General features: G+C 40.5%; 1 long non-coding RNA gene and 1 other non-coding gene across 2 annotated transcripts; both read right to left on the reverse strand.

The window, feature by feature from the left end:
* Positions 1-19,252: 19,252 nt before the first annotated feature.
* LOC147827191 (uncharacterized) lies at positions 19,253-72,130 on the reverse strand. Its single transcript, XR_015452730.1, has 3 exons — positions 71,474-72,130; positions 59,228-59,272; positions 19,253-30,180 (listed from the first exon to the last, which is right to left on the reverse strand). It is a non-coding gene; the product is annotated as an uncharacterized LOC147827191 (long non-coding RNA).
* On the reverse strand, positions 38,130-38,234 carry LOC147827192 (U6 spliceosomal RNA). The gene has a single exon (XR_015452837.1). It is a non-coding gene; the product is annotated as a U6 spliceosomal RNA (small nuclear RNA).
* Positions 72,131-144,179: the final 72,049 nt, after the last annotated feature.

Here is a 144,179-nt window from a genome sequence, read left to right on the forward strand (position 1 = left end):
TTCTGGAAGGAGAGGCCTCACAAATATCCAGAATATTCCAATGGAAACCCCAGAAAGGGTTGCCTAATGATAGGGCTAAACTACTTGTAAATGTCTAATTTGTACTGATAGCAATGCCTCAACCTTGGAAGTATCAAGCTGATTTACAAGTAACCTATCTTCCTGCCAGAACAAAATTTGACATTCCTTAAAGTACCACAACAAAATTCAGAATGCAGTAATATAACATTGACAATATTCACCATGCAATAAAAGCATTACTAATCTGAGGTGCAGTATAATGTGACCTACAATCAGAGCATCAATCATTAAAAACAAAACTGGAAATGATTGAAAGCTGACAGAAACTGTGAAACAGTTGTTATGAATATGCTAAAGAATTTAAAGAAAAACATGAACATAATGAGGATATAAATATAAATATAAAAACCAAATGGAACTTCTAGAAATCAAAAATACAATATCTTAAAATAAAATATTCACTGAATGGGATTTACAGTAAGTTAGGGCCGGGGATTTAGCTCCGTGGCACCATGCCTGCCTCACAAGCACAAGGTCCTGAGTTCAATCCCTGGTACCAAACAAAAGAGACTTATTTAAAAAAAATATGATGCATGTCATTATATTGTATACCTAAAATGTACCAGTAAAATTAATTTAAAAACGGTAAGTTAAACATTGCAGGAGAAGACATCAGAGAATGAGAAGGCACAGCAATAGAAACTCTCTGAATCAAATCATTGAAAAAAAGACTGGAAACTATTAAAGAGACTCTATGATATGTGGGACAAAATGAAGTTTAATATTCATGTAACAAAGGTCTGAGAAAGGAGTGGGGGATAGGAAAACATTTGAAGAAATAACTGTCAAAAATTTTTCCAAATTCCGTAAGGCCAACAAACTGAGAAACTTCATAAGTCTTATTTGGATAAAGATAAAACCAAACCAGGACACATCACAATCAAATATTAGAGAAAATCTTAAAAGCAGACAGAGTATTAAAACATATTACATACTAATGAACCCATACGCAAAAATCCACAAACTTCTATTCAGAAACTGACCAGAAGACAATGCAGGGGCAAATTGAAAATGACCGACAAACCAGCCACCCTTATCAACTTAGGGTTCTGTGTCCAGTGAAAAGCCTTCAGGAATACAGGTAAAAGGGCTGGGGATTTAGCTCAGTGGTTCCACCACCTACCTCACAAGCACGAGGTCCCAGGTTCGATTCCCGGTATCAAAAAAAAGGTAAAATAAAGGCTTTCTTAGACAAACAAGCCAGAATAAATATTAAAGAAAGTTCTTTGGGCAGAAAGAAAATGAGATCAGATGGGAATGTGAATATACTGCAAGAATAAAGCATGACAGAAAGAGTAAATACATGAGTAAATATAAGACACCTTTTCTCTCACTTTTAAATTCCTTCAAAAGAAAATTGTCTGTTTAAGAGAAAATAGCACTGCGTATTATGGGAGTTATAACATGTAGAAGCATAATCTATGGCAATAACAGCACAAAGAATAGGAAGAAGGAAATGAAAATGTACTATCACAAAATTTCTATGTTGTACATGAAGTGATATAGTATTATTGGGAGGTAGACTTTGCATATTATAAACCTTAGAGAAACCATTAGAAAATAGTGATAACTAATAAACTGATAGTATCAGTGAAATATTAAAAAATATCATTCCAAAGAGAGTCAGGGGAAGAAGATAAGAGGAACAAACACTAAATGGAACAAATAGAAAAAAATAACAAGATAGCAGAATTAAATACAAAACATATCAATAATTACATAGTTATTTAGTTTACATATTTCAATTTAAAGGCAGTTATTGTTATACAGCTCCAAAAGCAAGACTCAATTATATAGTGTTATATGAAATACACTTTAAATATAAACAGGAGATACTAAAACTGAAGGAATCCAAAAAAGATACATCAAAAGAAAGGTTGAGTGGCTATGTTAATATCAGACAAAATACATTTCCAAAGAAGAAATGCTATTAAGGTTCCTCACAAAGAGAAAAGGATTAATTTATCCAGAAGATATAACAATCCTAAATGTACCCGATAACAAAGCTTCAAAATGTGAAGCAAAAAAACTGACAAAAAATAAGAGGAGAAATAGACAATCCTCAATTACAGTTAAAGATTTCAACATTCCTCTTGCAGTAATTGTTAGAACCAGCAGTAAGAAAACAAATGATCACATGGATGATCTAAATAGCACTATCAGCCAACTTCATCTTTTTGATATTTATAAAAAATACTACCTAAGAACAGGAGAAGTGCACATGGAACAAGATAGACCATATGTTGGGATATGAAAAAGTGTCCATACATTTGAAAAATCAAATCATACAGAGTACAATTTCTAAAGAAAAAACAATTCAGTTAGAAACCAATTCAAAGAAATCTAGAAACTCCCCAAATATTTTGAAATTAAACAATGTACATCTACATAATCTATGAGTCAAAGAAGAAATCATAAGGATAATTGGAAAATATTTTGAACTGAATGAAAATGAAAATATCATGTATCAAAACTTGTGCCATGCAACTAAAGCAGTGCTTAGAGAAATATTTGTAGCTTTTAATGACATTATTAGACGGAAAATAAGGCCTCATATCAATTATCTAATTTAAACCTAAGAGGCTGGAGGAAAAAAAGGAAATTAAGACAAAGAAGATAAACTGAAAGAGTGGAAATCAATAAAAATAGAAAATAAACAGTAGAGAAAAATCAATGAACCTAAAAGCTGTTCTTTGAAAAGATCAACAAAATTGATAAAAATCTCTGTATAGACTAATCAATGAAAAAAACCCAAGGATACAAATTACCAATATTCTGAAAGAAAAAGCAACCCTACAAATTCTACAGGCATTAAGGTATAAGAGGAGATTTCAATAAGGCTATGCTAATGAAAGGCTATGCTAATGAAATGAATGGACATATTTCTTGAAAAATACAAATTAAAACTAATAAAATATATAAAATCTGAATTGTACCATATTTTTATATGAGAAATAGAATTTATAATTTAAGATCTTGCACAAAGAAATTTCCAGTCCTGGATGGCTTCAGTGATAAATTCTACCAAACACAATCCCATATAAACTCAAAACCTGGAGGCAAGGGGAACTTATTTGATGAGATCAACATTATCTTCACAACAAAAGTAAATCATAGAAAAGTCATTATAAACCTAAAAGAAGGGCAGTGGCAGCATGTCAGTCCCCAATAGAAGTCTGATGAGAAATTTTGGTACTGGAAAATATGGAGCTTGTAAGTGGATGCCTATTGAGCAGGATGCATCCCAAGGTAGTGAACTCATTAATGAGCTAATGTGAAGCCTTGCTACTTGGCCTGTCCTGACTATAATAGTGACAGACTTTGAGAAACTGGATGGTTCATGCATGAGAGAGTGCATCAAGAACTAGCAAAACTGTGATGCTGTATCCACAGGCTAATACAAACTGAAAGACTTGGGTTATATTAACAGAATGCAACTTTTACAATGAAAACATAATTTCAAACTTTTTAGGCACAAAATAATGTTGCAGGAAAATACAGCAAAACTATTAGAAATATAAAAATTAATAATCAGAAATAAAACTGGCATCATATTTTGATATTTTTCTTTTATTTATTTTTCTTCATAACCTGGTGACTCTTCTGTTTATATATTCCACTTTGATTTAGCTCAGAAAGCCTTGATTTTTCCTCCTCCTCTTCCCCCTCCCCCTCCCCCTCCCCCTCCCCTCCTCCTCCTCCTTCTTTGGAGTCCTAGGAATTAAACCCAGGTGCTTGTACTAAACTATATCTCTAGCCTTTTAAAATTCTGAGACAGGTTCTTACTAACTTCCCCAAGCTACCCTCAAACTTGTGATCTTCCCTCCTCACCCTCTCAAATAGTTAGGATTATAGGTATGCACCAGCACACCCATCTACAGTTGTACTTTTTATTAGGGCTTTGTAATGGATATTTTATATTCATCTTTGGAAATCAACTGGATCCCCCTCCCTTTTTGTCTTCCATATATATCATTGTTTCCCAGTGTTGTATCCTTATTTTAAACTTTTATTTAGGAGTTCTAAAACTTTTACCCACAAGTCACCCGCAGAAGTGATTCTTTTAAAATATTATTATATTATCAATTTTATTCTACAAGTCTTTGTGATCTACCCTTCACTCAAGCCAGAAACATGGGCATAATCTTTTACTTACTCATATATAACCTTATCTAATTGTCTTTCCAGTTTCAGTGCATAGTCAAGCACTGTAGGTCCTGTTTTCAAAAGATGTTTTAGACCCCCTTGGCCTCTCTTCTCACAACTACTCCCTTTGTTTGGACCTTTATGATTTCCCTTCAGGATTATTACAGAAGCTTTCTAACTGATCTCCTGGACCCTGGCATGGTAGAGCAACAACGTGGTTCCTTAGTTAGTTTACACTGTTCCTTATACTTTCACTCAAATCCTCCTCTCCAGATGCATCTTTTTCTCTTCTTTCTCTTAGGAGTTGGAGTAATTGGCATTTCTGAACTGGCCAGCCTTCCTCTTATCTTTGTGATTTTGTGTATGCCATCTAGATGGTCCTTCTTCCACCTTTGATGAGCTCTTATTCATCCCTCAAGAGTCAGCTCAAATGTACACTGAAAATCCTTCTCTCTCACTCTTTGTCCCTCCTATAACTGTGTCAGAGGGGGTCCTGCACCACCCACATTGTCCTCTGGCCCAGCATTCATCACAATATTGCAATCCTCTCTTCATGCATCTGTCTCCCCCACCCCAGACTATGAGCTCCTGGGAACAGGAACTGTCTTATTCATCTGTATTTCTCTAGCACCTAGCACAAGGCCTAATATAAAGTGTTTTATTGAATGGACCCCTGGAGTGATGACTCTAATTCCAAGCCCTAGCAAAGAGCACTCACACCCATCTTTGTTGCATGCTGTTTGAATCTAGCTCCTGGGCTCACTGATGTAAACAACAGCAACATCAGCCTCTTAACAAGCTGTATCACCATCTCCTGGCACAGGGCATGGCACAAAGTGAGCCCTCAACAAATATGTCTGGAGCTGGACTGAGCTGTGATTTATTGTTCTCCCTTAAGTTGGACCCATGTGTCAACAAAGGGACTGGAACTCAGTGGTGAAAGGCTATTAATCTGCATCTAAACCGATCTCCACAGGGATTGTATAGATTGTGTTATATATGGAGAAGTGAGAGGACTACTGAATAGCATAACCCCAATGCTGCTGATCAGATGAGTTATAATGACAAAAGACCTGGTGGCTTAACCAAAAGGCATCTTCTTTGGGGGAATTTCTGAAGTTGGGCAAATTCAGTGTGACTTGTAGCAACATAGCAATCTTGTGACCATTTGTAGGCCATTCTGTAAATGGAAATTAGATTTCGAGTGAAATTGTGTTTGCAGGACAAATAACAGAGCATTAGGCTTCCTCCATCCCCCTTCCTTAAGACCCAGATGCAATAGGAAGCCCAGTAGGTAGATATTTGGTGTATTTTCCCAGGCAATGGATAATGCTGGACAGTTCCAGAGAAGGAGGCTCAGAAGCAGATGCAATAGGTTGGTGTTACTGCCTAAACAGTAGGTGGTGCCTCAGGCTGGACCATAGCACTGGCCCCTGCAGGGCTACCCCCAGGGCCATAAGAAGTAATTATAAGATCTCATGAAGGACTGTTTAGAAAGGAAGAAAAATTGTAACCAGTGAAACTGTTAGTTAACTCCTCTGATTTGTCCTGAATGCTTTTTGTCAAAATCTTGCATTGCAAAAAAAAAAAAAAAAAAAAAAAAGCACTTCCTTTTCCTTGTCTTTCAGTTCAACTTTAATTCAACACTTAAAAAAAAAAAAAACTGAGCTCCTTCCTGCTATAGGCAAACTGCATAAGTGCTGGGGAGGCAGAGAAGGGTGAGACCCAGTCTCTGCCTCTGTGGAGTTCTCAGTGTGTCTGGAGATTTGGAAGACAGAAGAGGAGTTGCTGGGTCAGCCAGAGTCTGAAATAAGCAGTACTGTCCTGAAAGAAAGGCCAGAGAATGAGCAGGTGCACAGCTCTCCTGCAGGGAGTGCAGGGGCTGGGCAAATACCAAGGAGAGGAACTCTCAGGGAAAGGTTATCTAAGCCACTGAGTGGTAGGGGACATGTGGCAGCTCTGAGAATAAGAAGTAGGTTTCCAGATAAAGATAAAGTAAGGCTGCCATATGAGGAGAGGTGAGAAGACAGCAAAGACTTAAAAATAGTCCCCAAATGGTCAGATCAGAAAGAGCTGCGGATATCCAAGAAAAAAGAGAGAAGCATACTCCTGCTGTCCCCAGTGACCCTTTGCAGGGTTTCCATATTACAAGAATTGAATGCCCCTCACATTTGTATTCATTCTCTCTTTTCCTTTCTCTCTCTCTCTCTCTGTTTCTCTCTGTTTCTCTCTCTCTCCCCCCCCTTCCCTCCCTCCCTCCCTCTCCCTCTCTCCCCGTTTCCTTCGCCTTTCTCCTTCCCTCCCTCCCCGGAGTAGGGACAGATTAGCCAGCCAGGGAGAAAACAAATGAGCCTGAAAGTCGTGGTGCTGTCCAAGGTAGCGGACCCGGGTCAAAACAGGCTTTGTGGGAGCGATGCCAGGGCTGAGGGATTGGTATCGTCCCTGGAGGAACTATCCTCCCCAGCACTGGGTGTTTGAATGACTGGCAGCTCTGCTTTCTCTCCTTTCCTGAAATTCCATCTCTGCCAACTGTTCCGGGCCTGGGACATTGAGATTCTGCTACGCAGTGGGCCTATTGGAATGCGCGGGGGGCAGCCCGCCTGCCATCTCTGCCTTTGCTCTCCTTGGGCTTCGTTCCCAGGGAAGGCACGAACCTCCTACTTCATGTCTCCTGGGGGAGCATCTGAATCCCCTTGGGAATCTCCACTGATTCAAACCCTACTGATTCAGAATTTGTGATCTTTTGAATAGGGAATTGGACTAACTGTATCCTTGAACTGTATGTGAAGGAAGGCTTTTTTCTAATCACATAGAGTAAGATTTCATAAGTAATGATGGATTTAAAAGCTATTTTTCAAAGGCTTTAGGAGAAATAAGAAGAAATTCAATCACACATAGGCTTGGTTTCCAGCCTCTGCTTGTGCTGATATATGCATCTCATGATGGGGAACTCACTCCCTCCTGAAACAGTGATTCCATCTTATGGCAGTCGATTCAATTAGTCTTTTAAAGCCAGAATGTCTCTGAGTGACCTACACTCATTGGTTATATTTCTGGCCTTGGGAGCTGCACAGAAAGAGTTTTGCCACAAGACTGCCTGGTAAAGACCAGAAGATGGACTCTCTAGGTCTTCTCTTCTCTGCTTATGCATGCAGGAATCCATCTTGAGTCTTCAAGCTCCAGGGAGTGATAAGTGGTTTTCTACAGGAGAAGTTGCAGCAGGCCACCCGCCTTTGTGGGGTTGAAGCAGATCCCAGCTGCAAAGCCCTAGCCTGGAAGCCTCAGGGCAAGGCAAGGTTGAGAGGATGAACCCTGAATGCAAGCCAATGGGGTGAGGGCCCAGGTGACAGAGAGGAGTCTATGGGAAAGTTTTTTTCTCTCCCACAGTCTTTCTTTCCCTGGATCCTTACCCTTTCCTTTCTTTGTGCCTTTTCCCCCTCTTTCTTTTTCTCTCTCTCCTCTCTCTGAGTGATGATCTCTTCATCCATTTTTGGGAGTGTTGAGAAAATGTAAATTCTGTAGTGGGCAAACAGGATACACAGATGAGAATCCAGACTCACAAATACAAAAGGAGTTGCTTCCAGAATTATTTTAATAGCCAGTGCATTGAAAATGTGTTTCAATTTACAAAGATTCATTTTATACACAATCTCCCTGTCACATCACTCTTATGGATGGTGAGCTCACAGCTGAGTGTTTAACTTAAAGAAAAAGGAAGTCTGAGTCCATATTCCTTTGAAGGTAGATTGACATAGTAGAAAAAACATGGATTTTTAAATCCTGAAACCTCAATCCTCTGGATTTAGCCCCTCTGGGCCTCTATTTTCTCATCTATAAATTGGGGACAATAGGACTGTCTGACAGGTCTAATTTAAGGAATAAATGAGCTGACATTTGCAATTCAGGATCTTTGAAGTTAGTAGGATTCATTGGGAGCTGAGAAGCAAGTGCCTCTAGGGTCTTTCTTGACATATTCTGATAACACTTTGCAAAATAACTAAGCTTTCAAGACTGGATTTAGGAAGCAATAAGTTTTTTGCAATGGTTTTTGCAATAAGTCCTACTAGAGGAACCATCAACAATTCTTGGAATTAGCTTAGAGGGAACCAACAGGTTGTGAGTAACACCCTGTTATTGTCAAAGTTTTGGTTAATAGGTATATTTGAAATGATCAGTTTAGAAAAACAAGTGTGTTCTATAAAGAAATGAACCCAGGTGTCCCCCACCACCACCGCCTCTGGCCTCTTGGCTGTGCATCTACCTGGTTCCACACTACAGAGGCACAGGGGTACATAAAGGCCATTGTCCTGAGCTGCAGAAGTGAACAACAGAGAGAGGGTATTTCTTAGGCTCCCTGATGCAAACTGAAGCCCACTGGAAAAGTGAAGAGAATCTCTGCAATAAAGGCACACCAGACCACCGTACTTAGTAAGTTGGAGGGATTATCACCTCCCATTGGAACCTGGACTATCTTCAGGGGAAAGGTAGCTGAAACCTGCAATAGAACCTTGCACAGTTCAACCCTGCAGGAGGACAGGGAGCTTAACTTGGGACTTGCAGCCAGAAATCTGCCTGAATTTCATGGGTATGTGACTGGCTTACTGAGACTTATTGACGTATAACTGTACACTGCTGCCCATGTTGTCTATTGTGACAGCAGAGATATACCCTGAAGAAGTCCCTTCACTTTTATCTTTTGTTATTTTCAAAATTACCACTTTTTTTGCTCTTACTTTTAATTTTTTTCTTCTTTTTCTGCTCTTTAAAAATATTTATTTTTCTATTTTTTTCTTTCTTTCTTCTTTACTTTCTCTCTTTCTCTCCCTTGCTGTCCCACATTGTTCTTCATCTCCCTTTGTGTTCCTGTTCTGGTCCTAATTCATATTTCTTCTTTATTTTTCTTTTCTTCTCTTTCCTTCTCTCACCTGTGTCCTCAGGCCTCATTGCTAACCTTCCCCTATCCTTCTCCCTACTTATCCCTCCCTCCCCAACTCCTTCTAACTCCCCGTTCTGAAGGGTAAAGTTGCTATATTGAAGAGTTTATTCACTATAAACATACATTGGGTTGGTCCTTTATTTTTATCTAATTCACACAGTTAAAGGTGATAGATTAATAACTACCACAAATTGTCATTTTCTAAAAGGTACTTGATGGTATTGTGTTGCTGATTGTATCACTTGGGCTAAGGTGTTGTGATTGATCTAATCAGTTGTCCTTCCTGGTATAATGAAAATGAGATAGCCTCAGAGCCATTAGAGACTCAAAATCTAAAGACTAGCTATATCTGGAAGATACCTCTGAGAGTCAATCATTCCATAAGGGTGCTAAATACATCAACAAAGATACTTATAATAAGAAACTTCAAAGTATCAACCCAGGAAGTAACCTGAGGACGGTACCAAAAACAAAAATGAGAAGACATTTAAGTAAGGCACAAACTCAGACTTCCACCCCACAAAAGGCAAATTCTGGGGGAAACGACGTGGAAAAGTCTGATAATCAACCACCTGGACACCCTGAACTGATAGCACAGGAAGTAACAAAACAGATGAATGAGGCACTAGAAATATTCAAAACAGGAATAATCTCCCAGATAACAATAGAGATGGTAAGCAGAGTAAAAGACATGATTAGAGGCTCTAGAACAGAAACAGTTAAAAAAAAATTGATGAGTTCAGAAATATGCTGGAAGCCATGAATGCCCAGCATAAGAAAGAAATGGAAACCATGATTGCCAAACATAAGAAAAAAATGGAATCCATGAAACAGATTCAAACAGATATTCAGGAGATTAAAAACTTCATTGAAAGCATGCAGAGCAGATTAAGGGAATCTGAAGATAGAATATCAGATATAGAAGACAGGATTGCAGTTAAGGACCATGAAAACAGAGATTTGTTAAAAATAGTAAGGGACCAGGAGAAATCAATCCAGCAGCTGCTAAGTGATGCAAAGAAGAATAACATAAGACTGTAGGAGTCCACGAAAAAACAGGAGAAAGTCCAGTTGACATAAAAAAACTGTTCACAGAAGTAATAGTAGAAAACTTCCCAGACAGAGGTGGCGAATTGGACATACAGATAAGTGAGGCATATAGAACTCCAAGTAGCCATGATCAAAAAAACCTATACCTAGACATATAATAGTCAAGATCCTAGAAGCCCAACAGAAGAACCACAATCCTACAGGCAGTTAGAGAAAAGAAACAAATCACCTACAAAGGAAAGGCCATCAGAATCATGACAGACTTCTCAACACAAACCCTCAAATCAAGGAGAGCCTGGAGTGAAGTATTTCAAGCCCTAAAAGAAAATAACTTCCAACCTAGACTGTTGTATCCTGCAAAATTATCTTTCAAAATCAATAAGGAAATTAGACACTTCCACGGCAAAGAACACCGGAGAAATTTCATGAACACCAAACCAGCATTCCAAACAATTCTAAGCAATATCCTAGAAAAAGACAATGAAGGTCAAAACTCCATGAGGCCCAAAAGGGAAGCCACCAGGCAAGGTAAGACACTAAAGGGAAAGGGGGAAAAATAAGAAATAAAAGAGCCAACAACAATAAAACATCATGACAAGGATGAGTCAATATCTATCAATTATAACTATCAATGTTAATGGCCTCAATTCACCAATCAAAAGAAATAGACTGACAGAATGTATTAAGAAGCAAAATCCAGCAATATGCTGTATACAAGAGACACCCCTAACTCAAAAGGAAATTCATAGACTGAAAGTAAGAGGATGGAAAACAGTTCTCCATGCCACAGGAACCCAGAAAAAAGCAGGCATAGCAATCTTATTTTCAGACAAAGTAGATTTCAAACCAAAACTAATTAAGAGAGACAAAGATGCTCACTACATCCTTGTGAAGGGAACAATCCAAGAGGAAGAGATGACAATCCTAAATATATATGCACCAAATACAAATGCCCCCAACTATAAAAAACAAATATTAATGGACAGGAAAAATCAAATAAGCACTAATACAAATGTAGTGGGGGACCTCAATATCCAACTATCACAAATAGACAGATCATCTAGACAAAAAATTAACAACGAAATTCTAGAACTGAACCAAGCTATTCAACAAATGGGCTTAATAGATGTTTACAGAGCGTTCCACCCCACAAAATCAGAATACACATTCTTTTCAGCTGCAAACAGGTCATTCTCCAAAATAGACCACATGCTAGCTCAAAGGACATGTCTAAGTAAATGTAAAAGAATTGAAGATCCCCACTGTATATTATCAGACTATAGTGCAATAAAATTGCTGATCAATAACATAGGAAGCCACAAAACTCCCACAGACACATGGAAATTTAATAACACCCTCCTAAACAACCAATGGGTCACAGAAGAAATTAAAGAAGAAACTAGACAGTTTCTACAAGTAAATGATAATGGCAGTACAACATACAGGAATCTATGGGACACAATGAAAGCAGTTCTACATGGGAAATTCATAGCAGTGAATGCCCATATTAGGAAAACAGAGAGAACTCAGGTAAATAACCTAATGTAGAAACTCAAGCTGCTAGAAAAAGAAGAGCACAACAAACCTAAAGCTTGTACAAGAGAGGAAATTATAAAGATCAGAGCAGAAATCAATGCAATGGAGACTAAGAGAACGATACAGAAAATTAATGAATCAAAGAGTTGGTTTTTCAAAAGAATAAATAAAATCAATAAACCTTTAGCCAACCTTATCAAAAAAAGGAAAGAAAAGTCTCAAATCCATGCAATTAAGAATGAAAAAGGTAGGGCCAAGGGTTTAGCTCAGTGGTTTCGCTGCCTGCTGCGCAAGCACAAGTACCCGAGTTCAATCCCCGGTACCAAAAAAAAAAAAAAAAAAAAAGAAAGAATGAAAAAGGTGAAGTCACAACAGACCCAGAAGAAATCCAGAGGATCATCAATACCTACCTCAAGAACATGTACTCTAATAAAATGGAAAACACAGAAGAAACGGACAGATTCCTAGATACATATGAATTGCCAAAGTTAAATGAAGAAGATATAGAACTTCTAAACACCCCAATTACAATGAGTGAAATCGAAAATGTAATAAAAAATTTACCAACAAAGAAAAGCCCAGGTCCTGATGGCTTCACTGCTGAATTCTACAAGACATTTAAAGAAGAACTATCACCATTTCTCTTTAAACTCATCAAGGAAATTGAAAGGGAAGCAAGGCTTCCAAATTCATTCCTGGAAGCAAGTGTTACTTTGATTCCAAAACCAGGGAAAGACCCAACCCAAAAAAGAGAACTACAGGCCAATCTCCCTAATGAATGTAGATGCAAAAACCCTCAACAAGATACTGGCAAACATAATACAGAGGGTCATCAAGAAGATCATACACCCTGACCAAGTTGGATTTATCCAAGGGATGCAAGGATGGTTCAACATTCGCAAATCAATAAATGTAATACACTCTATTAACAGAGTCAAGGACAAAAACCATATGATCATATCAATAGATGCAGAAAAGGCATTCAACAAAATCCAACACCCACTCATGATAAAAACCCTACAGAAAATTAGCATAGAAGGTCTTTATCTCAATCTAATTAAGGCTATCTATGAAAAACCAACGGCCAACATCATACTAAATGGTCAAAAACTGAAAACTTTCACACTAAAATCAGGAAAAAGACAAGCATGCCCACTATCACCACTCCTGTTCAATATAGTTCTGGAAACATAAGCCACAGCAATTATAAAACAGAAATAAATAAAAGGAATAAAGATAGAAAAGGAAGAAATTAAATTGTCATTATTTGCTGATGATATGATACTGTACATAGAAGACCCAAAAAACTTGGCCAAAAGACTTCTAGACTTAATTGACAGATTCAATAGAGTAGCTGGATACAAGGTCAACACTCAAAAAACAATAGCCTTCTTCTACACAAATAACAGACTCGCTGAAAGAGAAATTAGGGAAATAATTCCTTTCAAAATAGCATCCAAAAAAAATGAAATATCTAGGAATCAATCTAACAAAGGAAGCAAAAGACCTCTACACTGAAAACTACAGCACTTTGAAAAAAGAGATTGAAGGGGATATAAGAAAATGGAAAGACATCCCTCGTTCCTGGGTAGGAAGAATCAATATAGTGAAAATGGCCATACTTCCAAAACTACTATATAGATTTAATGCAATGCCAATTGAAATTCCAACAATATACTTCACAGAACTAGAGAAAACAATCCAAAAATTTACTTGGAACCAGGAGAGACCTAGAAAAGCAAAAGCAATTCTAGGCAACAGAGACATGGCGGGGGGTATCACAGTCCCCAACTTGCAATTATACTACAAAGCTACTGTGATAAAAACAGCATGGTACTGGCAAAGAAACAGACCTGAGGATCAGTGGAATAGATTAGAAGATGCAGAAACAACTCCAGACACACTCAGCCACCTCATCTTTGACAAAGGCACCAATCACCCTCATTGGAGGAAAGATAGCCTATTTAATAAATGGTGCTGGAAAAACTGGATTTAAACTTGTGAAAGATTGACTGAATCACCCCGCTGCAGACAGGCAGCCACCTAGTTCCACACTACAAATACACAGAGGACACCAGACCACCAGACCAAGGTACTGAGTCCGCTGTTCCTGGCCCAGAGGTAGGGGCTTCTGAGCCACCATCCCACTGCTCCTGGTCCAGAGGAAGGGGCTTCCAGGCCACCATCCCTCCCGCTGCTCCCAGCCCACAGGAAAGGGCTTTTGGGTCACCATCCCTACAGCTGCTCCTGGCCCCTGTCCCACCTCACCCAGCTCAGAGGAGGTAATCCGTGCAGGCGCTAACAGCCCCCCACCCCAGTCAAAATGAGAAAACATGTACATAAGTCTCAAAACCAGACTTCCAGATCACCTACAGCAACCCCAAAGGGAAATGAGAAGGAACACTCTGATACTCAACCACCTGGACCCACTGAACTGGCAACAAAAGGGGATCTGGAAAAAATGAAATCAGAAATAATTTCTCAGATAACAGGAGAAATTGTGCCCCTAGTGCAAGACATGATTAATAAATCTAGAGAGGAGCTGAGGAACATGATGGAATCCCAACACAGGAAACAAATGGAATCCATAAAACAGATGCAAATAGATTTCCAGGACATGAAAAACTCCATTGAAAGTCTACACAGTAGAATGAGTCAATGTGAGGACAGAATTTCAGATATAGAAGATAAGATTGCAATTAGTGACCAGGAAAAGAAAAATTGCTTCAAAATTATAAGAGAACATGAGAAATCAATCCAGCAGCTGCTAGATGATGCAAAGAAGAATAACATAAGACTGATTGGGCTCAATGAAGAAACAGGAGAGAGTGGAGATGACATAAAAAATCTCTTCACAGAAATAATGGCAGAAAACTTCCCAAGCAGGGGAAAAGAGCTTGACATACAGATAAGTGAGGCATATAGGACTCCAAATAGCCTTGATCAAAAAACAATCTACACATAGGCATATAATTGTTAAGATTCCAGAAACTCAACAGAAGAACAAAGTCCTCCAAGCAGTCAGAAAAAAGAAACAAATCACATACAAAGGAAAGCCCATCAGAATCACAGCAGACTTCTCAACACAAACCATCAAGGCAAGAAGAGCTTGGAGTGACATATTCCAAGCCCTAAAAGAAAACAGCCTCCAACCCAGATTGATGTACCCTGCAAAACTATCTTTCAAAATGGATGGAGAAATAAGATACTTTCATGACAAAGAGCACCTTAGGAACTTTGTGAATACCAAACCAGTACTCCAAAGAATTTTACACAATGTCCTAGGAACAGACATTGAGGATCACAACCCCAGGAAGCAAAGCAGAATGAACCCATCTGGCATGACAAGAAATTAGATGTAAAGGGGGAGAACCCAACAAAAAGAAAAAGTCATGGCAATGATAAGTCAATACATTTCAGTTATAACCATCAATGTTAATGGTCTCAATTCACCAATCAAAAGAAATAGACTGGCAGAATGGGTCAAGAAGCAAAATCCAACAATATGCTGCATACAAGAAACACACTTAATTCAAAAGGAAACTCATAGGCTGAAAGTTAAAGGGTGGAAAACAATACTCCATGTGACAGGAACCCGAGAAAAAGCAGGAGTAGCTATTCTCTTTGCAGATCAAGTAGATTTCAAACCAACACTGATTAAGAGAGACGAAGAAGGACACTACATCCTTGTAAAGGGAAGAATCCAAGAGGAAGAGATGACAATCATAAATATCTATGCACCAAACACTAGTGCACCCAACTATATAAAACAAATACTAACGGACATGAAAAGTCATATATGCACTAATACAATTGTAGTGGGGGACCTCAGCACCCCACTGTCACAAATAGATAGATCAACTAGACTAAAAATAAGTAATGAAATACTAGAACTCAATCGAACTCTTGAACAAATGAACTTAACAGATGTTTACAGAGTCTTCCACCCCACAAAATCAGAATACACATTCTTGTCAGCTGCACATGGGTCATTCTCCAAAATAGACCACATACTCACACATAGAACATGTTTAAGTAAGTGCAAAGGAATTGAAGTTATCCCCTGTATATTATCAGACCATAGTGTGATGAAATTGGAGATCCATAGCAAAAGAAACTCAAAAAATTTCATAAACACATGGAAACTGAACAACACACTTCTGAATAACCAATGGGTCACAGAGGAAATTAAAGAAGAAATCAGACAGTTCCTTCAATTAAATGACAATGACAATACAACATATTGGAATCTATGGGACACACTGAAAGCAGTCTTACGAGGGAAATTCATAGCAGTGAATACACATATTAGGAAAACAGAATGAGCCCAATTAAACAACCTGATGCTGAACCTCAAGCTTCTAGAAGAAGAAGAGCAGGACAACCCCAAAGTTCATACAAGGGAGGAAATTATAAAGATCAGAGGAGAAATCAATGCAATGGAGACTAAGAGAATGATACAAAAAAATCAATGAAGCCAAGAGTTGGTTCTTTGAAAGAATAAACAAAATTGACAAACCTTTAGCTAATCTTGTCAGAAAAAGGAAAGAAAAGGCCCAAATCCATGCAATTAGGAATGAAAAGGGTGAAATTATAACAGACCCAGCAGAAATCCAGAGGATCATCAATACCTACTTCCAGAACCTATATGCCAATAAGATGGACAACACAGAAGAAATGGACAGACTCCTAGATACATATGAATTACCAAAGTTGAACGAAGAAGACCTAAAAATTCTGAACAACCCAATATCAACCAATGAAATTGAAAATGTAATTAAAAACTTATCAACTAAGAAAAGCCCGGGCCCTGATGGCTTCACTGCTGAATTCTACAAGACATGTAGAGAGGAACTGCTGCACTACTGTTTAAACTCTTCAATGAAATTGAAAGGGAAGCAATACTCCCAAATTCATTCCTGGAAGCAAGCATCACCTTGATCCCCAAAGCAGAGAAAGACCCAACTGAAAGGGAGAACTATAGGCTGATCTCACTAATGAACATAGATGCAAAAATCCTTAATAAGATACTGGCAAATAGAATGCAGAAGATCTTCAAGAAGATCATACACCCTGATCAAGTGGGATTCATTCCAGGGATGCAGGGATGGTTCAATATACGAAAATCAATCAATGTAATACACTATATCAATAGAGCCAAGGACAAAAACCATATGATTATCTCCATAGATGCAGAAAAAGCATTTGACAAAATCCAACATGCATTTATGATAAAAGCCCTACAAACACTTGGAATAGATGGTCTCTACCTCAAACTGATAGAAGCCATCTATGAAAAACCAACAGCCAATATCATACTAAATGGTCAAAAACTGAAATCCTTCACACTAAAATCAGGAACAAGACAAGGATGTCCACTATCACCACTCTTGTTCAATACAGTTCTGGAAACATTAACCACGGCAATTAGACAAGAGAAAGAAATAAAAGGAAGAAAGATAGGTAATGAAGAAGTCCAATTGTCATTATTTGCAGATGACATGATACTCTATATAGAAGACCCCAAGAACTCCACCAAAAGTCTTCTAGACTTAATAACCAAATTCAGTCAAGTAGCTGGTTACAAGGTCAACACACAAAAATCAATAGCTTTCCTCTACACAAATGACAGACTCACTGAGAGAGAAATAGGGCAAAGAATTCCTTTCACAATAGCATCCAAAAAACTGAAATACCTAGGAATCAACCTAAAGAAAGAAATCAAAGACCTCTTCTCTGAAAACTATGGCACTCTGAAAAGAGAGATTGAACGTGATATCAGAAAATGGACAGACATCCCCTGCTCCTGGGTAGGAAGGATTAATATAGTGAAAATGGCCATACTTCCAAAACTGCTATATAGATTTAATGCAATTCCAATTGAGATCCCAGCAGCATACTTCATAGATCTTGAGAAAACAATCCAAAAATTCATTTGGAACAAGAAGAGACCCAGAATAGCAAAAGCAATTCTAGGTAACAGAGACATGGCAGGGGGTATCATAATCCCCAACCTGCAACTCTACTACAAAGCTACTGTGATAAAAACAGCATGGTACTGGCAAAGAAACAGACCTGAGGACCAGTGGAACAGATTAGAAGATGCAGAAACAACGCCAGACACTCTCAGCCATCTCATCTTTGATAAAGGAGCCAAACACTCTCACTGGAGGAAAGATAGCCTCTTTAATAAATGGTGCTGGAAAAATTGGGCTTCAACTTGCCAAAGATTCAAACTAGACCTATATCTCTCACCATGCACTAAACTAAAATCAAAATGGATTAAAGATCGAAATATTAAAATAGAAACTCTGAACCAGTTGGAACAGAGGTTAGGTAGAACCCTTGAAGACATCAGTGTAGGAAAAGCTTTTATGAACAAAACCTCAGTTGCCTGTGAACTAGCACAAACAATCAACAAGTGGGATCTCTTCTTATTAAAAGGCTTCTGCACAGCAAGAGAAACCACTAGCAGTGTGAAGAGACAACCCACAATGTGGGAAAAAAATCTTTACTTGCTCTTCCTCAGACAAAAGTCTACTATCTCGAATCTATAAAGAACTTAAAAAGATCAGACCTCCCAAATTTAAAGACCCAATCCAAAAATGGGCATCTGAAATGAACAGACGTTTCTCAGACAAAGAAGTAGAAATAGCAAATAAATACATGAAAAAATGTTCAACATCACTGGTCATTCGAGAGATGCAAATGAAAACAACACTGAGATTCCATTTCACTCCAGAAAGAATGGCTGCTATCAAGAAATCACCAATAACAAATGCCGGCGGGGCTGTGGGAGGAACCCTGCTCCACTGCTGGTGGGAGTGCAGACTGGTGCAACCACTGTCGAAATCAGTATGGAGATACCTCAGAGAACTAGGACTAGAGGTCTCATTTGACCCAGCTATTCCCCCGCTGGGGATCTTTCCAAAGAATTAAAAGAATCATACCCCAGCGATATATGTGCATCCATGTTTATAGCAGCACAGTTTGTAATAGCTAAAGCTTAATAACAGCCCAAGTGCCCATCAACTGGAAACTGGATAAAGAAGATGTGGTTTTTATATGAAATGGAGTACTACTCAGCCATAAAGAACGAGAAACTAGAGACATTTATAGCTGAATGGATGCATATTGAGGCCATACTCATAAGTGAAATAAATAGGACACACCTGTATAAATACTGAATAGTTTCTCTAGTATGAGAAACTGAAAGAATTAAAATGGTTAATAAGAATTAAAATTATTAAAATGAATAATTGATAATTTGAAATAGGAAGAAAAGGTTCGAAGAGGTAGGGGTGGTTGGAGGGGAAGGGGAAAAAAAGGAGGGAAAAGAAAATTTACGAGAAAAGAAAAAATATGGAAACAAAATCTACGTAAATAGGGAAGGGTGGAGGAGGTGAAGGGTCCACAGGTAATGGGGAAAAAATAAGAACCAAGATACGTCATGTACAGATACAAGCACCTAATGATAAATGTAAGTGTATTGTTTACCTAAAATGTACCAATAAAAGAATTTAAGGGGAAAAAAAAGAAAATGTAAAATTCTGTATCAAACAGTAGTATCCATTGATGAATCAGAAGAGGCAAATTTCAGCAATGAACTAGAAAAACAAAAATTTGAATTAATTTGTACAAATACAGAGAAAACTAGAGAAAGTGAAAAGGTGATCAGTGAAATGTGTAGGGTTGACAGAATCCCACTTTGAAGAACGGAGCTTTGGCTGAGATGCATTGGTGGCTAAAAGGTGCATTAGCAGTTTCTTCCCTTGTGGAAAAAGAAGGATGGTGAAGACTGGGGGAGAAGTCTCCTGCTCTCTGCATACCCCACTGAGAATGGAGAGACAAAGCAGGCTGAAAACTGGCTGACTGAGACAGTCTGAAGGCTGCAAAGGATGTCCTTATGAGGAGTGTTCAGACAGTGATGGAGAAAACTGTGTTTTGACATCAACACCCATGGAGTCCTTAGAATCAATGAAAAGCATTTTCTCAGTTCTGGACATAAATCCAGATAAGATTGGTTTGTATAATCATAGACACTAGTTAATAATCAGTAACAAAAGGACAAGATGGAAGCTAACTACTCATTTCATTCAATTCTACCCTAAATATACCAATATATTTTTTAAAAACATGTTTCAAATTGTCATCTCCATTCCTTCTATTTCCATGGTTTTCTCAGTCCTTGCTAATCAAACGTCTGTCCCCCCACCCCAAGGCTGCTTGCTAAGGTTAATAGTGCCCACTAGGTTGCCAAATCTTGTGACCACTTTTTGAGTCATCTTTATCAGACCTGTCAGCAATATGCAAGATAAGTTGACCACCGCCTCCCTTTTTTGAATATTTTAACTTTTTATTTTTAAATTTTGCAAGAAAACTACAATGATCACCACTATAGCCTTCATATAGATCCTGTTATTGTTTAACATTTTATCATATTTGTCTTAGCTAGATAAAATAGATAAAACTCTTGAGGACATAGGTGTAGGCAAGGACTTTATAAAAAGAATTTCAGTGGCACAAGATATAGTACCAAGAATCAGTAAATACCATCATAACAAATTTTAAAACTTCTGCACAGCAAAGGAAAGAGCCAACATACAGAAGAGACAACCTAAAGAGTGGGAAAAAAATTTTTGCCAGTTCCTCCTCAGACAAAGGACTAATATCAAGAATAAATGATATTAAAAAATCAGACCTTTCCAAATAAAGACCCAGTGGAAAAATGGGCAACTGTATCAGTCAGTGCTCACTAGATTGGATTTTCATGATGTTAAGAAAGAGTTACCTCTTAGTCTATCTAACCTAATGAAAAATAAATGTTAAAGTTTTATTTATTTATTTATTTATTTATTTATTTATTTTGGCACCAGGGATCGAACTCAGAACCTTGTGCTTGCAAGGCAGGTGGTGACAGCACTGAGCTAAATCCCTGGCCCCTTCAAGTTTTATTTTTAAAGATACATTCTACATTTCTTTAAGTAATCAAGAGGAAAACAAATGGATAATTTTAAAATCATCAGAATACAGTGAGTGCACATTAGTATTTCCTATTTAGTAAGTGTCTGTGGTGAGTACACACCAGATAGAGCCTTGGATATGACTGCCTGCTAACAATGTGAAGCTAAATGACAGGTGTTTTCATTTATCATATTGATACAACATAAATAAAGGAGTTGGCAGGAAAGTAGGTCCAGAGAATGATGTAAGTATCAGACCATAGCCTAATTTCTTTGGAATCCTTCAACAAAATTATTTCTGATAATCCACAGCGATACTCACTATTCAGCTCTATATGGATAACTCCTTGGTTTTACAATGTTACCATACACAAATGTATCTATCAGTCAGTGCTTACTGGAGAAAGATTTAATGCAAGATATACAAATATGTAAGAACTTACAAGGTTGGCTTACAATGGCAACCCGCAGAGTCAGGTGTGGAAAAGTGCAGAGGAGCTGTCTCTGCGCTGGAGATGTGAAGGATCCAGTCAAAAGGCTGGAGCTCACTGTAGGGTCCTGTGTGAGTCTGTATCAGGAAGCCCAAGGGTCTGCACCAGAAGGCCGAAGAGTCTGCACTGGAAGCCAGGAGATGACGTCCAAGGTGAAGGTGAAGACTGGAGCTCCTCTGAAGAAACAGAAGTGAGCCTTCCTTCTTCATTTCCCTTTTATTCCATTCAGGTAGCAAGCCATTGGTCACTGTCACGGTGGGTCTTCAGTCTTCAACAAATCCCTTCAGCCACGCCCAGAACTATGCTGATCCAATTTAGTTGGGCATTTCTTGCTCAAATTGCCACAATCAGTTAATTATCACAGAGATTGAAATGAATTGATAATTTTCAAAAGTACGAAAGGACAATAAATACATGAAAAGATGTTCAGCATCTTTGACCCTTAGAAAAATGCAAATTAAAAGAACACTGAGATTTCATCTTCCTCCAGAAAGAATGTCTATTATCAAGAAGTCAAATAATAAATGCAGGCAAGACTGCTGGGGAAAGGGAACTCTTTTACAAAATTGTTGGTGGGAATATAAACTAGTGCGATAACTGTGGAAATCAGTATGGAGATTCCTCAAAAAACTAACACTAGAAATTCCATTTGACCCAGTTATTCCCCTTCTAATTATCTTCCTGAAAGAGTTAAAAATATCCTATTATAGTGATACATGTATACCTGTGTTTATAGCAGCGCAATTCATATTAGCTAAATCTTGGAAGTGGCCTATTTGTCTATCAACAGATAAATGAATAAAGAAAATGTGGTATTTATAAATAATGGAGTACTACTCTGCCATAAAGGATAAACATGAGTCATTTGTAGGAAAATGAATACACTTTGAGGCCTTAATGCTAAGTGAAATAAATCAAACACACAAGCTTAAATATCACATGGTTTCTCTTATATGAGAAACTCAAAATATAAATAAAGAACAAAATAAAAGATAGTAGGAAATAGGGAGATAGATCTTTTTCAAATGAGAAAGATCAAGAGATAAAAGGAGAAAGAAGGAGGTGGAGAAAAAGGGGATGAAAAAAGAATTGAGATGTATTAAGTATATGTACCAACTCCTCACAAAGAATGTAATCCTTATGTAATGCAAGCATGTACTAATAAAAAAATGAAAAGAAAATAGACCTAGTATTATTTTTGCTGAGCCATTTAAGGATAAGCTATAGGCATCATGATCCTTCACCCCTGAATACTTACGCTTTTATTTCCAAAGAACAAGGAAGTGTATCATGGATACAATATTATTAGCTGAAAGATACACTATGTTCTACTTTCTCCCTGTATCTCTATAATTGACTGTTACAACATTTCCAATCCCATATCCAGTCCATGATTATGCATTGTATATAGTGGTCATGTTCATTTGTTTCCTTTAATCTGGAACTGTTCCTCAGCCTTTCTTTGTCTTTCATGACATTGATATTTTTGATGGGTACAGAGCAAGTTGTTTTGTAGAATGTCTCATGGACTCTAGTGATTAGATTCAGATTATCCATTTCTGGCAAGGACACAATGAAAGTCACGTTGAGTTTTTCTAAGTGCATTGCACCATGAGGTTTTGATGATGCTTTGGCCTATCAGTGGTAATATTCACTTTGATCCCTTGATTAAAGTGGAATCTACCAGCTTCCTGTTGTAAAGGGATTCCCCTTTCTATTTAGTGATCTGGGAGATACTCTAATTTGGAGCCCCAATGAAATCCTACTCTCAAATTTTTAAAACCATTAATATTTCTCTCAATCAATTTTTATAAAATGTTGAACTTCTTACTTTTTCATTCCTTTATTCTTTTTATTTGGCATTCTACTGGGAGGCCTTCACCTTTGCTTTGTTTGTATTAGAATAAATCCATGAATTATTTTGTTATTCATTGAGTTAGAACCTATTACTATTACTGTTCATTTTGATTATCCCCAATTTGGCCAGTGTGAGTTTTTTAAGGACAATGACCAATCTAGAACTCTAGCCCATAATCTGCAGCAAGCAGCCCAGGAAGCTATTCCACTATCTACAGTAGCCAGCCCAGAAAGCTAAGCTTATCTGCCATCTATAAGTCAGGCTACCAACCCATACAGGAAGCCAAACAATAACCCCTCTAATAATCAGCCCCACATGGCCAGGAGTTGATCAAATTCTCTAATTTTTGTCCTTACCTTGGCCCAGCCCTGGAATCAACCTTTCCCCTGAGGAACCTACTTGTTCCTTAGAAACCAAGATCTTGGAACTAGTTGTGTGCATTGTCACTAGGGTTACTGTTTCCTTTCAAGAGACTTTTAGGAACACTCATTTCTGTAGGGAATGATGACACTACACTCCCTGGTTTTTCCTCCTACTCATAATCTCCTCTGCTCTCACTTTTCTTTAATCTATCTCTAAATGTCTAAGCACCCCAAGTCTCAGTCTTAAGTCTCTTCCTCTTTTTTAAGACAAAATGATGAGTTCAATTATTTAAAAAATGTTTACTAAGTACTTATGATACAGAGGAAAGAACTCAGAGTAGGTGGTTGAAGTCCTGGGTTCAAGCCCAGGTATGTTACTTCCCAATTGTATGGCGTAGGGCAAGTCTCTAGAGCAAAGCCTTGCTTCTCCACATGTAAAAAGAGGCTTAATACATGATATAATGTAAGTAAAATCACTTGCTAAATATTTAACTACTGCATATCATAGTCATGAAACTCCAGTGTGCTAAAATATGCCCATCTGATGCATAAACATCTAGGCTAAAATGAGTTAATACATGCAAAGTAAGCAAGACAGTGCCTGGCATAGAGTTAATATCATATGTGTGTTTATTATTTCTACTAGTTTTATACCCACTGGTTACCTTGCCCGTATCCACCCTTTTCTCAGAGAAGTAAAGAGCCTGATCTTCCCAGTTCAAGGTTAACCCTGTACTTCCAGATTTAAATAGAGTAGATTTAAGGCTCTTTCCTTCTCCCATTGATCTTGATTGAGGAGACCATGGTATGCATATAGCCCTGACGTGCTGGTCCCCATTGTCAGAGGCTCACTCCTCATTGCCCCTGCTCTCTGATAACAGCTGTCAACCCCATGCACTTCACTCAACCTGCAATGAATGCTGGCTTCAGGCAGCTGGGTTACCCATTTAACTCTTCCCCTGACCTTGTTTCTTTGGATCTGCCAGACCTCTCATCTTAGCCACAGAAGCTGTTGTCTGCTCTCCTTTCACCATGTTGGGAAGCATGACTTGTCATACAGCGGTGGAGCCCAGCTGCCCAGGCACTTCAGTCACCCATTGCTTCTCTACCTTCCAGGCCATTTGGGGTCTGAGCTCCCATGAGAGCCTTGCAATTCCCTCCTCTGTATCTTGAGAAGCCAGGTTATCCTTCACTTCTCAGATTCCACCCCACCTTCTCCCCACAACGAATCTGACTTTGCTATCAGGTTCCTGTGATCCCAGTCCCACACTCACTCCTTCCAAGGACTCAACTCAAATAGATGAGAGAGCTCAGCCTCTTCTCAGGGACCAGCATCTAAGCTCCAGACGCATCCCCTCCTACTCTCCATCTTACCAACTGATCCATCTATTTCAGGGAGAGAAAATATACTTACATCATCATCTATTCTTCCCTACTATATGGTTTGGGGTTTAAAGTTCTGTTTTCTGGTGTTCAAAACCAAACTTTTAGAATAAAAACAAAATAAACCAGTGGAACTATAACCACCTTTCTTTCTTCAAAACTCAGCTTTTAGATTGAAAACCTTGGTTTTCAATACTTTCTTGTATTGTAGTTTTACAACCATCTACTTAGAAGCTCACAGTTAAGAAATAGACTCTGTTCCCAGCTATACCCCCTAAGGGCAGCTGCATTAATGGTGAAGAAAATAGTAATGAATACAGGAAAGCATGGAGAAATGGAACCACAATTTCAAAATATTTCTCTGTACTACAAACACAATAGCAATTTTTTTCTGGACAATAGTTTTGACTGCTCAGCCTGGTGAGTTGAGTCCGATCTGTATTACCCTTATCAACTACTATCAACTTAACCTGCCTACATATGTCAGTCCTGATTTCTTCTGAGTAACCTCTTTACCTTTAGTATTCACATTTAGTGGGTATGGGGAAGGTGCCCTATCCTCACCTGAGACAGACCCACCTTCAGCATTTGATGTGGAGGGGAAGCCCTATGTATTCCCTTGTGGAGAAGAGACCACTCAGCCTGACTGGCCTTGGACCAGGGTGAGCTGGATCCACTAGAAAAGCTTTCCTCCAGGTGAGTTCCAAGCCAGGTCTTGGAAAATGTAATGGATGTATGGATGTGGACAGGCAGACAGGAAAGATATGGTGGACAATATATGCATAGGGCAAGATGTTCTGGGCCAGCAAGACTTTCGGTTTATTGGAGTAGATCTGACAGACAGTTTAATACTGCACATTGCTGATAGGCTGAGGAATACCAATGAAGACCTTAAATGACAAGGAACAGCGATCAGGATTTGAGCAGCAGCATCAGGCCTAGGTAGTATATATAGTGATATAGGATATCTAAAGCCTTCTCTGGGCACTCTGATTCCCACATGTCAACATAGGATCTGGGCTTGTTTTAGTCATAGTTTTTATTTTGTTATATTTTATTTTATTGGTATATGTTCACAATATATGAATTCTTACATCCTAAGATGAAGTTTACATTCAGCTTAAGGAGTAGGTATGTGTACATAACACATTTTTTTTTTTTTGGTACTGGGGATCCAACTCGGGACCTTGTGCTTGTGAGCCAGGCACCAGAAACACTGAGCTAAATCCCCAGCCCTTACATCTTGATTCTTTTTTATTCCCCTTCACCCTCTCCACCCAGTTCCCTCCCTCTGTCTCTAGAGTTATAGATTTTAGTTCAAAGAATTGTCTTATTTTATAAGCTAGTGCACTTTGGGACCCACCCTGAAATCCAGTATCCCATAAACCATTCTATCTACTGGTCTCAGCTAAGGCAGTTGTGTTAGACAGCTTTCCATTACTATAATAAAATACCTGGGATGGTCAACTTTAAAAGAAGAAAGGTTTATTTTGGCTCACAGTTTTGAAGGTTTCAGTCCATGGTTGTTTCGTGGCCTTAGCTAAGCAGCACATCATGGCGTAGAGCATGTGGTAGAATGTAATCATTCAACTCGTAACAGTTAGGAAGCAAAGAGAAAAATAGAGGTTAGGATACCAATATCCTCTTTGAGTACATGTCCCCAGTGACCTAACTTCTTTCCACTGGGCCCTAATTCTTGAAGGTTCTATCACTTCCCAATGGTATCACAGGCTGGGGACTAAGCCTTCACTATGTGGGCCTGTGAGGGACATTTAAACTCTACATTGTAGAAGTGTGGGATAAAGCCTTTGATGGCCAAATGCTTTGAGCCTGGTTCAGTATCACCTTCATTTCTCACCTAGACTTCTTAGATGGTCAATTGGGCCTAAGCTCTATCATACTGTATGAACCTAGTCTCTGTATAAACACTTTCCATGACTTCCCATTTCCCTACAAGTAAAATCCAGATGCCTCTCTGGTCCATAAGCCCCTCCCTAACCTTACCTGGTACCACTCTCCTCTTTCACTCTGTTCCAGACTCTGGCCTTTTGTCCCTCTAATGAGTTAAACTTATTCCTGCTTTATGTCCTTTGTACTACCAATTCCTCTGCTAATAATTCTCTTCCTCTGGTTCTAAAATACCTAGCTCCTTCTCACCCTCTAGGCCTCCACTCAAAGTTCACCACCTTTTCCTTGCCACTCCTAAATTACCCCTTTCTTCCCCCATGCCACACTCCATTTATCATGTTTTATTTTTACTTTTCTCTCCATCTGAACGGACTCTATTTGTGCACCTGTTTGTTGTCCACCTGTGTTACTAGAAGGTAATCCCCGCCAGAGAACTTGCTGTCTGATGCATGGCTGCACCCTTGGCATTCAGGTGGTTCCTGGCATACAAGAGGATGGTCTTGGCATTCAATAATACTTACTGAATGTTGGATAAATTCTAGATCAATCCAATCTACTTACTCTTGGCCAAAGACAGTAAGACAAAGCTCCATTTTCCTCCCATCCCTGCAGCTTCAAAGATCATGGAGAAAAAAAGGATATTTAGCTATGCAAAGTCAAGTCCAGTGGTTTTTAAAACTTGTTATTTAAATGTTAGCTTGTTTTTATTGTTTGATTTCAAATAAAACTTACACAAAATGGTAATTTATAAAAACAGTATAAGGAGAGCTGAAAATGACAGCCAGATTTCTTACTACTAGAGAAAGAAATTGGAAGTAAGCAAGAGAGACATGCTAGAATGAACCCTGTGGTGTTGGATTAAACTCAGAAAGATCAGTATAAATTCACATGTTTGCTTATCTGTTCAGATAGCAATGAGTGTAGAAATGTGAGTGTACGTGATGAGTGTATAAACACACACATATTCCAGAGCTCTGTCCTCTAAGAGGGCCTAGCAGCTGTGATGTTTCAGTAGTGAAAAGCACACTAGTTTCCAGATCTTGGCTTCTAAATACCATTCTCCGATAAACAGAATTAGAAATCCTTGGAGAAATGTCTGATTCTAGGGTTGAGGGGGAAGCAATAAGGTGCTCAGGGGTCTTAGTTACTTTTCTTGTAACTAAGAGAACAAAATACACAACACCCAAAGTTAAAAGGGGAAAGGTTCATTTAGCTCACAGTGTGTAGAGACTTCAGTCCATAATTGTCTGGCTCCAAGGCAGGGTTGCACATGGAAGAGGGGCAACAGTTCATGGCAGACTGATGATAGCAAAGCAACAAGGGATTTAACAGCATCTTTCTGCCCCTTTTATCTTATCTAAACTACCACGATTAGGGCGATGCAGACTGATTTAGTACTCACACGCCCTTAATCCCAGCAATGCACACTCTAGATTCAGCCACCTCTAAGAAAGCCTATGACTGCATGAGGCTTTGGGGGGGCATCTAGACATAAACCATAACAGCAGGCGAGCCCGGGACATCTTGTAATAATAGAAAGTGAAGAAGTGCTGAGAAAGAGAGAGAGAGAGAGAGAGAGAGAGAGAGAGAGAGAGAGAGACCAAGAGAAAGAGTCAGAGAGACAGAGACAGAGAGGGAATAAGAAGAATAATAGGAACATGCCAAAAGTAGACAGAAGCCAAAATTACAAAAATTAGCTTATAACCCTTCAAAACGAAACAAATTGCAGTCAGTCCATACAGATATAAATATTAAATGGCTAGAGAAGAAACAAATGTCTAGAATGACACTGAAGAATTCCAAGTAATTTATGTAGACCTTCCCTCCTCAAGGAAAGCAAAGCAGAGCTCCCCACTCAGGTGTGGACTCTGCCTAGTGACTTCATTCCAAAGCATATGGGAAAGGTACCAGAAGGAAAGAGATTACCTTTAAGTGGGGAAATCTAATGAACACTGCCTCACCCAGGTGGTCAAGGTCAACAGCAACAATGACGAGTCATGTTGACTACATGGACCTTTGATAAAATGTGGAAATGTGCCAAAACTCATATATCCTCCCCCAAACTCATAACTACATGCTAAATATGAGAAAACTATCAGAAATTCCAATGAGAAATTGGAACAACATACATAGTCCTTAATTTATCAGTAATGGCTCATTAAATATATCATAATAACTTCAGATGTTACTAATAGGGGAAACTGGGTACTGGGTATATGGGAACTCTCTGTACTATCTTTGCAATTTTTCTGTAAAACTAAAACTGTTCTAAAATAAAAAGATTATTTTTTTAAAAAGCTCACTTAACGGTATTTTAAAACGTGTGAATTTTATTGGATAAAAATAATACCTCAATTTTTGAAAATGAAAAAAAAGTTGAGGAACTTGAGAGATTTTCCCAGCATAGTTTGTGATAAAGCTAGAATAAGAATTTTAAATTATTTTATTCTATATCTTATACTGGCTGCTATGGACTGAATTGCATCCCCGCAAATTCATAGGTTGAAGCCCTGATCTCTAAAGCGACTCTATCTGAACACAGGTAGTTAGGAAGTAATTAAGGTAAAATGAAATCATAGAGGTGGGTCCCTCATTCAATAAACTAGGTGGCCTTATAAGAAGAGAGAGATCTCGCTTTCTTTTTATGTATGCAAGCACTAAGCAAAGGCCATATAAGGACAAAGTGACCATCTACAAGCCAGGGAGAGAAAAATAAAGTTCTGTTGTTCATGTCATCCAGTATATAGTCCTGTATTTTGTTATAGAAACCCAAGCAGACTAATATGCAACCTTTAAAAATAATGATATAATTTACTAAGTACTATGTCCCAACTACTGTCAGAGATCTTTATAGACACTGAATCCTCACAGAAACCATGAAAGGTGATTGAATCATTTGTTACCCCCATTTGGCAGATGAGAAACCTGAGGCTTAAAAATGGTAACCTATCTGGGCCACACAGCCAACAAGAGTTCACATGGGTCTCGATTACTTGATGTTAGAGCTTAAGTTCTTTGAGTCCCAGAGCTATTGGTGGGATGTGGAGAATTACGTTCCAAATCCTTGAGGACAGAATGTCTGCACAAATTATTGGGAATTCTCTCCCTGGGATAGTTGTCTTTCTCTCTCTCTCTTTCTTTTTTTCATTCATTCATTCATTTGTTTTTTAATGTGGCCGTACCGGGGGTTGAGCCCAGAGCCTTAACACTGAGCCACATAGCTAGCCCTTATTTTATTTTGAGACAGTGTCTTAGCTACTTTTCTCTTGTTACTGAGACAAAATACCTGACACCCAAAATTAAAGGGGGAAAGGTTTATTTGGCTTACAGTTTGGAGAGGTTTCAGTCCATAATCAGCTGGCTCCAAGGCAGGGTGGCAGAGGTGCAATTGTTCGTGGCAGTAGAAGTAGCAAAAGCAACAAGGGAGGCGTGAGGGGCTTCGCAGAGGAGAAACAGTTCATGGTACCTACAGGGTAGCAAAGGCAACAAGGGACTTTAACAGTGTCTTTCTGCTCCTTTTACCTTATTCAGACTACTTGGGTTAGGGTGGTGCCAAACCAATCGCTCATGTGTAGTGGCTTAGTAATCGCAGGCCCTTAGTCCTAGCATCCCACACTCTAGATTTACCCAACTCAGAAAAGGCCCCTCCTACAACTACATGAGGCTTTGGGGGGACTTCAAGACACAAGCCATAACAGTGTCTCACTAAGTCACTAAGCTGCTCAAGCTGGACTCAAACTTTCAACTTCCTGCTTCTGTCTCCCAGAGCTCTGGAATTACAAACATGCACCTCCATACCCAGCTTTTTCCTCATTTATTAATTTATTCAATCCTTTATTTTTTCAGTATGGGCCATGGATATTTATTTTATACTTTGAGTTATAATACAAAACTATGAATGTATGTATGTATGTATTTTTATTTTGTTCAGGTAGTTCCAGCTTTGACTTTTTGCAGTGGGCTCCATGTCAACACACCGCCATTATTGTGCTTTCGAATACTTCTTTATTCTCTGCTTTACTCCAGGATCATTATATATATTTTCTGCCCCAGTCCTAAAATCAACTGGTTTTCCAAAGCGACCTGTTCCTTTTTGTTAAGAAATGGTCTTAGAAACAAGCATCTGGCACTATATATGGTCGTTGCTACTTTAGTGTCCTGATTTCTAGGTCTTCTCAGTTTACCGAGGAAATAAACATATGTATACTAATCCATGTGTACACACACATCTAAAACTATTTCTATACCTAACCATCTATATCTATATTAAGCTACACATGACTTTATGCTGATGTCTCCAGCGCTAATCCATTACCACATGGATCTTTCTGGCCTTCTCCCATTGCTTGTTTGAAACTTTCCCTTCCAACAGTGAGAAACTCGACTCCCACCATCCATCATCTGTTTTCTTAACTATTCAGTCCCAGTATCCATGCTTAGTACTATCAGAATTTTCAACCCATACCCCACAGGAAACAACTTTATCAACTGGAGTATATAATGCTTATTTACTGCTTTTTAACCTTTAGTTCTACAAATTCTGCTCATGTCCAAAATTAGTTAGAGCAGAGCTTTCTTCACAAATGTTGTTTTATACATAAGTAATATAAATAGATTGCTTTGTCACATTCCATCCTGGACCTTGACCACTCCGATTTTTTTTTTAATTTGGGTACATTAAGATTCATTCTTTGTGCTATAAAGTTGGATTTTGATAAGTGCATAGTGTCGTGTATCTACCATTACAACATCATACAGAATACTTTTGCTACCTCCCAAAACTCCCCCATGCTCCACCTATTCAACCTCCCCCACAACCTGACAACTTCCCTGGCAACCTGACAACTTACTTGTCTTTTTACACTTGCTATAGTTTTGCTTCTCTAGAATGTCATGTAATTGGAATCATACAGTAGCTATTCCTTTCAGACTGGCTCCTTTCACTTAGCAACACGCAGCTGAGATTACAAGTGTGTGCCATTGTATCTGGCTTGTACATATATTTTTTTTTTTTCTTTTCTTTTCTTTTCTTTTTTTTTTTTTTTTTAACAGGGGATCGAACTTGGGACCTTGCATTTACAAGGCAGACAGTGGAACTACTGAGCTAAATCCCTGATCCCTGTACTTATATTTTTGACAAGCTCCTTTCACTCAATAGAATGAATTTCAGATTTATCCATGTTGCTCCTTATGCTCATAGGTTTTTCTATTTATTTCTGAGTAGTATTTTTATTAATATTTACAATCTGCTTATCTATTCACTTATTGATGGATAATTAAGTTACTTCCAGTTTGGGACTATTATGAATACAGCTGCTATGAACATTCTCCCACAAATCTTTATATGAACATATGTTTAAATACTTAGTAGAATTGCTGGATCATAGAGAATGTATATATTTATCTTTATAAGAACATTCAAACACTTTTCCAAAGTAATTGTATCAAAAATAAATAAATAAATAACAAAGTAATTGTATCATTTACATTCTCACTGTTGCCATGTATATGAGTTGACATTACCATACATCCACCCCCAACTCTTGATGTTGTTAGTCATTGTTGGTCATCTTATGGTAGTTTTAGATTGCACTTCCCTAATGACTAAACAATGTTGAATGTCTTTGTGTGTGCATGTGTGTGTACTTTGTGGCCATTCATATATTTTCATTTGTGATGAGTCTGTGAAAATTTTTTGCTTGTTTATTATTGGACTGTCTGTCTTTTTGTTATTGAATTGTAAGAATTACTTCTATATTTTGGATAAAAGTTCTTTATCAGATTTAAGGCAGCCAAATACTTTTAGCAGGCTGTGGTTTTTTAAAATAAATTATTTATTTTCTAATGAAATTATATATATTTATGGTGTAAAACATGGTGTTTTGAAATAAGTACATATTGTGAGAGGGCTATATCAATCTAATTAACGTATGCATCACCTTACATATTTACCTTTTGTTCATTGTAAGAACACTTAAAAATGTATATTCCTAGAAATATTCCAATATATAATACACTTACTGATTTTTTTTGTACTGGGGATTGAACTCAGGACCTTGTGTTTTCAAGGTAGGCACAGTACCACTAAGCTAAATCCCCAGCTCAATACTTATTAATTATAATCACCATCTTTTTCTTGGGCTCATTTCCCCTGTTTCAGTGAAATTTCATATCTATTGACCAACATCTTCTCAACTTCACCCCTACTCCAGCCCCTAGTAACTGCCATTTTATTATCTGCTTCTATGAGTTCTTTTTTAGATTCCACATATAAATGAGATTATGTGACATTTATCTTATTGTAGCTGGCTTATTTCGCTTAACATACATCCTTCAGGTTAACCTATGTTGTCACAAACAACATTTCCTTCCTCAAGGCTGAATAGTACTGCGTTGTATATATGTACCACATTGTCTTTTTTCATCTGTTGATGGACTCCTGGGTTGATTCTATATCTTGGCTATTTAACAGTGTTACAGTGAATATGGGAATACAGATATTTCCAACATACTTCATTTTGGATATAAACTCAATAGTGGCATTGCTGGATCATACAGTAGTTCTATTTTTAACTTTTTGAGGAACTTTCAACTGTTTTCCATGGCTTTACTAATTTACATTCTCATCAACAATGTGCAAGGGTTCTCTTTCTCCCCATCTTTGCTAATAGTTGTTATTTTTTGTCTTTTTGATAATACCACTTCTAGCAGTGTGAGGTGGTATCTTATGGTAATTTTGGTTTGCATTTCCCTTATGATAAGTAATATCAATCATTTTTCCATTTATATTTGGGAAATTTATATGTTTTCTTTTGAGAAATGTCTATTTAGATCCTTTGTCCATTTGTTAGTTGACTTTTGTTTTTTTACTATAAAGTTCCTTATGTATTTTGGATAGTAACCTCTTATGAGATGTATGGTGTGCAAATATTTTCTTCCATTCCATAAGTGTATCTTCGCCCTGTTGATTGTTTCCTTTACTGAGCAGAAGATTTTTATTGTGATGCAATCCCATTTGTTTATTTTTACTCTTGTCGTCTGTACTTTTTGGGTGATACCCAATAAAATAATTAGCCAGTTGCAGTGTTTCCCTTATGTTTTCTTGTACTACTTTTATAGATTCATGACTTACATTTAAGCCTTTCTTGAAATTTTTTTTTGCTTAAATTCTTTTATTGGTACATTTTAGGTATACAGTATGTTTACATTTATCATTGGGTGCTTCTACTTGTACATAATGTATCTTGGTTCTTATTTTTTCCCCATTACCTGTGCACCCTTCGCCCCCTCCACCCTTCCCTATTTATAAAGACTTAATTTCCATTTTTTTCTTTTCTCATAATTTTTCCTTTCCCTCCTTTCCTTTCCCCTTCCCCTTCCACTTCCCCTACCTCTTTGGACCTTGGATGAAGAAGATGTGGTTTTTATAAAATGGAGTACTACTCAGCTATAAAGAACAAGAAACTAGAGAAATTTATAGCTAAATGGTTGCATACTGAGGCCATACTCTTAAGTGAAATAAATAGGACACATATGTGTAAATACTGAATAGTTTCTCTAGTGTGAGAAACTGAATGTGTTAATAAGGATTGAAATGAATAATTGATAATTTGAAATAGGAAGAAAAGGGCCTTTCTTGAATTTTGAGTTTGTTTTTGTGTATGGAGTGAGATAGAGGTCCAATTTCATTTTTCTGCATGTAGATATCCAGTTTTCCTAATACTACTTCTTAAGAGACTGTCTTTTCCACATTGTGTATTCTTTGCATCTTCATAAAAAGAAAATCCATTAACCAGAAATACATGAATTTATCCATGGACTCTTTTTTCTGTTCCAGTCCAGTACCATACTGTTTTGACCATTATAGCTTTGTGGTATACTTTGAAATCAAGTAATGCTATGTTTCCAGTTTTGTGAGGAGTCCTGTTTGTTTTCTGCTTTTTCACTCAAGATTGCTTTAACTATTTGGTGTCTTTTGGTTCCATGTAAATTTTAGGATTGCTGTTTTCATTTCTATAAAAATATGCCATTTGTCACCAGGCATGGTGGTGCATGCCAGTAATCTCAGTACTTGGGAGATTGAGACAAGAGGATTGCTGAGAGCATGAGGCCAGCATGAGCATGAGCTCAAGGCGAGCCTAAACTACATAGCAAGAACTTGTCTGAAAAAAAAATCAACCCTCCTTCAAGATGCCATTGAAATTTTGATACATATGTAATGAATCTGTAAATCATTTTGCTAGTATGGAAATTTTAGAAATATTAATTCATCTAATGCATGAACATGGAATTATTTTCCATTTTATTTGTGTCTTCACTTTCTTTAACCAATGTTTTACATTTTCAGTGTATAAATGTTTTATCTTTCTGGTTATACTTATTCCTAAATATTTTATTTTATTTACCTTTTAGCTACTATAAATAAGATTATTTTCTTGATTTCTTTTTTTCAGATAGTTTGTGGTTGGCATATACAAACTCTATTGATTTTTGTATGTTGATTTTTATGTCCTACAACTTTACTGCATTCATTTATTAGTTCTAACATGGCTTTGGGGAGTCTTTAGAATTTTCTTTAAGACCAGTTGTCAGCAAACAAGGACAACTTAACTTCTTCCTCTTCCATTTGGATGCTTTTTTTTTCCTGTTCCTCTTGTTTAATCGCTTTGTCTAGGACTTCCAGTGTTATGTTGAATAGGCATTCTTGTCTTCTTGATATTAGAGGAAAAGATTCAGACTTTTCACTGTTGAATATGGTGTTAGTTGTAGGCTTGTCATATATGGCCTTTATTGTATTGGAAGTACATTCCTTCTAAACCTAATTTGTTGGTGAATTTTGTCAAATACTTTTCTGATGATGACCACATGGCTTTTGCTCTTCAGTCTGTTAATGTGATGATTTGCATATGTTAAATCATCCTTGAACACTAGGGATAAATTCTACTTGATGGTGGTGAATGATTCTATTAATTGCTATTGAATTTAGTTTGCTAGCATCTGTTGAATGTTTTTACATTTAGTTTTTGTAATTTTCCTTTCTTACAGTACCCTTTTCTGGTTTTGTATCAGGTAATGCCAGCCTCATGTGTTTGGAAGTATTCTTGCTACTTCAAGTTTCTGGATGAATTTGGGAAAGACTCATACTAGTTTTTTAAATGTTTGGTAGAAAACAGCAGTGAAGCCCTGGGCTTTTCTTTAGTAGGAGGGTTTTATTACTAATTCCACCTTCTTACTCATTATTGGTCTGTTCAGATTTTTTTCGTGTTTCTGTCTTGGAAGGATATACGTTTTTAGGAATTTGCTCATTTATTTCTAGGTTATTTATTGGCATAAAATTATTTATAGGATTCTCATTCTGTTGTATTTCTATGATATCATTGTAATGTCTTTTTTGTTTATTTGAGTCATCTCTGTTTTCTTAGTCTAGCTAAATGTTTATTGATTTTATTTATTTTTTCAAAAGCCAACTCTTTCATTGATTTTTTCTACTGTTTTCTGATCTCTTATTTCTGCTCTTCTCTTTATCATTTCATTTCTTCTGCTAACTTTAGTCTTAGTTTTTCCTTCACTTTCTAGTTTTTTGACGTATAAACACAAGGTTATTTGAGATTTTTTTTTTCTGGATTTGCTTTTGCTATAAACTTCTCCATTAGTTTTAGTATGTTGTGTTTTCATTTTTATTTGTCTTGGTACAGATTTAATTTCTTCTCTAGCCCATTGATTGATCAGGATTTTGATGTTTATCTATATATTGGTGAATTTTCCAAAATGCCTCCTACTATTGATTTCTAGTTTCATACCATTGTAATCTGTATTTGCTGGTGCAGTTCAAATCCAATGTTTTCTTATTAATTTTCTGTCTGTATCATCTTTCCACATTGAAAGTAGATTAGGCCACTACTATTATTTGTTGCAGTTTATTTTCCATTCAGATCTATTAATATGGCTTTATATAATTAAAGCTTCAATATTGGGTGCATATATACTTATTGTTCTAACTTCTTGATGAATTGATCACCCATATCATTATATGTGACCATCTTTGTCTTGTTTTACAGTTTGTGGCTTAAGGTCTATCTTACCTAATAGAAAAATAGCTATACCCTCTCTCTTTTGATTGCCATTGGCATGGAATATCTTTCTGCATTGTTTAACTTTCAGTCTATCTGTGCCTTAAAAGACAAATTGAGTCTCTTGTAGGTAACTGCTTGAGTTGGGCTCCAGAAAGTCCCTCAGAGGTCCAACCACTAATGGTTTTGTTTTCATTTTGGCACTATTGAAAGGTGGTGGAAGCTTTAGGAGGTGGAGCCTAATGGAAAGACAGGTCATTGAGGGTGTGCCTGTGAAGGGGATATTGGGGCCCCAGCTCCATCTTGCCATTCCTCTTGCCACCATTTCTGGCCACCATTAGGTAAACATGTTTCCTCTACCTTGCATTTCCACCATAATATACTGCCTCACGACAGGCCCAAAAGCCACATGGCCAAGCAACCATAGACTAAAACTTCTGAAACTATGAACCAAGATGAACCTTTCCACTTAATAACTTGACTAAATCAGGTTTTTTGTCACAGGACAGAAAACTGATTAACACAGCACCATATAGTTGAGTCCTGTTTTTCTCTTTCTTTTTTTTAATCCAGTCACTTTATATCTTTTGGTTAGAGAAATTACTCCATTTATATTCAAGATAATTAATCATTGATTTGTAAGGACTTACTATTGTCATTTTGTTTTCTGTTTGTTTTGTAAATGTTACATCTTTCTTGTTGTCTTTTTTTGTTATTAGATGGTTTTCTATTCCATACTCTGAGTTCTTACTTTGAGTGTTTATCTACAGTGGATTTTGGATTTGTGATGATCATGAAGTTTACATAAAATATCTTTTAGTTTTAACAGCCATGTTGAGCTGATAACAACTTAACTTTGATCACAATAAAACTGCTTTTGTTCTCCTACACATTTTCTATTTTTGATGTCACTTCTTACACCTTGTTATATTGATTGTCCCTTAACAAACTATTGTAGTTATTATTTTTAATAGTTTACCTTTTAATTTTCATACTAAAGATATATGTGACTTGCAAATTACCATTATAGTTTTATTATATTCTTGATTTGACTAAATACTTACTTTTAATCATTGAGTTATAAAGTTTTACGTAGTTTTTATGTCATTAATTAACTTGTTTTATTTCATTTTGAAGAATTCCCTTTGGTATTTCTTGTAAGATAGGTTTATGGTGATGAACTTCCTCAGCTTTTGCTTATTTGGGACATTCTTTATCTCTCCTTCATTTCTTTTTTTTTCCTCTCCTTCATTTCTGAAGGGCAGCCTTGCTGGCTAGAGTTGTCTTTATTTGCAGTTTTCTTTTTTCTTCTTTCAATACTTTGAATACAACTCACTCTTGACTTTAAAATATGGACTATTTGATGAACTTGTATGTCATCCTTGAGCAGGGATCATGCTAATTTTCTCTATAATATCCAAATTTTACTACATGCTTTGCCAAAGCAAGCACCAGCATTTTTTGTACCTGCATTATCTGATGGCATATTATCTTACCTTTTGTTTATCTGAAAATGTCTTTATTTTCTCCTTATTTTTCTATGGTGCTTTCAGTCAATATTGAATTTTAGGCTTACAGGGTGCTCTCTTTCCTTTTAGTATTTTAATACTTTTATCTTCTGGCCTTAATTGTTTCTAACAAAAACTATCTGTGGCTGCTTTTCATATTATTTGTTCACTTGCATTTTTCAGGAGTTTAACTTTGCTGTTCCTATACATTGTTTTCTTTGTATTCATCTGGTTGGAAGTATGCTGAACTTTCTGGATCTGTGGGATTGTGGAGGTTGTTGTTATTTTGTTTTATTTTCTGGTAGAATCAAATTTTGACAATATATATTAATTCAAATACCCTTTTCTGACCTATTCTTTTGCTCCTCTTCTACTCAAGATCCAGTTTTTCATTTGCACAGCTCTGTCACTCAAATCATTAAGGCTCCTTTAATTGTTTTCAACATTTCCTTCCTTGTGCTCCCGTTGGGAGGATTTCTTTTGGTCTACCTTCCAGCTCACTGAACCTGTCTTCTTTCTCCAACCTAGAATGATATATTCTAATGAATTCTTTTTATATTTCAGTTTTTATTTTTTCAGTTCTTGAATTTCATTTTAATTCTTTTTACAGTATTAATATTCTTCTCAAAGTGCCCATCTCTACACATTAAATACATCTTTTTCTATATATTTATTATATTTATCATAATTATTTTAAAGTTCCTTGTCTTGGTTCATTCAGACTACTATAACAAAAATATCTTAAACCAGGCAGCTTATAGATAATAAAAATTTATTTCTTACCATTTTGGAGACAGAGAAGTCCAAGATCAAGTTGCGGCAGATACAGTATCTTGTGAAAGCCTGCTTCCTCTTACTTGAACAGTGCTTTCCTGCTGGATCCTCATGAACTAAGGGGGTTAGCTACCTCTCTGGGGTCTCCATTTGAGGTCTTTATCCTCTTGACCTAAGCACATCCCAGAAGCCTCACCTCCCAATCTTGGCACACTCCTGATCAGGTTTTAACATATGGATTTCAAGGTGATACAGATATTCAGATTACAGTAGTTCCTTTCAGTTAATTTCATTATCTGCTACATTTATTACTTTGCTTTTATCAATTGACTTGTCCCTTCCCTGAGTTACATTTTTTTCTGTCTTTTCATATGTCTAGCAATTTAAACAATTTTTCTTAGGCATTGAGAACTCTGCATTCTGTTTTCTTTCTCTGAACTGTACTGAGTTTTGTTCCAATAGATAAATTACCAATAGATCGTGGTCTTATAGGGCTGTAGGGGTTAGAGTAGGCCTATCTTGATTTTTCTTTTTCTCTTTTGGTGAATTCCTTCATCCTGGAATGTGTTATTGAATCTTAGGGTGTGGGCTTTCTAGAGTCTCTGTGCAAAGATTGAAGGCCTTCCTTTTCCTTTTCCTTCCTTTCTGTTGGTTTTCTTCAGACCTCCAGTTACTGCTTTTCCCATAAGCTTCTTGGAATTTCACCCCACACATTCAGGGTTTAGGTGTCAGCCAAGGATTTTAGTGGATTCGATATGCAGGTTTTGCAGCTATCATTTTGTAGCTCTTCCTTTCTGGGATTGCTCCCCTGATTTCCAGCTGCTCTGGAAAGTCTAACGCTATTACCTGACTCCCCAATACACCTGAACTTTCTCTCAAGGAACCCACCGTTCCGCATGGGCAGGACTACCCTCAGGTCAAAAGCTGGGGAAAGTTTATCTCATCCATTGTGATTCCCTTCCATCAAGGGTCAAATCTCCAGGTTATGCCTGATTTTGATGATTTTCCATTACCTTGAAGCCATGATGTTTTTCTACTTTGTCCAGAGTTTATAATTAGTATCAGTAGGAACATGAATATAATACAAGTGCCTCCGCCTTTACCATCAGGTGGAAATCTCCTGATTTCTCACATTTGAAAAGAAGATAATATCTACATAATGAAGTTCTTCCCTGTCTGTGTGAGAATTAAATATGACTATGTTTTAGTTCATTTGTGTTGGTATAACAAAATACCCAAGGCTGGGTAATTTATTTGGTAAAGAGCTTTACTTGGACTACAATTCTGCTGACTGGAACATCCAAACAGCATGGTGCCAGCATCTTGGTGAGGACGGCTTGACTGTGTTACAGTATAGTAGAGAAACAGAAATGGAACCTACTCTGTGGCAGATGAGACTAAGTATGTCAATGACCTCAGTTTATCATAACCTGTTCTCAAGGTATTAATCTAGTCCCATGAGAGCTAGACTCCTCTGAGACAGCATTAGCCCATTCATCAACCCTTTGAGGGCCTCCCCTGTTACAGGTTTGAAACATCACCACACTGGGAACCCCGCTTTCAATACATGGGCCCTGGGGAACACACTCAAACTACATCCAAACCAAGGGAGAATATTCACATAAGGTTCCTGGTACAGGTAGATGTTCAAGACATGTTGGTTTCCTTCCCTTCATGTTGAATTAGCCTCGGCCCTCTTATATTTTCCCTTCATTAGTCCTTGTTTTGCAATCTGGGTCCCACCTGCAGAAGTCTAACTTCTTTCCCATATCTTTATCCTGTGTCTGTAAGTCTCCTTTATTTTCAAGCTAAAAATCCTGCTTCTCCTGCTGTTTTTCAGCCTCTGGGTTTTCTATAGAAAATTCAAAGTCTCTTTAACCATCCTATTGTATTTCTTCAGGGAAGAATGTTTTAAACACAAGCTCCAATTTTGCCATTTCTGCCAACTTCTGAGTTTCAATATTCCCATCTGCAAAAGGGCATTATAATTCCTATTCAATCTGTATTCTGAAAATTCAGGTATGTCAAGCGTCAGCCAATGTTGGTGGAAAGGGACAAGAAAAGGTCTCTGCTTCTGAGGTTGTGCTGGCATTGAAGGACAGATTGGTACTTCCTTTTTTGGATCATCTTGCTGATGAGAAAAAGTGGGGAAAGGCTGTTATAAGTGGGGGGAAGACTGGTATAGTAGCTTCTTTGTGCAATTAGGGATTCAGGCTCATATCTTTCTCCTTCACAATCTGCAATGTGGCTTCCTTTTCAAGGTCACCTCATGGTGCAATTACCCTGCTAGTGAGGCTATGGCTAGTTTTCTCCTAAATTACCAAGGGCAATCACATATTCCCGCTGTAAGTTTCTCTTTTCTTCCAAAGATCACAGAGGCTATTATCATCAAAAAGAATCCATACTTTCCCTATTTCCCTACAACCCTGACCCTGTTCTTTGCCCAAAAATGCTGGTCTTTTGATGCTATGGAAGCATTTTCCTCTATAGTGAATATCTTTATAGGAAACACCAAGATCAAATAATATATTCCCTTAATTTTTCTCTTTGATCCCAAAACTTGTTTGGGAGGAAGGGGAGTAGTGACAATTTATTTTTCAAATGCGAGAAAGTACTAACAAAGGTCTACTTACAAAGTGCTTACTCTACGTGAGCTAAGTGATCATAAAGTTTTACTCCAAAGCAGAGTACGTTGGAGAGTGAAAAAGTACAGTGTCGATAATTGTGCTGACTATCTCAGGAAAATAAGAATGTATGTGACATTGTGCTGTTGTATGTGATAGAATCTGACTTCTTATAAAAATGGCTCATATTTTATGAAAACATGTTAGGCAGCCAAATCAGCAGATATTCAGATTTAATCCTTTTTCTCCATTACTATACAGAGACTTCTTTTCTTGGGAACTTTTGTCAGGTGACTCACTCCACTAGTCCTGGGGGTTCACTCAGGATTGCCTGAGTGAAAAGGACTAGTGTGGTCACTTTTGTCTCAAGCACTCAGCTATAAAGGCAAAGACAAGCTCAGATCACTTTCGTGTAAGTCAAAGACTCTCTGCCCCTCATTGAGCTGCGACCTGCCTAGCTAATATTTGTTTACTCACATAGCCCTGCAAAAGGTCACTGCCTTCCCCCAGAGGTGCTGGTTTGCATGTAATGGAGCTTCAAAGTGACCCTCCTCTCCTCTAGTTCAATTTAGCCCCAGCCTTGGCCCAAGCCTAAATTCCAAAGAGAGTATTCAAGAAACCTACTTGTTATACTGATCTTCCTTTATCTGAACAAATGCTTTTTCATGTCTTGCATCTTTCCACACAGCTTCTCTTACATGTAGAAGGACTTCCTTCTTCCTAACCCTTTCTATCTGGTAAGATTTTATTCATTTTTCAAGCCCCCGTTTGAATATCATGTGCTATGTGAAGCCTTTTCTGGTTCTCCACACCTTCACTGTTCTGCTTTACGTCTCAGAATCAATTAATATTTGTTCTGCTAATTTAATCTTCAAGAAAAAAAATGGCAATGGTTTAAACAAGGTACTATTTGCCTTTCACATAAAAATCAGAAGGTCAGTAGTCCAAGGCTGGTAGAGTGGCTTTTTTTGTGGCATTAGGGATTTGTGCTCTTCACAATGTTGCTCTCTATTCAAGGCCACCTCATAATTCTAGACAGCTGCTGGAGCTACAGTTGTCTGTTCATATGACAGCTGAAGAAGAAATAGAGAGAAGACAAAAAAAGGAGTTGTTCTAGCTAATCAGGTCCTTCTTGCGTTAATGCCATGAATTATATGGAAAGAGTTTTCCTTAAACCAACCTTGAATTCCCAGAATTAATCTACACTGGTCAAAGTGTACTATCATTTACTTATATTGCTTGATATCTCTTGTTATACTTTAAGATTTTTGTACCTGTAGTTCATGAGTGAGAAAAGACTAATTATTTTTTCCCCATTAACTTCGTTGGTACATCTTAGGTATAAAATACAGTTACATTCATCATCAGGATCTTGTACCATTACATGAGTATCTTGGTTCTTATTTTTTTTCCCCTTCCCTTGCCCTCCCTTCACCCCCTCCACCCTTCCCTATTTGCAAAGACCTTGTTTCCATTTTTCTCCTCCTCTCATACTTTTTCCTTTCCCTTTTTTCCCTTCCCCTACCCCTCCCAATTACCCTGCTCCCTTAGAACTTTGCTTCCTGTTACACAATGTCAGTTATACATTTTTCAAATTACAATATTAAGCTCTAGGAGACATTATCACAGATTTTACAGAATTTAAAAGGATATAGAAAGCATATTACAAAAATCTTTTTTGAAATAAATTTGACAACTTCTAAGAAATACCTGGGAAGACAAATTAATGAAACTAACTCTGGAGCAAATATAAAATTTGAATAGCACCTATTAAAGAAAGTACATTCCTAGCTTGAAAACCTACCTATATGACAACAGCAGGCTCATAAACATTTTAACTGATGAATTATATCAAGCAATTAAAGCAGAAAAAAGAAGGAACACTTCTCCCCTCATTTTAGGAACTCAACATTGTGCTAATCCTAAAACTGCATAAAGATAATAGAAGAAAAAAGTATGAACATAGATAGAAATTTGTTTAACAAAACAAACTATTAGAAGTCAGATCTGGCAGGATGTAGAAAGTGGTTTTGTTATAGGGATGGCAGTGTTGGTTCAGCATTGGAAGGAAGATCCACCCCCAAAAGTCATCCTTTTAACAGAGGAAAGGAAAAAGACATATGATCCTGTCAGTACTTGGAGAAAAAGTATTGGACCAAATTCTACAGCTGTTCATGGTAAAAGCTATCAGGAGACTAGAAGTAGAACAGAAGCTTCTCAACAGATTAAAGACATATACTCCATACTTCCAGCGAGAACACCTTATATGAATGGAGAAGATACAATGCTTTCTCCTTAAGGTGGGGAACAAGGGCAGATATGCTTACTCTTTATCTGTCCATTAAACTTTGAAACCTAGGCCCAACCAAAATAGTCTGGCAATAAAATGACACAACTAGGATAAGATTGGCATGGCAGAAGCAAAATCTTTATATGTAGATGAAATGATCATCTACAGAGGAAATACTAAGAACTCTCTAGGAGCCCCTAGAACTTATACTTGAATTTAGCAGGATTAGAAAACGCAAGGTATATATAAAAATTCAGATCTGTGTATACTTGCTATAAATGAAGAATTGGATATTGAAATTTAAAAGTTATGTAGGAGTACAAAGGACCTAGAAAAGTTAAAACAAAAACAAAAACAGTGTTGGAAGATGTTCAGTACCTAATTTTAAGACTTCTTCTAAAGCTACAGTAATCAAGGCAGTGTTGGTGTAAGGAAAGACATAGATCATTTGAATAAAACATAGAATCTAGAAATAGAACCACACATATATGGTCCACTGAATTTTGAAAGATTATTTCACATTAGCATTTTATAGAATATAAACTCAATTCAAGAGCCGAAGAGAAGACAGTGTTTTCGGCAAATGGCACTAGAACACCTGGTATCCATATATAAAAAATTAACCTCAACCCTTTTTTTCCATACATGAAAATAACTTGAAGGGATCTATGAACCTAAATAAGAAAGCCTAAAATTATGAAACTTTAAGAAGAAATTATAAGGGAAAATATTTATGAATTCAGGGTAGGCAAGAACTACCTAGGATACAAAAGACATGATGTATAAAAGAAAAAAATTGATAAATGAGATTCCATCAAAATTTAGGAATTTAAATGACATCATTAAAATGAAAAGTAGTCCTTAAAAAGACCATATTTACAATGCATATAACCTATGACCAGAATATATAAAGAACTCTTACAGCTCATTAATAGACAACCCAATTAAAATGTAGACATAAGAAGATGATAAATAGCCAGTATAGCACAAGGAATGGTGTGCAACTCTAGAATCAGAAAAATACTAATCAGTACAATAATAAGATTGAATTATACACTCATTAGGGAAATGAAGTTCAAAGTTTTAAAAGCCTTGTCATGACTTTTTCTTTTTGTTGGATTCTCCTCCTTTGCGTTTAATTTGTCAGGCCCAATGGATTCATTCTGCTGGGCTTCCTGGGGTTGTGATCCTCATTGTCTTTTCCTAGGGTATTGTCTAAAATTTTTTGGAGTGCCGGTTTGGTATTCATGAAGTTCCTGAGGTGCTCTTTATCATGAAAGTATCTTATTTCTCCATCAATTTTGAAAGATAGCTTTGCAAGGTACATCAATCTGGGTTGGAGGCTGTTTTCCTTTAGGGCTTGAAATACATCACTCCAAGCTCTTCTTGCCTTGAGGGTTTGCATTGAGAAGTCTGCTGTGATTCTGATGGGCTTTCCTTTGTATGTGATTTGTTTCTTTTCTCTCACTGCTTGTAAAATTTTGTTCTTCTGTTGGATTTCTGGAATCCTAACTATTATATGCCTATGTGTAGATTGTTTTTGATTAAGGCTAGATGGAATCCTATATGCCTCACTTATGTGTATGTCAAGTTCTTTTCCCCTGCTTGGGAAGTTTTCTGCCATCACTTCTGTGAACAGTTTTTTATGTCATCTGCACTCTCTCCTCTTTCTTTATTGACTCCAATCAGTCTTATGTTATTCTTCTTTGCATCATCTAGCAGCTTCTGGATTGATTTCTCGTGTTCCCTTACAATTTTAAAGCAATTTTTCTTTTCTTGGTCACTAATTACAATCTTATCTTCTATATGTGAAATTCTATCCTCACATTGGTTCATTCTTCTGCGTAGACTTTCGATGGAGTTTTTAATCTCTTGGAAATCTGTTTGTATCTGTTTTATGGATTCCATTTTTTTCCTATGTTGGGATTCCATCATGTTCCTCAGATCCTCTATTTTTTTTATCTGTATCTTCTCTAGATTTATTAATCATGTCTTGCAGCATGAGCAAAATCTTTGCTGTTATCTGAGTAATTATTTCTGATTTCATTTTTCCCAGATCCTCTTTTGTTGCCAGTTCAGAGAGTCCAGGTGGTTGAGTATCAGATTGTTTCATCTCGATTCCCTTTGGGGTTGCTGTAGGTGGTCTGGAACTGTGTTTTTGGGGCTTGTTTATGTGTTTTCTCATTTCCATGGTGGGGGGGTGCTTCTGGGGCCCACACAGCTCACCTTCTCTGCCCTAGGAGCTTGAGATGGTGGTGGGGGAGCTTTCTTCCAGGTGCTGGGACCGGCTCACCTTCTTTGCCCTAGGAGCCTGGGATGGCAGTGGGGAAACTTCCTTCTGAGTGCTGGGACTGGCTGAGCTTCTCTGCCCTAGGAGCCTGGGATGGAAGTGGGGAGCTTCCTGCCGGGTGCTGGGACCAGCTGAGCTTCTCTGCCCTAGGAGCCTGGGATGGAGGTGGGGAGCTTCCTGCCGGGTGCTGGGACCAGCTCACCTTCTCTGGCCTAGGAGCCTGGGATGGAGGTGGGGAGCTTCCTTCCAGGTGCTGGGACTAACTGAGCTTCTCTGCCCTAGGAGCCTGGGATGGAGGTGGGGAGCTTCTTTCCGGGTGCTGGGACCGGCTGAGATCCTCTGCCCTAGGAGCCTGGGATGGAGGTGGGGGAGCTTCCTTCTGGGTGCTGGGACCGGCTTCTCTGCCCTAGGAGCCTTCTCTTCCCTAGGAGCCTGGGATGGAGAAAAGATTAATTTTTTCTCATTATGCTTTTCAAGTTCTGGAGGCACAATTGTGTTTCATAAAATAGAGAGAAACCCCTCTCTCTCTTTTTTGATACTTAGGACTAGAATTATTTGTTCTCCTGAATGTTTGGTAGAATGTTTATGAGAAGACTTACCTATAAATTCAAGTTTTTCTAATGACTATATGACTGTTTGGATTTCCTATTTCTTCTTGACATGCTATATTTTCTAGGAATATATTTATTTCATCTAAACTTTCTTTAATATAGTCAAATTTTTGTCTGATTCCTCTATATTCAAATTTATCTGATTCCTCTGCTTACCACCTTGCTGCATTCCAGATGTCTTGAGTTCTGTCTTCCAGATCACCTATTCTCTCTTCACCTATCTCTAGTCATCTGCAATATCATGTATTGAGTCCTTTGACTAAATTATTACATTTTATTTTTATAATTCTCTTTGGTTCTTCAAATCTTATTGTTCTTTTTGAAAGTTTTTGAGCATTTAGTAATTTTATTAAGGTACTGGACATGTACGAGAATGGCACATTTTAAAGTGTAGATTTTGTTAAGTTTTGACCTATGTAATATTCATGAAACCATCATCACAAATAAAAAATGAATATGTCCATCAGCCCTAAAATTCTCTTGTGCCCCTGTATAACCCCTTCTTTTGAGCTTACTTGCTTACTAGATTAGCCACCACTAATCTAGTTACTGTCACAATAATTTTCATTTTTAGAATTTCATATAAATAAAATCAAATCATAGGTACTTTTGAGGGTGAGTTTAGATTTACTTATAATAATTATTGTGATGGTCATTTGTATTTTTCCCTCCCTTTGTTGTTGAATAGTATTTTACTCTATGGATATACAGTTTGTCTATTTATTCACTTGTTGGTACTGATTGGATTCTTTCCCATTTTTGGCTATTTCAAATAAAGATACTATGCATATTTATGTGTAATTCTTTGTGCAGACATATGTTTTCAATTCTCCTGAGTGGAATGGCTGGATTATATGATAGGTGAATCAGTAAACTTTTAAGAAACTACCAACTCTTTTCAAAATGTTTCTACCATTTCAGTCACATTAGTAACATATGAAGGTTGTAGTTCCACATCTCCACCAATACTTTGTATGGTTAGTCTTTTTAAGTTTAGATGCTTAAATAAATCTATAGAAGTTTCCAAATGTGGTTAAAATTTGCATTTTCCTTATAAAAGAACTAATTCTTAGTTTCATTGATTTCCGTTTTTTTTTCAATTTCATTGATTCCATCTCTGATTTTTGTTATTTCTTTTCTTCTATTTACTTTGAGTTTCATTTGCTTTTTTTTTCTAGTTTCTTAAAATGGAAGATGAAGGTATTGATTTGAGACTATTCTTTCAATATAGTAGTTTTATTTTATAAATTTCTCTCTAGAAATTTCTTTCTACTTTACTAGGATCTCACACTTTTGATTTGTTGCATTTTCATTTATATCCAGGTCAAACTGCTTTCTAATTTCCCTTTTGTGTCTTCTTTGAGCTATAGGTTGTTTACAAGCATATTCTTAACTTCCAAATATTTGGAGATTTTCCATGTATCTTTTTGTTATTGATATTCAATTCAATCTAATTGTGGTTCTGAATATACTTTTATGGTTGAATCCTGTCTCTAAACTGGGGATTGAACCCAGGGCCTTGCACATAGTAGGCAAGTGCTTTATTACTGAGCTACATCTCTGGCCCTTTTAAATTTTGAGGACAGCGTTCTGCTACTGCACCCAGGCTGGCCTCAAACTTGCAGTCCTCCTGTCTCAGCCTCCTAAGTAGCTGGGATTACAGGTGTGTGCCACTACACTCAGCACTTTAAACATGTTAAATGCATTAAGATTTGTTTCATGGTCCAAAATTTGGTCTATCTTGGTGAATGCTCCTCAGGTTCTTAAAAAGTGTATATATTCTGTTATTGAGTGGAATGTTCTATAAATGTCAATAAGTTGGTTGATAGAATTATTAAAGTCTTCTCTAAACTTATGGATTCTATTGTTCTGACAATTATTCAGAGAGTATTGTTGAAATCCTTGATTACTACTATGGATTTGTCTATTTCTCCTCAAGGTTCTATCAATTTTTACTTCAAATATTTGTTGCTCTGCTATTAGCTACATACATTTAGGATTATTGTGTCTTCTGATAAATGGCCCCCTTTATTATTGTGAAATAATGCTTTTTGTTCATGGTAATATTTTCTGCTCTGAAATCTATTTTGATATTAAGGTAACCACTCCAATTTTCTTTTGATTAGGGTTAGCCCGATGGATGTTTTTCTGCTTTCATTATTAACCTATTTGTGTCTTTATACTTAAATGGATTTCTTGTAGGCTGTATATAATAATGAATCTTGTCTTTTAAAAACCATAACCTGATCATCTTTCTTTTAATTGATGTGTTTAGGTCATTTATAAATGTGTGTTTTTATTTGTCTGTTTTGGTTTAAATCTAACAACTATTCTGTGTTCTATTTGTCTCAGATGTTCTTTGTTCCCACTCTACTTCTTCATCTGCCTTCTTTGGAATTAATTGGCTCTATTTTTATGGTTCCATTTATCTCCTTTGTTGGCTTATTAGCTGTAAGTCTTCACTGTGTTGTATTAGTAGTTGCTTTAGACTTTATAGCATACATTTTTACCTTACCACACTCTACCTTCAAAATGTACTATATACCTATAGTATAAGAACTTTACAGATACACTTCCATTTTGCCATCACAGCATTTGTGATACTCTTGTCATACACTTGACTTCTACACCATACCTTACCATGTATTTTCATTGTTTTTAACTGTCAGTTATCTTTTAATGATATTTAAGTCATAGTAGTTATTACTTGCCACTCTTACTAGGGGTTTCTCTTAAGTCATCTTTTGCTATTTGGTAGCTGTTTCTCTAGGCTGCCCTGAGTTGTTCTTTACTACTTTAAGCCTTCCCCACACACACTGCCCCAGAACCCTCAACACAGTAAGGGTGTGTGTGTGTGTGTGTGTGTGTGTGTGTGTGTGTGTGTATGCCTAAGCAGTGGAGAGAAATATGTATAGGTGTGCAAGCTTAAGGGTAAAAAAGGAAAGAAAAATTAAAACTGGATATCAGACATGCTTGTTCATAGTGTCCAAAAATCACATCTTCTATGGAGGTCATCCTTGAGCATCTTTCTTTTGAACTCTAGAACTACTACCATGTTCTAGGCTGGCTTACCTCCATAGATGTGAATTGGTTTGACCATGTCATTTCCCATGGACTACAGGCCCTGGAAGAACTGTAAGATCCTCCTTGCTTCCTTGCTGAGACCCACCTCATTGTCTTCCCAGGAGAGGAAGAGAAATAATCTCTATCTCCCACAGGGTAAGGATTAGCCCCTCCGTTCTCAAAGTGAAGTTTGGACCCATGGGCTGGCTGGTAGTCACATAGCCAACCATGTATTTCTCAGACTGTATCAGAACTCCTCCAGTTCCATTTCATAGTCCTTCACATCTAGCATGAGATGAAAAGAAGCTCAAGCATATATATCCCTGCTTGTTGAACACGGCCTAATGATCTCAGTTGTATACATTTCAAAAAATACAAACATCTTTCAAGAAATGAATGATGAGTCTGGTAAATAGACCTTTTTAGATTTATGTTTATAAAAGTAATCTTCCCACAGGGCTTGGTCCTGCTAAAGATTTGTAATATTGTACAAAATACTCAACATGTCATTGCACATTTGAACCATCTCACTATTTTAGTGTTCACTCAAGGTATTGAGTCATATCTACTGACCTTACAGATACAATACAGTATTGTAATTAAAAGACTGAAAGTTCCACTTTACTGTCCCTTCCTAGAAAATGGATGCTCTCCTCAATAAAAAATATAATTTTCCTTTTTCCCCCCAGAAGCAGAAACTTCTCAGAATCCTGTAAATTGAAGTTTCTAAGCTTTACAAATTTTAAAATCCAGAATCAACTCCAGTAAACTCTCTGCCAGCAACCTTAGAATAACTGTGGCTCTCCAGTATGGGGAGGTTTGAAATCAAATACTGTAAAAACCTCTAATAATTATTGCCATGAACTAGTATGTATAATAATTATTTGCCTCACTGGCAGCCTCTCCAGGAGGATCTGCCCCAACCTATAGGGCCATCCCATGTTCTACATGTTTTTGCTGACCCCAATCCCCAAACACACATCTGGTCTAGAGCTGGACACTTGTCCAAATGCCAGCCATGGACCAATCAAATTGCTTAAATCTAGAATTTTAAAAAGAGGCAGCACCTTTAGGGGATGATAGGAATTTGAATTAAAATTTACATTCAAGGATGGAATTGGCTCTGTGCCCTGTATGCTGAGGTTATAGGGGAACAGAAACTATATGGTGGCAAAGGTAAGAAAGGAGTGCAGAGAAAGAGACCACATGGCCACTGTAAAGCAGAGAAGAGATTAGTTGCATCATTGCTAACATCACTGGACCCAACTGGAGGCCCAGCTCAGCTCTTGCCCTAAGTGCTGTGACATTCCTCCATGTGGTGGAGACATCAGTTTTCCCACCCAATGCTTATTTTCTCCTTCATTTTACACAGACTGCAACAAAAAGGAGACTAAGTCCCCCTTCACTTTGCAGCTAGGAATAACCATAACCTATGATCTGGCCAAAATGAGTAAAAGTTATTGAGGAAAACTTTCTGGAAAACTCTTTAAAAATGGCGAAGGAGCTGGGAAGCACATTTTGGCTCTTCCCACCCCCTTCTAACTGCCACCTGGAGCACAGAGTTATAGATAACTCTCCAGTTTAAGGATGGACTCCTTGGCCAAGGAAGGCAGAGAAGATGGAAGAGGTTCGGGTTCCTGGTGACAATCAAAAAGTCATACTACCTCAAGATTACCCATCTCCCAGTTTCTTTCTTTCTTTCTTTTTTTTGGTACTGGGGATCGAACTTGGGACTTTGTGCTTGCAAGGCAGGCAGCGGAACCACTGAGCTAAATCCCGGGCCCTCCCAGTTTCTTTTAATGAGAGAAAAAACAAGCCTTTTGTGCCAACACTGTGCCCTTTTGGAGTCAGAAGTAGGAGGCAGTTCAGGGCCCATGCATAGCCAGAATTCACTCAACAATGTTCCATGCTAAGACTATGTTAGCAGCTCTTGAGCCAAGGCTTGGGTCCTCCCTCTCTGTGATCATTGTCTTCCAGTATCCCATATCCACCAAAGAGGTGGTAGAGTAGACACTGACCACCAAGACCAAGAACAGAGTACTTTGCAGAGTGGCATGGGATGGCCTTCTCTGGGCCTTTAGATGGTTTTGTGCATCTATCTCCTCTTCTTGGGGTTCCCAGCTGGCATTCATGCTTATTGGCAGCAGTACTACCATATGTGAACTTTATAACCACACCTGGGAACAGTTTTCTGCCATGGTTTCCAGAAGGACTTCCTTCACTGGTTTACAGCAAGAGGGTGAATGAGGTGGAATTCTCAAAAGCAGGAAGTGATGTGAATGACCTGGTATTGGAATCTCTGCAGTGTAAAGACGCTACAGTTAATCATGGAGAAGCAACTTGTGAAGATGATGAAGAAAGGGTCAGGGAAAAAGGAGCCCTATGTTTCGCATCCTAGGCACCATGGTGTTTCTTTAAAGACTTATACATCTTCCCCTCAAAAGCCACTGGATCTATGGCTCACACAGGTCTAAAACTGTTATGTAGAGCCCTCGTAGACATGATAGAGTGGTAACAATAGTCATCTAAGTATGCTAAAGTAGCATGGCATTGGCAGACTCTCCAAACAAATCAGACAAGAATTTTCTACTATAGATCTTGAAAGCACTGATGTGCCATAAGCCTGATTTTCCATTAAGTGTAAGATTTAGCATGAAGTGTAGTTAGAACAGTTAGTAGTTTTTCACCTTTTTTGGTGAAGCCCTGAAGTTGTACAGTAATACCATGTCTTGACTGTGCAATGCTGGAAGACCTTCCTTCACTAGTTACCTTTGAAACAATCTTTTACATAATAAAATGCTAAAAATATAGAAAGAACTTTGCTGGAAAAAAATGGCAATACAGGTTGGGTATGGAGGCACACACCCGTAAGTCCAACTGTCTGTGAGGCGGAGGCATAAAGATCACAAGTTTGAGCCCAGTCTGGACAATTTAGTGACTTAAGTGACTTAGTGAGACTGTTTCTCAAACTAAAAAGTACAAAAGCCTGGGGATGTAACTCAGTGCAAAGACCCTGTGTTCAATCCCCAATACTGAAAAAAAACTGGCAGCATGATTGGGGTTGTAAATATGCAAACCCTGTAACCTTATAGCGCCCTTCCAAGTATACCCTAAAACAGAAGTTGGCAAGCTTTTTCCTGAAACAGGCCTGGTAGTTCACATTGTTAGCTTTGCAGACCCTATGGTCAGTTACTGTCACAACTCTTCAATACGGCATTCATTTTGCAAAAATGGCCACAGACAATATGTAAACAAATAGGGATGGCCATACAATTTATTTACAAATACGAGTAGTGAGCCAACTCATTTGAGAGAAAATCATGCATGGATGTGCCAAAATACAGGTACAAAAATGTAGTGTGATATCATTCATAATAGCCCCAAATCAGAAACAACCCAAACCTAAATATCCATCAACAGAACACTCAACAAACCATGGTGTTTATATCCTTACACTGTCAAACAGCAAATCAAATGATCTGTATAGTACACATGACAACATTCTTATAAGACTCAGAACCAGAGCTTTTAAAAAACGTTGAGAAAAAAGTAACCAGACATAAAGGGTACATTCTGTATGATATTTAATTTGGTAAAAACTATATTGTCTAGGAATACACACTTAGGTGGTAAAACTGTTAAAGCAAGTAAGTAATTAGGAAGAAAGTTGGAAAGCAAGAAATGCTCGTGACCAGGAGTGAGCTCAGGGGAGGGCTTTGGGTCATGACAATGTCCTATTCCTTGACTTAGGCGATGGCCATGTGGACTTTCACTATTTAACATTTTACAGAAATTCTACAACTGCATTTTCATATTTTTTTTATGTGTATAAACTTCATAAGAAAAAATGTGGGATTTTACAGAGGTACCTTCCATCTACAAAGTGCTACACATGATAGGTGTCTGGTTCTCTCTGGAATGAGTGATGCTACTCCGTGCTTTCATTCGCTATGTATGAGCAGGTGCCTGTCTTCCTATGTGCTAGGAGCTGAGGTTGATCAGCCAGTGAACAAATCAGAAGCATATGAGCCAGGGCTTTGTGTCCATGTACATTCACATGCACCCAAGATGATCTCTTAGTAGCTCATATGTTTTTTATTTGTAATCTGCAAAATACTAATGTGCACACTCTTGGGACAAGCCTCGGCATTGTTCCTGTAAGTGAAGTCAGACATTGACTACATGGTATTCTGGAATAGTAGAGGTCTGCAGCTGTCTTCCCTCTTTCACTCCGAAAAATATTATGAAATTGAGAAGTGCTATCTTTGATAGTGTCTCCTGGGAGCAGAGCACGTGATGAACAGACTTCCACGGTGGAAAAGATGGGTGAGGAGGTTAAGTAAATTTTCTTTGTGTAGTTCCCATTAAACTTCAATCAGAGTTACAGAAAGAAATTTCCTCCAGGCGGCTGCGAATACAGGTATTGGTTTGACTTTAATAAAAGTCACAACTGATCTCTCTGAGGTCTCTCATGGAATGAGCTCAGCAGAATTCCGGCAGGTCCTTGAGAGGAAAAGCGCTCACTTAAACATCACATTATCCTAATAATACCATTCTAGAGCCACCGTCCCATTATTTTAAAGGTCTTCATTTGCAAATTGTGGTATTTGAAAGTTTTCCTTTTACATTATTACAGAAAGCAGATGGGTCTTCCTGAGGCCCCCAACCTATTTACAAACTCTGTCCCTTCCGGGCCAGGGTTAGAGGGCACGGTGAGTAGCCTAGGCCACTCTGCACCTTCACATCATTGCTTTGATGAAGCCATATATTTAAAGCCATACTTGTTTTGGTGGCAAGACTGATTTTAATGAGATTTGTTAAAAAAGAAAAAAAATTTCTCACTGCTAAGAATGCATGTGGTCAGCATGAAGAACAGGGTAATTTTGTTCCAAGACGTGATGACATCTCACTCACTTATGTGTTATCCAACAAATCTTTTCAGTGTACCTACTGTGTGTTAGGCACTGGAATAAAACAAGTATTAAGGAGATAATGACTTTGTAAGTTAGTAAGGGAGATAGTGAGCAGGTGAAAAATTAGTAAGATAAATTCAGATAATGAGAGGTATGAACAAATAAGACAAGTTAATGATTTCAAATAGAGCACTAATGCAGTTGAGGGGTCAAAGCCCCTTTCAGAAGGGAGTTGTGAGTTGACAACTAATTGATGATAAGGAACCATCCATGTCCATGTGTGTATGACCCGCAAAGGAGCTTCCAGGGAGAGGGTATAGCAAATGCCAATTGCTTATGGGAAGATATTTGGTGGCCCTAGGGTGTACTGAACAAGGAAAGAGGGATAAGATACATTTGGAAAGGTGGGCAGGGGCCAGGTTCTAGAGAGCTTTATGAGTAAGGCTTCTGACTTTATTGTACATGCAATCATAATAATTTATATACATGCAATAATAATAATAAATATTTCTTCAGATAATACCTGGCTTTCTGGGATGCACAGGCACTTGGATGGGTATGAAGGAAAAAACAAGGTGGCTCTGAATCCTGCATTGCCTCTAATTTGTGGGCAACCACGGATAAGGCTCACCAGCCTCACCAAGCTCTATCAGCAAAGCAGGGCTAACATCACCACTCACAGGTCCTGGTGTACCCATGATGTCTGTGACATTCCTGGCTGGCCCAGCTGACACTCAGTAGACACTTGATCATTTATAGCAGAACCTTAATTTGAATGACCCTGTGGACTCGCTGAGCCCCTGGGGCAGTCTTCTTTTCAGTAAAAGCTCATTGTTGAAAAATGAGGTCAGGCCAGTGATAATGCATCAAGGAAACTCCAAAGCTATTAACAGATTCTGAGCAGGTGGCCTTGGGGTAGGAGGACAGGCTTAGTTTGGGTGCTGGCTGTGCAGCTCACACAGCGATGTGGTCCACAAGGCCTTCATACAGGTGACATGTTAACCTGGAGGGCTCCTTCTCTTTGATTCTTTTTTTTTTTTTGGTACCAGGGATCGAACTCAGGTCCTTGGGCTTATGCAGCAGACAGCAAAACCACTGAGCTAAATCCCCGGCCCCAAGGCTCCTTCTCTTTGAGAAGGTAAAGGTACCACCTTAACAGGTATCATCCCCATCTCCTTGGCATTCTGGCCACCTAGGACTCTCATTAGGATGTGGCAGTGACACTGGCAGTGGCTCTGGTCAGCTTTTCTGCATCTGATTAGAAAGGGTCCTGGGTTCAAGATTGCAAGGAGACATCAGCCACTCTTCACTTTTGCCATTTGCAGCCAAAGGAACACAGAGAAGAGGGGCACAGCTGACACCAGGTGGGCACTCGTGGAGTGTGGAAGGCAGAGCTCAGCCTCGGATGAAGGAGAGAGGAGGACTCCTGGTGACAGGAGGAAATTTGAGAAAGGCAGCTCCAGCCTAAGGTCTACAGATCAGTGACCTCTGCACATGACCTGAGGCAGGGACCTAAAGGGACAAATGTAACCAACCCATAGGCATTTGAGGACAAAGAAGGAGGCCCTGAGGAATGCAAATGTAAAATCAGCTGGTTTGGGTTTGGGTTTTTCCATCTCTTGTGGATGTGGATGGAGGTCTGTTTGCAAAAATTCTGGAAATGAAGATAATGTGGGAGGGGTCAGATTCTGGAGAGGGCTGGGGCTCTCCACCTCAGAAGGCTGATAACACACATCCTCCTGTCTGACCATCAGGAGAGTCATATGAAGTAGGGCAGGATTTATCATTATTCTCTTTCATAGACGAGAAGTCTGAGTCTTAGTGACTAAAGCCATATGCTTTGGGACACAGCTGACAGAAGGCAGTATCTCCACTGCAGTCCACAGGAGGTCCTCTCGCTACCCTTAGTGCCAGCTCCACCTCCTCCACCATCTCCCTGTACACCAGAGGGAAGAGCGAGAGTCCAGACCCCCAGGAATGGTGCTGACTGCTCATTAGCCTAACGGAGAAAAAGTGGACACATAGCTCTCTCCTGTTTAAAGGAACAATTTGTACTGATTAGGAAAGGCATTTGTTCAAGTCTGCAAATCCTTTTAAGAACTAGAATCCACTTCTGTTTTGAAAAGGCCTGCACTCAGAGCTTCTTCTAACTGATGATAATTACTAGTCCATTATTCTCTTGTCGAACCCTTAGGCCCAGCAGAGCACCTTGAGGGGGTGAAGCCTGCAGGCCCAGCGCTACCCTGCACGGCTCCTGCAGCTCCTCCCCATAAGAACTGATGTCAAGCTGTGGGGCTCCAGGTGGGACCAGCCACAGGCCACACTCTGGTCTGCAGCTAAAATTTTTTACCAGATAAAATAGGTGTGCCACTTGAGACGGTTTTTTAAATCATGTGTCATTTATCTGAAGTTAAAATTAAATTCAACTTTAACTGGGCATCCAATATTTTAATTTGCTAAGCCTGCCAGCCCTTTCATGCCACCTACACTTTTCCCACGAGAGTGCCTCCCAGCACCTTAAATCATGCATGATCACTTGGGTGAGAATGCCTTTTGTACCCTGGGTACCCTGTGGTTTGGGTCCCTCAAAATCTGTTGGTGTGGGATGGGCACAAATAGAGACTGATGCTTTTCTGTGCCAGTACTTCACATAGTCCAACTCACTTTAATCCCACCATGACCCACCCTTGCATCACGGATGACGAAACTGAACATCAGAGTGTGACTTTCTCAAATTTACCTCCCTTGTGCACAACAGGACTAAGATGGATCCCAGGGAGAGAACGTGTACAGCTCTATGAAGTTACCTCTCCAAGTCTCTGTTTCCTCCATGAAACAAGAGGGTATTAAAGTTCGACCACCTTCCTGGGGAGGACTCAGCAGGATGCTGGGTTGACGTCACTACCCCAGGGCTTGGTATATGAGGATGGTTTCTGGGTACACTTCAGGCTTCCACCTTTGGTAGTCCAGTGCCATCCACGGCAAGGCAGTGTGTCCTAGATGCTTCCATCTGGGAGAAGCCTCGGCTTTAGGGATGGGAATGGAGACCAGGAAATTCTTGCAGCTTGGCGCTGGCTTGGTGGGGCCTGGGGTGCTCTGTCTCTGAGCATTGGTTTTGTTGTTTGTAAAATGAGGGATAATTGAGCTCAAAGCTTGGGTGTAAGGAGTGACGAGTTGATGGTTCAAAAGGGCCTTTGAAGCCCCAAACCTCCAATCAGTCCAAGACTGTGCACAAACATTTCCATTGCCACCTGGGCATCTCCCAAGCTGGGTGTGTCTCATTGAAGGTTCTGGGCAACCAGACCTTGTCCCAAAAGGGAGGACGTATCCGGCAGTCTCCCATTCAGGGGTAATGCCTTGCTCTGTCCTTACCTAAATGTAGCTCCCCTTCTACCCCCACTGCTGTAATCTGTTGCCTGATTGGTTTCCTTTCAGAACCTACCTCTTCCCAAGAAAATATGGCCCCTCTCCAGAAGATGGGTCAAGTTCTGGGTCCTAACATCCCTTGCCAGCCCAGTACCTTGGGCCATTCAAAAAAGCTTCAGAAACAGGTGTCTTCCTAAGCCATCTGTGGACACCCACAGATATTTGTGAATAGGGTTGAAAAAAACTCTGTGGCTAAGATTCCTGACTCTGAGGGCTACTGATTTTTCCCATTGCAATAGTAACTGAGCATCTGATTACAGAAGAAATGACAGGAGACAGGAAAGATAAAGCCCAAAGACCTCCCATGTCTTTTAATACATGATTAAAAGGGTTAAACTACAAAGAAATGGCATGGAATTTGGCATAAAGTAGGTAGGTAGCTCGTGGGGCCTGGGTAGATAGGGTAGTGCTTCCTTAGCACAAGTATCCAGAGGAAACTTAAGCTAATGCCCAAGAGCTGTCTTTTTCATTCCTAGATATTTTGTGCATAGATCTGCATCTTCCACGTAGTAGGTCCTCAGTAACTATTTACTCACGAGTGAGTGAAAGGATGGATGGATGGATGGATGGGTGGATAGGTAAATGGGAGGATGGCATCCAGAATTCAGGTATAAGGCAACAATTCAGCAAAAAAGTAAAATGACATTCCAGAAGGAAGTCAAGCGCAGCAGTTCTGAGGCAGAGGTGAGCAGGCCCCTGTACAAGCCTGGTGGGCAAAGGATGTAGGTGGAAGGATTTGGAACCCTAAAAAAGACTGAGTGTGTGCCTGTTCTGCCAAGCTCTTGGACATCTAGATGCATCTTTCACTTCTTTCCATTTCACAAAGCCAAAAACCTTGAAATATTCTTGAGCTTTCTCTTCTCATACTTCACATCCAAGGTATCATTCAGTTCTGCAGCTATACCTTAAAGGTATCAATACTTCCCAAATGCCTTTCTTCTCACCTTCTGTGTGGTTTCCATCTCCTCAGGCCCATCAGCATCTCTCATCTGGAAAGACAGTTTTAGTTTTAGTAGGTCCTAATGCCTCCCTGCTTCTACCTTTGCCCCTTACACCTCTTCTCCACACAGCAGCCATATTGATCCCTTTAAAAGTCAGGTCAGATCATACCACTTCTACGCCAAGAATCCTCCAAAATGGCCTACTCCATCTCAGAGTACATGAGTCTTCACAGTGGCCCGAAAGGCCCTATACGACCCATCCCATCCTCTTACTGACCACTTTCCGCCTTACCCACCACTTTCCTGCTGCTCTGCCCTGCTCTGGTCTGCTGCTTTTCCTTAGACTTGCTGCTCCATTCCTCTCCCTGGGTTACTGTGATTGCTCTGCTTTCTGCCTGATCACTCTAGATGGGCCTGGTCTGGCTCTGAATCCAGATGGAGATTAATGTTACAGGTGGTGCTTCTGCCTTGTCATGATGAAATTTATGTTTCTAGCTAACAGTCTCCTGGTCCCTCAACAGGTTCTTCTAGCCAGGCCTACCTAGAGCATGCTCAATGTCTTGCCAGGAGAAAACTCTAGTACCAGTCAGTGATTCAACCCCTGGAGTAAGAAATTTGACAGTAAGTCTGTGCAGATTGTATGCTACACAGGGACACAAGTCAATGTGGCCAGTCTGGGTTGGAACCCAGCCTAAGCTCTGCTTGCCAAGCTTGCCGAGTGGTGTGGAACTGGATCCTCCCAGAGAAGTGTGCCATCTTCTAATTTGCACAAAGGCACCATATGAGCTGGCAGTGACCTTCCCGGGAAGCTGGCACAGCTACAGGGGCTGGCTGAATAGGAAACAGTTGACATTCAAGCCAGGGGCCCAGAAGGCAAGTGCTGAAGGCTTGGTCCTGACCCTGGAAACTGGATACTATGTGGGCCCAGCATAGAAAACCAACAGCAGGCATCCAGGAGGGTGGCAGAGAACCTGCCTCTCTTGCTGTTTTGACTATATAAGATGGGTTCCAACAAGGGCAAGGATAGAGGCAGCCTAAACCTGTTCAGATCAAATAAAAACTGCAGACACTTCTGCATGCACACACACCCTAAATCTTGCATTCACTTTCTGAGATCTGCACCCTATGTCTACTCCACTCTCTATCTGCGTCTATTAAACCAAGTACCCCTTGCAATCCAGAGTATCTTTAAGAGCCCTCCAACTCAGATGCGAAATCTCAGCCGCATCTAAACACTGCCAGGAAGCACCTGCTCCCAGACAGCTGTGCTGAGCGGTGGAGGCTTCAGAAATCCTCGTGGGAGTGAGGCCCATATGCAGGACCTTGCTTCACCCAAATGACTGAGGACTTTAAAAGTAAGTTCCTCTTCCTCTCCCTGCCTATCCCCACCCTATAAATCCTGTTCCTTCTCTTTTCTTTCCAAAACAAGCAGGCAGTGCCCTGGCCGCCTCCTCCGAAGAACAGACAGCCCCATCACCAAAGGGCCCAGACAATTAATTACTCACCATCATGGCGCCGTTTAGCCTTCAATTTTCCTGACTACCACAAGGATTAACTCAATCTGCAAGACTTCACTAGGCCATTTAAGGGAGCATCATAACTCTTTCTGTTCCCCAGAAATTGTAACCCGGACTCGGTTTTGTAATGCTAATTGCCTTATCTTCATAAATTCTACAGTCTTACATAATTTACCCGCATTGTAGCAGGATTTCCCAAGAATAAAAAAGCAGGTGCCGTCAATGGTAATTTGAATAAGAAAAGACATGTTAAGTGGTTCTTCTCTCACTAGTAATAGAAATTAATTAGCTTTGAGCAGCTTTGGAGGTTTTTGCATTTTTTTTGCTGTAACCTGTTATGTTTTCTAATTGTATGGAAAGAAGGTTTGATTTGATCACATTATTTGGTGATGGAGAGGCCTCTGTTTGGAGTCAAAGGTACAGGAACGGTGGCAGCCAGAAGGGTGGGAAGCCACAGGAGGTGGCGTGCAGAGAGTGCAGGCTTTGTAGTCAGATAAACATGAGTTCTGAGCTAGGGTGAGCCTCTTGCTAGCTCTGTGACCCTGGACAAATCACTTCCTCTCTTTAAACTTCAGCCTTGTCCTGTGCAAGACAGCGATCACACACTCTGAGAGGGAGCAAGGGTCTGGGCCTTTGGGAGTATTCACTCTGGAGCTGAACATGCCTGCTTTGGTGCCACCACTCCCTTATTCTGTGACCTTTCCAGTTAGGATGTCTCTAACTCTTAGAAACATAAAATACAATTTAAGTACTACAAAAATGAATAATCTCACATGAGAACATTAGAGCTAGTGCAGGCTGCAGTGGTGATGCAATTCCTGGATAGATCAATATCATCAAAGATCTTTCTTCACTCTGCCTTCGTCAGCACTGGCTTCCTGGATGTAGGTCCACCCCTCACCTGACAAGGACATAAGCTCCCCAGTGCTTATCCAGCACCAGAGGGAGTGGGCCTCTCCTCCCACCATGGGGTATAAGCCCTCTCCTTCAGTCTGACTGAGCCAATTATTTTGGCTGTCCATCCTGGAGCCGTATCTGATTCCAGAGGGCCACGTGGATTGTTAGACTGACCAGGATCTCCACCCATGGAGCTGGGTTGGGACCCACTTCCCTCTGAATCATATGGAGGAGGAATTTACTGGGAAGGAAGAAGCAGGGAGGCAATGAGGAGTGGGTGCCTTGCGATCTCTCCATGGTGACAGGCACATGACACTCTGCAGTACACAGTACATTGTAGTGACCTTGGCAAGTTACTTATCCCCTCTAAGCTCTGTTTCCTCATCTGCAAACTGTAGACATGAACACAAGGTTGCTGTTAGGATTTTGTAGTGCAGGTCTGAAGTAGGTTAGGCCCTTTGTATGCTCTAATTTCTTTCTCCTGCTTTCCCCCCATCTTTCCTTGAAAGATATTCTCCAGCAATTTACTCAAAGCAACTCTCTGGGCCTTGGAAGGACCAAAAAGCAAAGGAGGAGCAGATGATAGGAGAAGCTGTTTTCTGGAGTATGTTCTCCAAAGTAGCACCATTTCAGCCATAAGAAAACTATGATTAAGAGACTATGTTGCCAAAGACATAATTTAGGGACTACGACTATGATAAAAGAAGCATTATGAAAGCAGGATCGTAGGACATGTGGAGAGGGCAGCCAAAGGTTGATATGATTTTTACACACCCATACCTATCTCCACTGCAAACCCCATCCAAGCTTCCTCCTCCTTGGTGCTTCCACCCTGAGTCCGAGCTCCAAATCATGGCAAGCCAGGTGACACAGATTTCTCCTCTAAGGAAAAGATGCCCCAGAGACTTAGGGACTCTGCTATCTATCAGAGTCATAGAGCAGAGCCTGAAGGCAACTCTCCAGGCAGCTCTCTGAAGTTTCTCATTATTAAGCTTTAAAAAACTTGGAAGTTCCATGATTATCAGACTGGATGAAAATTTAAGGTTCAACTCTTTTATGTCTATAAAAACATTTTAAATGTAAAGATACAGATAAATTGAAGGGAAAAGATAGTCCAGGTTCTTTCTTATGCAAACAGTGAGCATATAAAAGCTTCTGTGCCTACATTAATATCAGACAAATTAGGCATTAAGATAAAGAATATTATCAGAGATAAAGTGGGCTATTTCATAAGGATAAAAGGGTTAATTCATCAGAAGGACTTGACCATCCTAAACATGTATGTATCTTTTTAGCAAATCCTCAAAGAGATAAAGCAAACATTGACTTCTCTAGCTGGAAATTTCAACACCACCCTCTCAGTAATTACTAGAACTAGACAGAAAAGAATTAGTAAGGATATAGAAAAATTTGAACAACGTAACCAGCCATAACTGACTATAGAACAGTATCTCCTGACACCTGTAAAATAGACGTCCAAGTGTGCAATGAACACTCGCCAAGATCACCCATGTGCTGGACCTTAAGTTCCAACAAATTTCAAAAGACTGAAAACTTACAGAGTATGCTCTCTGACAAGAGTAGATTTAAATATTTAAAACATCAGTAACACTAAAATATCTGGAAAAACTCCGAATAACTAGAAATTAAAGAATTCATTTCTAAATACCCAATGCATCAGATATATACTCCCAAAGGAAAATGTGCAGTATTTTGAACTGAGTCATAATGAATATACCCCATACCAAAACCTGTAGGAAGTCATCAAAGCAGTGGTCAGAAGGGAATGTATTTGCATGTGTAAATACTCCATATTAGACAAAAAGAAAGATTTTTTAAATCAATGATCTAAGTTTCTGCCTTAATAGGCTAGAAAAAAGAGAAACTTAAATCAAAATAAGGAAAAGGAAGAAAATAACAAAGGCAAGAGAAATAGAAAAAGGCCAAAGAAAATTAACAAAACCAAAACTTATTCTTTGGAAAGATTAATAAAGTATTTTAAAACACAAGAGAGAGAAGGAGTCAGGGAGAGAGAGAGAGAGAGGTTTAAGGAGAGAAGAAAAGATTTAAAGAGAACATAAGAACACAATATTATGAATAAAAGATATATTGCTCTAGATGCAACAGATATTAAAAGAAAAGGCAATATGGTTTTTGCCTTGACAAATCTTGACAAATTACATGAAATGGACAAATTTATTTAAAACACACACAATTTTAAAAGATTAACACAAGAAGAAATAGAAAATTGGAATAAGTTTATGCACTTATCGAACTCAGGTCTTTAGGGGGATCAAACTCAGGACTTTGAGCTTGCAAGGCAGGCACAGCACCATTGAGCTACATCCCCAGCCCAGAAAATTTGAATTTGTAATCAAAATTTCACATAAAGAAAACTCCAGTCTTAGCTGTTTTTACTCTGAGTTTTGATAAACATTTACCAATAAATAACATCAACCTTACACAAATTCTTTTGGAAAATAGAGAAGGATGGAACAATCCCCAATTTATTTTATAAAAGCAGCTTGAATCTATACCAAAACCAGATAATTTGGGTGTGGGGGTATGTACCAAGTTTTTCATAAACGTAAGTATAAAACTCCTTAATGAAATATTAACAAATTAAATCCAGAAATACATAAGAAAGATACTCTTTCTTAAGTGACATTTATCTCAGAGATGCAAGGTTGATTTAGTATTTGAAAATCAGTGTAATTGACCCCTTTACAAAGATAAAGGAGAAGCTCATCATGGTGACTCATACCAGCAATTCCAGCACTTAGGAGGCTGAGGCAGGAGGATCACAAGTTTGAGTCCCACCTAGGCAATTTATGGAGACCCTGTCTCCAAAAAGGGCTGGGTATGTAGCTCAGTGGTAAAGCACCCCTGGGTTTGATCCCTGGTACTGCAGAAAGGGAAAGGGAAAACAAAGGAAAGGAGAGGGGAGGGGAGGAAATATCAGCTTAATGCATTCAAAAACATTCCTTTGAGAAGCTCAGCACTCATTTAGCTCACAGAAAACTTCCTTAGCTTGATGAAGGGCATCACAAACAACAATAACACTTATGACAGCCTACTATGAAATACTGAACAATTTCCAAACAAAACTGAGAATAAGGCAAGCATGTCTGCTGTCACCAGTTTGGTGCAAAATAGTATTGGAGGTTCTAAACAATACAATTAGGAAGAAAACTAATAAATAAATAAGAAAATAGGAAAAAATCAAAACTATTCAGCAATCGTATGTAGAAAGTGTCAAAATAAAAATTTTTAAAAGTACTCAAACTAATATATTAATTTAGCAATATCAGTAATATATAATGTTAACAGATACAAAGTCATTTCATTTCTATATGTGAGAAAGAAGCAATTAGAAATTTTTATATATAATAGCATAAAAACATAAAATATTTAAAAATAAATTTAACAAAGAATGTGCAAGACCTTTACTTTGAAAAACCTAAAATATTAAATTAAAGAAGACAAATTAATGAAGAAATATACTATGTTATTGGTTTGGAAATCTCAATGTTATCAAGATACCAATTCTCTTGATAATCATAAATCTCAATCTCAACTATAAATTCAATAGACTGATTTCTAAAGTGAAATTGACAAGTTATTTCAAATATATAAATTATTGCAAAGGACATAGAATAGCCAAAAGAATCTTGTAATAAAAACATAGTTACAGGATATCACCTGATTTTAAAACTTATTTTTTAAAAACTTGTAAAATTGCCATAATAAAGATAACTCAATGTGGAGATAGGGTAGACAATTAGGTCAATAGAACAAAATAGAAACCAAAAATAGAACTATACATATATAATCATTTTAATTTTAACAAAAACATCAAAATAAGCCAATATGGAAATAAAAGTCTTCTCTACAAACAGCAATGAAAACAAGTAGAAAAATATGAGAAAAAAGAAACAAACTTCAACTCCTACCTCACATCATACTAAAAAAATTCTCTGAATAGGTAATAGGCCTAAATATAGTTGCTAAAACTCTGAAGCATCTAGAAGAAAACATAGAAGGCAATCCTCATAACATGGGGGTTAACAAGTCTTCTTTAACATGTAATAAACAATAATCATTTTATTTTCCAATTATACCTCAATAAAGCTAGTGGTGTGGTTCTCTAACTGACAAATTAGGCTTCATCAAAATTTCAAACTTCTGTGCTGCCAGAACTAAAATGAAAAATAAGCCATAGACCAGGAGAAAACATTCTTCAGTACACATGTCTCCCTAAATATAGTCAAAAGTCCTAGAAATCAAGAATAAAGTCAATCCACAAAAAAATAGGCAAAATGAACAAAGTGCTTAAATATATGCTTCAAAGGAGTACATATATAAGGAATAAGTATAAGTACATATATAAGTACATATTTAAGGAATAAGTATATAAGCATGTGAAAAGTTGGTCAGTATCATTAGTCATTGGGATAATACATTAAAGCAACTTCATATACCTACCAAATTACTAAAATTAAAAAGACAGAAAATACTAGATCTTGGCAAGAACTTGGAGACACTTGAATTCTCCACGTTGCTGGGAGGAGTGTAAAGCGGTGAATTGTTTGGTAGTAATAAATTAACCTCTGGTAATGGAAACCAGAATAGTAGTTTCCTACGGTGGGTAGAAATTGGCTGGATGGGAAAAAGAGGGAACTGTTTTAAGAAGGATGGAAGTGTCTTGATTGGGGTGATAGTAACTTGGGTGTATCCATGTGTCAAAATTCATGAAATTATATGGTTAGAATCTGTGTAGTTTACTGTACACAAATTTGACTAGAATGTTTGGTTGAAGATGGAGAATGGATTTGAGGAAATACAGAATGGATTTGGGCAGAACAGTAAGGAGGTATATGGGAGACCAGGTGAGACAATGGTGCTTAGAACACAGCTATGGCAACAGAATTGAAGAGAAGTCAGCAGCATCAAGAGATACTGAGGAAATAAAGACAGGACTTGGTGAATGTTGGAAGAAGGGGTGTCTTGGATTACCTGCACCTTTGGCTTCCTTTACTGAAATGGAGCACCCTAGTTTTTAAGATAAGATCAGAATGCACAAAAGTAAAATCTGCAGGATGAAACTCTGCCCATGTACTTTCCCTGCTTACTATTCTTTGGGGGTCTTCCTGCCCACAAAATATGGTCCAAGGCTTTTAGACACAAGATCTGAATCCTGCTGTCTAACCTTCGGCTTTCTGATTCTCCTTCTCTCCCTCCTCTGCATCCTCTACTGTGTTCATTTCCAAGGATGTTGTGTCCTTTCATGGCCCTACACATTCGCATTAGCTGATCCCTCTGCTTGAAAAATCCCTCTACTTGAATGATATATCAGTCTTTTATTGGAGACTCTCATGCCACTCAATGTGTGCCTCTCCTTTAGGAATCTGCTGCAATTTTTGCTTTACACACCTGTCTTTCTCAATAGATTGCGAATGCCTTGAGGGTAAAGTTATTTCTTATTTAACTCTGGTTATCCTTATAGCTAGTGTCAATAATGTTGAAAGAATGGATAGATAGTGAAGGGTCAAGATTTCTTCTTTGCAATCACCTCTCATTCTGCAAGATCTTATTAAGGTCCAAATAACATCTCTGCAGAAAAGGAGAAATACTAAATCCGTTAAGTGGCGGCAGATGACTTAATGAGTGACATTTGACCAGAAAGATTCTATGGGAATGATTTCACTGCAGTCCTTCTCTGTTGCTTTGTAAAAGGAAAATCATCACAGCTGCCCCTTCCCCATGCAGTGTGCCCAGAGGAAGAAAGGAACCCTAATATACAAAATTCCTCATACCAATATCATTAGCCAGGTGATGCTAACACCAAGTCAGTAAAGTCAGCCTTGTTAGAGTATTGGACAGAAGGAAGGCATGAGTTAGAATATTTCCTTTCCTGAAGATCTTTATGAGTGGAAGGATTGTTTTTCTAGATGTTCCACTTTTTTCTTTCAAATGCAAATTGCCTTCCTCCTATCTTTACTGCTTCTCCCTCGGCTCAAGTTCTTATCCTCTTTTCTGAACTCTTGCAGTGTCCTGCCAGGCCTCCCTCCCTCCATTCCATCCTAGGCTCTGGTCTCCAAAGTGATCTTTGTCTAATAAGGATCTGATCATGTCAGGCGCTCCTAAACCCTACCTAGCTACATCCTACAAGAAAAAGCTCATTTCTTAGACTGATCCCATAGGTCCTTCGTGTTGAAAGCCCTGTCTTCCATCACAGCCTTTCTGCACTGGGTCAACAGCCACAGTTTCTGATAGAACATGTGTCAGATGAGCAGAAAGATTGAAAACTATCCTACCTAGCTGCCATTCTTTTCAGATATGGGTTTTGTTAATCTTTGGGGTTTTGTGCGTTTTTTGTTGTTTTGTTTTGTTGCTGAGTAATAAATGACCAGAAATTGAGCAGCTTAAACAATGCACATTTATTATCTCAGTTTCTCTGAGTTGACAGCCCAGGCCTGGCTCAGCAGAGTTCTCTGGCTATAACCCACGTGTGGTGGAACTGCCTTCTCATCTGGAAGTTTGAGTGGAGAAAGGTCTGCTTTGACTCTCACACAGGTTGTTAGCAGATTTCAGTTGCTTGAAGCTGAAGGACTGAGGCCTTCCAGTTCTGTAGACCACCTGCAGCTCTTTGCAGGGTGAGTGCCTCCATAGGTAGGTCACAAAAATCAGTGAGAGAGAAAGCACAAGATGCTAGCAAGATGGAAACGGATAAAACCAAGGTAGTCACAGGAGTGACATCCCATCACCTTGGCCATAATTTATTGCGCAGAAGCAAGTCACAAGTCCCACCCACAATCAGAGTGTGAACCCCAGAAGGCAAGGGTCAGAGGGATCATCGGAGAGTCTGTCAAATGTCTCTGAGCCTTCACTCATGCTGTTTCTTTCTCTGGTGTGCCCTTCCCCTGATCTCCTGCTGTCAGGATCCTACCTACCTCTGCCTTCCTTCAAGGGTCCTTTCTACATCACTGAGCCTGCAGGACATTTTTTCTCCTAAGACTATGCTTGTACTCAGCAAAGGATGCCAGCTTTTGGTCGTGAGCTGCCTTCAGCCGGCTTTAGGCTTTAGAACGCACCTGCAGAACCCTATTATATGACATGGTCTAGACTAGACAAAACTTTAAGAAAGCAGTCTGGCGAGGTTCCCTAAACCCATTCTTGGACTGACCATATCAGAATCACTTAGGGGACATGTAAAAGATGAAGATTCTAAGACCCTATCTTACTTTAAAGATCCTACTTCAATGTGCTCAAGGTGGAACTTAAGAATCCGTGCTTATGCTGGGCATGGGGGTGCACACCTGTAATCCCAGCACTCAAGAAGATGAGACAGGAGGATTGCTGTGAGTTCAAGGCCAGCTTGGGTTACGTAGTGAGTTCAAGGCCAGCCTGAACTACATAGCAAGACCCTGCCTCAAAACACAAGCAATCAAACAAACAAACAAGAATCTTTGTTTATAAAGCTCCCCTGGTCAGGTTTGACTCCACTGGCACAGACCCCCCTCTGTAGGATGTTGATTGGGTAGACAATCTCTGAGAAGACACAGAGAAAGGATTTGGCTAAAGTCCAACTTTTGGCCATTAGAGAAATGCAAATTAAAACAACACTGAGATTCTATCTTACCCCAGAAAGAATCCCCATCACCAAGAACTCAAATAATAGCAAATGCTGGAGAGGCTATGGGGAAAAAGGAACACTTCTACACTGTTGGTGGGAAAGTAAATTAGTACAACTACTATGGAAATCAATATAGAGATGCCTCAAAAAACTGGGCCAGGGATTTAGCCCAGTGGTTCTGCCGCCTGCCTCACAAGCACAAGGTCCCAAGTTCAATCCCCGGTACCAAAAAAACCAAAAAAACCAAAAAGCAAAACTAACACCAGAAATTCCATTTTTCCCAGCTATTCCCCTTCTAGATATTTTCCCAGAAAAGTTAAAGACATCATATTACAGTGATACATGAATAACCATGTTTATAGCAACACAATAATAGCTAAAACCTGGAAGTGGCCCATATGTTCATCAACAGATGAATGAATAAAGAAAATGTGTTATCTACACATCATGGAGTACTACTCTGCCATAAAAAAGAATAGACTTGAGTCATTTGTAGGAAAATAGATGCACCTTGAGACCATAATATGCAATGAAAAAACTCAGACACACAAGCTTAAGTATCTCATTGTTTCTCTTATGAGAATAACCCAGTGTAAAAATAAAGAGCAGAGTAAAAGATAGATAGTAAGACATAGGGAGATAGATGGTTATCACAGGGAAAAGGATCAAAAGACGGAGTCAGGCAGGAGGCAGGGAAGGGAATTGAAATGTGTTACGCACAGGGATCAGCTCTATACAAGGAATGTAAACATTATGTATGCAAACATGTACAAAAAAAGAAAGGAGATCAAAGGCTAGATGGTGTAGAGTGAAGGAAGGGAACGGCAATGAAAAAAGAAATTAAGATGAGTTATGTGCATGTGCCAACTCCCCACAAGGAATGTAAACATTATGTACTAATACACTAAAATTTAAAAAATAAAGTCTAGCTTTGTCACTTAACCTTTTGACTTTTGAAAAGGCACAGACCCTCTCCCGGCCTCCGTTGCCTCGGGGGTAAATGGAGTAAATGACCCAGTCCACTTCATACGGTGGCCGTGAGGATTCAGGGAGCCGACGCTTGTGCAGGAGAACCCCGGGCACGCAAGAACCCCTCCATAAAAGTTGTTACGTTCTAGCTGTATGTGGCGGCGCTAGCCCGAAATCCCAGCACTCTGGGAGGATCACAAGTTGGAGCCCAGGCTGGGTAGCAAGTATCTCAAAAGAAAAAAGAAAAAAGTACTGGGCATGTAGCTCAGTGTGAAGGCCCTGGACTCAATCTCCAGGGCTGAAAAAAAAAAAAAAAGTTTTTACATTGTGTTGAAGATGATTCCTGGTTCAGCTAGTCGGACGCGTGACCCAGGGAATCAGTGGTGTCCCTGGGGCCGAGGACACCTGCCTCTGGATGGGAGTGGGGTGGGGGATAGGCCTCTGCAGACCCTATCCCTGTGCGGCTCACAGAAGCAAATTATCCCTAGCAATGTCCTCCTCCCGTGGTCCCTCTCCACCTAGGCCGGCTCCTCCCCACACTGGAGACAGGGTCCAGGCCCGCACAAGGATTTCCCAGCCTTCACTAGGCAGCCAGGGCAGCTTCCTCTTCCAGGAAGAGAGCAGCCCGCTTAGCCTCAGACAAGCTCCAACTCCTGCCACAAGTCTCAAAGCACAGTTCCCTGGGGGCAGGAGGCGGAGGCGCCATTCGCCTTTTCCTCCTTTTCCGTGGCTGCCTCCGAGTACTTTGAATTTCATTAGAGCAATTATTTCAAATGGAATTAAAAGGGTTTAAAATTAGACCCTAAACTCTTAACAATTAGTGACGCAGCGACCTGCCATCCGCAGAGCCACAATAGACCTATGTCGATTGGTACGTGAGCACAATGCCAGTCTCCAGATTTGCATGCACTATTACAATAAACGGCTTTTAATAAAATGAATATTCTTAATTACCGCTGCATTAATAAGCTGCAAATTAGTCATCATTAAAGGCCCCACAGTGCTTCCCCACCTCTCTGGGAGTTGCCGGTGGACTTTACCAGCTCTGCTGCTTCAGCACACTCTCGGGTGGTTTCCTGTGGGCTCTTAGGACCTGGTGAGTTGGGGATGAGCCCCCACTTGGCCTCAGGTCAGAGATCTGAATACACAGTCCATCTCTGGGACCCTCTCTGTTGTCCCAGCGTGGGGCTTCTAGAGTTCTCCAGGCCTGCGCAGCCCTGTACCGCTCACCTTGATCGTACACCTTGATCACATCGTGGCTTACTTCATTAACCACTCATGCACTCACCAGGCCCCACGGGGCCCTGGGGATATTTGCTGAAGTTAGCTCCACTTCTGCTTGGACCTCCCCAGGGGCTGGTATAGGAGGCTGAGAACTGCCTGAACCTGATTTTCGGCGTATTGAGCTCCACCCAACCACATGCCTGAGGAATAGCGAGCTCTAGTGGAGAGGAGCCCACAGCAAGAGCACTAGAATCTGCCCCAAGTCATTGAAGGGGCTTGAGAAAATCACTTGCCCTTTTAGGCTTCAATTTTCCCATATGTGCAGTGGAGGTATTGGTCTAGGCCACAGAGTAAATTATTTAGACTTTGTGGATCATATGGTCTCTGTCACAACCACTGAACTTGGCAAAAATGGCAGGAGCAAAGTTTGGACCAGAGGTCTGTAGTTAGCGGACCAGGGAACAAGAAGATATCGAAAGGTCTGACAACCCAAGAGCTCTGTGCATCTCTAACCAGGCTCTTTGTCTACTGGAAGTATAGGGGGGAACTTGGGACAACTTTCACAAAGGTCCTTTTGATTTAATTATAGGCTGTTTGTCTTGGAAGGTGATTTATACAAACAGGACAGAGGAGATATGTTTTTCTTTCCTATTCCATATACTCACCAACACACACACACACACACCCTGTAATGTAGCCTCCAAAGATAACAGATTCTGGTGCCTGGAACCTGTGTGTGCCACCTACGTGGTGAAGATTTTGCACAAGTGATTAAATAACTCTTGAGATGAGGTGATATTATTGGCCTCTGGGCCATCACAAGTGTTCCTTTAGGAGAGAAACAGAGGAAATGTAGACACAGGAGAAGGAAAAGTGACATGAAGAGGAAGGCAGAGATGAGGCTACAAGCATAAGGAATGCTGGCAGCCATCAGGAGCTGGGAGGGGCAGGGAGTGAACTCTGCCCCAGGGCCGCAGAAGGGAGAATGGCCCAGCTGACACCTGGACTTCAGCCCAGGGAAACTGGCCTCAGAGCTGCAAGACAACATGTTTTTATTGTTTTAAGCCCCTAAGTTTGTGGGAATTTGTTACAGTGACCATAGGAAACTAATATACACGCTAGTTTTCCTGCAGGCACCATGATGTCTTTCATGTCTCCCTTAGCTATATTTTGGCTAACGGGAGAAATGAGAATATTAATAATCCTTTACAGGGATTCCCACACTGCAATTTACATTACCAACATACTTTCACTTGCAGAGAGTAGCACTGTGAGGAAGATGGCAGAGTCTGTTCCATAGGAGAAGAACTAGATGCTCAGAAACATAAAGTGCTTTGTCTATGGTTATTCTATTAGTAGGTGTCTCAGCCAGAACTTGAACCCAGAGCTCTTGACTCTAAATCTATACTGCAGTCCAAGTTGAAACTGAGTTAGACACAATGACTGCAGGGGGAAAAAAGAACTGTAGGAGGGTTAGGAGTCAAATTGCATTTTAAAAAAGATAGTCTCTTTAGAATAGAATGATACTGCTCGAATCTCCAGCTAAGGCCTGGTGTGGGTTCCAGCTTTGACAAGGATCTACTGTGTCCCATGTCTGGGAACCTGGAAGACATCATCTGAGGGCAACTCCTGGCTAGAGACCAGCAGATTCACTGGGAATTGGACCCACCCAGAATCCAGGGCTTCTGTAAACCCTGTAGGTGACTTTTTAATTTAGGCCTCTTCAAGCCATGTGTGAAAATGCCAGACAACTCTGTGGTAAATGCAGAGAAGGGCACTCTGCAATTAACTGGCCCCCCCAAATTTCCACTACACCACAGCTGGAGGAACTAGACAGCAGATGTATTAACAGCTGTTTTAGTTGGGATCCAATATCTCCCCAAAATGCTCATTGCATTGAAGGCTTGGATGCCTACAGGGTTTGGGGCAGTGATTAGAACCTGAGGGTTGTAACTTTATCAGTGGATTTGATGAGATCATAATTTGATGGCATTATTGAGAGATGATAGAAGCAGGAAATGGGGCCAAGTGAAAGACTGAATCATGAAGATCTGACTTTAGGGGTTATATCTGGTCCCTGGTCTCTTACTCTCTGGTTCTTCTCTTTTCTCTTTGCTTCCTGGCCATCACAAGGTGAAGTGTTTTCCTCTGTCACTCCCTTCCACCATGATGTTTCTACCTCACCACAAGTCTTACAGCAATGGAGCCAGCTGACCATGGACTGAAACTTCTGAAATTGTGAGCCAGCACAAACATTTCCTCCTTTAAGCTGTTTTTGCCAGGTATTTTGACACAACAGCTAAAAGCTGACTAACACGACAACCTTATGTATGGTAGTGTGAGGAAGAGCAGACACCTCAATAAAAAGACTGCTATGGCAAGGAACCCACCAGTCCAAATCTTTATTTATTGCAAAACCCAAATGAATTTTTTAACTCAGATTTTCTGAATACCACAAATGTATTTATTGAGAGTGATTGAACAACCCACACTAAGAAAGGATAATGTATACAATTTATTATACATTTAATTCAAGCACACTTATTTCTAGCAATCACAAGTGATAGATAGTGTGGTGTGCTAAAGTTGGAGGACTTAACTATCTCATTTTGAGGCTTATTTATAATGCTAATAGTAATCAAGACAATGTGATATTTGCATAAATACAAACACATAAGTCAATGGAACAGAATGGGGTCAAGAAATAGACCTATATAAATATGTTCAGTCGATTTTTAACAAATGTGCTACAGTGATACAATGAGAGAAAGAAGAATCCTTTTAAACAAATGGTAATGGAACAATTGAGTATCATTATAGGAAAAAAGTAAACCTCAACTGCTACCTCACACCATATGGAAAAATTAATTCAGGTGGATCACTGACCAAAACATATAGTGTAAAAATATAGACTATAAAAATAGCATACTAACTAAAGAACTTGTATCCAGAATATATAAAGAATTCTCAAAACTCAATAAGACAAACAAATCAGTTTAAAAATGGACAAAATATTTGAACAGACATTTCACAAAAGAAGATGTGAAATGTGGCCAATAAAAACAAAAAGATGCTCAATAGGGCCAGGGATTTAGCTCGGTGGTTCAGCTACCTGCCTCGAAAGCACAAGGTCCCAAGCTTGATTCCCAGTACCAAAAAAAAAAAAAAAAAAAAAAAGTTCAATATCATCAGACACCAAAGAAATGCAAATTAAAACCTCCATGAAGTGCAACTCAAATGTACCACAGTAGCTTGCATTAGAAATATTAAAGTACTCACCTATAATCCCAGCGTCAAGAGGCTGAGGTAGGAGGATCGTAAGTTCAAGCCCAGCCTGGGCAACTAAACAACTTAATGAGTTCCTTTTGCAAAATAAAAAATAAAAATGGTACCAGGATATAATTCAGTGTGAGGGCCTTAGGTTAAATCTGTAGTATTACACAAAAGAAAAGAAAAATTACTAAACGTTAGTGAATATTTAGAGCAACTGGAATTCACATACATTTTCTACAGCTGAGGAAAATTTCACAAGCACTTTAAAAAACAGTTATGCAGTTTGCTATAATTTTAAACAAACACTAATTGTACAACCCAGCAATACCAGTCATTCTTACTGTGTGACTTTGGGAGAGATGAAAATGTTTTATACATTGATTGACATGGTGGTGACACAGGAATATACATTTGCTAAATCTCAGACTGGTTTATTCTGTTGTATTTATTATTATTATTAAATTTATTACCTCAGTGAAATTTATTTTAAAATTTACACATATTGTGGGGTTCTGATAATTAATTTCCATGTCCTTCCCAAAATACACTGGTGGAAACTCATCCCCAGATATGGACACAAAGACAAATTTGGCCCAGATTTTTCTTTTTCTAGTGTAGGTTTTAGGTCCTGGTCTCACTTTGTCCTATGCTGTTCATATTCTCTTCTATGAGGATTTTCCTCCAAATGTGAAAATCCCCAGACTGTGCTTAAGATAGATATTGGGATTGGAAAGTGAAAACCATACTCTGCTTTGAGTACAGAATGAACCAAGAAGGAGATCCTGGAATTGGATGAACAGAGTTAGAAGTATCAGGTTCTTCATCTTTGCTAAAGCTGATTAAAGTCATAGACTTAATGGTTGAATCAATTTCCTTAATAATTCTCCTTCCATCCAATTACTGACCAATGAGATAACCACAGCTTCCTCCATAGGAACAGACCTACTCCTTAAGTTGACTACATGGAGCCAGAGAAAACATCCAGGTGGTGCAGACCACTGCTCTATTAGAGAACAAACCTAGAAGGTGCCAGCCACACTTCACCTTCATTCCAAATTTCCAGCCACTTAAGTCCTGGGCAGGAGGAGGAGAATGTAAGGAAAGGGAAAGGCCAAGAGAAGATGCTCTGCTCCCATCACCTGTAAGATACAAGGAGTCCACGTTGGAGCAGAGGGTAAGTCAGCAGCAGTACCTGTTGCTGTGGTAGTTACACACTCTGTTTTCTCAGGGACAATCCAAATTAAAGCCTACTATCATGTAGCAATTACAGACAGTCCCCTTCAAAAGCGTCCCTGTTTGGAAAATAATATGGCCGTACCACCTACCAATCCTATGGAGAAAGCTTTGCTTTCCTCCAGTGCTGACCACATGCACTTCTGCTTCCCATGCTTGAGAACCAGCAGCCCTCTCTCTCCTGGGCTCCCCCAGCCTACTGCCTGTGGATACTGCTTGCACTGCAAGATCTGAAAGGGTTATAAGTCTCACTTTCTCACAACACATAATATCCTTTCAGAAAATTGTATTCAAGTTGAAAAACAATGGTCCACTGGGAAAACTCATGCCAGCTCTGGTGTCTCTTGGACATTACCATAAAATGTTTCTGGCACCCAGGGCTTTGCTGTTTCATCTTTCTCTCTGCTGGGAAGAAGGCCTGGACCTCGCACAGGAAGAGCCACAGAGATGTGTGCAACAGGAATGCTTACCTGGCAGAACTCCTAACTGCACCATGATGACAATCAAGGCTTGTCAGAGAGGAGGGAGATGTTCGAGATCTTCTAGCAGAGGAGGGGTAGCATGAGGACTGGGTGTCTGAGCAGATCCTGAGGATGAGAAGGTTTTCCAGAGGAGGAGACCAAGGAGAGGGCTGTGCATGCAGGATAGTATGATGGTGGCCTACTGGCTCTTCCACCCTCGTTCAGGTCTTCAGCCCTTCTTGTGGGTGTACTCCAGCAGCCCCCGAAAAGGACCCTCCTGTCACTCGTGCATTACACTGCTGCTAGAGCTATCTCTTCTCCAAGCACAACTCTGGGCAATTCTATCCCCCAGCTCCAAAGCTTGCAATGGTTCCCCATTGCCTGCAAAGCATCCAGCACCTCATCCTGTCACTTGAGGCTTACCACAATTGTCATCTCACTGCTCTCTCCTCCTTCAAGGTCTTTCCTTTTCTCTGGCTGCACTCTCTTCCTTTCAGATGTTTGGATCTTCAATTACAGACATTCTTCTCATTCCCTAAGAATCATGCCCCCTTTTCTCCCCAGACTCCCCTGATTCTTCCAGGCTGTGGCAGCCCCTCCCACTCCTGCTCCCCATGCACACTTGTCTAGTCATGCTCATCAGTCTGCTTTGTCCTTTCATCCATTGCCTCTGTGTACCTGCCCTGGCCGCCAGCACAGGGCTGCTGCAACTCTGTCCTCCCTGTCTTCATCCTCAAGGCGGGGCTCAGAACAGGTGATTAGGAAGTTCTGCAGGACAGATCGCACGGAACAGTCACCCACAGCTCATCAGCACATCAGCGCCTGCCTGACCTGTGCCCCGTCTGTGCCCTGGACCCCAGGAGGTGCCCCCCAGTGACCAGCAGGCCTTTCGCTGTGAGAGTTTACAGCACAGCCACCTGGCCCTCCAGTCATGCTTTCATCATTTGGGTAGAACTGCCGGGGAAAAAATGAAGTATATTAGTTTACTGCTTGATCTTTGCTCCCCTAAAGCACAGCCAAATCTAAAGTGAATATTGATGACTTTACAAAGCCCAGTGTTTGGTATGCACTGAAAACCATTGTGTATTCCCTTAATAGTTCGTTTTGTTTTTGAAAGTTCTAAAAAACTCACTGTATTGAAATGCATGTTGTTGCATCGATTTTTCTAAAATACACCTTGTTATCTTTTCTTTGGTAATTGGTGACTGGTAATGACTTTGGCAATTTAACATGTTCTTGCAGACACTTTTCCCATTCCCCTTGATAACTGAAGTCAGGAGCGAGGGCCTGTCTGTCAATCTCTGACGCCTGTCAGCCTGCATGATTGACGGCTTTTGGTCCCACAATAGAGACCATTTTTGCAGCCCCCGTCCTGTTATTTTCCCCTCCTTTAATACTTGTGGGGGATGGTGTTTGCTTTATAATCTGCGTTTAAAATCCAACTTGGAATGAGGCCAGCTCCAGAGAAATTATCACAATGTCTTGTTAGCTTTGCATCAGGAAAATTCCCCCGAGAGTTCCTTAAGCTATGATTCCACCTTCTGAAATTGCCTCTGCTCAAAAATCTAAGCTCCAGCCTTCATCCTGATCCCTTCAAATTCCAGGAGAAAGGCCGAAGGGTCTGCCCAGCCGTGCTCTAATAGAGGGCATGACCAGGGGGACCGTGTGCATCTGGAGTGGAGCCGGGCCATCCCCTCTCCCGGGGCCTCGGTGTGTAAGCCCCCACATAATGAATGTGGGTCTGCATAGCAGAGCTCAGCAGAAGAGACAATGCTATGGCTCTGCTGGGCAATTATATTCCTCAAAAACCAGAGCAGGCAGGTGCCTCTCCAACTAAGACGAAGCAGCTTTCGCTTCAGCCTAACTCCACCGGATCACGTGACTACCAGAGCTTCCGAATAAACAACAAACCGCAGGATCCATGAGGAGCAAGAGTTTAAGGGAAGACATGTTTCCCTGTGCTTGGGGAGAGTGTGGGGTTCACAGATCCATCTGAGAATCTGGTAAAAACGATGACCCCTCCCTAGAAAAGGTTACATCCCTTCATGCACAAATCCTGCAGAGCGGATGCTAGTCCTCTGCCGTAGCCAGTGGGTCTGGAGTTATTAAGCACTCCTGCTGCCCCCGGAAGGGAGCAAGATTCATCCGAGTTTCCACTCTACAGCATGGGGTGCTGAACTGGGGTTAGCTATAAGAGCCAAGTCTGGACAAGGTTGACTCTGAGGACCAGGTGCCCTTGGTGGGTATATCTGGAGAGGGAGACCCAGGCCCACAGATGTTCTCTGCCAGGTTGCAGCTGTAGAGACTCTGGGCAGGTGGAAGAGCACTGATCAGACTCAAGGCAACAAAGAAGCAAGATGATATTTGGTCAAACTGTGAACCAAACCAGTACCAGGAAACCAAAGCAGAGCAGCTGAAGCTGGTCAGACAATGGTCAGTTCCCACGTTTTTATAAGAGGACAACTTCAGGCCTCTCTTCACTGTTCCCAGAAAGATTTTCTTCCTTCCTTCCTTCCTTTCTTTTTCTTTCTTTCTTCTTTCTCTTTTTTTTTCGGTAGTGGGATTGAACCTAGGACATTCACATTGAGCTACATTCCCAGCCAGATCTCCCAGAGGCCTGGCTAAAACCTCTAAAGTTTTTAAGAGGAATTGATATCATCTCCACTTTTTTCCCATTCCTCTCAGCTTTTTATTGTGGATTCACAACTCTTTATAAGAATAGTAACAGAGCAGGTACATGCACCAGGCATTTACACACATCATCTCATTTCATCTTTCTCACTTGGTAGATGTAGTAAGAAGAACAATGGTTCCCTAAAGATGTCCATACCCTAATCCTCAAAACTTGTGACTGTTACCTTATTGCCGAAAGGGACTTTGTGGATGTGATAAGTCGAAGATCCTGAGATTGGGGATGATCCTGACAGTGTGGATGGGTCTCATGTAATCTAGATAGCTCTTATAAGGGGGAGGTGGGAGAGGCAGAGTCAGACAGGAAGAAGGACAATGGAAGTTGAGGTTGGAGTGGAGCAGCCATAAGCCGAGACACACCAGCAGCTACGAAGGAAGGGAAGCATCCCCCTCCCTAGAAGACACATGGTGCTGCTGTACCTTCCTTGTAGCCAGTCATCATGTTTGTGGTAGTAGTTATAGCTGCAATAAGAAACTAATGCAATATGATTACTCCCCTTTTTCTTTAGCTGCAGATCTCAGATCTCAGTGAGTTTAGGTGATCTTTGCCCAGAGAGTTTTGACACTTTTAAGTATCCTCGTGTGCATTCACCAGTCTGTCTGGTTCTAAGATTCCATGGCCTTAACTACCCAATCACACTGCTCCAAGGGGCTCCAATCTCCTGATCAGCCTCGTGTCCTGCTACCCCGCCCCATGCTTCAGCCATGCCGTGCCCTTGCCCACTGTGCTCCTGTGCCTTCTGCCTGGAACACCCTTTTCCACCTCTCCTTTACACTTCTGACATCTCCAGGCCAGGCTCTACAGCCACCCACTTGTAAGAGCCTTCTCTCCCCTTCAGAAAGAACCACATACTCCCACCCTTGCTTCCTCATAGCCCAGGGGAGGCAGAAGTATACTCCGCCTCCAAATCTGAATTCCCCAGGGCATGGCTCTGAAGTCTACATGACTCTGAAGTCTACATTTTTTTTTTTTTTTTGCACTTGACTACTCATTTCAGAACCATAAAGGTAGTTATTGACCTCCCTGTTTGAATATGGATTTCACAAGGACTGGGGCTTTCTTTTTCAGTTATCCTCTGCACTGTCCCATTGCGATTGTTAATTTTATGTGACAACTTGGCTGGTTCACAGAGCCCAGATATTTGGTCAAACATTATTTTGAATGTTTCTATAGAGATATTTTTTGGATGAGGTTAACATTTAAATTGTTAAATATTGTCTGACTAAAGCAGAGTACCCTCCACACTGAGTATCCTTCTCTAGTCAGTTGAAGGCCCTAATAGAACAAAAATGGACCTCTCTGAGCAAAAGGGAGGTTTTTTCCAGCAAACCCCCTTTGCACTTGCACTGCAACTTTCCTAGGTCTCCAGCCTGCCAGCCTTCCCTGAAAATTTTGGCTTTTCAATCTACAGTCATGTGGGCCTAGCTCCTTAACCCCCCCCCCCCGCCACACACACACACATACACACCTATCTTTTGTTTCTCTAGAGAACTTTAATATATTCATTCATAAGTGATTTTTTTGGATGAATTTGGGATAGGCTTCATAGATGGCCTTTGTAGAAAAACTTTAGTAAAATTTTATTTTTTTATTTTTTTTGGTACCTGAGATCAAACTCGGGTCCTTGTGCTTGCAAGTCAGGCGGTGGAACCACTGAGCTAAATCCCCGGCCCAGAAAATTTTATTTTATATCTAAAAGCCCAGAAAGAATTATTTCACAGAAGGTCCAGGAACCAAGAGTAGATGGGCATTTGCCCCTGAATCAGGATTCCTAAGAACATGATATGTGTCTTTCACTGCAGGAAGTTTCTGCAGGCCAAGGCAAAGCTGGAGGCAGGTGCTAAGAGATGCCAGTCCCTCTGTATGGCCTCAAAAGAAATCAGAAGTTCTTTCTGTGTATGCCCTGGTTCCTGGGACCAGTGGGCAACCAAAAGCAGTGGAGCCTGGGCCCTAAGACACCCAGATGAATGAAGCCCTGGGACTCCAACTACAAAACAGCCCTGAAAATATCTTTCAGAGTGTTCAGTGATCCCTTTTGAGTAGCTTCTCAAAAACTAGAACTGCAGGCATCTGATAGTCCATCTTAGGACTCTAGTATACCTCACAGAATGTCACTTATTATTTTTATGCAAGTTTTGCCGCCATACTGTGAGGAAGCACAGGTTAATCTTCTCAAAGATACTCCATGGAGAGGCCCTCAGGTCACAGAGAAAGGGACACTCAGCCAACCTCCAATCACTCCAGTCCTCCACTATCTCAGCTCCATGCTCCATTACTTCAAATACATGAGAAAGCCTAAGCCAACATATTTAGGGAACCACAAGGAAAACAAAATGGATCATTCCCTGTGTGTGCTAGAGAAGGTTTGGGAGCCAGGAGTTTAAAGCTTAAGTAAGACTTACACCTACATTGTTTAGAGGTGAGACTTCTGTGGAATTAAGAGCAGGCTTAGAGAGTAGAAGCTGAAAAATGTAGGGCATCCTCAAAAACCAGGAAGAGGTATAATCTGCCAGGAATGTGATACGTGTGAAAGAGAGTGCAGAGCCCCAGGGATGAATGGGAAAGGAGAAGCCAAGTCCCCTGGGTTCCAGATGGTAGACTGAGAAGACAGGACTTTATGGATAGAAATCAAGGAGTCACTACTGTTGATTCTAGGGACAGGAATGATAGAGTCAAGAGAGGTTAGCAGGAAGAATTCTGGCTGCAGAGCTGGAAAAAAGAGAAGACTGTAGTGGGGGCCTGGGGCTTCAGGCTGGGGGACTGAAGATGGACAATGGAAACTGATTGGATTATCACAGGAGCCAGCAGTGAGGGTGCTCTGATTGGCCAGCTCAGTCATGTGTCTTCACCTGTGCCAGGAGTAATAATGGCAGATCACAAGGATCTGCATGGAAGGTGGAGAGAGTTTCCCAAAGGAAGCAGAAGGAAGACAATGGAAACATGTGCTGGTCAAAAACAACAACAAAAATCCTACAACTTTGTTAGACATTTTGCTAGAACAGCAAAACTTAGGTTAGGCTAAGAGCTCAATGTGGAAGAGAAGGATAAGGCACAAAAATTGAAGTCGTAGAAATATTCGCTACAGCCCTATTCTAATAGTAAAAGCTGGAAGATCCAGCAGCAAGGGACTGGTTACACACAGACCAACAGTCCAGGAAGCTGGACCCTAGGCTGTAAGGGAATTGTAACTCTGAATGCACAGGCATGGAAAAGTATCTGTAATACTGCAGGGTAGGGGTGCGGGGGTTCACTGAACAATAGGTATAATGTGATCTTATTTATGTTGATAAAGAGACGCAGCACATTTTTTCTTAAAAATTCCAATAGGGCTGCCTCTTAGAAGACAGCACGCACAGAGAAGCAGCACTTTCTGGGAGCTATTTTTAGGGGTGAGGGCCATGTCAATAGAGTTCAGGAGGGCATAGCTCAAAGAAGGAAGAGCTGAGTGGGAGGAAGCAGGAGAGACTTTCAGCAGCTGCTATGAATAAGACACTTGGGGGAAAAAGAGAGATGTCTAAAGCCAGTACTTAGGAAAGTGTGAAAAGCTGCTACCCCATCTTTTTAAGGAAACCAACAATAAAGATTTACATTATTCTTCAGGCTCTTTGAGTTCAGTTTGGGTTATTTTGGATGATTGTTGAGCAGAGACCAGCCTTAAAGTCTTCTTAGATATATTTAGGTCACATCTATACATATTTATATAAGCATTTAAAAAGTTCTGAAAAGATATACACCAAACTGTCAACAGCGGTTATCTCTGAAGGATGAAATGTCAAAAGACTTTTACTTTCTCAGTATTGTGTTTAAATTTATTTTTACTTAATCATGCATTATTAGAATAAACAATACGGATATAAAGAGAAGGAAAAATACCTACTAAAATTAGACAAAGTGCACAGTAAATAAATACATGTTATCTACAAGCACACTCAGTAAATAGTAATTAAGTGACAAATTAAATAAAGCTAGTAACAAAGACTGAAATAATGAAAATCCAAAACAATGGGAGACCACCCTCCCCTAAGCCGCCCCTAGCAGTGCCAAGCAGTCATTCCTTGGGGGAGGGACTGACCCAAGGGCTCCATTTCCAGTAGTAATCTGGGGTGAAAAGCCTTTAGTCCACAGGCTCTGAACTCTTCCAGAAAGGGTTGTTGAGAGAGGAGCCCCAGGCCCTGATAGTGGGGCCAGCAGCTGGGGGTAGAACCAGATGCATTGGATTTCATACCTGGCGCTGGCTGTGTTCGGAGTTCTCTTTCCACTCCCAGCCTTCCTCTCCCTCTTCTCGTCCCTCTCTTTTCCTCTCTTCCTCTCCCCCCACCCCACTCTGAATCTCAATTGGGTTTGGCAAACACAGGAGTCCCTTCTGTATAATGCCCCATTCTGCACTCAGAGTGTCATGGGGGAGGGGTAAAGACCCTGAGGAAACCCAGAGGAGCATGTCTGTGCTTAAGGCAGCCCAGTCCAGGAGAGGGGCTGCACACAGAGCCCAGGCCCCCAGATCTGTGGAACAAGAAAGCATTCCTGTATTAGTCACTTTCACATCTCTAGGACACCTACAATTTGAAGAAGGAGAGGTTTATCTGGCTCACAGTTTCTAGTGGATTCAGTCCAAAGTCAGCTGGCTCCAAGGCAGAAACACACGGTAGAAGGGAATGGTGAGGAAAACTGCTCATCCATGGCAGCAAGGAAGCAGAGAGAGAAGGGAGGAGCTATGGACGAGAGTACACTTCTCCAGGTCAAGCTGCCAGAGACCCACCTCCCACCAGGCTCCACCCCCTAACAGCACATTCATCTACTGTACTCATCAATGGATGAATCCATGGATCTAATGAGCGTCCCCAAGATCTAATTGTCCTCCAAACATATGAGACTTTGGGCGGTCATTTTAGATCTAAACCCATTCCAAGAACAAAGTGCAGGCAAATATCCTTTTTGGAAGACCAAGGTGAGATTTGAGCAAAGGAGGACTTGAATAAGTATGCAGCAAGCAGACAGGACACTTGAACCAAGCGGCAGGAGCAGTCTGCTCTGTGTCAAAGATCTGGGGACCAGATGGAGGAGGGTAGGAAATCCAGAAAGAAACTATACGATCTGAGTTCCAAGGGTAAAGGGCCTTGAATGTCATGCTGGAGGGCTGAAACTGTATCTTCTTGGCCTTGAGAAGATGGCAATGGGTTTAAATTGAGGTGGGATGGAGTCAAGCATGCAGTATAGAAAGATCCTCCAGCAAGGTGGAGGATAGTGAGAGGGGAGATAGTCAAGGCAGGCAAAGCAGTAACAGTTCCGTAACAGTTCCAGCATGAGATGATGAGGTCCCAGCTGATACAGTAGCATTGGGAATGAGGAGATGCTGACAGAACCACACTTTAAGGTGAGGCCACTCTGATGTGGCACAGATACCAGGGCTCTCCCCACTGTGAATCTCTCCAGTAGATTCTCTAGTTCTTAGAGGAAAGAGCTCCTTATTGTATATCATTCATCCATCCTATTGCATAGCCTTCATTCACTCAAAGGACATTATTGACCCCTTTTCTGTGCCCAGCCCAGGCTATTCACCAGGATATGAACATAAATGGGATATAATCATTGACATCTAGGAACTCAGAGTCTAGTGGGGAAGGCAAGTGTGTTAGACTGATTATAAAAATAGACTCAAGTATTCCTCTGTCTGTATTTGCATTCCTTTATAAAGTGAATGTGGACTTCCTGTCATACAAGATAGAATCTATTTCCCATGACTTAAATTTGAGTTAATCTTGCGATTTGCCTTGGTGTGCAGAATGTGGCATTTCCAAGTGTATACCTAAGAGGCCTGAGAACTTGCTTCTCAGGCTCTTAGGACTTTGCTTTGCCATGAAAGACCTTATGGAGGAGGGCCAAATTGGCTCCATTGTCCCAGATAGGACTGAAGCAACATAAGAAAGCAGAGCCAAGATCAGCCCATCTCAGCCCAAATCAGCAGAACCTCCAGATGACTCAGATTCATAAGCAGTAATAAATAACTTTTATTTTATGCTCCAACTCAAGGCTAATTCATTATATGGTGATAACTAACTGATACGGTATATAATAAATTAATCTTTTAAAAAGCATACTGTAAAACTCATCACTCAGATGTCACAACTTCTAGTCTCATCCTACATCAAGCTTGAAGCAAGAAGAGGCATTGGATCTTATTCTAGGGACACTATTCCAGGGGTCTCTTGCATTTCTGCACATTTTGCAAGCAAAGGCACCTTGTTTAAGGTTATCTTTTAAAGAATGTTTGTATAATGAGTAATCTTAGAAGCTAGAAATAGTTTCTCTCTAGGGCAACGGGAAAGTTTGTTGGTTGTCCAATATAATGCAGTTACCATTCTCTAGGGAAAATTTCAATCAGTCTTACTGCTCATTATAAAAGACGTGGGTTCCCTAAACTAGGGTTTCCTTTCCTTTAATGAAATCCTCTGCACGTGCTACTGTGTTAATTAACTGTCTCTGGGACCCCTTTGGGAATTGGGGCTTTGGGAACCAACACAAATGCTGCCACTGGCTACTTCTATTTCCATGAGTCACAAGTCCTTTGTGTCTTATTTATGGGTCGCATATCTTTTGCCAGCAACCATGACACCATGGCAAACTAACTTCATAGCCTGCAAGAAGCACGAGTCTCAGATCATTCACAGTGCTTGATCCTCACCCTCCAAGAAACCATGTAATCCAATCCTACAAATTCTTAGTGAGTATACGGTCTCACTAAAGATGTCATGGGAAGACATAAGAGAGGTATACTTAGGGCCGGGGATTTAGCTCAGTGGTTCTGGCACCTGCCGCAGAAGCGCAAGGTCCCAACTTCCATCCCCTGTACCAAAAAAAAAAAAAAGAGAGGTGTACTTAGTACACTACACATAAAACATTTTTTTTCCACATAGCCCCCAAAGCATCATGTTCAGCCTTCAGCTACCTCTTCGCCCTTTGGGCCCTTCCCCATCCATCTCCCCTTCACCCTAACTGCTGTATGGGCCAGGAGCTCACTCAGATCAGCAACCCTCACTCCCAGGCATTTCTATAGCTTCTCTATGCTTGAGGCAGTCTTAGCACAGGCTTCTCCCAGGTTTTCCAGGCCAACTTCCCCACACCCATCCCCTAACCACAGCCAAACAAAAATATATATATTTTTTTCCATGGGCTCCACCCTTCTTAAGAGGTAGCTGACAACTTACTTTGCCATAAAGAGTCTAAGAAAGATATAGGTGGTGTACTGTAAGTCAGAAATATTCCTGATGGGGAGATCTAGCAGGGATTTGGAAATAGTGACACTAATCTCTGAAGGGGAAAGAGGTTTCCCAGAGACAGAAGAGATAAAAGCCTGCCAGGTGAAATGGCATATGATGGAGAGGGGGGACCATCCCAGATTAGAGGGCTGTGGTCAGCAGTTAAAAGACAGGCTTAAGGTACAATACTGGGGGACATTGGAGTTTGCAGAACAGAAGACGCATTGAAACAACCATGAAATGTAGCCTGTCTCTGGGGTGCTGGGCACATGTGTGAGGTTCTTTAAATTCATACATGAAATATCAAAGCACAAGGGCTTGTAACTAAAGGAAACACCCACTAATCATAGTTTTCGCCAGGAACACCCTAACTGACATTTTAATTAACAAGCTGTTCTCCCCCCACTCCATTTTTAATATAAGGACTTCTTGTTGCTTTAAATCTAAAATTAATTAAGTGAGAGTTCTCCTGCGGAGTGGAGTATATGGCTCATGCTAAACGGACGGGTGTGATAAGGTAAGATATATGGCTGGAAGTGATGGGGTGGGCACTGAAGAATTCTTTACCTCTGCAGCTGAGCCAAACCAAGCCAGCCATAGCCCATTTGCTCACTGAGTACCTAGGGATCCTGGACTTCTTCCAAGAAATATTGCATCTGAGTCTATAGTCCAGCTAAGCCCTAGAATTATCGAAACTTAAAATGCTGTTACAAAACCCTACATGATCCAGCCCCTGCTCTCTCACTCAGACCTTAGCCTCACCACACTCTGCCTTATTCCTAGCCCAGTCCCATTGGTCTTCTTGCTGTATCCAAGCATGACAAGCTCATGCTCACATGAAGGTGCTTGCACTCACTGTTTCTTAGCCTTGCGGCACTGGTGCAGTACACATGGAAGGCAAGCTCCCCTCTCTTGATGACTTTTCTAACCACTCTGCTTAAAATACTAATCCATTCCTCTCCCCACACCATTACCCTGATTTATTATCTTCATAGACTTATTACTGCTTGAGATCATGTGTTACTTATGGTTCAATCTCTGTCTCTCTCCACCACAATGGCAGCCCCAAGAAGTCAGGGAGTTGCACTTCGCCAGTGCATCCCCCCACATAGGACATGGCTCAATGGCTCATTCTCAATAACTATTTGTTGTGGAAGGACACCATTCATTCTTCTTAGAATATTCTTCTCCTTCACTGCCTTCCCCCCCTCCTCTCTCTCCTCCTTTGCCTGCCTGATTCCTGCTCATTCTTCTGCTTTCACATTAGGATCACATTTCTTGATCCTTCTAGATTGGTCTAGGACCCTCTTTGATCTCTCTCTTATAACATTCATGATAACTGAGATTAATAATTATTAGAACTGGTTGTTTAGTATCTATCTAGAATGTAAGTTCCATGAGATGACAAAATACTCTATAATTAGCAGCTGCTATTTTTATTTTATTTTATCACATCGTCACCATCACTACCACCACCACCACCACCATCATCATCATCATCATCATCATCATCACCATCATCATCATCCAGGATTTTCTGACCAAAGCATAGAGAAGGAAAATTTTCCAAGATAATGTCAAACACATCCATGCTCTCCCTGTGATATGTGAGGATACCGTGGGTCTTGAGGGTGCCCCGAAGGCCTCTGTGTTTGGTCCCAAGGGTGATATCACTGGGAAGTAAATAAAGTAATCCTTTATGGGATGGCACCTGTGGGAGATCCTTAGGTTATTTGCAGCATACCCTTAATGGGAATTGTGGGACCCCAGTCTTCCTCCTCCTCTCCTTTTTGCCTTCTGGCATTAGGTGAGAAGTTTTGCTCCACATGCTCTCCTTTCCTAGCCACCTTGCCATAAGCCTAAAACAACAGAGCCAGCCACTCATGGTCTGGAGCCTCCAGAACTAAGATCCAACGTAACCCTTTTATCTTTATAAGTTGATGTCTGAGGTATTTGTTGTAGTACCACGAAGCCAGATAGCACACAGGAGAGAGGTCTGTGTGATCTGGGTTCAGGTCTGCAGCGCAGGAGTTCTTGGCATAAGTGTCAGTAAGCAATGCAGCACCAAGTCTTTTCCTGTTTTTGAAATTTGCTCCTTGAGGCAATGAGTCAGCTATATGGCATCACATCATTTTGAATATAACATATTTTATTTATCTATTCTTCTCTTGATGGACATTTTAGGCTGTTTCTCATTTTATGCTGTAACAAATCATTCAGCCGTTACCCTTACAGTCCCCTGTATCATCGGATCGTTTTCTTTCTCCTTGGTTGTTCCCACTCGCCAACAAATGCATGGTAATCTTTCTCATCTTGAAAAAACAGTAGTAATAATTAATAATAACTTAATAATTAATAATATAATGTAATAATAACTGTCCCTCTGTTCTGGTTACCACCCTATTTCTCTGCTCCCCTTAAAAGCAGATCTTCTCAGAGTTGCTTTTACTCAGCACCTCCACATTACCTTCTTATTTTCTCACTAGCCCACTTCCAAATGGCTCTTGCCCACCACTCCACTAAAACAATGCCTGTCAAGTTTTCCAGGCACTTCCATGTGGCCAAATCCAATCATCATCACCACCCCAACATTTTGTCCCATGTCATGTGGAACACAAGATCATTCTTCTTCCTTCTGGAAACTCTCCTCACTTCTTTTTTTTCTTAGTCCCCATCCTAACAAGACCCATTTCTACTCAGCATGTTTCTCTGATTTCTTTTTATCTCCTTGTGCTTCCACCCACAGAGGGTCCCAGGACTCAGTCTTGAGACCTTTTTTCTTCATCACCTGCCCTCATTCCCTGGCCCCACAGCTCTGAGCCTTATCCACCGTGACCTCGCCCCTCAACTCCTGCCTTATGGATCCAGAGGCTTTCTTAGTATCTTTTTTTAAATGTGTAACGAGCTTATTAAATTAATACACACAGACCCAAATCCTGCTCTTATGTAGTCTTCCCCACCTTCCTAAATGGCCGATCCATATTTCCAGGATCTCAGGCCCAAAACCAGGGAGCCAACCTTGACTCTAGTCTTTTTCTCACACTCTCCATTCAATCATCCAGAAAAATCCCAACAGCTGTACCTTCAACACCTGTCCACCACTGATGCTGGAAACATCTCCGCAACGTCCAAGCCACCATCATACCTCACCTGAAGTATTGTGATGCTCCCTTCCTCATTTCCAACCTTGTCCTACTCCCAGTCTATTTTCAACAGAGCCATAGCCACCACAGTGACCTTTTAAAACAATTTGAGATCATGTTGTTATTGTATTCAGAACTCTCCGGTGGCTTCCCATCACTCACAGTAAAAGCAAAACTCCTTACAGGGCTGGCAAGGTTCTGCATGAGATGGGCCCCCTGGCCTTGTCAATGATGTCATGTCCCCTGTCTTAACTCTTCCCGATTTGGCCACATTGACCTATCAGTCATTCCTCAAACTCACCAACCCCTCTCTCACCCCGGGCCTTTGCACTGGATAGTCCTTTCGTTCAAAATCCCCCTCTCCCTCCCACAGACATAGGTTCATGTTTCACTATGCCCAAATGTCTCTTTGTAAGAGAGGGCTTCCTTACCCATATTAGTCAATTCAGGTGGCTATAACAAAAATTCTATAGACTGAGCTTTTTTTTTTTTGGTACTGGGGATCAAACTCAGGACCTTGTGCTTGTGAGGCAGGCGGTGGAACCACTGAGCTAAATCTCCAGCCCCTGAGCATCTTAATTAAAAAAAAAAGTGAAATAGGAAGAAAAAGGGCAAAGGGGAAGGGGAAGTGGGAAGGGTAGGGGAAAGGAAAGAAGGGAATGGAATTAATATGAGAAAATGAAAAAAAGGAAACAAAGTCTCTGTAAATAGGGAGGGATGGAGAGGTTGAAGGGAGGACAGGGGAATGGGGAAAAAATAAGAACCAAGAGACTATGTAAAGGTGCATATCTCCAATGATGAATGTCATTATATTGTATACCTAAAATGTACCAATAAAAGGATATACAAAAAAAAAGAACACTGATTTCTTATAGTTCTGGAAACTGAAAGTTCAAGATCAGGATGTCAGTGTGGCCAGGTTCCTGTTAAGAGTCCTCTTCCATGGGCTGGGGATTTAGCTCAGTGGCACCTTGCCTGCCTCACAAGTGCAAGGTCCAGAATTCAATCCCCAGTACAAAAAAAAAAAAAAAAAGAGTCCTCTTCCTGGTTTCTTCACATGGCAGAGACAGAATGAGTTCAGGTCTCCTCATCTCCTCATAAAAGCACCAATCCCATTGTGGGGGTTCTAGCCCTGACCTCATCCAAAGTTAATTACCTCCCAAAAGTCCACCTTCAATACCATCACCTTGGGGACTAAGACTTCAAAATGAATTTGGATTCAGTCCATAGCACTGCCCTGTATAACATAGCAAACCACTCCCTCCAGGCTTCTTTTCTACCTTATTTCACCTTCTTCCACAAGCCATGTCACCATCTGACACACTCTTTGTTTATTTATTCATTGGTCATTACCTGTCTCTCTCCAGTAGAAGGTAAGTTGTGTGAAGAAAGGGGCTGAGGTGCATATTGTTTGCGGCTCTATCCCCCTCTGGAGATCACACTGCAAGTGCATCATACATATCTGCTGGTGAACTAATACCTGCCTGTGGATCTTTGCACACATGTGGGTTTCTGCAGGTCAGACACAAGGGAAAGCCCTGATCTTTGAAAGAGTATTTTTCCAGTTGCATTACTGTTCAAAGTGGCCAAGACAGGAGTTTCCTATTTTCCAAGATCCTCTCCAAAATTTTTAATTATTGCTAAATTAAAGTGAGCATAACATTGTGTTCTTTTCATTGTGCACTCTGAAATATTAATGAGGTTGAACATTTTTCATTGCTTTTTAGGACTTTCCTCCCATCTTTTGTGCCCATATTACTCTTGGGTTGGCCTTTCTGGGCATCAGTACTTTCTGATATTTGAGAAAACTGGTTGATATGTTCTCCAGGTCCATTTCAGCTCCAGGGGCCTTTGATGCCATTCACTTTACAGTTCTTTATTGAGTAGCCCTATAAACCAGGCCATCTGCTAGACATTGAGGGTGTGTCTGCAAAGAAATGAGGCAAAGTCTTGCTTTAATATAGTTTGTATTCTAGGAAAGCAAGTTGTAAAATAACCAAGAACACAAACAAGGAAATGATACAAATTCAGACTACACTTGGTGCCATGAAGAAGAGAGACAGGGTGGGAGGGATTGTTGCAAAAAGCTTTTCTGAGAAGGTGGTATTTGAGCTGGCAGCTGAATGATGAGATGGAGCCAGCAATGGATAGATCTAGGGAAACATATTCCAAGCCAAAGGGACACCAAGAAGAGAGGTCCCAAAACCAGCTTAGCAATTTTCAGGAAAAGAGAAAACAGTGAGGAGACCGGAATGAAGCTGGACATCAAACCCTGGCCATAAGGAGAGAGACATTGTCTTAGTTACTTTTCTCCTTGCTGAGACAAAATACCCAACACTCAAAGTTGAAGGAGGAAAGATTTGTTTCAGCTTATAATTTGTAGAGGTTGCAGTCCATAGTTAGCCGGCTCCGAGGCAGGCAGCATGGCACAGGGGCATCACAGAGGGGAAACAGCTCACAGCAGGCAGAAGGCAGTAAGGCAACAAATCTGCATAGTGAGGAAGCAGCAGCAGTAGCTTGCCTCTCCCTTTTATCCCTTCCAGTCTACCCACCCTTTGGGTGGTACCACTCACACCCAGGGTGGGTCTTGCCATTATCCACACCCAAAACTGTGCCAAACCAATCAGTAGACTAATTTGGTAATCACACACCCTTAATCCCAGGATCACAGACTTAATCCCAGCATCTCACACCCTAAATCCAGCCATCTCTGAAAATCTCCACCTATGACCACATGAGGCTTGGGGAGGTTGGCGCCATCTAGACACAAGCCATGATAGACATCAATAATACTTGAGGGAACCAAGAGGGACACTGATCCTGGAGCAGAAATTAGAGAAAAGAGACATGCTCCAGATAGGAAGAGGGGAAGGCCAGGGTGGAAAGCCTTGTTTCTTCAGAGAGGCTGCAGGAAGCATGAGGTAAGGAAGGACCAAAGCTGATGCAGAGAGCCAGGTTAGGAGGCTGGAGTGGACATCTGGCATTTCAATGACTGCTCAACCTCTGGAGCCCTCCTTGGGTTTGGAGACCCATCATTCTGGGAGTTATCTGGGAGGTGGGGCCTGTTCTACATGCCAGAAGCTAAAATCATAGGTACTTGCTATCCTTAACCCCTGCAGGTTGAGCAGGAAATGAGATCTGACTAGTTGTGCCTGCTGGGGGTTTGGATCTGAAGATGGGAACCAGAACAACTGGGAACATTCAGAAGTCATAGTAGAGATGGTGGCATGTGATAGCTTTCAGCACGACCATCAAAGAGGGTGCTGTTCTGTCTTAACACAGGTGATGGACTGGGAGGACCAAAGGGGGTTGGGGAAAGCACAAGTGCCATCCAAAGGGCCAAACATGGCCCAACCCCAGCCACCAGGGCCAGGCTGGCAACAGAATCCCATGTGGCCAGATTTTCAGATTTTCCAAAAGAAGCTGGAAAGCCAAAATTTTTATGTAAAATCTCCTGGGTTTTATGCTGATTACAAATTCAAATTGGAGCAGAGAGGTCACACATAACTTGCCAGTCACCATTTTATAACTTCCTTCCTTATGTGTTATCCTTTTGAGATAAGGAAACCCTTCATTGTATCTAACAAGGTGAAAAGGGAGCATTTTAGCAGGCAGCTGGGCAACAGCCCATTGGAGCTAGAAGCTCCTTGGCTAACATAAAGGATCAAGCTTCCATTGCTTCCTAAAGCACAGAATTCCAAAGGCAAAGGCTGAACTGAATCCAGGAGAAAGTAAGGTTTGTCCTCTAAACTAAAGCAGCTGTAGCTGGAATAGAAAAGGCCATGGGTAGAGTAAATAAGTAGAATAAATACCCAGGGATATTACCCTCATCTGTGGGTGATCGTGCCCATCCCAAGAGCACTGTGGTTTCTCTGGACAGAAGGGATAGCATCAAGCTGGGTGAGAAGCAATGGTCCAAGAGATCTGGGCTCTGCCACTAATGCAGCAAACAACCCCAGGCCTGTTGCCAGCCCTCTCTGGGCCTAACTTCTCACTGCACCATGAGTGGGTGGGACTAGATGAATTCTAAAAGCACATCCCACTCTATGGTCCTATGCTGCTAGAACAGTTGGAAGAAGAGAAGCCTCCTGGGAGATGTTCCATGGGGTGGCTGGAGAAGCATGTTGAGACCTCCCTCCACCACACATGAGCAATCATTTCTGGAATAACTTCAGATTCAAGCAGCTTTTGTAAACTGCCCCATTTAAATTAAAACAAATCAATATGCTTTCTAAAATTTAGTCTCAGCTAAACAGCTGTGACAGTTCATAGCAACCTGAACTTGAAATGAACCCACCCTACGTATAAATAAAGCCTTTGATGTCTTCATTAGTTTCTCACATGCCATTTTTTCACAGTCTATCAGGCTAAGTGCTTTGCAACTTATATATATTTTTGCAGGAGGAGTATTTAACCTTCTGATTAGTCACTGCAAGCAGCACAATGACAGAAACCCTGATTTTGCACACAATGAATTTATTGATAGATTTAGCCCATTAGCTGTATTTACCTGTCAGTTCTATGGACACTAATGAGTTGTTTTTCAAGGACTAATGAGAACTGTAATGGCTAATGGATGTTTACAGCCTCACTGCGCCGCACCATGTGATGCCTGAGCACCCGCTCCCATCCCTCCAAGTCTTTAATTGGCACCATCAGAGGACTCTTTAATTACATTTGAGCAGACAATAAAGATACTGGCCAAATCAATGGGAGGGAGACAGCAAGATTCTGCAGGAGGCTGGTCACTCCAATGGGCACCAGCCCAATGCTCCAATCAGCAGCATGACTTCTCCATGACACTCTCTGGCGGGGGACGTGTTGAGGAATGCCCAGGCAAAACATGTCTCTACAGATCTGCCTACCAGTTCACCCATGGACTAAGAGCAGGTCCAGCCAGGGAGTACAATCCATGAAGTAGGAACCCTCCAGGCATTGAAATAGAGAGTACCCTTGGACCCTTGGATTTATATGTTTTGTTCATCAAGGACATATCTTCTTATGTGTTATATCTGAAGATCGGGCTATGGGTAAGGTCAATACTAACCAGATAATATTAGGAAGGGAGGATTGGCTCATGGTAAACCTACAAAAAAAGACCCTAATCTTTGCAATATTTATTCATCCATTCTTGTATTTATCCATTTATTCAGCATTTATCAAGTATCCACTGAAGATAAAATGTATCAAAAATGGCAGAAACACAGCAGTAGCATATCAGGTAGGCAAATAAAGGAACAGAACAACTCACTTTACAGAATGTTTTTAAAGAACTATACATCACAATTATGATCCTCTCAATTGCATAGAAAGCCACTGCAGAAATTGTTTTTCTATGTCAAGGCCTCATACTTGCTGGATCTCCCATTAGAGATTCTGATCAGAGTCAATGTGTCAGATGACTTGAGAGCACCTCATTCTTTCCATTAGGTAGAACTATTGTTGATCAGTTTACTACACTTACAGCAGAGATCAGTTTGGCTGACCAATCAAATATTCCCTCTGAGGAGGCTGATGGGAATAGGGAGGGGCCTGAGGACTCTTGCTGATAGGTACAGTCTCTGGGAATGTGGAGCCTCGATAAGGGTGAACTGATGAGGTGGCAGCTGAAGTGGGGGACGCTACTGAGAGGACATTTTCTTGTAACCGAATGGGATCACACAAGATCACTGGGCATAAGGCACGGGGACAGCAGCTCTTTGAAGACCAATCTGCCTGTGAGTGAATCTACCACTGGCTATACACTTCTATCAGCTTTGGCATTTCTTAGCACTCTAGCCAGCCCTGAGAGAGAAGCTTAACCTTTCTTGGTGCTTCCTATAGGCCACGAATGCATCCAATCTGGTGATGAGGGTGCTGCTAGAGAAATTAGAAGAGCAGTTTCCATAGAGAAGTGGGGGTGGAAGCCAGATTGCACAAGGATTGAGGAAGGAGTGGGTGGTGAGGAAGTGGCAGCAGTGACAAGTGAGTGATGCAGATAGATAGAGCAGTCACTCAAGGGGGTCAGGAGGACCTGAGCACGTTTATGAGTTTCTAGGAAGATGTCAACCAAAAAAAGAAAAGATGGGAAATGCAAAAAAGGGGGAGGTGACTGATGGAGTAAGTCTCAGAGGTATCAGGAGTGGGGTGAGAATAGAATAACAAAAAGAGGAGGGATGAGCCTCAAACAAGAGAGGACCTCTACCTCCAATAGTGAAGTGGGACCCATTAAGATGCCCAGCATTGTTGACATAAAAATGAAGGAAATTAACAGCTTTGGTCTTTCCATATTTTGTCCTCTGAGAAAACCAGGAGACCTCACTTGTTTCAGCGTAGAGTCTGGAAGAGAGTGGAGAAGGTTTGGAGCAGCCACTCTGGATCTTCCAATCAGGATTCACTCAGAATAAAGATTGGAGAGAGCCCTGACCTGGGCTTCCCAGTAACCATTGTTATGAGACTCAATCAGTAAGGCTGTCTGGCTCTGTCCAGGAAGAAAAAACTGCAGTTGAATAGTTTTCCCAGAATTCAGGATTAGCACGGAGCTGCAGGTAGTCAAGGGCAGAGGAAGCTTGAAGGTAGTGAGACCTTGATGCTGAGGTCAAGATTGTCAGTCTAAAGGAAGAGGGCAGATGAAGAGAACCAAGGGAAATGGCTGTGGGGGCTGGGAGGGGGTAAGAGCCTGTTAAACTAAAGACAAAGTTCAGGAGGAATAAAACAGGAAAGTATGGGAAATGTCTGTGGGATTTCCAGACTGACCACAGGCCGGCTCGGGATTACAAATAGGTCCTTTGTCCAGCATTGTGTCTTCTCATTCCTGGAGGCTATCTTGATTAGGAAAGGGAGGGCATAAGCATGTTTTTCCTTCCCAGTACCAGACAGGGGTCAGACTTAGTTGTGCTACCTCATGAGGCCCGACATCTGGTATTCTTGAAGTGACTTCTTTGTGACGCCAAGTCATGGCTTTCCTTCAAGGTACAGGAGGGCTTCCACTCCATCTCCACGGCCAACACCTGAGTCCTTGTCCAAATGGAAGCACTTCCAAATCCCAGCCTGTAGGAATGAACTCACCCTGACCTGTTTTTTGCCTGGATCTTTCAGAAGGTGGAATTCTATTTTGGATCCTCTCAGGCAGAAAGAAACCCAACACTGTTGACCAAGTCTCAGGAAGTCACCAAGCTCCCTGAAGAGAGCCCCTGGATAGTGATGTTCTTACCTACTGCAAGGCCCTTTGACCCTGAAAAGTCCTGTAAGGGTGATGAAGCCACAAAGAACCATGTTAGAAGCATTTGGAGGAAGTCTGAGAAAAGGGAAAGGTGCTAGTATGAGAAGTGGGCTTGGAGTGCTCCATTTCCCATCCCATACCTCACTCACTTGACAAACATTTACTGAGTCTCCTCAATGCCAAGTTCTGTACTTGGCACTGGGAATACCTAAATAACAAAGACACAGTTCTGAAGAAAAGAAGAGAGCAATAGAATGTGCATGCCAAGGGTGTTGCAGGAAGAAGGAGCAGGCCACTGACCCAGTCCAATAAGGTCAAGGAAGCTTTTGGAGAAGGAGAATGTCTAGCAGTCTAAGTGGGGAGGGATCTCCAGCAGAAAAGAGGATAAGGTAGTCATTTATTTATTTAACCAATACTGATTCTCTTTCTAGGTCTATTCTAGGGGCTGTAGACACAACAGTGAACAAAAGAGCCCCAAATCACAGTCAACATTGAGGTTACATTTTAGGGTAAAGGTAACTATGTTATATTCAGGGGACTGCAAGTTATTCAGCATGGTTAGAACCAAAGGTGCAAAGAGGTTAGGAAGAAAACATGAATGGGATGGTATGTAGGGGTGAAGTTGTGTAAGCCCATCAATCCACAGTGAGGAATGTGGAGCTTACTTGGAGAATTCCACACAGCTCCCATGTGTATTTTAGGTAAGTGTTTGGCAGCAAGATTGAATGAAGGTAGAAGAAGGCTTGATGTTGAGACCAATCAAGAGACTGTTGGAGTGCTCCAGATGAGAAGCCAGGGCTGAAGGCAATAATACTGGAGAGAAGTAGATGCATTTTAAGGGTTTTCCAGAGGTAGAGTTAATAGAACTGGATGGGCTGTTGGGAAGATCCTAGGATCACATCCAGGTTTTGTATGTGGGTGCCTGGAAGAATACTGGGACTGAGTGCAACACAAAGGAAGTGGAGATTCAAGGAGAAAATGACAACTTTTCAGACCTATTCCATTTGAGCTGCTGGGTATCACCAAAGGGATCATCCTGGGATGGCAGTTTAATGGGCCTGAAGACAAAAAATCTTTGGAGAGAAACTTATACTGGGGAGTCACCAGCATGCCAGCTCGGGTACTGAGGTGAGAGGAAGGAGGTGTATGTGAGTAGTCAAGGGGATGATAAGGCGATAAAGAGGAGAGAGCTGGGCCAGAGCCTTGGGATCCCCAGTAATGAAGAGGCAGAAAGGGCTGGGGCAGAGGACCCTGAAAGGGACCAGTGGGAAACACAGGAGGAGATCTGGGACATAGCACATGAGGCAGGAGAGGGGTTCAAAGAAAGGGAGAGCAGTCAAGAGGTCCTCAAAAGACTGAAAATAACCATTAGATGCAGATGAATAGACATGGAAGTCTTAATGGGATTGAGCTCTGAAGGAGTGAAAAGTGGAATGTGGTGGGAAGAGAAGGGAGAGGGAGGTAGAGACGAGGAGACCATGCCCACTTTTCCAAGACTTTTCAAGGAGGTAATGAATAAATAATCACTGGCTTGAGGGAGGAAATTTTTATTTTTAGATGAAAATGTTCCATTTGTTCACAATCCCAAGCAAACTTGCCAGGAGAGAGGGAAAGGAAGGAGGAAGTTGGAGCTATGCGACAGACAAGGGGGATGGGTGGAGCAGAATGGATGGGGAGCCCAGCGACGGAGGCAGAGCAAGTGGACAGGACCGGCCCGGATGATGGAACAGAGGAGTCAAGTCTGCTTCCCACTTGGGAGGGAAGAAAACCAACACGGGATTGGGTTAGGACCGTTTTGTAGCCAGGAAGCTGGAGGAGAGGGGAGACATGGAAGGAAGCCTCAGCCCCATCGTAGTGAGCATGGGTCCCCAGTGATCAAACTCTGGATATGGCAGAAGCCCTAGGGTGGCAGCATCTGACACACTAGATGGGACGGCTTTCGTATTGGTGGAAGCTGGGATGGTGACTCAGGGTAGAGTCAGACCAGAGCAGTGCGCAGATGGCCTCTGGGCTGAGAGGGAGGTAGTTGGGGCAGGAGAGGGGATTAGGGTGGGCAGGGGGCTGAGTGTACCTTTGACTTTCCAGACTTCAGCTCCTTAAGGCTTCTACCTTCTCTCCAATTTGGTTTTGAGTCCTCGGAGCCCCAGAATCCCACCAACTGCAGAAAGCTCCGAGTTGCTCCAGCCATGAGGGAAGAATGTGGACCAAGAGGTTTTCACGGACTCCAGAGGAAGCAGCTGTGCCACATCAGTCGGCCCAGGATACTGACCTAGATGACAATAGAATATTTCATTGGGAGGAGGACAGGACGGGAGAGAGGAAGGGAGGAAGGAAACAGACGTTTATTCATGCTTATTGTGGGCAACACTGTGCCAGGGGCTTTGGGGACATTCACTTATTTCATTCTCAATGCAATCGTGTATGATGTTATTGCCCCTGCTGCAGAGGTGAGAAACCTATGCCTCCAAGTAGTTGCTCAAGCATCTGCAAACAGGTAGCAGCCCAGAGCAGAGCTTTAAATCCAGGAACTTCTTCCCTCACAGCCAGCTGCCCCTCCCTGGTACACACCAGCTCCTTGAGACTCTACCTCCACCACTCTTACACCTGCGAGCCGCAGCCACATGGTAGTTCCTGCATCGCAGCTTCTGAGATCAAGGCCTCCTGCCACCAGAGCCTGGAAGGGAACAGCATTGCTACCATAGACAGCTAAAGGTCAAAACTTTAATTTGAAAAAAAACCTTCTGGACTTGGAGCCATAAACATAGGTGAAGTTAGTTCCTGGTTTTAAAACCCACCAGTGTATAAGTTGGAGATGTCACTGCACTCTAAGGTTCAGCTGGTTCCTTTGCAAAACAAGAATCCTTTGCTTACAGAAATACAATGAGGGACATTCTAGTAAATGTTTAACAACCAGTTCTCAAAAAAATGCCTAGATTTGTAGCATTTGCTGACTTCCATAGTGTAAATACTTCCACTCTGACAGCTGTCAAGTCACTAAATGGAGCCCCAGCATACAAAGTGTAGCAGAGACGTCATGAGACAGTATTCCCTCCATACAGACACAGTAGACAGAAACAGTACCCAGGGTAGCAGCTCTAGAATTTGAGATAACAAAATAATTAGAAAATTATGTGGTTCTCAGTGTGGAATATCTTCACTATAAATATAGTTTAATTATAAGTTGATATAGGTTAATCTTTAGCAATAGCTATATTAACAACTCGTTTACAAAATTCCTAACATGTATCAAGCAGCTCCCATGGGCCAGCTCAAACACACCACTAACCATAATGGATTTGCGGGTGCTGAATTAGAGGTGGAGTTGGAATTTGAACCCAGGCCCAGCTAACTCAAGTCCACACTGCCACCAGCTTCTTGTCTGCACTGCAAGGTGAGGATTTGGCTGCCTAGAACTGCAGGTCAGCCTTGGGCACCATCAGGGAGAACAGAGGAAGATGCTGCTCAGCAGGTACTCAACAAAGAAAGTTGCCATGCCTGGCCTTTTGTTGCTGCCCAGGGTTTGGGCCCAGCCTGGGCAGTGGCCACCTTCCCTGCCTCTGCTGATCCAAGTCAACACCAACTTTTATAACTATGTCACAAAGTCTTTCTGGGACCAAGAATTTCGTGGGTCTTCTCAAGAGATGGAACATTAGTCAACTTCCTCCATCCACTCCCTTCCACCATCCAAAGTCTCAATTTCCTCCTTTTCAAAATGAGCAGGTTGGACCAGAAAACTGCAAAAGTCTCTCCTAGATCTGAAGTTGTAAGACCCTTTCATCTGCAAGGATGTGGACCACAGGTGATGCTGGAAGTTCTGACAACTTCAAAGCAGACAGGTGACAAAATCATTCCAGGAGCCAGAGGATGGGCTGTAGGGGTTGGGCAGGAGGCAGAGACTACATAAGAAGCAATGTACTAGTTTCATTGAGAAGTCTCCAAGAGGCACCTGAGAGGGTGACAAGAGATCTTTTTTGTGTGTAGGAGAAATGCCTGCCTGAGAGTAAGCAAACCTAAGCATTTGGTCCTGTTCCCCACTGCAACATCCATAATAACAGGTCATTTCCTCCTCTGATATACACCCCCCTTCTTCATCTATGAAATGAAGAAATTGAACTACATATCTGACCACCTCCCAATCTCACTGCTATTTATTTTGCAACCATGGGATAAAGACTCAACTGGGTATGTAGAGACAGAGAAGAAGGGAGGATGTGGGACATGTGACCCCTGAGCCAGGTGGGCCTAAAAGGGGGGGAGCAGTGGCTCAGAATTATTAGCTTCAAGATTGGAAATCTGGTGAGAGGAATTAACGTGTGTGCCTGTGCCTGTGCATGTACATGTGCATGTGCGTGTGCGTGCATGCATGTGTGTGTGTGTGTGTGTGTGTGTGTGTGTGTGTGTACAGTGAGGTGAGTTTAGTTTGGGAAGCCTTGTACATAGTATTGGCAACACCTCCAATACACAGGCAGCATCCCTACCCTAGTGGTCCTGAGGGCTGGACAGAAGAGCAGGGTGCCACCCAGTGATACTAGCAGAATGCTGGCCTGATCCTCTTGGTGTTGCCATGGGAGCCCAAGAAAAGTGCAGGCTGGGAAGTGACTGTTGGGTGCAGCTCCATCTCGAAGAAGCCTGTATCATGCCTTTGGCAGAACATCAGGTGGGAGTCTCAGTGCACAATGAGCTATTGTTCTTTGAGGCTTTACACTAAATCTGTTTCCAAGGTTTTATGAATCATTTTGCAGCTGATCTTAAAAAAATAATAATATACAAGCCCCAGTGGAAGAAGCCTTCAGCTTATTTTCTCCAAGAGGGGGACGTGAACTTGAAGAGAACTCCTTCCCACCTCTTGCTTGCAGAAATACTTGATCGTCCCCACAGCTGTCAGAAAAGCCTCTTTGAAGGCATTGATGCTGCCTGTGGCACTGGCCACCTCAGTGTTGCTCCTCAGCCTGGGAAGGAAAGTGTAGATCCTGAGGAGGAAATGGATAAGTACCCAGACTTGGAGACTGACTGCCAAGGAAAAATTAGCAGCTTGAGATAGGACCAAGCAGTTGCTGTCCGAAACAGGCAGCCCTGAAACTGACCTGTGTTCTTAGGATGTTCGGCTCAGCAGGAGCAGCCTTCACGGGGAGTGTATGTTTGCCTTCAAGGCATAAAGTTCACCCTATATGCCAAGGGCTCGTTCCAAGGGTGTTCATGGGACTCCTGGCCAACGGTTGCCTGCTTTATTCTTCGGTCATCTGACTTCTTGCCCACTCACTTTTCTATCTGTCTGCTGCTCTGTGGCTGAAGTTTCCTTTACTTTTTTTTTCTTGTGTGTGTGTATTTTTGTTTTTTGGAGGGACAAGATCTGGCTATGGACAAGGTCTGGCTTGAACTCACAAGTGCTGGGACTACAGACATGGGTCACTATACCTGGCTTTGAAATTTTCCTTTGAAAGCCAGATCACAGATGATCATGGAAGGAAAGCTTGGACTCCAGTTATGAAGGGCTCAATGACTGCATCACTGAAGGTTTCCCTGCTCTGTGGCAGAAGCAAGAACACTGAGTCACCCTTGGGATACCTACCCAGGCTCCCTGCAGCAGTTCTCAGCAACTTACTGGACTGGCTAGCCTTCCAAAAATCAACTCCACAATAGGATCTATGGGGGATGCTCACTCATACCATGGTCCTTCTTGGTTTTGTCATTCCAGGTGGAAAATGGGGGAACTCATTTAAAGCTTACCTGACTCTACCACCATCATTAGTATGGACCCAGCTTCCAATTTCCCCAGCCATAGCTGCATTCCTTCACCTAGTCCAGTGATGGTGAACTGTTTAGATCTTTCAATGACAACAAACAGCCTGCTTCAGCATGCTTCCCATAGGCTCACCACCACTGACCTAGTCTGATTCTTAACCCTGATATTCCCAGCTCCTGTTTTCCCTTCCCCTTCTAGAGCTGACTTAGTTTCTCCTGTTTCCCCTAGAGTCCTAACTTTGAAACACTTTCTAGCTCCAGCAATGCCCTCTTTGCCTCTCAGCCCTCAATCCTCACCTCTTGCTACTGCTTGGCTCTGACTTACAGATGGTTCCAGCGCTAGTTATTATTTAAACGAGCTGCTTCTGGCTCACATGTTAATTAAAACCCGCTGTCCAAAATCTCCTGGTACAATTTGCAGTGTAATCTGTAGCCTCTAGTGCATCATTGTATCTCTATTAAAAGGGATTCTCTGTAATGATGCGGGGATTTAATTAGTTTCTTTGCCAATGTTGTAAAACACAGTGATAAACGAGCCAACAGGTCCGTGGATCATTATTCTCCTCAAGATGAGCTTATTAGCTGATTATGAATCATTAACAAAGTCTACACGGGATTTTCTTATCTAATTCAACACAATTTTTAACATTCAATACTCAACATCCATTTCTTTCAACCAGCAACATTGTGTGGTGATTGCAATCTGTATGTATGGCTTCCTACTCTGGGCTTGGGTTTTCTCCGTTTCATATTTAATTTTAGATATATTGAGGGAAAAACAAGATGAGTTTTTGGTGACCATACTGTGATGAAGTCAGGTTTTATTTTATGGAAGAAAATAGTCCCTATGAAATGGGAGTGGGAGTGTGTTTATGCATGTCGTGTGTGTTGTGCATACATGCACATTTGCATACGTGTGTGTGCACACTTGTGTATGTGTATCTATCTGTAATGGAAGGAGGGACAGCCTGGGACCACATAAGTTCCCAAGTACATGGACATGTGTGTTCTGCATTCACGTGTATTTATGTCTATAGCCTGCGTGCTTGATACTTTCTTGTATGTATCTTGTATATCCATGTGTATGTGTATACATACACACACACACATGTACACAAGTGCATGCACATAGGAAGAGCCTAAAGGAAAAGAAAATTCTGAATAGCCTTTCAAGCTGATATTATTCAACCACTCCATGAGATGTCAGTATCCCCTTAGAGTTTTCAACCGGCCCCTCTTATCTTTCCAGCTTGGGGTCACTCCCCTTTCAATCAGCATACATACTGGATCCCTCATGTTCTCCAGGCACAGAGCTTGGCACTTACAACAGCTCTGTGAGGTAGGGAGCATTCTCTCTGTTTTGCAATCAAGGAAATTGAGATCCAGATAGGTTTACTGGCTTGTCCAAGGTCATGACTAGCAACTGGTGGAGCCAGAATCCAACCTGGCTCTGCCTCTTTCTGCAGCCCTTTCTGTGATGCTATACTGTGCTCTTAGCCAAAAAACCTGTGGTTGCTTGGGGCTGACGCAGGCAATGCTCCCCCTGGAGTGCCACCTTTAAGCACACAACACCTGAGTCTTGGCCTTCTACAGGCTGAATGTGGGGAAAGCAGCTACTGCATTCAAGACCAGACACTCCCTGAGAAGCACTGCTGTGAGTTTGGTCTTAGCAGTTCACATCATTTTCTTATGCCTTTTCATTTCAGCAAACAATGGCTTCAGCTACTCTGGCCAACAATATTACTGCTTAGAAGCATGACAGTCACCTAAGTGCACATAATGTGAAGAGAGGAAAACTGAAAAATTACTCCCTCAAAACTGCAATAACAATATGCATGTAAGCATAACTACCATAGTTCAGGGAGCTTAGGTGACTCAGGAGACTTGGAGGTCCAGCATGCTTAGACCTCAAATACAGAGGTCAGAGGAAACAAAGGAAGCTAGATTTGAGCACGATGGGGAGTTAGAGAGTTGTGGGCCGAATTACATCCTCCCAAAATTAATATATTAAATTCTTAACACCTAATACTTCAAAATGTAATTGTATTTGGAGCTAGGATCTTTAAACAGGCAAGTAAGGTAAAATGAAGTCATTAGTGTGGTCCCTAACTTAATGCAACTGGCATAATTATAAGAAGAGGAAATTAGGGCACACTCATACAGGGGCAATGAATACGTGCATACTTCAGGTTAATGTTCATACCCATGCAGGTCCAAGTGGCCAGCAGAGGACACCAGGGTGATAAGAAATGTTCTACATGAAGTATTATGATTCCAAGTTCATCTAGTCAAATAAGGGACCTAGTAAGTGGGAAGCTGAAAGGAACTTAGCAGGGATCAGGAGCACAACCTGCAATATGAGTGCAGCTCTAATTCCATCAGGAATATGAAGTTCTGAAGAAAACAGGAGTAAAGCTTAGTTACAACCACAGAACCGGTCTGGTGGCAGGTATGAAAAGTCTTCACAGAGCTCTCCATAAGCTCTCAGGATCAAAGCAGGTACTCTACAAAAGTGTGTTCAATGACTGAGCACCACTTAACTACAATTTCTCTATCAGGTATCTCTTGCTATATAACAAAGCACCCCAAAAACTTAGCAGCTTAGTAAAGCAACCATTTGTTATTGCTTATAAGTATACAGCTCAGTTACACCTTCTGTTGACTTGAGTCTGTTTTCTGTCAATCTGGCCCAGGCTGAATGATCTTGGCTGGGGACCACAGGATTTAGGATGATCTCACCTGAAACAATATGGCTCTCCTCCATGTGTCTCTCACATTCCCCCATCAGGTTAAGCCAAGCACCTTCTCATGTCGGCACCCAGTTTACAAGATAGTCTGATCAGGCTGTCTTGGGGAAGACAAAAGTGCAAGAGAGCAAACCTACACCTGCCACCTGAATCACATCTGCAAATATCACTCGGCCACAGCAAGGAATATGGTCAGAGTCAGAGTAGGAGAGGTCTACAAAGTTTCAGGGCAAAGGGTTTGGATAGATTGGTATAATCAATCTACCATAGTGAATGAGTCAATAAATGTTTGAAGCAGAAATCAGTAGAAAGAGAACTAAATCCAGATCCACTTGTTTGTAGGCGAAGGCCAATTATTTCTCCTGTCTTTGGTCTAGATTGGCCCAAAGGCTATGATAGCTGAAATGGACCCTCTGCAGCTATAAATGGAGGAACTGTAAGTAACCACCTGACCTCCACATTAGACTATTGGAGTGCTATAAAATGCTATGTTGGAATCTGAAAGAAAGGTGTTGTCACTCTTTCCTTCTTCTCTACATACAATCACATCCCTTCTCTTCATCCCTTCTCTTCATCTTCACCACTTTTCTCCTGCCCTAATACAACTCAGAACTCATAAGCAGCAGTGGCTCTAGGGATAATATCTTTAAGTTGGCAACTGGGGGAGAGGGAGAAAGTAACTCCTGGGGGGACTGAAGTAAATATCAGAGAGCCAGAAGGTGCTGTGACAATTCCAGGAGATTTCAAGATGTTCTGATAGCTCTCCCATTACTAATGTTGAGAATTACAGCTCTATATAAATAAATGTTTGCCAAATCCATATCTCTAGCCCAGATTATTCTCCTCAGCTCCAAACCCATATATCCAGCTCTCTGTGCATATCTCCACTTAGATGTTCCACAGGTCACTACCGTAAAAATGAACCAATTCTCACCCTCACCAAATCCGATTCTCCTCCTATGTTCCTTATCCCCACCACACATTCATTCAAACTCTGGAAGTCACCCTTGACTCCTGCTTCTCCTTCACTAAGACAGGTCCATTCTATATCTTCACAGTTAACAAGCTTTTGTCATCTCAGCCATTTACAGACATCTGATGGGTACTTTTAAAAAAATCTATCCATGTCATCCCTTGCTCATATCTCTTCAGTGGCTCCCCAGTGCCCAAAACTCCTCAAATTACTTACAGCACCTTAGAGGACCTAGCCCTAAAATAGCTTTCCACCCTAAACTTTCTCCTCTCTCTTTGTGTAAATGTTAAGTTCTCGATCTCTTTTAGTTCTTTACATGTCATGGGTACTTCACCTTCAGGCTTCTGCATATGCAATTTCTTCTGCTAGAAATACTCTCACTCTATCCCTGTTGCTTAAATGTTCCTTACTTCAAATCTCAGACCAGATGTGTCTTTCTCAGTGAAGATATCTTTCATACCCATAGTTTGGTTCATGTCTTTTCACATGGTTTTCCTTGCAGCACTGGTCACATTGTATGTTAGGCCTCTTTGTTTTTCTATGTCCCCTCATTAATCTATAAGCTCCTTCAAAACAGGAACCATGTCTTGATTCCCAGTATAGTTTCTATACTTGGAAAGGTGTTAACACAAACTGAACATATAATAAAGTACTGTTTAATAAATGAATGAAACCCAGATGAATCACATAGGGTTAATGTAAATACCCTAGGGGAGTCTCCAATCTACTTAACTTAAATCTCTTTGTAAGATGCCAGTAGTCACCTTACAGGGAGGCAATAACTAGGAAATTCATTCCTTCCCTCTGCTTACACAAGAATCCTACTCTATGTTCAATACCAAACAGGTTCCCCAATGAAGACTGCTAGAATTACTGATTAAAATGTAGTTATTGATCTGCTTTTGAAACTTCTCAAAACTGCATTGCAAGAGGTCATTACACAGTGAATGAAAATATCCATTGTAACCCACTTACATTTACGATGATCTTAATCATAGTGTTTAATTTAAAGAAAAAAAAGAAAGTGTCTTCTTTGGCTTCAAATAATTTTTAGAGGCACATTTGAATGGGTGACATCAGAGGACAAACCATGACTGAATGAAAATTTTTACTCAAGAGAAAAAAATTCTCATTAATAAAAGCAGCATAATGAGATAAACTCTAGAATAGTCACAGAGAACAAATGAAAGATGATGAAGTTCCCAGGAACATAGAAAAAATAGATTTATGAAAAAGAGCAGTTTAGAGGCATGGAAGGCAAATTAGGGACACATTAGTTTAACAAAGCTTCAGGAAAAAAATGGAAATGATAGAACTGAAACATCAAAACTATCAGAACTGAGAAATTTTCAGATTTAAAGAAAATATAATTCATTATATAAAAAATAGATAAAGATAATTTTATGCCTAGAACCATAAAGTAGGAAATTTATAAAATATAAAGGAAAAAATTAAATCTTTCAAGTTACAAGAAAAAAAGATTATTTATGAAGGAATAATGGCAGAGTGAGAAAAAAATTCTCAGCAGAAACAGTAGATGGCAATAAGATAGTAAAATAATAGTTTCAAAGTGCTGAATGAAAATAGCTGACAATCTTGAATTTTATACCCAGATAAACTAGCACTCAAAATTTTAAGAGAAGAAGTTCAGACATATAAAGACTAGGAGTCTCCTAATTCATTTTTTGAAACCCATTAGCAATTTGCATTTTTATTTCTGACTTGTAAAGGTAGAATTCCCATTTCTACAAGAACAAAAATACTGAACAGGGTGCACATGGAGCTCAGTGATAGAGCACTTGACTAGCATGCACAAGGTCCTGGGTTCAATCACCAGCACTGAAAACACACACACACATGCCCACACACACAAGCCTTCACACACACACATGTACAAAGAAAAAAAATAACTAGTGAACAAACTGAAAACCAAACACTTCTTGAAACCATTGGAGGATAAAGCTCAAAGGAAAAATCACTACTGCAAATTCTGATAAGATAGATAGATACAAAGAATTATACCTGTGATTAGCTTACCTGAAGAAGAAGTTACTTCAACCAAAAACTGGTAGGAACCCTTAAACAATAACTTTGATGAACTACTGGAGGTATGGACTTAGCGTGAAAGTGAGAAACTCCTCAGAGCTGCAGTCTTGGTGCCTTGCACTCACATTGATTTTACTTCCAGGAACCCCAACAAGTTGTAAAGAGTAAAAAAAAAAAAACAAAAAAACGAGTAAGAGCAAAAAAAGAGTAAAAAGCCAAAAATGCCCTGTTTCTGATAGGGGTAAAAGAAAGGTAACTACTTTGAAATACACCCAGAGCATTCTCTTTAACAAAGACTTCATCACCAATGGAAAAACACTTTAATCAAGTATCTCCAATCCTTGTGTCACCTAAGGGAAGAAATAACTGAGGAACATTTGCGCAGGTCACAGCTCCAGAACACAGGTCCACTAAAAGACTGAGACTGACTCACATTATACAACTCTATGACTTTATACCCTCCGTCTTATTCCTTACTTCTACATTTACAAGGCTCCAGTCCAGTAAGAGAGGCTTACCACTAAAGGATAGGAAGGCGCTAGATGGAAATCCAAAGACAAGAACACTGGAGAAAATTCAAGATTTGACATCTGCAGGTACAGCAAACATTAAAGACAACCCAACTCATAGCCAGATTAGCACAAAACCACACACTAAAGTCTTATATGCCTCATCTCCTGATACATGTCCTACTTTCAACAAAAATTATGAGACGTGATAAAAAAAGATAAATATGATCTGAAAAGAGAGCAATATCATTAGAAAACAATCATCAGAACTCAGATATGACAGGAATTTTGAAATTATCAGAGTGAGAAGGGAAAAAATAAACAACATGGAAAGGTCAGGTGGATCATAGAAGAAGAGAAATGAAAATCAAAAGAAATGAAAAACATTGTAACAGAATGAAGAGTGTCTTTCATGGGCACATACATATGGAAACTGGACATGGCCAAGAAAAAAAATCACTGAGATGGAAAATATGTCAGCGCAAGGTCAGCCTGGACCACATAGCAAGACTGTCTCAAAAAAAAAAAAAAGAAAGAAAGAAAGAAAGAAAAGAAAACATGTCAATGGACATTTTCCAAACTGAAATGCAAAGAGAAAAAAGAATGAAGAAAGAGAACAGAATATCCAATAATTTTGTGACAATTTGTAGCATATATTTAATTTAGATGCCAGAAGAAGAAGAATGAGGGACAGAGAACTATTTAGAGTAGTAATGGCCAGGAATTTTCCAAAATTAATGACAGACACCAATACACAGATCCAGGGGGCTTAGAGAAAATCTAGCAAGATAAATTTCAAAAAAATCAATCCCCAGTAATATCACAAAGTACAGCAAACCAGAGAGAAAAATGAAGTATTGAAAGTAGCCAAAAAAATCCCACCTTATTTATGGAAGAACAAGCATAAAAGTGAACCTGACTTCTCATCAAAAACCATGCAAGCCAGAAGACAATGAAGAAAAACTATATATAAATAAACCTTGAATAAAAAGACCATCAAAGTAGAATTCTATATCAAGTGAAATGATTCTTCAAAAATAACAAGAATTAAATACTTTCTCAAACAAAATCTAAGAGAATTCTTCACTAGTTCACTTGCAAGAAATGTTTAGAGAAGTTCTTCAGCACAAGAGAAAATAATATAGGTCAGAAATCTGAATCTATGTAGAAAAAAGAAAGAGCATTAGAGAAGGAATAAATGAAGGTAAAATAAACTATTTTCTTTTTCTTATTGTTAAATGATCTCATAGACAACTGTTTTTTCAAATAATAACAGAAATTATCTACTAGGTGATTATATAGTAAGTGAAATGAATTAGGAGACAAAAGGGAGGAGCTGAGAATTTTCTATAATAAGCAATGTTTACTGTCTGTGAAACACTGTAGTACTTTTGAGAATAGATCTAAACTAGTTATAAATGCATATTGCAAACTCTGGGGAAACACTAAATTTTTAGTATAACTGATATAATAAGAGAAGAGAGAGAATAGAATCATTTGAAGTACATAATTAAAATCAGAGAAAACATAACAGTCCTCAATATATATCCAATTAACAAAACTATATCAAAATACATGTAACAAAAAACAATAGAATTGCCAGGAGAAATTTTTTAAAAGTCCACTATTATAGTTGGAGGCTTCAACTCTTTTAGTAATTAATAGATCAAGAAGGCAGAAAATCAGTAAGGATATAGTGGAACTCAACAGCACCATCAAACAACTCGGTATCACTGACATCTATCAACTACTTCGTCCAAAAATAGCATTATACACATTCTTCTCAATCTCACATGGAATATTCAGCAAGATAGAACACATTCTGGGTCACAAACACATCTTAAGGAAGCTAAAAGAATAGAAGTAATACAATGTTTATTCTCAGACCACAATAAAATTAAGCTACAAAACAATAACAGTAAGAGACAGAAAGTTCCAAAACTACTTGGAGATAAGACAACATACTTCTAAATAACACATGAGTCTACAAATAAATTTGAAGAGATGTTTTAAAATATTCTGAACAAAATGAAAATGAAAACACAATTTATCAAAATTTGTGAGATGCAAGGAAAACAGTGCTTACAGAGCAATTTGCAGTATTGAATGTATGTATTGGGGAAAAAAGATCTGACAATCAATAATTTAAGCTTTCACCTTAGAAAATTATAAAAACAAGACAATTTGAAGCATAAGAAGTAATAATTAGCATAGAAACCATTGAAATTGGAAACAGGAAAATAGAGAAATCAAGAAAGCAAGTGTTGCTTCCTTGAAAAAAATCCATAAAATTGATAAAACTCTGTCCAGGGAAACTAAGCAAAAAAGGGAGAGAGGACATAAACTAACAGTATTAGAAATAAAAGAAGAGAACAAAACCTCAGTTGCCCTTGAACTAGCACAAACAGTCAACAAGTGGGATCTCTTCTTATTAAAAAGCTTCTGCACAGCAAGAGAAACCACCAGCAGTGTGAAGAGACAACCCACAATGTGGGAAAAAATCTTCACCTGCTCTTCCTCAGACAAAGGTCTACTATCTCGAATCTATAAAGAACTTAAAAAGATCAGGCCTCCCAAATTTAAAGACCCAATCCAAAAATGGGCATCTGAAATGAACAGACATTTCTCAGACAAGGAAGTAGAAATAGCAAATAAATACATGAAAAAATGTTCAACATCACTGGTCATTCGAGAGATGCAAATGAAAACAATGCTGAGATTCCACTTCACTCCAGAAAGAATGGCTGCTATCATGAAATCAAACCATAACAAATGCTGGCGGGGCTGTGGGGAAAGAGGAACCCTGCTCCACTGCTGGTGGGAGTGTAGACTGCTGCAACCACTGCGGAAATCAGTATGGAGATACCTCAAAGAACTAGGACTGGAAGTCCCATTTGACCCCGCTATTCCACTGCTGGGGATTAAGAATTAAAAGAATCATACCACAGTGATATATGTGCACCCATGTTCATAGCAGCACAGTTTGTAATAGCTAAAACTTGGAAACAGCCCAAATGCCCATCAACTGGAGACTGGATAAAGAAAATGTGGTTTTTTTATAAAATGGAGTACTACTCAGCCATAAAAAATGAGAAATTAGAGACATTTATAGCTAAGTGGATGCACATTGAGGCAATACTCTTAAGTGAAATAAATAGGACATAGATGTGTAAATACCGAATAGTTTCTCTGATGTGAGAAACTGAAAGTGTAAATAAGGACTAAATGTATAATAGGTAATGTGAAATAGGAAGAAAAGGGGCAAAGGGGAAGGAAGTGGGAGGGCTAGGGGAAAGGATAGAAGGGAATGGGATTAATATGAGAAAATGGAAAAATAGGAACAAAATCTTTGTAAATAGGAATGGAGGGGTTGAAGGGAGGGCTGGGCAAGGGTGAAAAATAAGAACCAAGAGAGACTATGTAAAGGTGCAAATTTCCAATGATGAATGTCATTATATTGTATACCTAAAATGTACCAATGATTAGAATGAATAATCGATAATGTAAAATAGGAAGAAAAGGTCCAAAGGGGTAGGGGTAGTGGGAGGGGCAGGGGAAAGGAAAGAAGGGAAAGGAAAAAATGATGAGAAATGGAAAAAATGGAAATAAAGTCTTTGTAAATAGGGAAGGGTGGAGGGCGTGAAGGGAGGGCTAGGAATGGGGAAAAAATAAGAACCAAGATGCATTATATAAAGGTACAATTCCCAATGAGAAATGTAATTGTGTTGTATACCTACAATGTAGCAATAAAAGAATTTAATACAAAAAAAAAATGAAAGAGGAGTCATTACTATGGATCCCATGGACATGAAAAGAATATAATAAGTATTTAAATTGGGAATGAAGAATCTTTATAGACGATTTTATTGTCTACATAGAAAATCCAAAAGAATCAATAACAACAAAAATAAACCTCCTAAGATAATTAAGTTATTATGGCAAGGTTACAGAATACAAGGCTAATATACAAAAATCAATAAGGAATCATTGGTTGAATTTTAAAACAGAATAATGTACAATAGCACAAAAAAGTACTTAGATATAAATCTGCAAGGATATATATAAGGAAAACTATGAAATTCTGATGAAAGACTCAAAGAAGATTAAAAAATGCTGAAATAAATGGAGAGATATTCATCATTTGCAGACAGCAAAACTCAAAATTACTATGATGTTAATTCTTCCTCTTTTGATTTATAGATTCATTGTAAACTCAATCAAGATCACACAAAGCTACTTTGTGAATAACAAACTAATTCTAAAGTTTATGTAGAAAAGCAAACCCCAGAGTAGCCACGCAAGCCAACACATGAAGAGCAAAATTAGAGGATTGACACTACCCAATTCCAAGACATTCTATAAGTTAAATTAATAATGACAGCATTGTATTGTCAAGAGAATAGACAATTAAAACAATAGCCTAGAAACAAACCCACAGAAATATAGTAAGCTGATCTTTGACAAAGGATTAAAGACAATTCAGAGAAGAGGGATAATCCTTTCAATGAATGATGCTAGAACAATTCATCTTCAAAATGGAAAAAGAAAGAATTTAGATTAAGACCTTATACTTTTAGAAAAATTAACTCAAAATTGATCATAAATTTAGTATAAAGTACAGTGCTATAAAACTTACAGAAGAAAATACAGGACAAAAATCTACGTGACGTTAGGTTTGGCGATGAATTTTTTTTATTTTTTTCTTAAGGAATAGGGTTCTCACTATGTTGTTCAGGCCAGTTTCAAATTTCCTGGCTTTAAGTAAGCCTAAGCATCTTGCCCCATCTTCTCTATTAGCTAGGATGACAGATACACACCTGGCTTCAAATTTTAGTTACCACACCAAAAGCACAATCCATGAAAGATAAAAATCAATATATGAGTCTTTATTGAAATTATAAGATGTCTGCCCTATGAAAGATACTATTAAGAGAATCAAAAGACACATCACTGAATAGGAAAACATATTCGCAAAACAAATAACTGTTTATCCAAACTACATAGCAACAACAAACAACCTCTGAAAACTTAACAATAAGAAAATAAACTAATTTAAAAGTTGGCAAAAGATATGAGTAGACACTTCACTTAAAATATATACATATAAATTTAAAAGTCATGTGAAAATATGTTTAATATCATTTGTCATCTGAGAATTGCACATTAAACAACAAAATTATTATGATAGCCAAATTTTTTCATTAAAAAAAACCCGACAGGCCAGAGGTTTAGCTCAGCAGCACAACACCTGCCTGGCAAGCTCAAGGTCCTGAATTTGATCCCTGGTACCAAAAAAAAAAGAAAAGCTGACAATACCAATTGTTGTCCAGGTTGTGAAGCAAAAGGAACTCTTACTCATTGGTGATGGAAATGCAAGACAGTACAGCCACTTCAGCAGATTTTTTTTTTTTTGGTACTGGAGATCAAACTTGGGACCTTGCACTTGCAAGGCAGGCAGCAGAACCACTGAGCTAAATCCCCAGCCCTTCAGCAGATAATTTGATGATGTCTTGCAAATCTAAATATGGCCAGGTGCCCAGCTAGCTCAGTCGGTAGAGCATGAAACTCTTAAATATGGCCTTACCCGACAATCCAGCAATCACACTCCGAGGCACTTTACTTAATAGTTTGAAAATTCATGTTCAAATAAAAACATGCATGGGAATGTTTTTAGAAATTTTATCCATAATCTCCCAAAACTGGAACCTGGGTGCCCTTTAATGGGTGAATGAATAAATAAACTGTGCCACATTCATACAATGAATATTATGTAGCAATAAAAAACAAGCCATTAAGCCACAAAAAGATCTGGATGCACATTGCTAGATGAAAAAAGACAGTATGAAAACTATGTAGTGTATGATTCCAATTATATAACATTTCTGAAAAAGCAAAACTATAGACAACAAGATGATCAGTGTTTGCCAGAGACTTGGGCGTAGTGAGAAGCAATGAATAGGGAAAGAATGAGGAATATATTAGAGCAGTGAAACTACACTGTATGATATTGTAATGATGGATACATTACAATATATATTTATCAAACCCATAGAACACAATAAAAAGAGTGAAACTTTATGCAAATTTTTAAAATCAATTAGTAAGTCAGGGATCCCAGGAAAGAATGCAAACTCTGACAAGAAAATCTAACAGCATGTCTGAAACAGCCTCACTGAAGGGTGTGCAAAATAAGGTGCTGACCTCAATACCTTTGAAAGGTAGTAGAGTCTCTAAAACTGAAGACAGACGGAACTGCCTTTGAGCACTCTAAATGATAAAGTTGTTGCTTTTCACAGAGTCTGGGTCAACAATTCTGACATCACAATTTGTGTATACTTGGGCAGGACAACTAGTAAATAGGTGGTTGATGCCAGGAGCCATGTTTCTCACTGCTGGGGTGAGGGTTAGCAGGCAAAGGGAGGAGGCTAGCATAAGTTAGATTAGAGTTGGAGATGACTGTATGAACTCACGGTTAGTTTAATACAGATGTAAATGGTTAATTACAGAAACATTTATGGAATCATTGCAAAGGTTAATATTACGCATCAACTTGGCTAGGCTGTGGGATACCCAGATATTTATCTAGAATTATTTCTGGGCATGTCATTTACTGTGTTTCTGGGTGAGATTAACATTTAAATTAGTAGATTCAGATAACTTCTCCTAGGCTGGGGATTTAGCTCAGTGGCACCATGCCTGCCTGGCAAGCACAAGGTCCTGAGTTGGATCCATGATACCGGGGGATGGTGGGGGTGGTGCAGAAACAGGTATCTTCTCCTCCCTTCAACTTGGATTCAGACTTGGACTATAACTTAGACCATCTGTTCTCCTGGTTTTTCACCTTGTCATCTAAAGATCTTGGACTTCTCAGCCTTGATAATCATATGACTCCATTGCTTATAGTAAATGAATGTGTGTATGTATTACATACATTGGCTTATTGGTCATTAGTTATATCCCATTTGTTTCTGTGGAGAACCCAAACTAACATATAGGTTAATATAAACACAGAAATTTTTGTTGTATTAGCTGAGAGACCCTAAAAGAAATGACCTGTCAACAGCAATAAGCACACATAATGTCCAGATCGTGGTATCTAATGCCATTCTCCAATAAAAAGAATCAAAGATCCTAGAGAAATGAATGAATGAATGAATGAATGAATCTCAGACTGAAGCAGGAATTAGACAAAATGATTCTGGAGCCTTTTGTAGTGCCACAAAGTAAGAAATATATTGAAGAGGGTGTACCAAAGAAGCACCAGGGCAAATAGAAAAAAAGCCCAATGGCCACTGCCAGAATACTTTAAACAACAAAATAAATAAGGAGTATTGGATTAAAATCCAAAATATAAAATAAATACTAATGAGCCAATATTGATATAAATAAACGATTGAATAAATACAATAAATGATTGTTAAGAGTCAAATCTCTCAGGCAGAAGAGTCTTAAATAATGTGTGTATACTAGTCTGAAGGAAGAGGAGTCCATCTCCCCACTCCAACGTGGGCTGTACATACCATCTTCCTTCCAAATGTACGCTGCAGACGGGGCAGGGAGGAGTTTATAGTTGAGAAACCTGACAAACACTGCCTCAGCCAGGTGATGGAGGCCAACATCAACAGTCACAGATCATGCTGATAATATATTGTATGCATGATATTCCTCCCAACAACCATAACCCTAGTCTTATTATGAGAAAAACATCGGACAAATTTCCATAGTAGGGCATCCTGCAAAATAACCAGTACTCTTTAAAACTGTCAAGAGCATCAAAAATAAAGTCTGAGAAATGCCACATTTATAAGGATCCTGAGGAGGCATGGTGGCTAAATGTCATGTAGTATCCTAGATGGTCTCCTGAAACAGAAAAAATATGTTAGAAAAAAACTAAAGATGTTTGAATAAAGTGTGACTTGAGTTAGTAGTAATGCATCAGTATAGGTTCCTTAATTATAACAAACATGTCATACTAGTGTGAAATGTTAATAATAGGGGAAACTGTACAGGGCATATGGGAAATCTCTGTACTTATTCTCAACCTTTTCTGTAAATCTAAAACACTATGCCCATTTTTAAAAACAAAAATGGGGCTGAGAGTGTAGCTCAATGTTCAAGTGAATGTTTTGTCTGCATGAGGCTCTGAGTTTGATCCCTAGGATTGACCAAAAATAAACAAAACAAAAACAAAAACTGGCAAACATTTTAAAAAATGAAAAAGATCTACTAAAGGATATACTTCAACAAGAAAAAAGTGAAATTAAAGGGAAGGTAATGAAATAGGAAGTAAAATATGAGTAAATTTAATTGCTTATTAACTGAAAGAGACTTTTAAAAAATAATAGGTAAAAGAGACATGACAATAACTATGTGGGAATGATGTACAAAATGAGCAGTAAAAGAGAGTTAAAGTCTGTGTCATGCTTGGAAAGAGGATAGAATTATTCAATGACAAGTCTACTAGAAAAAATGTGAATTTAGGTGTATGAATGTAGTAAAAAGTATGAAAAAACTGAAGGATAACTACTATAAGACTAAAATTACAGTCTATTTTCCAAATTGCCATATCAAGGGAAGGTGTGGGGGGGAGTATGATAGATGTAGGAAAATTTTTGTATTCGACACAAGGCAAGAAAAGGAGGAAAAAATGAAGTAAGGAAGAGAAAACATTAAATATGAAATAATATGGTAAAAAATAAATACAAATACATAGTTACAACCAATGTACAAGATCCATCTTGCACACATTGACCTCATCTGTCTCCTTGAGGCAGCTTCTTGCTCTTCTGCAGATATTGCCAAGTAACAATCAACTCTGTGCATCTGTGGGTGGAGGCCACTGCCCACTGTCTCTGTTTTCTCCTACTCAGTTGGCACTTTATGCCACAGTGCATAGACCAAGTAACTCCAAGTGAAGTTCAGAGGAGTTAAATCCCCATCAGGCAAATTTGAGTAGATAGGAGATAGGAAGGAGCCAAGAGATACATAAGTTTCTCTTCCTTCCTTCCCTCCCATGGACTTTTTCAAGGCAGGAGTATGCCTCTACATGGCATCTGGGGAGACAGGCCAAGAGGCCAACTGAGTCTATCTCTCAGGGATTAGCATTTTCGTGTTGCTTTATCTTTGCTTTCTATTTTCCATTTTCTAGCTCCTCCTTCTTTCTCTCTCAACATCCTAGAATTGCTTCAGGCTCTGCTTTTAAGACAAATGTAAAATTTAAAAAAATTTTCAGTCCACCTACTAAAATAAATTATAAGAATAAATTTAAATCCAACAAAAACAGAAGAAACACATCTGAAATGAAATTATTTAGAAATGTGGAGATGAAAGCATGGAAGGTGCACCATACAATTACCAACAACAAAAACTAGTGTAGTATTATTAATATGAGACAAACAAAAATTTAAGGTGTAATATATTATATAATACACAATAATTTTTAAATGCATGCAAAATTTATATGTAATATATATATCACATATAACATGTATTACATATATTAAGAAGGCAACTAACCAAAGAAATGTAGCAATAATAAATGTATATGCACCTAACAAAGTTATCTCAAAATATATAATACAGAAACATAAAAAATTTTTTAAAAATTATGACCAATAAGGAAACATGGTGGCAGATTTTTTTTATGATGGGAAATTTTTAACAAACCTCTATTAGAAACATGTACATAAAATATTAAGGTATAGAAATCTTGAACAACTGAATCAACACACTTTCTAATAAATGTACATAGTTTTCAACCAGTACATACAGAAAAAATGCATTATTTTCTATTTTATATGAATCCTTTATAAATATAGACAAATATAATAATAGGACACAGAGAAAAAAATCTAAACAACAAACAGCAATACCATATAGACCATTTTTTCTTGTAGTTATAAAACTAAATAAGAGGCAAAAAAGTAAATTAGAAAGCAACCATAAAAATCAATTCAAGGGGCCTGGGATTTAGCTCAGTGGTTCTGCTGCCTGCCTCGTAAGTGCAAGGTCCCGAGTTTGATCCCCAGTACCAAAAAAACCCAAAAAATCAGTTCAAAACCGATAAGACAAATAAACATGTTAGAAATTTTTTAATGTATTCCTAAATAATTCATTGTAAAAGAAGACATCACACTAGAAATTACAAAATACTTGAGCTGGATTGTAATTGAAGGCTGCATATAAAAGTTATGTAACTAGGAGAGTAGTGGTAAGAGAACTTATAACTGAAAACACACTAATTAAAATAAAATTAGAAAACAAATGAGCTATGTTTAACTCAAGAATCAATAAAAAAAGCTCTAGAATAAACAGAAACAAAATTTTTAAGAAAGACATATTATAGTTAAGAATAGAAACTAATGAAATACAAAAAACAAGAAAATATAGTATATTACATTTATTGATTTACAAATGTTGAACCATCCTTGCATGCTTAGGATAAATCCAACTTGGTCAGGGTGTATAATCTTCTTGATGACCCTCTGTATTCTGTTTTCCAGTATCTTGAGAATTTTTGCATCTATGTTCATTAGGGAGATTGGTTGGGTTGAGTCTTTCCCTGGTTTTGGAATCAAAGTAACACTTGTTTCCAGGAATGAATTTGGAAGCCTTGCTTCCCTTTCAATTTCCTTGATGAGTTTAAAGAGTAATGGTGATAGTTCTTTAAATGTCTTGTAGAATTCAGCAGTGAAGCCATCAGGATCTGGGCTTTTCTTAGTTGGTAAGTTTTTAATTATGTTTTCAATTTCACTCATTGTAATTGCGGTGTTTAGAATTTCTAAATCTTCTTCATTTAACTTTGGCAATTCATATGTATCTAGGAATCTGTCCATTTCTCCTGTGTTTTCCATTTTATTAGAGTAGGTTCTCAAAGTAGGTATTGATGATCCTCTGGATTTCTGCTGGGTCTGTTGTGACTTCACCTTTTTCATTCTTAATTGAATGGATTTGAGCCTTTTCTTTCCTCTTTTTGATAAGGTTGGCTAAAGATTTAATGATTTTATTTATTCTTTGAGAAACTGAAAGTGTAAATAAGGATTAAAAGGATTAATAATGAATAATTGATAATTTGAAATAGGAAAAGGTCCAAAGGGGTAGGAGTAGGGGGAGGTGAAGGGGAAAGGAAAGAAGGGAAAGGAAAAATTATGAGAAGAAAAAAAATGGAAACGAAGTCTATGTAAATAGGGAAGGGTGGAGGGGGTGGAGGGCACACAGGTAATGGGGAAAAAAATAAAAACCAAGATACACCATGTACAGGTACAAGCCCCCAGTGATAAATGTAAATGTATTGTATACCTAAAGTGTACCAATAAAAGAATTTAAGGGGAAAAAAAAACAAGAAAACAATATAAAAGATCAAGGAAGAGAGAATTTCTCTCTAAAAAGACTCAAGAAAAAAGACTTAAGAAAAAAAGCATAAATGCCCAAAATTAGGAATGTAGAAGGGGATATCACTAAAATCAAGACTTTTAAAACCATGATAGGTCATGATAAGCATTGCTTTTAAATTTGAAAACCTAGAGAAATTTAATATTTCTAGAAAATAAAAATTACCAAAAGTGTCTCAAGAAATAGAAAACCTGAATAAATCAAGCCATTAAAGAAATAAAATGGTAAACAAAAGTAAATCCTCCTCGGGCCGGGGATTTAGCTCAGTGGCTTCACCGCCTGCTGTGCAAGCGCAAGAACCCGAGTTCGATCCCCAGTACCAAAAAAAAAAAAAAAAAGTAAATCCTTCTCAGTAAAAATATTCATTTTTACATGGAAACTTGGTACGTGACAGAGGGTGTGTTACAAACCAACAGGCAACAAATGACATCTTCAATAAATGGCACTGAGACAATTGGCCACCTTTACAAAAAAAATTTTTTTAAAACTAAATGCTCTTGATTTTTATCATATACAAAAATTAATTCCAGGTAGATTAAAAACCTAAATAGAAAAGAAAATATTTTTTAATTTTAGGAAAATATCTTCAAGGTAGAGGAGAATTTCTTAAACAAGATACTATAAGACCAAAAAAAAGATAAATTTGACTTTTAATTTAAAACATTGTTCAACAATAGCTACCACAACAAGCAAAGTGAAAGACAAGCCACAACAGCCACTTGGAAAATAGTTTGGCACTCTAATCAAGTTGAAAGTATGCATGCTTCATGATTGAGAAACTCCCTTCCCAGGTATAGTCCCAGGAGAAACTCACGCACACACGTGCACCCTGAGACACAAACAAGAAGGTTCATTGTGACATTGATTGAATTATTTAAAAACCAGAGGGAAAAAAATCAACAGTAGGACAGATAAATACACCTTGGAATGTTCATTTGATAAAATACTACTATCAGGGAAGATGAGGAACTAAAGCCCCTATCACAACAAGGATTAATCTTAGAAACACAGACTGAGTCACAGAAGGACACAAAGGAAGAAACACAAAATGATTTCACTTATATGAAATTCAAAAGCAGGCACACTAAACCTGTAATGTGTCAGGATTCTACAAAGGTGGCTAAACTAGATAGAAAAGCAAGAGTGTGATCAATAAAAATCAGGATATGAATTTACATCCAACTAATATAAATACTATACTTATAGAAAGGAATACACGAGAGGTTTTTGGAAGTGACAACATCTTGCTTCTCCAGTTGAATGGTAATTCCCATCAATGTTCATTTTGCAATTATACTGAACATATTTGTGTCTTAAGATTCTTTCTGACTATATGTTTCATTTCACAATTTTAAAGGTTGGAAGAAAAGACAGGTCACAGATTAGGAGAATATCTCTGTAATGTATATGACCAATAAATGATTAATTTTCGGAATATATACATATCTTAGTCTTAAAATCAGTGAAAACAAGGGGACAAAATGGATGGAACAATGTGGAGATATATGATAATATGTAAGATACCAGCAAGTTGTAGAAATTCAAATTAAAACAATGATACAATATTATTTTGTAGCTACCAAAGAAGCGAACATTAAAAGCCTGACAACACCAAATTTTGGTGAGAATATGAAAAACCAGATCTATAATTACATTTCCTTGAGTATGTTAAAATTGGCCATATTTAACAACATTGGGGAAAAAGTTATGTGAGATAGTTTTGCATTGTGCAGGGAAGAATCTTTTACAAGATATTTATCTCTACCATGATTTGAAGTATCTAAAATATTTTAAAAGTATCGTATTTCTAGACAAAAATGAATCACAGTATAGTGACAAAATGCAGTGTCATTGTGAACTAGAGCTAAGTATCAAAACGGAAAAGCAACTTGTAGAATATGCATAGTAAGACACCATTTATATAAACTTTGAAAACATGCAGAACAACACCACATATTGTTTATGATACATACATATGTAGCAACCGTATGAAAATATGCATGAGAATGATAAACACTGAATTTAGGGTGGCGTTTCCTGCAGGAGAAGGAGGGAAACGAATGGGATCTATTCAGAGCACACAGGGCTTCAATTATATCTGAAATATTTTACTCATTTTTAAAAGAACTGAAGCAAAAAGAAAAGAACCTATCATTTTAATTTGCCAGATTAACAAATGAAAGTAGAATAACCATGTGAGCATTTCAATTGATTTAAAAAGATAGCTGCTGAAAGTCCACAATATTAATTTGTGATTTTAATAAACCTCTTAAACCAGGAAGAGAACTTTAACCTGGTAAGAAGTATTTACTAAAATTCAATGGCAAATGTTTGGAAGCATTCTTTTAAAGCCAAGCAGACTAGGACATCTGGGGATCTGGGGCAGAGAGCAATGGAGTGAGAAGGATAGGAGGAGGGAAGAGAAGGGAGGGAGGAAAGAAAGGAAAGAAAATAAATTCAAGCAACACTGAAATAACTTTTCATGCTTATCAGATTGCAAAAATTAAAATGGCGATAACATCACATATTTTGGAGGATGGAAAGAATCAGAACTTTTCCACTGCTATCGAGGCTGCAAATGGGTGTAGTGCTCTCCAGAGCACCTTGCCAACCAACATCTGGTAAAGTTAAAGATGTGCACATCAGATGATACAGCTTTTTCACTTTTAGATATTATGATAAAGAAAAATTAGGAAGCAGCCAAAATGTCTGTGAAGACAGAATAAATCAATCACACCAGGTTCATTCATATAATGAATGACTATGCCACTGTTGAAATAAATGAACTAAATTTTTGTGCATCAACATGGTTAAGTCTGAAAACAGCATTAAATGAAAAACATCAGTTGCAAAGGGACAGGCAGTGCATACTATTGACGTTAGTTTTCAGAACACAAAAGGCAATCCTACATATTGTTTATGAATGTACTAATTTAAAAAGTAAAAAAAAAAGATGAGAGGAGGGGGAGGGAGGAATAAGCAGAGAATTGAGATGTGCTATGTACATGTACCAAGTCCCCACAGGGAATGTAATCATTATGTAATGCAAACATGTGCTAATAAAAAATAAAAACTGACAGCTAGTGGATACCTTTGAGGAGGAAAAAAAACATGGGGGCTTTAGCTGTTTCTGTGGCTTTTCTTCTTAGAAACAGAAGAGAGGGCTATAGAAATATAGGAAAATACTAACATCTTAAATCTGGATGGTACCATGAGTTTTCATTACATTATTTCTTCCTTCATTTCTGTGTGTTTGAAATCTTTTATCATTAAAATAATTAACTTTTTAAAAAGAAAATAAAAGGGCATGGAGCAGTGCAATCTCAGAGCTGGAAGAATATCCAGAATTTAACTAATCTAGCAGCACCATTTCCCAAGATTCCTCCAGCCTTACCTTACATGCCCGCAGTAATGGGAACCTCACTGTCCACCCACTATCACTATTGCTTCTGTTCTGATTCAATTTTCCCATTAAAAAAATTATCTTCATCTTGAGCAAATCTGCCTCCTTTTGTTCCCCTGACCCCAGTACAAGGGTTGTAGGTTTGTCCTCGATAACTGACTAGGAGTCCAGAGCCAGGAATTCAGCACAGTGCTACCCTGACCTCCAGGGGAAAACTTTCCAGTCTCTTGCTACCTTTCTCCACTATCAATTGCGTGACTAGAATGGTCACTTCAGGCTCTAGCACACAAGAATGCTGTAAGATTAATGTATTGCCTAAAGTTTGGCCCGGCAGAATCTTTTTTTAAAAACACAACTGCTTTGGAGCCTTTCAGCCCGCTGGACCACTGCCCCCAGGGCAGAGGAGAAGGGCCCACCCAGCACAGAGGAGGTGAGCTGCACAGGCACCAGCAGCACCCCCCATCACCACCACCACCACCGCACCCCCCCCATGCACTGAAATGAGAAGACACATAAACAAGTCTCAAAAACAGACTTCCAGATCACCTACAGCAACCCCAAAGGGAAATGAGATGGAACACTCTGATACTCAACCACCTGGACTCCCTGAACTGGCAACAAAAGAGGATCTGGGAAAAATGAAATCAGAAATAATTTCTCATATAACAGTAGAGATGATGCCCATAGTGCAAGACATGATTAATAAATCTAGAGAGGACACAGATAAAAAAATAGAGGAGCTGAGGAACATGATGGAAATCCAACATAGGAAACAAATGGAATCCATAAAACAGATACAAACAGATTTCTAGGAGATTAAAAACACCATTGAAAGTTTAAGCAGCAGAATGAGCCAATATTAAGAAAGAATTTCATATATAGAAGATAGGATTCCAATTAGTGACCATTAAAAGAAAAATTTCTTTAAAATTGTAAGGGACATGAGAAATCAATCCAGCAGCTGCTAGACAATGCAAAAAATAACATCAGACTGATCAGAGTCAATGAAGAAACAGGAGAGAGTGCAGAATGCATAAATAAACTGTTCACAGAAATGATGGCAGAAAACTTCCCAAGCAGGGGAAAAGAAATTGTCAGGCAGATAAGTGAGGCATATAGGACTCCAACTAGCCTTGATCAAAAAGAAGCTAAACATAGGCATATAACTGTTAAGATTCCAGAAACACAACAGAAGAACAAAATTCTATGAGCAGTTAGAGAAAAGAAACAGATCACATACAAAGGAAAGCCCATCAGAATCACAGCAGACTTCTCAATGCAAACCCTCAAGGCAAGAAGAGCTTGGTGTGATGTATTGCAAGCCCTAAAGGAAAACAGCCTCCAACCCAGATTAATGTACCCTGCAAAACTATCTTTCAAAATTGATGGAGAAATAAGATACTTTCATGACAAAAAGCACCTTAGGAACTTCATGAATACCAACCAGCACTCCAAATAATTTTAGACAATATCCGAGGAAAAGACAACGAGGATCACAACCCCAGGAAGCCCAGCAGAATGAATCCATTGGGCACCACAAGAAATTAAACGCAAAGGGGGACACTCCAACAAAAAGAAAAAGTCATGACAATGATAAGTCAATACGTATCAGTTATAGCCATCAATGTTCATGGTCGCAATTCACCAATCAAAAGAAATAGACTGGCAGAATGGGTCAAGAAGCAAAATCCAACAATATGCTGCATACAAGAAACACACTCAATTCAAAAAGAAACTCATACACTGAAAGTTAAAGAGTGGAAAACAATACTCCATGTGACAGGAACCAAAAAAAAAAAGCAGGAGTAGCTATCCTCTTTGCAGATCAAGTGGATTTCAAACTAACACTGACTAAGAGAGACAAAGAAGGACACTACATCCTTGTAAAGGGAACAATCCAAGAGGAAGAGATGACAATCATAAACATATATGTGTCAAATACTAGTGCACCCAACTATATAAAACAAATACTAATGGACATGAAAAATCAAATAAGCACTAATACAATTGTAGTGGAGGACCTCAATACCCCAGTCACAAATAGATAGATCAACTAGGCAAAAAATAAGCAACGAAATACTAGAACTCAATCACACTCTCGAACAAATGAACTTAACAGATGTTAACAGAGTGTTCCACCCCACAAAATCAGAATACACATTCTTTTCAGCTGCACATGGGTCATTCTCCAAAATAGACCACATACTCGCTCATAGAACATGTTTAAGTAAGTGCAAAGGAATTGAAATTATCCCCTGTATATTATCAGACCATAGTGCAATGAAATTGGAGATCAATAGCAAAAGAAACTGCAGGAATTTCATAAACACATGGAAATTGAACAACACACTTCTGAATAATTACTGGGTCACAGAGGAAATTAAAGAAGAAATCAGACAGTTCCTACAATTAAATGACAATGACAATACAACATATCAGAAACTATGGGAAACAATGAAAGCAGTCTTATGAGGAAATTCATAGCAGTGACTACTCCTATGAGGAAAACAGAGTGAGCCCAATGAAACAACCTGATGCTGAACCTCAAGTTTCTAGAAACAGAAGAGCAGGACAAACCCAAAGCTCATACAAGGAGGAAATTATAAAGATCAGAGGAGAAATCAATGCAATAGAGACTAAGAGAATGATACAAAAAATCAATGAAGCCAAGAGTTGGTTCTTCAAAAGAATAAACAAAATTGACAAACCCTTAGCCAACCTTCTCAGAAAAAGGAAAGAAAAGGCCCAAATCCATACAATTAGGAATGAAAAGGATGAAATTGCAACAGACCCAGCAGAAATCCAGAGGATCATCAATACCGACTTCTAGAACCTATTTGCCAATAAGATGGACAACACAGAGGAAATGGACAGATTCCTAGATACATATGAATTACCAAAGTTGAACGAAGAAGACCTAAAAATTCTAAACGACCCAATATCAGTGAATGAAATTGAAAACGTAATTAAAAACTTACCAACTAAGAAAACCCCAGGTCCTGATGGCTTCACTGCAGAATTCTACAAGACATTTAGAGAGGAGCTACTGCCACTACTGTTTAAACTCTTCAATGAAATTGAAAGGGAAGCAATACTCCTGAATTCATTCCCGGAAGCAAGCATCACCTTGATCCCCAAAGCAGAGAAAGACCCAACCGAAAAAGAACTATAGGCCAATCTCACTAACGAACATAGATGCAAAAATCCTTACTAAGTTACTGGCAAATAGAATGCAGAAGATCATCAAGAAGATCATATAGGGCCTGGGATTTAGCTCAGTGGTTCTGCTGCCTGCCTTGAAAGTGCAAGGACCCAAGTTTGATCCCCAGTACCAATAATAATAATAATAATAAGATCATACACCCTGACCAAGTGAGATTCATCCCAGGGATGCAAGAATGGTTCAACATATGCAAATCAATAAATGTAACACACTATATCAATAGAGCCAAGGACAAAAACCATATGATCATCTCAATAGATGCAGAAAAAGCATTTGACAAAATCCAACATGGATTTATGATAAAAACCCTACAAAAATTGGAATAGACGGTCTCTACCTCAATCTGATAAAAGCCATCTATGAAAAACTAACAGCCAATATCATACTAAATGATCAAAAACTGAAATCCTTCACACTAAAATCAGGAAGAAGACAAGGATGTCCACTATCACCACTCGTGTTCAATATACTTTGGGAAACATTAGCCACAGCAATTAGACAAGAGAAAGAAATAAAAGGAATAAAGATAGGAAATGAAGAAGTCAAATTGTCATTATTTGCAGATGACATGATACTCTCTATAGAAGACCCCAAGAACTGCACCAAAAGTCTTCTAGACTTAATAACCAAATTCAGTAAAGTAGCTGGATACAAGGTCAACACACAAAAATCAATAGCTTTCCTCTACATGAAAAAGAGACTCACTGAAAGAGAAATAGGGCAAAGAATTCCTATCACAATAGCATCCAAAAAACTGAAATACCTAATAATCAACCTAACAAAGGAAATCAAAGACCTCTTCTCTAAAAACTATAGGACTCTGAAAAGAGAGATTGAAGAGGATATCAGAAAATGGAAAGACAACCCTTGCTCCTGGGTGGGAAGAATCAACATAGTGAAAATGGCCATACTTCCAAAACTGCTATATAGATTCAATCCAATCCCAATTGAAATTCTACCAGCATACTTTGTAGACCTTGAGAAAACAATCCAAAAATTCATTTGGAACCAGAAGAGACCTAGAATAGCAAAAGCAATTCTAGACAACAGAGACATGGCAGGGGGTACCACTACCCACAACTAAACTATACTACAAAGCTACTGTGATAAAAACAGCATGGTACTGGCAAAGAAACAGACCTGAGGACCAGTGGAACAGACTAAAAGATGCAGAAACAACCCCAGACACACTCAGCCACCACATCTTCAACAAAGGACCCAAATACCCTCACTGGAGGAAAGATAGCCTCTTTAATAAATGGTGCTGGAAAAATTGAGTTTCAACTTGCCAATGAACTATAAAAAACTAGACCTATATCTTTCACCATGCGCTAAACTAAAATCGAAATGGATTAAAGATCTAAATATTAATACAGAAATACTGAATCGCCTGGAACAGAGGTTAGGTAGAACTCTTGAAAACACTGGCGAAGAAAAAGATTTTATGAACAAAACCCCAGTTGCCCATGAACTAGCACAAACACTCAACAAGTGGCATCTCTTCTTATTAAAAAGCTTCTCCACAGCAAGAGAATCTACCAACATTGTGAAGAGACAACGCACAATCTGGGAAAAAACTTTCACCTGCTGTTCCTCAAACAAAGGTCTACTATCTAGAATCTATAAAGAACTTTAAAAAATCAGACCTCCCAAAAGACCCAATCCAAAAATGGGCATCTGAAATGAACAGACATTTCTCAGACAAAAAAGTAGAAATAGCAAATAAGCATATGAAAAATTGTTCTATACCACTGGACATTTGAGAGATGCAAATGAAAACAACACTGAGATTCCACCTCACCCCAGAAAGAATGGCTGCTATCATGAAATCAACCACTAACAAATGCTGGCGGGGCTGTGGGGAAAGAGAAACAATGCTCCACTGCTGGTGGGAGTGTGCAACCACTGTGGAAATCAGTATGGAGATACCTCAAAAAACTAGGACTGGAAGTCCCATTTGACCCCACTATTCCCCTGCTGGGGATCTTCCCCAAAGAATTAAAAGAATCATACCACAGTGATATATGTGCACCCATGTTCATAGCAGCACAGTTTGTAATAGCTAAAATTTGGAAACAGCCCAAATGGCCATCAACTGGAGACTGGATAAAGAAAATGTGGTATTTTTATAAAATGGAGCACTACTCAGCCATAAAAAATGAGACATTAGAGACATTTATAGCTAAATGGATGCACATTGAAACGATACTCTTAAGTGAAATAAATAGGACACATGTGTAAATACCAAATAGTTTCTCTAGTGTGAGAAGCAGAAAGTGTAAATAAGGACTAAAAGGTATAATAGATAATGTGAAATAGGAAGAAAAGGGGCAAAGGGGAAGGGGAAGTGGGAGGGGTGGGGAAAAGGAAAGAAGAGAATGGAATTAATATGAGAAAATGAAAAAATGGAAACAAAGTCTGTAAATAGGGAGGGATGGAGGGGTTGAAGGGAGGACGGGGGGGGGGCGGGAATAAGAACCAAGAGACTGTAAAGGTGCAAGTTTCCAATGATGAGTGTCATTATATTGTATACCTAAAATGTACCAATAAAATTAATTTTTTTAAAAAACACAACTCATTTATTTAATAAAATAAAAGCATGTGTATTTCTTAAAATACACGGCTTCACCTTGTGTTTTTAAAACTTGCCTGGTAAGACTGCTTCTTTCAGCAAACTAGGAAATGCAGTGCACAGACAGGCAAAAGGTAGGCCCGGCCGGGCAGCAGAGGGGAGCTGCTGCCGAGACCAAGAGCAACCTCCCTTGGTCCTGGTTGCTTTGTGCCTCCCAAGGCCCAGTGCGGCTCAGTAGAGCAGAGCCTTGGGCAAGAGTCTGGGCAACCTGGGGACAACGTTCCACCCCTGCTCTTGCTCCACCTACAGAAGCCCTTCATTGTTCAAGACCTAAATAATTCTGCAAAAACAAGTGCTGCCTGCTCTGAAGCTGATCCATATCTCCTGCAAGAAAGTGAGCTCTGCTTTCCACGGGCTTTTCCTTAGATTCCTGATAGCGCTGAAAATTTTTGCTTCTGATGTAACAGGCACTCTTCTAAGCACTATATATATGTGCTTCCATATGCAGATAGATGCTAACATGCATCCCTGATTACCAAATGACGGTGCTAAGGCACAGAGAGATTGAGTCACTTGCCCCAACTCACATAGCTAGCTTTTTCTTTTTGCAGAGCTGGGGTTCAAATTCAGGCAATCTAGACTCAGGGTATGAACTTTTTTCCCCTGCCATCTATACTCCAACTCGTGTTTGTTTATGCTTATGTCTTATCACCCTCACTAATTCTTCTGTTTTGTAACCTGCTTTCCCTCACTTGCCATTTTATCATGTACATCTTTCCATGCCATTAAATATTATATTCCACAACATTATTTTTTAATGACTGCCTAGTAACCACTGTGATATATCACCAGCCCGATTGTCAGACCCTGGAGTTGCTTTCACGTTTTCACTACCGTCAACAATGTTTTGGTAAATACACTTATAATTAAATCGCTGCATACATCCTTGACTGTTTCTTTAGGATCTGTTCCAGATCAAAGCATTTGGGAACTTTTAAGGCTTCTGATCCATATTACCAAATTACCCAGGGAAGGATTCACAGCAGGGAATGGCAGAACCTGTTCCCCAGTGCCAGCCAAGCCAGCTCTGAGAACACAATGAGAAAGTTAGGGGAGGGAAAGGCAGAGTATTGTTTCTATTTGTTTCTTTGGTTATAAGTAAAATATAACCTTTTCATTTCCTTATTATTTGTTTCTTCTTTTGTAATTATCTTTTGCTTGTTATTCAAGTCCGTATGTTCTTTTCTTTTTTGGTTTACAAGAAGAAAAAGAAACACTTAGAAGATAATTTCTTCCCCTATGGACAGAAATAGGAGCTAATAGGAATGTAATATACATTTGCAGATATTTATCAGAAGTTTTAGCAAAAATAAACGTCAGCAAATCCCCTGCCTCCACCAGATTCTAGGAGGGGAGTGGTAGGAGCACCAGACAGGGACCCCACCCTGTCCTGGCCAAGTCCCTGGAGCTGTGCAAGGGATGTGACCCCCAACAGGCCCAGGTGCAGGTCTTAGACCACCATTCAGACCAAATTCCAGCTCTGTCCCTCACAACCATGAGAGCTTGAGCAAATTGTTTGGCGCTCCCTGCCTCCATTCCTCCATCTGTAAAGTGGGAATAATAATGATGATACTTGATTTCTCTGTGTTATGTGGGTCAAATAAGCTTATATAGAGATCAGTTAAACCACCTGGAGCATAGCAAGACCATGTAACAATTAGCTTTTTGTTTTATTTTGTTTTGTTTTGTTGTTGTTTTGAGACGGGGTCTCACTTAGCAGTTCAGGCTGACTTGGAACTCACTATGTAGCCGAGGCTCTCCTTCAGCCTCTGGGGTGCTGGGATTACAGGTGTGTGCCACCATGCCCAGCTCAATTAGCTATTATATTACTGCATAGTGGAAGGTTTTCTCTGGATATAGCTACCCTACTCCCATTCTTTTGTAATTCATTTTAAAGGAGGATTTCCTTTGGATATGTTATATATTTTTTCTCTGCATAGAAAAACAACCATATGAATATTTTCATTCCGCATAATTGAGCCCTTCTATTACCAGGAGCCAGGCTGGATACTGGGGAGAGAATATAATTCTTATCTTTAAAGAATCTTTAGAAGAGACAAAGAAAACAATACATACACAAAAACTGTAATAGTAGATAGACGGGGGGGGGGGCTATCAGTTAGATATCTCTTACATTTCACTTTAAAATAACTCAGCATCCCTGTCACTCCAGCCCCACTGGGTGGCCAGCTCTGTACAGGTTTTGACCAGCTTCTTGCAGGTGAAACTTGACAGAGCCAGTCTGAGGCAATGACACATGCCTCTCACTTCCTGCCTTGGCCTTCTCTGAAGTCCCAGGGAGAGATCCAGTGGGAACCCCCGGGACTGTATGTGTACATCCTGGAAGGGAAGTTAATGAACACCTGTGGGGACCCGTTTCATTCCCCTGGCAAACAACCCTAAGGCTGTTCTTAAGGCCTGCAGTGGTGACCAACTCAGGAGCCTGTCCTTACACTGCTATCCCTCCTTTCCTGCTTCGCCTCTCTGGATCCCCACCCTTGCTTGCTGGCCTTGCTTTCCAAGTCAATTAAACACATACAGGACAGTTCTTCAGGCCTTGTCTCCAAGACCCCCCAAGCTAATAAAAGCCCTGTAAAAGACACAGCTAAGGCACTGTGGGACCTCAGAGGACAATCCAGAGAGGCTCCCTGGAAAAGGTGGAGTTTGGGGGGGCTTGGAAGCTTGGGCATACAGTGATAGGAAGAAAAGCAAAGTCTCGAATGCAGAAATTCTCAGGGTAAAAATGGAGAGAGAGGGACTTAGATTCTCCAAAACATTATGGGAATAAAAGAGATTCATAGGAGACAGGGGAGGGAGAGAATCAAGGACGCCACCCTGCAAGGGGCTTGGATGTTAGATAAGGGGTGTGGACTTCACTGGAATGCAGCAAGCAGCAGTGAGGTCTGTTCTGGGTTTTAGAACAACCTGACAGTTACAATGCGGGAAATGCAGAGATGGTAAAAGTGAGTGTTGGCCAGAACTGAATGCAGAGAGGAGGATCCTAATTCAAGGGTTCTCAGGTGGTTGAAAGATGAGAACTGAACCAGGGCTGGGCAGAGGAGATGGCAAGAAAGGGCCCTAAACACAGGCTCATTGGGCACTGGTTACCAGCTTGTCTGGTTACAGGTTATACGCACCAGACGTACAAGTTACATGATGTGGGTTTGTCATTTACAAACAGGCAATAAGGGACAACAGAAGCTAAAAATTCTTTGGGAGCCAGGCTGCCCAAAGGCTCAGAAAAGCTGCCCAGGGAAGGTGAAGCCTTGACAGTGCATCCCCTGGAACTGTAGCTGGAAGACTCGGGAAGCTGCTCCCTGGGTTTTATACCCTGTGGCAATGTGGCTCACAGTTCAAAGCACTGAAGGACAGCCTGTTTCTACGAGAGGTGAGTCAAACAGAGCCATGCTCTTCTGGCCAATCCCCCTCTCTCGGGATGTTGCATCCCCAGAATATTCTAGTTATTCTGAAGAAAAACTGAGGGAAAGGACTGAGTTAGTCCAAGGAAAATGGAAAGGCTAGAGGTGGCATCTTCAGGACTTCGTAGCACCATGGGGAGTGGGAGCAGTAACACTTCATTTAATATGCTTTATCAAGGCCATTATTTGCCAATTTTAATTAAGATGCTCATTGAATAATGCCATTTCTATCCATGAGCAAAGAATCTTTATGCTTCCCAATGGTGCAAGGCTCAGTCCATCTTAATCTAATAAACTGATGCTTTTAACAATGATGTGAACTGACTTCCAACTTACTCTCCTCAGCCAGACCATGGGTTCCTGGGAAGTACTGGGGCTGGGTGGCCCAGAAACTTGCCTGTCGACAAATACTTGTTGAGATAAAGCAGCCTATTTGTCAATGTACGCTGGCCACTGTAACAACCATCCTCAAAATACAAGTTGACTTCACACTCATGCAAAGTCCAAGGCAGATGATCCCTTTAGTCCTCTCTCCTGGGAAACTTGGCTCAATTGATGACTAAGCAATTTAAGGTCCTTCTGCATCCAGGTCCTTTGCATCCAGTTGAAGAAGGAGGAAAGAGAGAGGATATGAAGGATTGGAGCCCCTGACTTAAAAAATTTGGTCTAGGGCTGGGGATTTAGCTCAGAGGTGCCACCGCCTGCCTCACAAGCACAAGGTCCTGAGTTCGATCCCTCGTACCAAAAAAAAAAAAAAAAAACACTTGGTCCAGAAGTGATGCGTGCCACTTCCACTCACATTCTGCAGCAAAAATCAGTTGCTTGAATGGGAGCTGGGCTGAGAAATGCAGCATTGGCTGGGCAGCTGCTTCCCCAAGTAGCTGTGCGCTATACAAGGGGAGCATAAGTCTGCAGCGTTTGGCTGCTTGTCTCTGCAGTGAAAAGCAGTGAGCAAGACACAATTGCTGCCCTAGAGGAGCTTACATCCTAGTGGGGAGCATAGGCAAGAACTGTGAAAGTGAACGTGAAAAAGAAAATAGCCTTAGGACAGATAGGCCCAGGGATAGTCAAGGAAGACTTCTTGGAAGAAGTAGCTGAGCTGAGACCTAAAGGGCATAGGGAGTGAATCGGGAAGATGCTGAGGAGAATATTCCAAGCAGAGAGTTAGACCACGCAAAGGAGCCCTGGAAGAAATGAAGATGCTGGATTCTAGAACTAGGAATTCAGTGAAAACTAGGAGGAGAAGGAAGCAAGAGCTGCAGCTGGAGACATAGGCAGGGGTCAAGTCACTCAGACATGCATGCTTCCCCTCTGTGAACAGGGTTAACTGAATGCCTGGGATGTGCCAGACATTGTTCTAGGCAACAAGGATAAAGCCATGAATAAAACAAAGTCTCAAGAACTTGAAGGAGACCCTCTGAAGTATTCTCACTTGGGCATCTAAATGCCAAGGCTTTTAGAGCAGGGACAGAGTGAGCCTGTGGCCATGCCACCCTCCGTGTCCCTCAGAGTGCGATGGAGCCTTCAGGACCACAGTCTGCAATTGGCAGCTGTGCGTGGATCCAATTTCCGGCACTTGGGCAGGTGCCCTTTGCTGTGGATGGATTGTTTACTCTGCCATTTGTTGTAATCATTTCTGATCTTTTGCTTATTGTGTCAAAGATAAACACTGCTTGGCTGATCCCCTGGGAACAGGACGCCTGCTCCGCTAGGCTTTGTAAGCCGTCACTTCGCACTTGAAACAACCTGTTATTTCCTCTCTTGAAAGAGGCTCGTAAAATGATAGATGAATCTCCAGTAACTATAATACCTTCCTAATGGTTGGAGAAACTGGAGCCATATAGCAGGAGTGCAGTCTAGAAGAAAAATAGGAGAGTTAGAAAGACAAGCATTAAAATATAATGGTGTCGTAACGGGTAAAATGAAACACATGATGCTATTAGAATTCTGCCTGATACATCTCGAGTACATTTGCTGGAGAGTGCCCCCTCTGCTAAGAGTCCCTTCTTTCCCCAGGGTAGATGCTGTAGCAGTGTTTGTTGAATGACTGTACAATGACACCATTTGTTGAATGACAAAAGCCACAAATACTGTTTACTGTGCAAGTGATGGATAAGTTCCTAAACACAATGTTGGGCCCCTTGAAGGCACTGGAGAAATGTATGCTGATTAAATAAACAGATGATTCTAAATATTCAACCCACAGGGAACTCAAGAATCATGGGTATTTACCATGTTTCTTGCCTGGTGTTGATTGCTCTTGGATGAATTTCTCCCTGACCTCCAAAGCCAACAGCTAGTGGGCAAGAGATGTGGTCTTTATAACACATAAACATGAAGATTAAAGACATTAACCCCCAAACATGCACATATGCAACATAGAACCAGAGAACCAAAATTGCTTTCCTCTGATTGCAAGAGTCTCCAGCATGGCCCATGACGTTGACTGCAAGGTGCCCCTTTGAAGTCTATTTACCTCAGTCATGGCAGACTGCATTTGCCGAAAACAATGGCCACAACCATGCCTTACTTCCCACATGCTCTTTTCCAATGTGGATGGAACCCATTTCTTCTCCCCTTGAGTCTAGGTGGGCTGTGCCTCCAATCAACAGAGGACAAGCGAAGGGATCCTGTCCTAAAAGGCAATGAGGCTCTATTTTGTCCACTGGAGCATTTGCTCTTGGACCCCTGAGCCACAGGCAAGAAGCTCCAGTGCCCTGCAGCAACCATGCTATGAAGCCACATCACGTGGAAAGGACTTTCAAGGGCTGTCCTGGTCCTGGTGTCATCCCAGTCCACAGGCCAGGCTGGTGAGGGTGGGAGCCTTCAGAGGGCTCAAGCCTCGGCCTCTGAATTTCCCCAGCTGAGGCCACAGACACTATGGGACAGAGACAAACCACCCCTGGTGTCCTGACTCACAGACTTCATGTGCATAATAAAGCTTCCTGCAGAATAAAAGCTGCTACATGGGGGGTTAATTGTTTTGTACAATGCTATGGACTGAACTGCATCCCCCACAAATTTATATGTTGAAGTCTTATCCCCTAATCCCCCAGAACTCAGAATATGGCTGTGTATGGAGAGAGGGTCTTTAAAGAGGTAATTAAAATAAAATGAAGTCATATGACTGTTGCCCTCACAAGAAGAAACTGGGAGACAGTAAGAGAAAGGACCATGGGAAGACACAGGGAGAAATCAGCCATCTGCAAGTGCAGGAGGGAATTCTCAGAAGAAACCAACCGCTAGCTTCAGCCTCCATAGCTGTGAGACAGCTTTGCTGTGTAAGTTGCCCTGCCTGTGGTCCTCTATAGTGGCAGCTGGAGCAGGAATTGTGACCAGGATGTCATCTACACTTCCCACTCCCTGCATGGGCCCCTGGGAAAGGTGACATTTGAGCTGGACTTTAAAAGGAGAAAGGGGAAGGCAGACCGAAGGGTGAAGCCAAACAAAAGCACAGGAGTGTGAATGATCTGGAGGTGAAGGCAAGGAAAAGCAGCTCCAGGGCAGGGTCCAGAGATGCTCTCAGGGGAGATTAGGGTCTGCTCCCAACAAGGAGCTGAGTGTTCACTGTGTGTGTTTGTTGAGGCCCCAGTGCTGGAGAATGCAGAGAAAAGGCAAAAGGGAAATCAGACCTGCACCCTCCAGAGCCCCACCATGTGGGGCATGGCCAGCCAGAGGTTCCCAAACCAGCTTGCTCCATCAAGCATCAAACACCAAGGGCTCCAGGGTTTCAGGCTGGTCAGCTGGCTGGCGGGGAGCCGGGGGTGGGGCAGTGGGCAGGCAGGAGCCCCATGAATATACATGATCCCGCCCTGGAAGCCGGCTTCCTGTGGAGCTTCACCGAGCCTTATCTTGACAAGGGGATGTCCTTCAGTAGAGGACATTATATGGCTCTTAGTTCAGCAGTTCTGTCAAGTGCAAGACAGGCGTTTGATTTCCACTTCATACATATGCTTAGGTGCTCAGGAAAGGCAGCGAGGAGGGGAAGGTCCAGGCCAGAGAGGGAGGTCAGCCCCAAGGAGGAAGCCGCCAGCTCTCCTTGGACTGCTTCCCCGGCTCTGACTTACAGCTGACTTTGGCCGCATGGGCCGTGGGCTGCATTTTAACAGCCCTGAGATTCTGTTTGGGGCCAACTGCCGGCCAGGGAGTCTTGTTCCCTATTCTGGCTCTGCCATGGGTAGGCTGGGCGGCCACAGAGAAGTCTCTTTCCGTCTCTTGGTCACAGATCCCTCCTCTCACAAATGAGCATCAAGGGTCAGCAAACTTTTTTTCCCTCTAAAAAGCAGCCAAAACCTGATTTCAAACAAAATGTAAGTGGATCGTAGTAGAACTGCTGTGACTGAAATAGGAGGTCAGAAACACCTTGCTCCCTGTGGCCAGGGCTCAGCTGGAGAAGCTCTGTCAATAGCCTCTGTGTGCTCTCAGCCAACATTAGGGGACCTGAGAACCCAATGTGAGTCTCAGAACACCTCACTCTCCCACACAGGAAGGAAATTGTGCTTGTAGTCCCACCTGATGGAAAGTAGTAATGTTTAACAAAATGTAATGTCGTTTTGGCAATAATTCCAGTTACATTTGCAATTTGTTTATTATAGCACCTATGCCAATTTGTAAAGAGTAAGTCACAGAAGTTAAAATATATTTATTCAACCCACCACAGTCCTTCCTAAAGCATGTTTCTCAAAACATGAATCCTTCTAGGAGAGTAGTTCTAAAAGCTCAGTGGGCACAAGAGTCATCCAGCCGTGTTGTTGATCAAATGGCCCATCTTTCAGGTCCCACCAGGAGAACTTCTGATGCATAATCTCAGGGTGGGGATCAAGAGTCACATTTTTAAGAAGCCCCTCAGGTGTTTCTGATGCAGGTTGTTTAGGGCCCCACGGGTTAAGAACAGCTGAGCTAAATGCTTTGTTTAGAAAGAACAAAAAAAAGTAGCATTATTTAGTTAAATAAGGTCAGGAAAATGCATACTCTGTCTATACCTATTGGAGCTTTGTAGTAGCAAAATAAAAGATCTAGGGCCCAACAGTTTCTAAACTTTGACCGCAAAGACTTTTTTTTTCCTAAGCAACGTTTAATTACTTAGGAAAGTGTTGGTTTATCAATAAAGTTTGATGATATATATTAATTTGGGGTCTTTTGCAATACTTTCTTGGTCTTCCCAATACACAGTTAATTCTCTCTTTATCCTGTTAGCTTTTGATGTCTTAAAACCTGCAGACAGTTCTCGGGGAAGTGAGAAGACGTTCACCAGCAGACAGCCATTCTCGCTTCCTTCTTAGCCAAGGCTAAGAACTTCTTGCTAAGGATGGGACCCTCCCTCAGATGTCTGTGGAACTCAGGAATCCTTCCATATCCTCGGACTGACTTAAAGCCTGTGAGAAGAGTGCGTTAAATAGCCTGTATCTGGATGTATGGTGAGACTGGCTGTATACCCTAGTGATAGTGCACAAGCTCTTTGCAGTCCAACAGATCTGAGTTGGAATCCCAATTTCCACTTCATACCACCTGTGTGATAGTGAACAAGACACTGGCTCTCAGGACCTCTGTCTCCTAGTCTGTAAAATGGAGAGTGTGATCCTGCTCAGCATTCTGTTGTGGAGATCAAAGGAGAGCACAGGATCAAAGCATTCAATGCAGTGCCTGGACCACCAGAAGCTCTCGGCAACAGCAGTGTGATGATTCCTTACAGCATTAACAATTTGAGTGTGGATCTATGGACACGTGAGGATGGGCCTGGCAGAACTGAGCTAAGCCAGATAGCCATGTCCCAACCAAGGCAGTGGATACCAAAGTTCTTTTCATATGTTCATACTTTCTTATATTTTCTCCTTGTAAACCATTCATTCTCAAAGTTGGCTTTAGGAGTCAGTGGCCACCCAAGCCAGGTAAATCAGAATCACTGGTATGGAAGCCATGCATTAAGATTTTTAAAATCTTCAGCCCTAACTTCCCTTCTGAGTTCAAAGCCTGTCTTTTCTCGGATATCTGGGCCTCTCCCAGTGAATGGTACCAGCCAGCCAGTTCCAGCAGCCAGAAAGAAGTCCTCCTCCATCCTTCCTTTCCAGTTGTCAACAACTGTTGATGGCTGAATGTTTCAATGTCTTTCCATCCTCACCACTGTCTATCATCCAGTCCAAGCTCCCAGCTCCTGTCACTTGCACCATTGCAATGCCTCCTGACTGATTTATACACTTCCATTCACGTTCCCACAAGCCCACTCTCCTTGCTGCAGCCAGAGTGGCCTTACCTGACACAAATACAATTGTGTGCACTTGCACAGAAGTGCACATCCATGCACGCACATGCACATGTACACCCACACACTGATTCCCATTTCCTGTTGCTTGCAGGAAAATGCTCCTTAGCCCCATGTCCCCCTTTGCTCCCTGTTATGAACACTGGGCTTTAGTCTTCTCCTGGCCTCTCAGAGCCTTTGCATCTGGTGTTTCTCTCCTTACACCACCTTCTCAACCCTGTTTCCCTACATAGTTCCTACTTAACTTTCAACTCAGCCCAAGGAGCCACCCTGACCTGGAAGACCAGGTTGAAACTCCCACCCTGTGGTTTTTCCCAGCTCACACCTGCTCTTCATTGCCCCTGTCAGAGCTGCAAAATAAAATGAGTCTGTGTGATTATTTGATTAATTCCCACACTCTCCACCAGACTCTAAGTTCCTTGAAGGCAAAGCCTGTTTCTGTTTTGCTTGCTATTTTTTAAGGACAGAATAGGTACTGGATAAGTGAGTACCATCCAAGCGACTCCATTACAAAGTGCTTTCCACGGAATTTTCCCATCTCCATTCTTACTGGTGAGCTTTAATGAGGATTCCCAAAGAATGTGAAGTCATAGGTATGAGTTTTAATTAACTCCAATAGGCATTTAATGTAGATTTAATAAGACAGTTATTGTATGTTAATTAAATGTCAACTGATTGCTAAAAGGTTTTTGCAATTATTGAAGTTTACTAATTATCTAATAGATAAATCAGTTTCCCATGTAAATAACTAGCATCTACATAAGCAATAAATATGCCATTAGATTCCACACATTAACATATTAAAATTAGAGGTTAGCCCCTGAGGGAATTCGAGAAGCCAGTGTCCAATTCAGGGAGCGAAGGTACCAATCATCTCATAGTCATTATGCCCCATCCTTCTGGAGGCAGCAAAAAACTGGGTTGCAAAGCTGAGCCTGCTCAGAGCCAGTTTTAGGAATGCTTACTTACTACACTTTCCAACCCCAGAGAGCTGGCCCAGCGAGACGGCTCTATTCCAGAAAAGACACTGCACGTCCTTGAAGCTCTGTCTCCTGGATTGTAAAATGGGGCTCTGTAAGGCCCCCCAGGCCCCTAGAGGCATCTGTAGCAATTGCATGGCTTACTCCTGAGCTATGCTTCAGATAGATCTGTAGAAGATGGGAGGCTCCCTCTGTCTCCTTCCCTAAGACTCATGACCCAAGCCCTGTCTCACACTGATCGCCCTGTAACCATAGGAAATCACGTCCCTCCCCAAACGTGTTTCCCAGTCTGGACTACCTCCCTCACATGGTTGTTGTGCAAATTAAATGAAGCAAGTGTCCATAAATCTGGTAAAGGGTAGAAACAAGGAAGGAAGAAAAATTGAAAGAATTGGGGATATTTTCCAAGAAAAACTGGAACATCATCTACTTTTTACCACACGCAGATGAAAGGCTGGGCATTATCAATGATACCTTCTCACTTAACTTCTCTCAGTTCATCTCCAATTTAGAGACAGGAAAAGAGACACAGAGAGACTAAGGAATTAGCAAAAGGTTACACAGCAAAAGAAGGGTGAAACTCAACTCCAGCATTTAGTATCCCTCCTAAACTTTCCCCCACTGACTTTTGCTTGGCCAACTAGGGTCACAGAAAGTTAGATGAATCCTTATAAACACTCGGAATCCTTCCAAGATGGGGATAAGAGCTAAATCCAAGTCAGGTTTACTATATGCTAGGTGGTCTGTCTAAGAACTATACATGTATAATCTTTCTTGCAATGATCCTGAGGTAAATGCTGGTATTTTACAGATGAAAAGGTAGGAAGCACAAAGGATTTATAACTTCCTCAAGGTCACATAGCCTATGAAGGGCAGAACCCTGGATCTGAAACCAGACTGGTCAACGCTATACCCAAGCCAGGCCACCCAGAACACTAGTAGTGCTCCAGGTAGGGCCTCCTATCTAATAAGCCTAGACACTCACATATTACCAATGTGTTCAGTGAAATACTGTGTTGAGTACACATGCAGAAGGATCTGGAAGGCCAGGTGTGCACTTGGCAGACTTCCATGCTGGCTTCAGCCCCTCTCCAATACTCTAACACCCAACACATCTTGACACCCACAAGCTGCTTCCTCCTTACTACACCCTGTGACCTACTGGGGTGTGGCCCCAGGGAAAAGGCCAACACAGGCCCTGGAAGTGGTTGGAAAGGGACCCATGGTGTCCCAAGTAGCTGGAACATGATCTTCATCTAATAGAAGAGCAGAGTTCCTGATGAGCACTTGCCCTGGAGACAAGGAGTCCTCATCCCAGAGGAGGCAGGTAGCAGCCCCCTGACCTCAGGCAGCCTCTTGCTCCAGCCTTCACCATACTGCTCCTACTCAGTGGTGGAGTTGGGATTTAAATGCAGGTGATCTGACACTAGATCCTAAGCTCTTGACTATTCTGCTCCAAGGCCCTGAAGAATGCTCACCCTGTGCTTGGGGTCCTCTCTCTTCTGAGGAATGGGTCAGCAGTGGGACACAGCAAGGCAATCTGCAGCTGGGACATGCTTGATTCTAGTGCTGACCCTTCCCAGCACTAAGATACTGAGCACCTCACTTCCATGATCTGAGGTGCAGTTTCCTTATTTGTAAAATGGGGAAATTTTTAGCTACTTTATTTTAAAGAGTTGTTGTGGCAACAAAGAATGTAATGTTAGCAAAATACTGAGTCCAGTGCTGGGCACATAGAAAGTTCTCAATAAATGCTACAGAAAGAGACACACCCTTCCATATCTCTAACTCTGTCCTCAGTAAGACCACCAAGACATGTCCTATCCCAGCAGCAAGCCCTGGTTCCTGCGATGTGATGCCCTGCTTTATGTCTGCAATAGTGATCCCCCAGCACCCCTGCTCACAACCCACCCCAGCTCCAAGGGGCCAGCGGGCCAAGACCCCACACACACCCACAGTGCAGCCAGGCATGCCAGCCCGTGGACACCTCAGCCTTCTGGGGGCCTGTGAAGCCCATTTTCAGGAATTCTCTCCCATCCTCAGAAAGCCTTGTCTTTGGGAAATCCTCTTTCAGTCCCAGGAGGCCAGAGGGGCTTTCAGCCAATGAAAACTCACTGAGGAAATAAAGGGGGACAAGCCCCCCAAACCGATCCCAGGACCCCTGGGGTCAGAAGCCAGGCACTGCATTTATGTGCAAATGGAGCCGGATTAGGGATTAGGGATTATCAGAGTCCCGAATTACTTGCAGCTGCCAGGTCCCTTTGTCTGGAGGGATCAGTGAGATTTCTTGGTCCCTCCCCCACCCCTCTCCTCCTAGTGCTGTCAGAGGCAGAAGGCCACAAGGACTCATGCTGCCGCTGGGGAGGGCTAAGGAAGGGCTGGGGAGAGGCAGGCCTCAAATCAATAGGCAGCCCACGTGGTCCACTGCCGATGGTGATCGATGCATCTTCCTGCTGATTCCTGCACATCCGGTGGGAGTGGGCTCTGTACAGCAGCCCCAAGCTCCGGGCTTTCCTAGGAGCACCTACCTGGCCCTGAGAAGGGTCCTTTCCAGACATATGCCTTCAGGTGTCGCATGGCCACCAAACCTTTCCTCATAATGAGAAATTCTAGCGGGACCCTGCCTGTGACACTCAGCTCAAGGGACAGAGCTCCCCAGCTCCTATGGTGGGCAGGACTCTGGCTTTACCTTGTGATGTCTGCTCTTTGCAGACCAGAAATTCAGGTAGCATATGTTGTTGTTTTAGCATTTCTCTCTACTAAATACTGACACAGTACCAGAAGAAAAACACGTTACATCAAATACTTAAAATGGCCTTCACAGGTACTTAACAGTCATCCCCGCTTTGAAAGCTAAGAGAGCTGAGGGGCAGAGAGGTTTGGTGGCTTGCCCAAAGTCTCCCGGTAAGGATGAGAGCACCGGGGAGATAGATCTGGGGCTGTCAGGCAGCCTCAGGCAGCCTCAGGAGCACTGCAGCCATGGCCAACAAAGCTGGAGCCAGCGGAGTAGTCAGGGCAGGTCAACTCCCTGTGTGGCCTCTGGAGCCGACACTGGGGAGGACACGGAGTCTGGATTTGTGTACCGTGGATCCACGCTCCCCAGAAGAGCTTCCGGGAAGCTGCCAGACTTTGACTCACCCTAACTGTCTCCAAGTGTCTCTCCCCAGAGGACAAGGAGCCAGGGTGGGGATTGGAGCCAAAAGAGCCTTTCAAAGAGCCTGAGAGGGAAAGGACCCTGCTGGCCCTCAGGGGGTTGAGATTATAGCCTTGCTGAGGCCTGTCGGGGAAGCAGCTCCAGGCCTCAGCTCTCAGTGCCTCAACGGGGATGATCGCCTGTAAAATCACAAGCCAAAAATCCACAGAAACCAGGGCTTTTGCTGCAAAAGGGCCAGGTAGAAAACATTTTAGACTCTGCGAGCCACATCCCTTACTCTTTCTTTCTTTTAATTTATAAACCTTTACAAATGTAAGAACCATTCTCAGCTCAGGGGCAAGGCTGCAGGCTGGAATTGGCCCTCGGCCTCCATGGTTTACTGACCCCTAGTTTGACTTTTCCCTATCCCCTAGGGCTGAGGCAGGTGTCTGGCCTCTCTAAATGAATGGGCAAGTAGAGAAGTGAGCATTATCTACTGAGCACCTGGCGGCCCAAAGCCAAAGGATGCTAGGCAGGGGCTGGGACCAGGCTGGAGTCAAGAGCCAGGGAAGGGACGAAGGCATGAATTTATAGCCCAGGCCCAGGGCAGGAAGTAGGCTGGGTAGCGGCCGGTGAGGATGTAATAGAGCCAGACCAGATCCCCACATTCTCCCCTCAGTGAAAATCAATAACTATTTGAATTTCTTTCATCTGAGCAGGGATAGCAACACACGCAAACATGAAGCGGGAAAAGGCATTGATCCTTCACAGCTGCTGCCAACCCCTCCTCACTGTTCTCGCCCACCCACCCCCCTTGCCATCTGGCCTCCCCTCCCCCAGGCCTCTCACTCCACATCCACTACTGCCCCATGCTCAGACCTCCTGGGGACCTCCAAGGCAGTGACAGCAAGCAATCCAGGGTAATCCCACAGCCACCAAGCCCATCCTGTTGGTATAGATAAGTGGACTCTGCTTTGCAGCTCCCCCAGGATGGAACAA

This window comes from Heterocephalus glaber, unplaced genomic scaffold, assembly GCF_053883595.1.
Source record: "Heterocephalus glaber isolate CG9 unplaced genomic scaffold, H.glaber_assembly_v1.0 deba00001452, whole genome shotgun sequence".
NCBI lineage: Eukaryota > Metazoa > Chordata > Mammalia > Rodentia > Bathyergidae > Heterocephalus > Heterocephalus glaber.